The sequence below is a fragment of the Diceros bicornis genome, chromosome 17 (assembly GCF_020826845.1).
Source record: "Diceros bicornis minor isolate mBicDic1 chromosome 17, mDicBic1.mat.cur, whole genome shotgun sequence".
In the NCBI taxonomy this organism is placed as follows: domain Eukaryota; kingdom Metazoa; phylum Chordata; class Mammalia; order Perissodactyla; family Rhinocerotidae; genus Diceros; species Diceros bicornis.
This window is the reverse complement of record NC_080756.1, coordinates 1,415,870-1,560,048: the sequence shown is the minus strand read 5'-3', so window position 1 is coordinate 1,560,048 and position 144,179 is coordinate 1,415,870. Positions and strand designations below refer to the sequence as shown.

The following is a 144,179-nucleotide window of genomic DNA, read 5'->3' as shown; positions in this document are numbered from 1 at the left end:
TTAGTTTTTATTTTAAACTTTTGAATATGCCTAAATCTTTATGATGTGTCTCAGGACAATGATGAGAACACAGAGTGGGTCCAGGCAGCTGGCAGTTCTAATTCTAATTCAAATTCCCTTCCTCCCTGACACAGTAGGTGGGCCTGTTACCTATAGTAGAAGAGGCGGATCAGGTACTCTAGGGACCCCAACATCCTCGGGAAATTCAGATGCCGTGCGAGATGTTTGGCTTCTTCAGCAGAACTGGTACTGCTGCAAGAGAAAGGTTGTCAGAAGAGAGGCCATTATTTTAATAACTGAAAATTGGTTACAACTGAAATTTCTAATAGTGGTGGATTAAATAATTTATGGTTCTTCCATGTAATGGAATATTTTGTAGCTATTAAAAATGATGATAAGGAAAAATGTTTATGATATAAAGGGGCAAAGTAGATTACAAGTAGGTATATATAATACAATTGGATATATATATATCTTTCTAGAATAAAGTTTATTAAAACTAATTTGAAAGCAGTTAATATATATACATTCACGCACACAAATACATAGAAAAAACTGGATGAATACCCTTCAAGCATTAATAGTAGTTATCTCTTAGTGGTAGGAATATAGGGATTTTTATTTTCTTCATACTTTATTATCTAAGTGCTTCATAGTTAGAATGTACTAGGTTATAACCAGGTTATCTTACATAAAGGAGAAAGAGTTTAATTCAGCAAAACTCTTCTGTTTAAGACTTTCTCTTCTGTGTAAAGAAAAACTGTAAAAGACTTTGACACGGATGCAAAAATTACTGGGTGTCTTCCACGGAAAACTGTGTCTAGATCTTCTGGGAGATCAGATTCTTTGGGATTTGCACCTTTAATTATTTTAGAGCTGCGTATTTTAAAACATTGTAGATATCTGATATCAATGCAAATTATTTTTATCCATAGATATGCAAATTAGTTATGGTCTTAGGGGATCAATAGTTTCAGTAAAAGCCAGTTTTGCATTGATTTGTAAACTCATTCCATGGCATATCCAGATCTAGATATCTATCTACCTATAACTGTATCTATACACCGTATTTGTATTTATATATCTATCTATACATATATCTATTTGTATTTATATATCTATCTATACATATATCTATCTAGATATCTAGATCTAGATATATGTCTGCTGTTTGAATTCTATCTACCTATTATCTGTCCATCTATCTATCCGTCCATCTTTTATCTACTTATCTATCTATTCATTTATCTATCGATATAGCTGTTGTTTGAATTCTCCTTGAGCCAATTGTAACATCTTCCTGCTTCCTTCACTGATGATGTAAATAAAATCTTTGACATAAGTTCATCTTATATTTGTATGAGAATCGTGATTTTGTCTTTAAAAATATATATCTTTTGGGCTGGCCCAGTGGCGTAGTGGTTAAGTTCACGTGCTCTGCTTTGGTGGCCCGAGGTTCGCAGGTTTGGATCCCTGGCGCGGACCTAGGCACCACTCATCAAACCATACTGTGGCAGTGTCCCATATACAAAATAGAGGAGGATGGGCACAGATCTAATGTTAGCTCAGAGCTAATCTTCCTCAGCAAAAAGAGGAAGATTGGCAACAGATGTTAGCTCAGGGCTAATCTTCCTCACCAAATATATATATATCTTTTAACATGCAAAGTTTTAAGTTAGTTAACTTGGAAACTGTCCATTTCCCTTGCGTGTGAACCACATTAATAACATTTATTGGGTGTTCACCACGTGCCAAGCGCTGTGCTGTTCACTTTTCATTCATTATTTTCTTTAATTCTTACAATGACCCTCTGGTAAAGAGGAATAAGAAAATGAAGTACAGTAAATCCCATTTCCCAGTTTTCTTCATTTGTTTTTGAAAGCTGTGACCTTGCATTCTTGTTTCCTTATGGGTATTTCTTTTGGACTACTTTGATAACAGAGGACTCATCTTTTATTCCCAAGATTTTTAGAACAATTTATAAAAACTGATTTGAGAAGAGTATTTTATTGTTCGTTACATTTAATCTTTAAAGAGGACATTTTCTGAATTGGTGAGAAGCTACTTAGTTCATCCTCCTCGTGATGTCCTGGAGTAGGTCCTCAAATGCTTGTTGGCTCATCCTGAGGCAGAAGAGGGGATTCCTGCCCTGACTGGGCGGGGTGGGTAAAACGACACAGGAAGAGTAGACACACGGAGAAGGGCAGGAACCACCCGCAGCTCCTGAAATCTAAGAGGAAGGACATCCACTCAGCAAGCCTCTGTCAGGCAAGCTTCAGACATTTTCTGCCCTGTCTCACTGCTTAAGGTTTACATTTCTAGGCAGCTGTTGTTAAAAGAGGATGGTAGGGATGCAGAGCAGGCAGAAACAGCCACTGCTCACAAGCTGTACAGGAATACCACGAGTTGCCGCACATGAGCAAAAATGGAGAGATTGCTGCAGGCTCTGGAGCAGAACAGCAGTGCCTGAGTGCCTGACCTGATGGGATGAATCTAGAAAGGCTTCAAGGGGAGGCAAGCAGAACTGCTGAGTAGAGGAGAGATGTAGCTTGGAAAGGTGCCCAGATGGTGTTGGCACTTATATGAGTAATATGTATAGGATACATGAGTGAAAGAACAGTGCAAAGGACTATTCTATTCAACACACCGTTGTTGAGCTCTGGGTTTGGAGAACCCAGCGAGTTCAAATACAGAAGGAGGAGAACTTGCCCAGTAGCAGGAATGAGCATGAACCGAACACACGGAGGAGCTGAGACAGTGTTGCCTGTTGGTGGAAAGTGTCAGATGCCTTTGTTACCAGAGATAAAGTGGTAGCTCTCCTAAGTGGTCCCTGAATATTCTTTATTCAGAAGTGAAACCGACTCTGATTGGTTGATGTTTCTGAATTCCTGTGAGAGGAATCAGAAGGTCTGAACCCTGAATGCAGTGGAGGGCAGAAGCTGCCCAGCGCCAAGGCTGGCCCTGAGCAGACCGTCTTTCAGGTAAAGGATATCTTTGGCCTCAGGCCAGTCTTCCAGTTCTTTGTCTTTCTTTCACTTTGGGACCACCACTTTCTCACGCTCTCAGACAACCAGCACCCTTATGCCCTCTTCCTCCTGTGCCAATAAAACCTGAGCTTGCATGGAAGGTACAAATGGCAAATGATCTGATGCCACCTTACATCTCTATAGAGTCTTGGATTCAACACGCTTTCATTGAACACGAAGCGTTCTGATCAGATGAGTCAAAAAATGTTAGCTTCTCTAATGGTGGGTTCGGTTGATCTCTAATGGTGGGATTTTAGACGTCACGCGTATCCTAGCATCTCTGAAACCATCCCACAGAGGCAGAGCTCCTTGTTTATTAGTGAGGCAGCCTCTGCTTCTGTGTGGAGACAGCATGGACTTCCCAAGAGGCTGGGAACAAGGACACACTAAGCACAAGAAGAATCAACCAGATCGTGCAAGCACCTTATGATCATCTGAACATTTCTATCTAACGACGGCAGGTGGTTGGAAACTATGTTGCCGTGGCATGAAGCATCAAAACAAAGGGGTGCTGGCTTGGTGCCACCAAGAAGAATCCTTTCTCATACTAGGACCTCCAAGGTGAAGGCGATTTAATTAGAATTCAAAACGTGCTGTAACTAGGTCAGAGCTAACCAGGTGAAATGCCACACACCCTTCATTTCAAGCCTGCAGGGTATGACCACACCCAGGGAATCTGGGAACGAAATCGCCCGACAAACCCTCCAGCACCCCTGCAATGTTAGTGATGCTGTCGTCCCTTCGACTGTGGAGTTAGGACGAGGCTTCTGGAAGACGCCACAATGTCTTGGAAGCTAAACGTTCAATACATGGACAATTTTGGAAAATGTGGATAACTGAAAATGAGAGGATAGTTACCACTTATAATCTCACTATTTAGTGATAACTGCTGTTCAGTTTATTGTCGATCTTGTGTGTTTTTTAAAAACAAAAATGGGATTATACTATTTATACTCTTTAATAATGGACTTTTTCATGTAACATAGAGTGAACAACTCTTCTTATCATTACTTATTCATCTACAACAGGGCTCTGCAGGCCATGGCCCACAGGTTAACTCTGGCCTGTGGCCTGATTTTGTGAATAAAGTTTTGTGGGAATACACTCATTCACTTACATACTATCTGTGGCTGCTTTGATGCTGTGATGGCAGAGTTGAGTGGTTGCAAGATATCTAAAATATTTACTCAAAATCTAAAATATTTACTATTTGGCTTTTTTGTAGAAAATGTTTTCTAACCCTTGATCTACAACCTATTTCATAATAATAACTGTTATTAGGCATTTCCTGTGTGCTGGGTGTAGAATCAGAGGTAGGAATGGCGTCTGAGTGAGTCTCCTGGGTGAGTGCTGGCTCTGTCGTTTACTACCTCTGGGATGATGGGTAAGTGAACCTCCTCAGGTCTCTTTTCCTTCTTTGTAAAATGGGGGTAATCGTATGATCTCATGACGTGGCTGTGAAGCTCTGCGCCTGGCCCAGAGAGCTCAATAAGTGTTCGCTATTGTTATTCTCATTGTTACTTCAGTATCACTTTCTCTGTTTAGCATCAAAGCGTCCCTGCGAGGGATTTTTATCCTCCCAGGAGATACATGAGGCCAACAGAGGTTGAGTAACTTGCTGAAGGGTCATCCAGGTAGTCAGTGGCTGCAAGGTCATCATTTGTTCCTTTCTTTCGTCTATTCTATCCACCAATCAAATGAGCCAGGTGCTGCCATCACGGCTAGGGATTCAGTGCTGAACAAGCAGAGTCCTTTGCCCCAGAGTGGCTCCTCTTCTAGCTGAAGGAAGAAGACAATAAAGATATAAGCAAATAAGTAAAGTGATTTCAGATAGTCATTAATTATGAAGAAAATAAAACCAGATAATGGTGCAGAGAGAGACTGGTGAAGGGAGGGAGGATGGTTACCTAAGCTAAGGCAATCAAGAAAGGCTTCTGAGGAGGTGACACTCCAGCTGAGACCTGAATAATGACTGGGAGCAAGTCTTCCATCAGTCATCATCCATCATCCATCAGAAGAGCATCACCCATCAGAAGAACATTCCAGCAAAGGGAGCACTCCTGCAAAGTCCCTGAGCTTGGAGTGGCTAGGGGCAAGGTGGAGGGGGCAGGTGTGGTGGAGGGGACAAAGGACAGTGCTGAGTGACAATGGGGAGGGAGGTGGGAGATGAAGTCAGAGTTTGGATTTTTATTCTCAGTGCGATAGGAAACCAGTGAGAGCATTAAGCAGAACAGTGGGACTTGCAGATGGAGGGGATGTGGAGGTGAGTAAGGTAGAGGAATCAAGGATGATGCCAGGGTGTTGGCGTCAATAGTTGGTGGAGGTTGGTACAATGTACTCAGATGTGGAAGACTGGGGGAGAGTGCAAGTGTACCTGCGTGTGTGCGCACATATGTGTGAAATCAAGAATTCATTTGGGACACTTTAGTTTCAGATACATTTTAGATGACATTAGAGAAAATGTTGAGGAGACAATTGGATGTTTGAATCTGGAACCGAGGAGGGGACCTGGGCTATGTATATCAGTATATACATATATCAACTGGGGAGCCATCGGCATGCAGTTGGTGTTTAAAGCCCTGGGACTCGACGAGGTCCCAAGAAGGGCGATTGACAAGACGGATCCATGACAACATCCAGGGACCCAAGTGAGAGCATCCAGGGAAGGACTGTCACGTGAGGTGGGAGGAAAACCAGGAGAGTGTGGTGTTAACCTAGGAAACAGGGTGTGGTCAAATGTTTTCACTGTTTCTGAAATGCCAGGTAATTGACTGCAGAATTTGGGAAAGAAGCTTGTGGGTGACCCTGATGAGTAGTTTTCATGAAGTGGGAGAGGAAAGCTCAGTCCGTGGGGTGGAAGAGAGGGTGCACGGAGGGTGAGAGGCTGACGTGGAGGATGCTTTTGGGAAGCTCTGTTGTGCCAGGAGCAGAGGAATTGGGCAATAGCCTGAGGGGGTGTGGAGGCAAGACTTTTTATTTGATAATTTTTTTGAGTGTTTCTTTTTTTTATTTTTGAGGAAGATTGGCCCTGAGCTAACATCTGTTGCCAGTCTTCCTCCTTTTCTCCTTTTTTCTCCCGAAAGCCCCAGTAGATAGTTGCATGTCGTAGTTGTACATCCTGCTATTTGCTCTATGTGGGATGCTGCCTCAGCATGGCCTGATGAGCAGTGAGTAGGTCCGCACCCAGGATCTGAACTAGTGAACCCCGGGCCACCGAAGTAGAGCACATGAACTTAACCACTATGCCACCGGGCTGGCCCCGATAATTTTGTTTTTAAGATGGGAGATACTAAAGCATGGTTTGCTGGTGGGAATGATTCAGTGTAGATGCAGAAGAGGAAGGGGGAATAACTGTGGGAGGGGAGCCTTGAGAATGTGGGTGAGAACAGATCCAGAGCACCTGGAGACAGCGTGCCCTTAGGTACCAGGAACACTTCCTGTCTTGCAGTAAGAGCAGAGGTGGAGGATCTGGACAGATGCAAATAATGTGCTAGATTTCAGGGTGGGAACCTGAGAAAGACGACTTCTGCTCTACCTATGAAGTTTGAGGTACGCTAAAAGGAGCTTGGTGGAGGGAGTGTGGTAGGGGACAGTTTGAGGGCTTTGGGAGGGAGAATAAATTGTGAAATTGTCTTGTTAGTGAGTGTACTAGTTTCCTAGGGCTGACATAATAAACTACCACCGATTTGGCGGCTTCTATCAGCAGAAATGTGTTCTCATGCAGTTCTGGAGACCAGAAGTCCAAAATCAAGGAGCTGGCAAGGCTGTGCTGACTCTGAAGCCTCTAGGGGAGCATCCATTCCGTGTCTCTCTCCCAGCTTGTGGTGGTGCTGGCAAACCCTGGTGCTCCCTGACTTGGAGACTAATCGCTCTGATCTCTGCCTCCTTCTTTACATCACTTTCTTCTCTTCTAAGGACACTCGTCATTGCTCTTAGGGCCACCCTGATCCAAGATGATCTCATCTTGAGATCCTTAACTTTATTGTATCTGCCAAGACCCTTTTTCCAAACAAGTTCACAGTCATAGATTCTGGGTGGTCAGACCGTTTTGGGGGGCCATTTTTCAATTCACTACAGAGAGGAAAAAAGCAAATCCACTGGGAAATAGTAGGATTGCTGGTCAGTGCCGTGCCCATTGGAGATTGTGGTCAATTACTATAAGTGAAGTCAGTCATTACATTTGTAAAATCTTCTCAGCAGCTATTCAGGTGCAAGCTTGGAGTGGGTGAAGCACTGGGTTTCACTAAAGTTGGGATTTTCCCAGGTGAGTTCCACAGATGAAGAGAAGGGAAGACTCTACCCAAGTCTTTACAAGAGCGTGATTAGAGTGATGGACCCTGCATCTAAGCTGGGTGAGGAGGGAGGTGGGGGTGGAAGGGGGATGAGGAGGTAAGGAAAAGTGGGAATAAGGCACGGGAACAGGGGATCCCCATGGGTGAGGGTAGTAGAGTGGCAGTGTAAGTGTCAGTGAGCGGGAAGGATCAGCTGGTCAGAGGGCACGGTACTTGACGCTGAGGTTTCAGAGGGCGGTGCAGTGACTGGTGACGCCGAGGTTAGGAGGGTCATGAGAGGAGGGGCAGAGGTGAGGTGTGGAAGGACCTGAGCAGCTGGGATATCATGAGCTGGATGTTGAAGCAACCAGCAGTGATGTAAGAGCAATGCTGGAGAGAGGAACCAGGCGCTGAGTGTTCAGTGACAGGGGAATCGTCACCAAGAGGTTGGTAGATGCCACAACTGGGAGGTGGCTGAGCCCCTTGGCGTGTGCTTCAAATGGACTGAGGCTTGTGAAGAAAGGAGGAGGAAAACCCATCTGGAAACAACAGCAAAGAGCAAGGGGAGCTCCTCTGCCGTCGTCAGGCCCGGGAGCGCGTGCAGAACCTCTACTGAGCTGCTCCGTAATTGAACTGTTTTTATTGCTGAACGTTCAGGCTTGTTCTAGATTTTTACTTGTGATACATGTACTGCGATAATTTTCCCCCCAAATCCTTAGTTATCTTGTATGAATCTCCCCAAAATAGAATTGTTGGCACATAGTATTTTTAAAATTTAGGTCTTTGTAAGTGTTGCCAAATTATTTGCTGGGAAGTTTAAAAAAAATCAATCTTCAGACTGTCACTATCTGCCTGATATTAATGTGCATTTTTTGACTTAAAAAAGTTACTCTGTGCTCAGAGTCCTTAACCTGGGATAAGATTCAGGGGGCACTTGAACCCTCTGAACTTGGGGAATATGTACTTGTGTGGGCTCATACTTACAGGGAAAGGCTCCATAGTTTTCTTCAGATGTTCAGCGAGGTCTCTGCCCCAGAGGAGGTTAGGAACCTCTGCTCCGGCCCCAGGATGTTGGCTGCTGCTCTCACCTGCCCTCCTGGAGGAGCCAGAGCTTGGGGCAGCCCAGGTAGAGGAGGATGCACTCTGAACCAGGTAGGACCAGGGCACGCTGCAACAATCAAAGAGTCTAGAAACATATAGATTCTACTCAAAATGTTGTTAAGGGACGGGAAAGGGAGATTTGATAACATGATTAAGAGTAGTGATGCAAAAATGACTGTTTCATCTCTGTATTCTGAGTTGTAACAGTATAGAAAACACTCTAGAACGGACACTGTAACCAGAAAGGGAGTGGATTGTTAAAAGTCGGCTCTCTGTTTTATATGTGGGTGTAGAAAACCAGATAACTTCTCCCCAGCAGTTGACCTGATGGAAAAAGGTGATTCTTTCCTTTGCACGGGGCTTCCTTCTCCCCCAGGGCTGTGCTAGGGGCTGGAAGAGATGCTTCCCGGGCTCCAATGGCTAGGAGGAAGCCCTGGCAGTAGATGACGTTTGCTGGTTATTTATGCCTAGCCTGCTCCTAAGAAGATTCTGGGAATAGTTTATATTAAAGGATACCTTAAAAATTGATGTAAAAAAGTCAATATGAGGGAAAGGAGAGGGTGATAGATCCTCCTTGGGGATCAGTGGTTCAGCAGGGAGATTCAAGTCTCTCCCCCCGACTCTACCCTCCTCCCAAACAGTCATCCAGCCTTCTCTTCCCCTTCATCACCGCATGGTGAAAAATACCCACTCTCTCCCTCCTTCACGCCCCATTCACTCTCCAACCCAGGTTAACCTGGCCCTGCTCTGATTTACTCTTCTGAAGCCTCTCCTAATTGTTAGATCGTGTGAAAATCTTCAGCCCTCATCCTGCTGGCATCCTCTCCGGCTTGGTCACCACACCCACGTTCACTCAGGGAAACTCTCTCCGGTCTAATACCATGGCGCCTGTGCCTCCAGTTCTCATCCAGCCTCTCTGATCCCCTCAGGCGCTGTCAGTGGTTCACCCTCCTCCTTGTCTGCCCCAGAGTCCTGTGTCAGAATCTCTCTTATTTGAGCACCAAAAGCTTACCCTGAATGGGTGTTCCCACGGATCAGCATAACCCAAACTCCATTGCCAAGTTCTAGACCCATATTTACAGCTCTTTAATGCACATATGTGTGTGCCTGGGTGTCCCTCAGTTTCCCCAAATCAACGGGTTCAAAGTGGAACTCATCATCCTTCCCCTCGCCGATTTCAGTCAGCTGCCTCCCGAATTGTATTCCCTTCATTCTCTGACAAACCTCCCAAACTGGACACTGGAGTGTCACCCTTAAGACTCTTCCCACACTCTGTAGCTAATCGTTTACCAATTCTGTTGCTTCAACCTCAGGAATGTCTCTCGGCTGTGACCTCCCCTCTGTTTGGATGGTCGTCTCCTGCAGGAGCCTCCTGACTTCTCTCCCTGGGCCAACCACCTTCCACTTTGCTAGTGCCTCATACGAATGCTGTTGCTTAAACACTTCTGTTGACTCTCCATTGCCTGAGCTCAGCATAATGGTCAGTGTAACATTGCAGGCATCCTTGTCCCCAGGGACTCCCCCGTACCCACATTGTTAGAGCTGTTTGGTCCAAATGCTAAGAGCATGTCCAGGGCTGGAGTTCTAGTCTTGCCTCCATCCTTTGCCAGCTGTGTGATCTCGTTGCCTCAGGTAGGTATCTGTAACACTGGGGTCCTGCTAGTGGTCTAACAGGGTTATTGTGAGGATCAGTGACTCAGGATACAAGAGGCTCAGGAAGCACCTGGATGACTATGCGTTTGTTATTACTGTTGTCATCATCAATTGTCGTCCTCACCCCAGCTACACTGAGCTCTTCTGAGCTCCTTCAGTACACCCTGCCCTGTCATAACAGTGGATCTTTGTGCCTTCTGCCCAGAATGCACCTTCCTCCTTCTTCATCCAGCAACCCTCCCAGGAAAGTTAGAAGTGAGTTCTCCGTGCTTCTCCAGGATGGCTTCCGTGCCTTTGGATGTGCACCTTCACACGGAAGGTCACTTTTTGTGCTTACGTGTCTGTTTGCACTGCAGACACAAGTGTCTCCAGGCGAGGACCAGCCTTTGTCTCTTTCATCTTTGCAGGCTTAGTGTCTTGCATGTGGCAGCTACTCAAAAAGAGTTGGTTAAATATGTGTAAGTGAGTGAGATTCTTGACCAAAACTTCTGGTGGAGCAGCAGGGCCCTTACTGCCTTGTGTGTAGTTGTCCGGTTTGCACTCCTTTCTTACAGATGTTTTGCTGTCAGAATCAGCTCTGGGGGAGGTCACCGCTCCTCACCAGTGTGGATTACTCCTGGATCTGTGACCCACTGTAGTGATCATCCCCCCGTGTAGCAACTCTGTTTCCCCTGAAAGGAACTCATATTGGCAGGAAGGGAGTGGGGTGGCGTGTGCTCAGTAGGAAACATGGCAGAGACGCTGACTGGGGATGGAGAGAACTCTACACCCAGTCCCCAGTGAGGGGTTCAGGCCGTGACTCAAGCAGGGTCACGATCAGAATCAATACTTGCAAGTCACCAGGAGACGTCGAGGGTCAAGTAGAGGAAGGAAAGCTGCAGTCCTGAGCAAAACCAAGGTCCAAGCCCCAGGAAACAGCCAAGGGAGTGGCCCTGAGGTTGTAGGAATGATCTTGGGGATCATCTGATTACAGTGTCTTTCCCATCTGAGGCTGCATTTCATGTCACCCACATCAGCTCTGGAACTTGGGCACCAATACAAATCACACACATCAACCCTGAGCTCCTGACTCCAGCCTGCCCATGTGCTGAGGAGTGATACAGTGGGTAGAGCACAGGCTTGTGTCCAGATTGCCTGGGTTCAAATCTCACCTCCACCGTGGACTTAAGATGCTGCCTTGGCAAATGACTGGGGCTCTCTGAGTCTGTTTCCCCATCTATCAAATGGGGGCAATACCTACTTCTCGGGAGAGGAATGAGAATAAAGTCGGATGAGGTACCTGAAGTACTTTGCATAATACTTGGCATACTGTTATTGTCCAATGAAAGTATTATCAGTATTCTATAACTGAGAAAAATGTTTATTCTTTAAAGGAGCTCCCTGAAGTGGCCTGTGATCAGTAAGAAAACCATTACCATCAGACAGATGCTTGACTTTATGTTAGACACAGTGCTAAGAACTTGAGCTGTATTAATTCTTAATTTGCACCACAAAACGAACAGGCAGATAATGTTGGCACCATTTTCGAGAGGAGGAAACAGAGATCAGAGAAAGTGTGTACCTTGCCCAAGGTCACACAGCTGTTCTGTATCAGAGCTTGGACTTGAGGGACATCTGTCTTCCTCTGAAGGCCTGTGCTCCCAGCCACTGTGCAGTGTCTTCTAAACAGGTCGCAAGGGGACATCTGCAGAGTTAGCTGCGGAACTTATGGCTCCTGTTCAAATAACCAGGGATTTTGTGTGTGTGACAATTTGCATGTAATTCCATGCTGTAGGTGAAATTATTCTAGAATGCAAGTGGTTGGTACACTGGCGCTGTCTGGCAGTTTTTGGCAAAGTCCAGCTCCGGCACCATAAAATGAAGTGTCAGTGGTAAGAAGTCAAAGTCTATGTTCATGGAGCAGGCAGCTAGAAACTCAAAAGATCAGGTTACTAATGAGAATGCACAGATAGGAGAACACCAGCACCGGCCTGTAGGGCTGCTCAGGGCAAAACAACATCTGTAGAGGGAATTTAGGGCAGTTGGGTTTGCTCAGGAGTATGGTAGAAAATATTAACTCTCTATCTTCTCCTTTTTGGTAACTGGACTCAGAAAAAAATGTCCAGCAAGATGGTACCCCGACATTTGATACCCTGGTATTAGCAATGCAAGAAACATAGCCCTGGGAAGTAATGTGTTCCTAGGAGAACATCATGTGACTTGGGAGTTGGAAATAGTGTCACTCCCGTAGGGCCCAAGTGCTCAATACCCTTAACTATGAGGAGCTGAGGACTATGCTTCCTCGGAATCTCTGTGGTTTGTGGTTGATGGCCTGGGCCTCCGTCAGGCAGACCTGGGTTCAAATCCTGGTTCCTCTGCTTCTCAGTTGTATGACTTTGGGCCAACTACTTAACATCTTAAAGTTTCAGTTTTATCCATCTATAAAATGAGGATAATAACACCAACCTCTTAAGATGGTGAGGATTAATGATAAAATGATGAAATAATGGAATAAATGATAGTTATTGATTTTTATTATAACACTTAAAAGTGTGAAGGAACCAAATTGCTTGTTTTATTTATTTTGAAATAAGAATGCATACAAAAGATGTATATCTGTACATTTCTTTGTCAAAGAAACACTCCTATCTCTAGGGAGTTATGACTTTTACACATTCACATTAATTCCAGAGCCTTTAAATCATAAAATCCATTTATAGCCCTTGGTTGCCAAGCAACACAGGACAAAGTACTGAGTATTTCCTTTTATTGCGAAGGTTCAGCTTTTCCATGTTGGTCTTGAAATCAACATTTTTCAGAAAAGGCAGAACAGTGAAACTTAATACCATATTTCCAAGGTCTAGTGGGCACTCCTTGTTTGGGGGCAGAAGCAAAGCTGAAATGACTGCATTACTGTGCTTGTCCTGTTCTTGAATAGTCTAATATTTTGTGCTGATCTTATGGTACATCTGTAAGAAGTTCTGAAGCTGGGAGACTGTGATCCAGTGCGAGGAGAGAACTTGCTCCACGTTCCCCATGTTCTGTGACGCTCTCACTGCGGGAAAACTGCAGTCTGTCAGTCGTCTGTCAGAAAAGGCCGGGCATGTAAACACAGATGAAGGTATCTGCTGATGGTGTGACCGCTGGCCTCAGATGCGTCACTCAGCCCTGCATTGGCTTTGAGGCACGTACTAGATTAAATTCTCTGCTTCTCTGAAAAGTATCAAAGCTTCTAATTACTTCTGTTGTTTCTGTCCGTGGATCATCAGTAAGAAAAGGTTGGAGGGCCGGCCCCGTGTTTAGCGGTTAAGTGCACGCGCTCCGCTGCTGGCGGCCCGGGTTCGGATCCCGGGCGCACACCGACGCACCGCTTCTCCGGCCATGCTGAGTCCACGTCCCACATACAGCAGCTGGAAGGATGTGCAACTGTGATGTGCAACTGTGACATGCAACTGTCTACTGGGGCTTTGGGGGAAAAGAAAGAAAGAAAGAAGGGAAGGAAGAAAGGAAGGAAGGGAGGGAGGGAGGGAGGAAGGAAGGAAAGAAAACGTTTAAAAAAGAAAAGGTTGGAAATCCAGAAAAAATCAGAATAATATAGTCCTATTTAACATCCTATTAAGTACCCTGGTGTGACTGGTACTTTTAAAAGTTCATAGAAGCATGTGGGAAACGCTTTTTCCTCTGCACGGCTGCTTCTCTGTTCCTGGGCATTGAAACAGCACAAAGGAGGATTAGAGCATCTTGACGGGGTCCTGCTCCCTTGTCCACGCGTGTTCTCCGTGTGCGGTGGGAGCTGTGGGAGCTGTGGGATCTGCAGACGCAGAGTGGAGATGAGGATCCTGTGCTCTCATCCTTGTGGGGTCAGCGGACTTGGTGCTTTGAAACAAATCTATTAAGTTACATAAGATGTTTTATATGCAGGAAGAGGTGGAAAGGACACCGACAAACTATCTCTCATAAGTTCTACAAGGTAACAGCCGTTCAAGGCTCTTCTGCTGAGAGTAAATGTCCTTTGGGACAATTTTTATGTGTGAAGAGAAGAGAGTAAGATCTAGCTATTAGCACAACTGGGCTGATTCCAATCATTGGAAGAGGGCGCTCTAAAATCCATTATCCGCACATCTCAACAAGTGTGGGGCCTCCAGAAGCGTTTGGAGAACTACTCTTTTCTCTTTCACCTGCGTGGGGATTAGACAAGGACAAAATCTGTTCCCCGGCCCGGGAGCCGCAGGCTGCAGTGTGCAGTCTGACCCTTCCCGGTGGTGGGGACAGCGGGGTGGGAGCCATGCTCAGGACTTGGCCCTCCCTTCGCTGGCTGTTGATGGAAATGTTGGAAAAATTGAAAATATGTACACAGCCACCAATTTTTACATTTCCTTATTTGCCAGTTCATTCCTAAGCCATCTTCAAAGTTTCCTTCTCCTCTATAATTTTTATTGTGCTTGTTTATAGGGTTTGACATTTTATAAACTTTCATTTTCGTCAAGTCATTGGTCCCTCACACGACCCTGAGAGGAAGGCATTTTGCAGATGAGAGAAATGGAGCCTTAGAGAAGTTGACAGATTGTCTAAAATCACATCAGTAAGTGTGGGGCTCGTGGCAAAACCTCTGACTTCTCATTCCAAGTCCAACCTCTTTCCAGCCACAGAACACATTGCCTTCCCAGAGGAGAAAGAGACGATGACACGGACCGGCCTCCGTGTTCCAGGGCTGGATGTCAGAAGGACACTTAAGTAGACCCGTGGTCTTTGGAAAAACTTTTATCCTCCTCTCCCTCACTTAACTCTCCACAAACCAGCTGCTGCCCACCACCCCCCTCCAGAACAGAGCCAGCGAGTTCCTGCTCTCTTCACACATACAAACGCGCGCGCGCGCACACACACACACACACACACACACACACCCCGCCCCTGCTTTGAGGACACTGGTCTCCCAACTTCAGCAACTGGTTTATTGTCCTGAGTCCTGTGTGGGGGTGGGGTGAGGAGCAGAGAAGAAATAAGAGGGGAAGAACATTTATTATGTGGAAGCACTCCCGGTGCTAAAGAAAAACGTTCAAGGACACTTGCTAAAGCCTGGTAAGGAAGACCTTATTCAAGGGAGGGGCTATCACAATCAGTGGAATGACCAACATGATGGATTTTGCTATAGGGACAGAGATTGGGCTCAACTCCTAACTCAGCGTGGCAAGTGGACATTTATGGCCCAGCAGCAGGGTGGGGAGGATTCTGGCTAAACCAACCCGAAGGATTCTTGCTGAAAGCACCAGGGAGATCAGTCACCACCTGGGGGTGGTGGAGGATGAGGAACCGATCAGATATTGAGGGTGATCAGATATGGAGGATGGGGATTGTGGTTAAACTGATTTTTCAGGCTCCTTGCTAAAATTGGGCAATTCATAGAGGAACGTGGAAGTGGGCCTCCTTGAAGAGCTCGGTGAGGCTGAGTGGAGTTTGGTCAAGGAGAGAACCTGTAGCAGCAGGGTTGTGTGTGCCGTCATGTTTAGTCTGCCAGCAATGCTCCAGGGTGGTAAAACCCATCTCCTTTTCCCAGGTGAGGAAATGGGCCAGGTGGGTTCAGTAGAGCTGGAATTTACCTAGGGCTGCCTGACTTGCAGTTTCCCAAATCTCAGGCTTATCTGATCTCCAGGTCACATGGGCTCCCCCTCCTGAAACACCTCTCCCCTCTGTTCACCCGGCTAACTGCTGCTCACCGTCGAGGCCTCAGCTTGGGCATTGTTCCCTCAGGGCTCCTGTGCTGTCTGTGTCTGTCTCCTATGGATGACTAGAAAGAAGGGACCTTGTCTCACTCAGCAGCCAGGGGCTGGCCTGTTGTAGGCACTGCAACATAATTGTCGAATCAATAAATAAAAACTCCAAGTCTGTCTCTTTCCAGGATTCTGAGTCTTCTGGATTTCTCTCATGTATCTTTGTCCTGCACCTGGCTGAAAACTCAGCCCTCAGCCAGTGCCCTGTGGGGCTGTCTGCTCCCTCTCTGCCTGGTTTGGCAGGACAGGAAGGCAGGACAGGCCCCTTGACAGCCACAGGGTGGGCAGCTTCCTTGTCACATTTTCCTGAATTTGTGCTGTCCACCCCCTGGGGACGTTGATTCAGAATTCAGCGCTGTACGTTCCAGACGAGCCAGACCACCTGGAAAGCCTGTGAGTGGGTGTCCCCCCTTTAGCTGTCCTTCCTTTGTGATGATCTTCCTCTTCATCCTCCTTCTCCTTCCTTCTTCCTCCTCCTTTTTGGCCTTTGGCAAAATTAGACTTTCTAAGAGACCAAACCAGAGCAATAAGTCTTCAAGTTCTTAGACATAAAATCAATGAGATTCCTTGGGGTGTCCCCATACCATTTAAACATTTTGGTCAGCTTCTGTTTCCCAAATTTATTGTCTACCATTAAAAATTAATATTGGTTAATATGCAGCTAATTGTGTTTTATTTCTCTTCTAGTGCTGTCTTTTTCCTGCATTTATAACATTAGTACGTGTAATTGAAGAGAAAATGGGCAAAACATAAAAGTTAATCTTCCCATTGAAGGGCTGGGAGGAGGCTCAGCTGCGAGTTTCCAAAACTACTGGAAAAATGGACTCGCAGACTCCCAGAGGGGCCAGAAGATCTTGCTTAATTTATGTTTCAAATTATTAATTTAAAAGGAGAAGAGGTGTGAACTTGGTGACCAACTAGTGAAGACACTGGAATACTTTCATGAAGACTGAGGTTACGTGATTCAATAGATGGACAGTTTCCCCTCCTACTTTAGATGCCATGTGAATTTTGAGATTATTCACTGAGAAGCTGTGCAGATGCCACAAGGGCAGCTCTGCAAAGGTACCAAGCCAATCAGCAATCATTTATTATTCACACTGAGTGGCTCCTGAGTTTGTGGAAAAGCAATTATAGGACATGTTCATGTGAAATTATAATAACTTTAGTGTGAAAGATCTTAGATCTACAACATTTTCAGGTTACATATGGCAGACACCATCAGCTGCCTGCCCGATGGTGGTACACCCACCTTCCTTCCTGCTAACGGAGCTGAATGAGTTCAGAGAGGAGGAGATCCCTGGATCCCGGGAAGGGTCGGCTCTAACGTGATTGATTTAAACCAGTTATTACAACCTCAATTTCCTCCTCTCTCTTCCCTTCATGCTTCAGCAGCTGTAACTCTTCTTTGCAAGCCCTTCTAACATCCTTTTTATAAAGGGCAAATGCCTACATTTTATGAGGTACTTAACAATATTAATAATAATTTGATATGTCCTTTAAATGTTTATTTAGAATGTTATTGTTTTTGTTAGTCTTTAAGTGGTTTGCTCCAACCCTACTCTCCTTCACTTTTTGCATGATTCTGCAGGAAGTGAGGTTGTTCAGGACCACATACGCTGTCATAGCAGAGGACAGCTCTGTTGTCACAGCTGGAGCCAGTGACTGAAGCTCGCTGAGACCATTTGCTCTGAAGAATGGGGCAATGATAGAAGAAAATTATCGTGAGGATTAAAAGAGAAAGTAAACGTAAAGTTCTTAGCACAGTCTTTGTACATGAAAAGTGCTCAGCCATTTTAATAAGTAGTGTTATTACTTTTACTGACCCTCTCTCATGACTTGACCTGTGGTTCCTGCCCACTCTTTTGGCTCTCCTCTAGACACTCTACTGTTTGTCAACATTCCTGTTATGGTATGGAGCCCACGTCAACCAGGACTGGACCTGTGCACAGAGGAACAGGGGCCTCACCACCTGGTCCTGTACTCAGTCATGTTACGGTTAGAACCCTACCTTCCCAACACTTCTTCACGATGACACCACAAACAGACCTGTGTCTTTATCACCGATTTACTCATAAGCTAAGTTTCCCCACCTCATATTTATGTTATTTAAAAAGTCAGTGTAAAGCTGAATGCTTAACCTGCTGGATTTCATCTGTCAGAGTGCCCCAGCAATCCAGTCAGAGAGATCAGACCGACTCTCATACTATATTGTGCGTTGCCCACCTCCTTCAGGCCATCTGCCCGCTTGGCCAGTTTGCCTTCTCTATTCTCATCCAAATTACAAATAACAGGATGGGGAAGGGTGAGCGTAGAGTAATTTTATACTGAATTTTAGGATTTTCTCCAGGTTGGCATTGGGGGTACAGTTGTTTTCCTAGGTGTAAGTTCACTTAATTCTGATGTAATTCCCGTACCTTTCTCCATCTTAGCTACAGAGACAGCCATCCTTGACTGGCCCCCCCGCCCGGATCGGGTTGGAAGCCCTCCCTACCTGTCTCCTAGGGTCTGACTGACAGTCAGTTCTGCCTTTTTACCGTCTGGGGTCCTGCCCCCGAGGGTGAGGTTGAGTGTGGCTCACTGTGTATCCCCAGGCTGGCACGCAGGACTTCACTGAATGTTTGTTGAACGCTGAATGAATGAATGAATTTGTTAAGTGTCCAGGTGAAGTGGAGGTGCACATTTCCACCAGAGTCTGCTGAGCTGCGGGTCAGGCAGCTGAAGAGGAAAGGAAACAGGCCGCCCGTACAGCGAATTCTTGGGGCACGTGCAGGCTCCTGGGTGTCTGTTGCTCTTCTCAGAGGCCAGCAGCAAGTTTTTTAGTGATCCCCTCTAGAATTTTGCATCTGTAGTGGTTTTAGAAAACCCACGTAGGTGTTGCCATCCTATTACACAACGTGCTTGAACTATTTACTCAAATTGAATGAAGGTTAATTTCCATTTTATCTTTTGATGATCAGGCACATACGTTGCAGATGATTCATCTCACGTTAAAGTCCAGAGAGAGTCTTTTAGTTTGGTCACGATTTCCAGCAGTGGGTCACGTTAACTCTGCAAGAAAGAGCAGATTAGATTTTTCCTGGATTGTCGGAGGACTGTTTGTACCAGGAGGACGGGGGAGACTCCCAGGGTTGCAGGTCATCAGGTGAAGTTCCCTGGGGTAATGCCCTGCTGTTCACTTCTCTCTCCCAGGGTGCAAGAGCAGGGCTGATGTGACCTGGCCCTGAGCAGATGAACTCCTCCAGCTCCTTCCCAGGCTCCTCACCCAGCTCTCGAATTTCCTATCTCAAGGCACCGGCATGACCTCCCATCCAGCCACCAAAACAGGATGGAGAGTTGCCCAGATTCCCCCCACCAGTCACAAAGTCCAGTGGGTGCTCCTCTCAAATGCTACTCACATACAGTGGTGTGCTGGTAAATGTTTAACAACCAACTCTTTGAAAAAAATTTTTTTGTAGTGTTTGCCAATTTCCACAGTGTAAATCATCCCTCTGTGGCTGATTTTAAACTACTAATGTGAAGACACTGAGTATGGAGTTGGGCAGAGATGTGCACAAGCTTGAACAAGCGGGCTGCAGCATGCCACTGCACACTCTGCCCCGTTCCCAACCCCGCCTCCACTGCACCAGACCGGCGGTTCACGGCGTTCAAGGCCCCAGGATCTGCCCCTGCGGACAGTTCCAGCCTCGTGGACCCCTGTTCCTAGAAGCTTTTCCTGGCACCCTCCTGCTCCTATTGCAACACTGAGGTGTCCCGTCATGCCTTGTGTACATCTTTGTTGTCACCTCGTGTTGCTGTGGAATGTTTTTATGTCAGTCTTTCTCACTGGTCTGTGAACTTCTGGAGCACAGAAACTGACGGTATGGCAAGGCTTTATTGAGCTGGGAACTATGCTGAGCACCTCACATGCATTGTCTCATTTAATCCTTGCAACAATTCTGTGAGGTAGATGCCCTTATTATCCTCATTTTACAGATAAGGAAACTGAGGCACAGAGAGGCTAGGTAATTTGCCCAGGGTTGCACAGCTGGGAATTGTCTCTGCCAGATGTGACCCCAGGCTGCAGAGCCAGGAACCCTAACTGCTAAGGCTCCTCCGTCTTTGTGTCTCCAGTACTTGGTGCTGCGCCTGGCCCATGGCAGGTGCGCTGGGGTTGTGTGTGAGTGATTTAATGAGGACAGGCTAATGTTGGCAGAGTCCTTGACTAGTCACTTTGCTCTAGTCTTGCCCAGCTTCAGTCCAATCTCCCAACAGTGGGCAGATGACCTTTCAAAAACATAAACCCGATCATGTCACCCCTCTGCTTAAAAATCTTCAGTCTCCATAAATTTCAAGGTAAATTCCGTACCTTGATGCCTATGAACCTTGATGATCAGGTGTCGGCTGGTTTCTCTAGATACACCTTCTGCTGTTCATAATCACATTTATTCATTCAAATTTTATTACTAATCCAAAAATTCAATATTTATTGAGTAACTACCATGTTCCTGGACTTGTTTTAGATGCTTAGGAGCTGTACAAAAAGAGGCAATTTCTATATAGAGGGGCTGGGAGTTGAGTGGAGAGAGACACACACACCGCGTCACTGCTGGGGTGGCTGGAACGAAAGTGCAGCGGCAGGGGCCACGAAGGGCGCTGCTCTGTCCCTGCCGTGTTCTCCTGCCTCCGGGATCTGTCCAGACCGTTGGCACTTTTCCACAGGAGTCCTGGTGCTGGTCATTTGGATTCGTTTGCACGTGTTCTTTTCAGTTCTTAGAGTGTTTTCGTCACCCTCTGCTTGTCCTTGAACATTCCTCTCGAGCGTCACCTGAGGAAGTCCTGGTCACCCCACCCCAGCCTGACTGAGAGGCTCCCATGGGGGCCGTGTCGGCACCATCCTGACAGTTAACACCTGTGCGGCTGGGGCCGATTTTCCTGTGCCTCTCCCTGGACTGTGCGCTCGCCCTGGTGTTATTCCTGGACACACAGTGGACACTGGGTAAATGGTGAATAAATGAACGAAACCGTTAGTCTGTTAATGGTTGGAAACGTCTCTGGGAAAATGTCATCTCTGCTCACTAACTCTGACCTGGCCGTGGCTCTAAACACCAACGTTAGATATTAAATCCACTTTTACTTTCAGGACAAAAGTGTCTTTAGCAAATGAGAGAAGGAGAGTGTGTGGCCTCTCCCCCTCTGCTCCGTCTTCTCATCTTCCACCCCTCCCCTCCCTCCTCCTCCTCTGGAACACCCACTGACACTCTGCTCCCATTTCTCAGGAACAAGGCCGTATCAGAGGGAAACTGTCGTTATGTTTAAATCCACAGGGCAACCATTTGGGGGATCCTCACTGCTAATTTTTAGAATCTTTTAAAAACCTAGAGCTGTCGTGACAGAGAGCTTTGTCATCTTGCCTGTTGTCTGAACACTCTGGGCAGCATTGGCGTGGGACAAATGGTGAAAGGGTAGATAAAGGAAGGACCGGGGCACCCGGGTTGAGGAAAGTGATGTGGAAAGGAAGCCTGTGAAACAGCAAAGGACAGGCGGGTGGGGATCAGCGGCTGGTGGGGCATGGGCAACGAGCAGTGAGAGGAAGGTCCTAGCTGTGTGCACCCCACTCGTACCTTTGGAGAAGCACCATTACCGCAAAGGCACACATGTATCTGTTAGCGGGTCCTGTGGGTACTACTTGGGTTTGTCTGGTTCTCTCTGACGCTGGTCTTCGTAGCAGTGTGCCTTTTTCTTGTCTGCCCAAGGCCACCCTGCAGCGGCCCTGTGCTGGAAGGGGAGGCGGAAAACCCGGTGAAGAAGGGCCTGTGCTGGGAGATCCGTGAAGGGGGCAATTCCCTGGCACTCAGGGGTCCTGGGCCGCTTCTCCATCTGTGAGCAGGACTGCGACAGCCCTTCCCAAAAGAGAATGAGGAAAAGAGTGGAATAAAGTCTCCCAGGCTCCCTGACGGAGTGGGAGGCCCAAGGATGCACTCTTTGCAGTTGGGTGTTATAAGCCAGTGTTTGAGACATTTAGAGCAAATGATTAGTTTTTAAAGCATGAGATTTATTTTAAGAGCCTTTTAAGAGGTCCTTGTGTGTGTAGGGCCTCCTGAAATGATTCTGTCTGACACTGTGGATTTGTCTTGCTGAGTGATTTCCTTTGGGTCTAGGAAGCACAGCCGTGATTTTGGTGTCCTGAAGACAGCTGACTGCTGCAGGCACCGCCTCTCCTTATGAGTGAATGTGCTTGCATAGGCCACATGGCCAGGTCCGGGAGCTGTGGGCCACCTCCTGTTCAACCCCGGGATGCGGCTGGGCAGGTCTGGGAGCTGTGGACCACCTCCTATTTCAACCCCGGGATGCGGGTGGGCAGGTTCGGGAGCTGTGGGCCACCTCCTGTTCAACCCGGGATGCGGCTGGGCAGGTCCAGGAGCTGTGGACCACCTCCTATTTAAACCCCGGGATGCGGCTGGGCAGGTCTGGGAGCTGTGGACCACCTCCTATTCAACCCGGGATGCGGCTGGGCAGGTCCAGGGTCTGTGGACCACCTCCTATTTCAACCCCGGGATGCGGCTGGGCAGGTCCGGGAGCTGTGGACCACCTCCTATTTCTACCTGGGGATGCAGCTGGGCAGGTCCAGGAGCTGTGGACCACCTCCTATTTCAACCCCGGGATGCGGCTGGGCAGGTCCGGGAGCTGTGGACCACCTCCTATTTCTACCCGGGGATGCGGCTGGGCAGGTCCGGGAGCTGTGGACCACCTCCTATTTCTACCCGGGGATGCGGCTGGGCAGGTCCAGGGTCTGTGGACCACCTCCTATTTCAACCCCGGGATGCGGCTGGGCAGGTCCAGGAGCTGTGGACCACCTCCTGTTTCTACCCGGGGATGCGGCTGGGCAGGTCCAGGGTCTGTGGACCACCTCCTATTTCAACCCCGGGATGCGGCTGGGCAGGTCCAGAAGCTGTGGACCACCTCCTATTTCAACCCCGGGATGCGGGTGGGCAGGTCTGGGAGCTGTGGACCACCTCCTATTCAACCCCGGGATGCGGCTGGGCAGGTCTGGGAGCTGTGGACCACCTCCTATTCAACCCCGGGATGCGGGTGGGCAGGTCCGGGAGCTGTGGACCACCTCCTATTCAACCCCGGGATGCGGGTGGGCAGGTCCGGGAGCTGTGGACCACCTCCTATTCAACCCCGGGATGCGGCTGGGCAGGTCCGGGAGCTGTGGACCACCTCCTATTCAACCCCGGGATGCGGCTGGGCAGGTCCGGGAGCTGTGGACCACCTCCTATTTCAACCCCGGGATGCGGCTGGGCAGGTCCGGGAGCTGTGGACCACCTCCTATTCAACCCCGGGATGCGGCTGGGCAGGTCCGGGAGCTGTGGACCACCTCCTATTCAACCCCGGGATGCGGCTGGGCAGGTCCGGGAGCTGTGGACCACCTCCTATTCAACCCCGGGATGCGGCTGGGCAGGTCCGGGAGCTGTGGACCACCTCCTATTTCTACCTGGGGATGCGGCTGGGTGAGCGCGCGGGATGCAGAGCAAGTGGCACAAGGTCAGGTCTCAGCATCTGTGGGCCACCTCCCCTCTCTGCCTGGGGAATTGTATGTGTGTCGGGGGTGGGGGTGGCGGGTGCCATGTAAAGCAGATGGACACCAGCAGGGGCTTCAGTGGGAAGCTACACAGATCCATCCCTCCATCTGCTTCTCTTAGCATTCGGCTTGACCGAAGCCCAGTGAAGTAGAAGCAAATGGCCCTCTGCAGCGGCTGTCATGGGTGTGGGGTGGAGGAGTGTGAGCGGGGGTGTCGGGGATGGGGGTGGTGGAGAGAGCACGCTCAGGAATGGGGCAGGCCTGGCTGGCTTCCCTGCCTGTCTCTTCCCGGCCTGCGACCCTGGGCAAGTTAGTTAGCCTGTGTAATCACTGTGCCTTCTCTGCACTGCGCTGATGTTAGCAGCCGCCTCCTAGGGCTGCTCTGAGGTTTAATGCGTTCACGCAGGTAAAGCGCTTCTCCTTTTGCTTGGCCCAGACTAAGAACTCCAAACCACCTCTGAATGTCCCTGGACGACTGTGATGATGCTTGAACTGATCTCTCTTCTTCTGTTCTTGTCCCTTTGTAGTCCTTCCCACAAAGCAACCAGACTGACCTTTTGAAAACGTAGAGTGTATCACGTCACTTTCCAGCAGTTTCGTGTTGCTCTGACATCTCCCCCACCCCGGCCTCGTGCTCCTGGCTCTAGCCACACTGGATGATCTGTTTCTCCAACGCCAGGGACGGTCCAGCCCCCGAGCTCTTGCCCTTGCCGGTCCCTGTGCCGCGCACGCTCTGCCCTCCATCTTTGCACGGCTGCTCCATCCCGAGAAGGGAGCTCCTTTCCCGCCATCTATCACACCACTGGGTTTTATCTTCATCATTATCTGAAAATACGCTGGTCATTCACCGCTTCTCATACGTCCCGGATCTCCTTTCTTACCCCTGCTGTTACCCCCTTTCCTCCCTTAGAATTCAGGCCCTTTGAGCCATCTTGTCTTTTTGCTTCGCTGCTGTGTCCCCAGAACCTTGTTTGGTCCTCCACGTGTACCTAGTAGGTGCTTAATGAATACTGGTTGGATCAATGGAGGAATGAATGTGTCTTGTCCTGCTCATCTCCATCCTAGACTTTCCTCAAAGTCCGGCTCAAGACTCAACTCGCTAGGAGGTCGTTTCTGACCATCTCGACTTTCAGGACTGTCTTCCCTCCACTTCATGCCTCTGAATCGAGTTGGCGATCTCCCTCCTCTTTCTTCCTCCCTCCCTTCCACCTGTCTCTGGCATGCATCAATTTTTCATATCTGAGAGGTGCCCACATCTTTAAGGTTTTATTTTAGTGCCCCTGGATGAGATAGCGAGCCACAAGCTGAACGCAAGCTGGCCCTCCTGCAGCTCGTGCAGGGGCCTGGATGCAAGGGTGGCTCTCCCCTGGAGGAACGCAAGGTCCTGGATGCCCTGAGGGATGCTGCTGTGGGGACAGAGAGGTGAAGTGCTACATGTTTAGATGGTACCTGGAAAGCCCCCTCACAGTTAATAGTTGGATATGAGTGAAATGTGTACGTGAGTTCCTTTGTATTCCTGTAGCTTCTCTTTAGGTTCTAAATTATTTCAAAATAAAATGTTAAAAATTCTTTCCCTTCAAAAGACGTATAAAGTGAAATTTAACAGTCTTTTTCTTTACAGTTTTTGTTTTTCATGCCGTGCTTAGAAAAGCCTTCATCTCAAGATGATAAGAATATTCACTCATGTTTTCTTTCTACGTCATCATCTACTTGTGTTGAAATCTTTGATCTATCTGGAATTTTAGTGTGGCAGCAGGAAAATGATCCAGGTTTTTTCTTCTAAATGTCTAACCAATTTTCCCCACAACTGTTATTGAATAATCAATCTTTTCTTGCTGGTGTCAAAGGATATGTTTATTGTGTGCAAAAAGTCCTTGTATATCCCATACGTGTGTAGTGTTTCTCAGCACACCCTGGACTTGTGTGTGTTCCTTTGATGTGTCCGTTTGTGTGTTTCTTGGTTCTTATTTACTCCCTCCTCCATGATTTTTCTGGTGATTTTGGGGTATTTATTCTTCCAGAAGAATACTTTAACTTGGGGACTATTTGATTTCAGGTAACATACAAACCAATTTAAAAGGGTTCATTGGGCGTATACAAGAGTTTGTCATGTAATTGGAGTAAATGTGGAACAACCAGGCCTCAGTAAGGGTGAAAAATCAAAAAGGACGTTGGTAAATATGGCAGAAATATTCAGACTATCGCCCTAGTCCTCTGCCTTTGCTATTAAATGATTAAATCTCAACCACCAGCTTTAAGTCTAGTTCAAATTCTTGGGAGAAATAATTGAGTGGGTCACTGGCCATCCAACGACTTGGTCTCCCTGATTCAGCGGCCTGTAGAGGTTATGTGTTACAAATGTGGACGCTGGAGACCCTTCCTACAAGGGAAAGCTCCCAGAACATGAATGTATGGGTTTGGCAGATATCCTAAATAATGTCCAGTAAAAGTTTTGCAATATTGAGTCTTTTAGTCTAAGAACAATGTAGGTTTTTCCATTTATTCAAATCTCTTATGACCCTTCATAGAAACTTTTAGCTTTTTAAAAAAACATTGTGCCTAAATATATGTTTAGATATTTTATGTTTTTTGTTATTTTCAATGACATCTTTTTTTCATTATATTTATCTGTTTGGTTGACTAGTTATTTTTTCTATATAAGAAAGTAATTAGTTTTTATATATAATTTAACCAGTTACTCTATTGAATTTTCTAATCTTTTTTTTTTGTGTGTGTGTGAGGAAGATCAGCCCTGAGCTAACATCCGATGCCAATCCTCTTCTTTTTGCTGAGGAAGATTGGCCCTGGGCTAACACCCGTGCCCATTTTCCTCTACTTTATATGGGAAGCCACCACAAGATGGCCTGAGAAGTGATGCATCAGTATGCGCCCAGGATCCAAACCTGCAAACCCCAGGCAGCAGAAGCCGAGCATGCGTACTTAACCGCTGTGCCAGGGGGCCGGCCCCTGTACTCATTTCTAATTGTTATCAGTTGTTTCTCCTGGGTTTGCTAGGTGTAGAGTCAGATTATCTGCAAATAAAGATTGTTTTGTCTTTTTTATAATATATTCCTATATTTTATATTCTTTTTAAATTCTAACATTTTTATTATGATTTGAAAGAAGCCAGTAAGTTTATTTTCATTTTTTAAACCAAGAAAAAGGACAGAAATATTGTGTTACATTTTGGGAAGTCCAACAAAAATGTGAAGCAAGATATTGAACATCTTGTTGGACTTAGCTGGAAATAATCTGTCCGATCAACAAACCAACCATCCATCTATCCATCCATCATCCATCCATCCATCCAAAACATGTACATCGCTGCCTTTTTTATACCACGGATCCTTATTGATACAATAAGAAAGATACAGTCCTTGCCCTTAAAGACTTTGGATAGAGAAAAACAAAAGCAAACAATTATAATAATGTATAAGGGAGGGCACATGGTATTCATGGAAGCACATAAAAAGGGGCACCTGAACCAGCCTTAGACAGTCAGGGAAGGCTGCTGGAGGAGGTGACATCTAAAGAGATTTCTGAAGGAAACATGTGAATGGAAGAAAGACCACACTCTCATCATGCCATTTAGTTGCTTTGAAATTCTTGAGTTGTAAGCACGCCAGTGTTTTCAGCCATTAGCCATTCTGAAATCTTCATGAATCTCAAGATTTTCCATTTGCCTTTGCAGCTCAGGGGCCCAGTGGCACTCTGGGGAACCTGGCCCTGGATACAAGTCTGCTGGAGGAGTTCTTGGGCAATGATTTTGATTTGGGGGCCATGTAAGTAATGAGAGCACTGCTCTCTGTCTGATGTTTTAAAAACTACAAAACAGTTAAATGATCTGGAAAGTGTTCCCTCCTTTTCTGTTTTCCAGAAGAGCTTGTAGAGTTGGTATTACTTCTTCTATAAATCTTTGGCAGATTTCGCCAGTGAAGCCAGCCAGGCCTGGAGTTTCCTTTATAGGAAGGTCCTCCCCTTCCAATTCAATATCTTTAATAGATACAGGCTATCTGGGTTACCTACCAGTCGTTATCAGCTGAGGCATTTATATCTTCCAATGAATTGTCCATTTCATCTAAGTTGTTGAATTCACTAGCATAAAGTTGTTCATCCTATTTCCTTATAATTTTAGTGGCTGTAGAATCTATAGTGATAATCCTTTTGCTATTCTTGATATAAGTAATTTGTACCCTTTTTTTTCTTGCTCAGTCTCTTAGGAGGTTTATCAGTTTTCTTAAACTTTTGAAGTACCAGCTTTTGGTTAAATTTATATTCTTAATTGGTTTTCTGTGTTCTATTTCATTGATTTCTGCTCTTATTTTCTGATATTAATATATCTAGTCTAGCTTTCTTTTTTTATTTTTAATTTACATGCAGTAAGATTCAATTTTTTCTTGTGAGTTTCAACAAATTCATGAAGTCATGTAACTCCTACCATAATCAGCACTCACAACCGTTCCCTCGCCAGAAACATTTCTCTTACGCTCGCTTTTTGTGGTCAAACCCACCACCCACCTTGAGCCCTGATGACCACTTGACTCTTCTCTGTCCCTAAAGTTTTGCTTTTTCTGGAATGTCACCTAAATGAAACCATATGGTATATAACATTCTGAGTCTGGCTTCTTTCATTAAGCATAATAGCTTTGATCAAGACTTCATTCCTTTTTATTGCTGAGAAAGACTCTGCTGAATGGTTATAACATGGTTTGTTTATCCAGTGGCCCATTCAAGGACATTTGGATCATTTCCAGTTTGGGGCAGTTATGAATAACTGCTATAAATATTCACGCACAGGTGTTTATGTGATCAAGAGTTTTAATTTCTCTAGGGTAATACTGAAAATAAAGACTGCTGGGTCATATTGTAAGTGTAAGCTTAACTTTATAAAATTGCCAGATTTTCTAGAGTGGCCATACCATTTTGCATTACCACTAGGATTGTATGAGATCCCCAGTTGTTTCTCTTCATTGTCAGTTCTTGGTATTATCAGTTTTAAAAATTTTATTATGGCCATTCTAATAGGCTTTTAGTGGTATCTCATTGTGTTTTAATTTGCATTTTCCTAATGACTGATGTTGAGTATCATTTCATGTGTTTGTTTGCTATTCATATATTTTCTTTGGTGAAGTATCTGTTCAAATTTTTTGCCCATTTAAAAAAATTGGTGTTGTTTTCTTATATTTGAGTTTAGAGAACTCTTTAAATATTCTGAATCTAAGAACTTTGTCAGATATGTGATTTGTGAATATTTTCTCCCAGTCTGCAGCTTATGTTTTTATTCTCTTAGTCTCTTTTCCCAGAGCAAAAGTTTTAAATTTTTGTGATATCCAATTTATCATATTTTTCTTATATGGGTTTTACTTTATATCTAAGTAATATAGATATTGCCTAATCTATGTTCCCAAAGATTTTCTCCTTTTTTTTCTTAATTGATGTTTCAATGGTTTTTAACATTGTGAAATTTTTGGTTGTACATTTTTGTTTGTCCATCACCATATATATGTCTCCCTTCACCCCTTGTGCCCACCCCCCAGCCCCATTGCCCCTGGTAACTACAGTACAGTTTTCTCTTCCATGTGTTGGTTTATATTCCACATATGAGTGAGATCATACAGTGTTTGTCTTTCTCTTTCTGGCTTATTTCACTTAACATAATAAGCTCCAGGCCCATCCATGTTGTTGCAAATGGGACGATTTTGTCTTTTTTTAATGGCTGAGTAGTATTCCATTGCATATATATACCACTTCTTCTTGATCCAGTCGTCAGTCGAGGGACACTTAGGTTGCTTCCACTTCTTGGCTATGGTGAATAATGCTGCAATGAACATAGGGGTGCATAAGCCTCTTTGGATTGTTGATTTCTGGTTTGTTGGATAGATTCCCAGTAATGGGATGGCTGGGTCATAGGGCATCTCTATTTTTAATTCTTTGAGGAATCTCCATACCGTTTTCCATAGAGGCTGCACCAGTTTGCATTCCCACCAGCTGTATATGAGGGTTCCCGTTTCTCCACATCCTCTCCAACACTTGTTTTTTGTCTTGGTGATTATAGCCATTCTAACGGGCATGAGGTGGTATCTTAGTGTTGTTTTGATTTGCTTTTCCCTGATGATTAGTGATGTTGAACATCTTTTCATGTGCCTATTGGCCATCTGTATATCTTCTTTGGAGAAGTGTCTGTTCATTTCCTCTGCCCATTTTTTGATCGGGTTGTTTGTTTTTTTGTTGTCCAGTTGTGTGAGTTCTTTATATATTATGGAGATCAACCCCTTGTCAGATGTATGTTTTGCAAATATTCTCTCCCAGCTGGTGGGTTGTCTGTTCATCTTGATTCTGGTTTCGTTTGTCTTATAGAAGCTCTTTAATCTGATAAAGTCCCACTTGTTTATTTTTTCTTTAGTTTCCCTAGTCTGGGTAGGCATGTCATCTGAAAAGATTCCTTTATAACCAATGTCAAATAGTGTGTTGCCTATATTTTCTTCTATGAGTTTTATAGTTTCAGGTCTCACCTTCAGGTCTTTGATCCATTTTGAGTTAATTTTTGTGAATGGCAATAGCAGATGGTCCACTTTCATTCTTTTGCATGTGGTTGTCCAACCACATGCAACATTTTCCCAACACCATTTATTGAAGAGACTTTCCTTTCTCCATTGTATGTTCTTAGCACCTTTGTCGAAAATTAGCTGTCCATATATGTGTGGTTTTATTTCTGGGCTTTCAATTCTGTTCCATTGATCTGTGTGTCTGTTTTTGTACCAGTACCATGCTGTTTTGATTACTATTGCTTTGTAGTATGTTTTGAAGTCCGGGATTGTGATGCCTCCTGCTTTGTTCTTTTTTCTTAGGATTTCTTTAGCTATTCAGGGTCTTTTGTTGCCCCATATAAATTTTAGTATTCTTTTTTCTATTGCTGTGAAGAATGTCATTGGGATTCTGATTGGGATTGCATTGAATTTGTAGATTGCTTTAGGTAATATAGACATTTTAACTATGTTTATTCTTCCAATCCACATGCATGGGATATCTTTCCATTTCTTTATGTCATCATGGATTTCTTTCAATAATGTCTTGTAGCTCTCATTCTTCACCTCCTTGGTAAGATTTATTCCTAGGTATTTTATTCTTTTTGATGCAATTGTAAATGGTATTATCTTTTTGAGCTCTCTTTCTGTTAGTTCATTATTAGCATACAGAAATGCAACTGATTTTTGTAGATTGATTTTGTACCCTGCAACTTTGCTGTAGTTGTTGATTGTTTCTAATAGTTTTCCAACAGATTCTTTAGGGTTTTCTATGTACACAATCATGTCATCTGCAAATAGTGAGAGTTTCACTTCTCTGTTACCTATTTGGATTCCTTTTATCCCTTTTTCTTGCCTAATTGCTCTGGCCAAAACCTCCAGTACTATGTTGAACAGGAGTGGTGAGAGTGGGCAGCCCTGCCTCGTTCCTGTTCTCAGAGGAATGGCTTTCAGTCTTTCCCCGTTGAGTGTGATGTTGGCTGTGGGTTTGTCATAAATAGCTTTTATTATGTTGAGGTACTTTCCTTCTATTCCCATTTTGTTGAGAGTTTTTATCATAAATGGATGTTGTAGCTTGTCAAATGCCTTCTCTGCATCTATTGAGATGATCATGTGGTTTTTATTCTTTGTTTTGTTGATGTGATGTATCACGTTGATTGATTTGTGGATGTTGAACCATCCCTGCGTCCCTGGTATAAATCCCACTTGATCATGGTGTATGATCTTTTTAATGTATTGTTGTATTCGGTTTGCCAATATTTTGTTGAAGATTTTTGCATCAATGTTCATCAGCGATATTGGCCTGTAATTTTCTTTCTTTGTATTGTCTTTGTCTGGCTTTGGTATCAGGGTGATGTTGGCCTCATAGAATGATTTAGGAAGTGTTCCATCTTCCACTATTTTTTGGAATAGTTTGAGAAGGATGGGTATTAAATCTTCTTTGAATGTTTGGTAAAATTCACCGGAGAAGCCATCTGGTCCTGGACTTTTATTTTTTGGGAGGTTTTGGATTACTATCTCAATCTCTTTACTTGTGATTGGTCTATTCAGATTCTCCATTTCTTCTTGGTTCAGTTTTGGGAGGTTGTATGAGTCTAAGAATTTATCCATTTCTTCTAGATTGTCCAATTTGTTGGCATATAATTTCTCATAGTATTCTCTTACAATCCTCTGTATTTCTGTGGTATCTGTTGTAATTTCTCCTCTTTCATTTCTAATTTTATTTACTTGAGCCTTTTCTCTTTTTTTCTTAGTAAGCCTGGCTAAGGGTTTGTCGATTTTGTTTATCTTCTCAAAGAACCAACTCTTTGTTTCATTAATTCTTTCTACTGTTTTTTTGGTCTCAATTTCGTTTATTTCTGCTCTGATTTTCATTATTTCTCTCCTTCTGCTGACTTTGGGCTTTGTTTGTTCTTCTTTTTCTAGTTCTGTTAGGTGTAATTTAAGGTTGCCTATTTGGGCTTTTTCTTGTTTGTTAAGGTGGGCTTGTATCGCTATGAGTTTCCCTCTCAGAACCACTTTTGCTGCATCCCATATGGTTTGATATGGCATATTATCATTTTCGTTTGTTTCCAGATAGTTTTTGATTTCTCCTTTAATTTTATCAATGATCCATTGGTTGTTCAGTAGCGTGTTGTTTAATCTCCACATTTTTGTCACTTTCCCAGTTTTTTTTTCATGGTTCATTTCCAGTTTCATAGCATTATGTTCTGAAAAGATGCTTGTTATGATTTCAATCTTCTTAAATTTATTGAGGCTTGCTTTGTTTCCCAACATATGGTCTATCCTAGAGAATGTTCCATGTGCGCTTGAGAAGAACGTGTAGTCAGCTGTTTTTGGATGGAGTGCTCTGTATGTGTCTACTAGGTCCATCTCATCCAGTTTTTCATTTAAGTCTACTATTTCTTTATTGACTTTTTGTCTGGATGATCTATCCATTGATGTAAGTGGGGTGTTAAGATCCCCTACTATTATTGTGTTGTCGTTAATGTCTCCTTTTAGGTTTGTTAATAGTTGCTTTACGTACATTGGTGCTCCTATGTTGGGTGCATATATATTTATAAGTGATATGTCTTCTTGGTGGAGTGTCCCTTTTATCATTATATATTTCCCTTCTTTGTCTCTCTTAACCTGTTTTATCTTGAAGTCTACATTGTCTGATATGAGTATGGCAACACCTGCTGTCTTTTGTTTGCCATTAGCTTGGAGTATTGTCATCCATCCTTTCACTCTGAGCCTGTGCTTGTCTTTAGTGCTAAGATGTGTTTCCTGAAGGCAGCATATTGTTGGGTCTTGCTTTTTAATCCATCCTGCCACTCTGTATCTTTTGATTGGAGAGTTCAATCCATTTACATTTAGGGTAATTATTGATATATGAGGGCTTAATGTTGCTGTTTTGTCACTTATTTTCTGGTTCTTTTGCGTTTGCTTTGTTTCTTGTCCCATTTGTTTCGGACTGCCAGTTCAGTTTGGTTGTTCTGTCTTATGACTCTTCTAGTTTTCTCTTTGTTTATCATATGTGGTTTTGTTTTGATTATTTGTTTAGTGGTTACCTTGAGCTTTGGGTAAAAAATCTTCTGTATGAGATAGTCCATTATCTGATGGCCTCCTATTTCCTTATACTAAGTAAATTCAATCACTTTCCTCTTCCCCTTCTAAGTCGTTCTTGTTATACCTTATTCTATCTTGTGTTGTGGCTGTGTGTTTACAGTGATGAGGTTACATTTATTTTTGGTGAGTTCCTTCCTTTGATCTTTGATTTCAGTATTTAAGTGGTTGCTAACCTATTCTGGTAAAGATCTACTATTTTTCTGAGTTTATCTACCTATTTTTCTCCTTGCTCCAAGCTTTGTATTCCCTTTCTCTTCTTTTTTTTCAAGCCTGAGGGCCTTCTTGAGTGTTTCTTGTAGTGGGGGTCTCGTGGCCATGAACTCCCTTAGCTTTTGTTTATCTGGGAGAGTTACTATTTCTCCATCATATTTGAAGGATATTTTTGCTGGATAGAGTATTCTTGGCTGAAAGTTTTTGTCTTTCAGTATTTTGAATATATCATTCCTGTCTCTCCTAGCCTGTAAAGTTTCTGTTGAGAAATCCGCTGAGAGCCTGATGGGAGTTCCTTTGTACGTTATTTTTTGTTTTTGTCTAGTTGCCCTTAATGTTGTTTCTTTGTTATTGACTTTAGCTAGCCTTACTACCATATGTCGTGGGGTGGGCCTTTGCCTGTTGACGTATTTAGGTGACCTGTTGGCTTCGCTTACTGGTATTTCCTGCTCCTTCCCCAGATTTGGGAAATTCTCAGCTATTATTTCCTTGAATAGGCTCTCTGTTCCTCTTTCCCTCTCTTCTCCCTCAGGAATACCTATAATTCTTATGTTACATTTTCTGATAGAGTCAGATATTTCTCGGAGTCTTTCTTCATTTCTTTTTAGTCTTACTTCTCTCTCCTCTTCCATCTGGAGCATATCTGTATTCCTATCCTCTAAAGTGCTAATTCTTTCCTCCATATTGTCAGCTCTGTTCTTTAAAGATTCCAGATTCTCCTTTATCTCCTCCATTGTGTTCTTCATCTCCATCAGCACTGATTGGTTTTTCTTTATGATTTCAATCTCTTTTGTGAAGAAGCTCCTAATCTCATTGAATTGTTTGTCTGTGTTGTCTCGTATTTCGTTGAGTGTTTTTATGATAGCTATTTTGAAATCTCTGTCATTTAGATTATGGATTTCTGTGTCTTCGGGGTTGGTTTCTGGGTGCTTGTCATTTTCCTTCTGGTCTGGTGATTTCATATATCTTTGCATTGTGGTTCCTGTGTTGGCTTTGTTTTTCCTCATCCTGGAAATCTCTGGTTGCAATTTCCACCCGCCGCCCCTGTGTGGTGGTAAAGGGCTGTGTAGTCTAAGCCCCCTGCACTCTGCCGTGGCTTTTCTGCTGTGACCGCAGTTTTTTTTTTTTTTTTTTCTCTGCTGCGATCCGCGGGTCGGTTCACTTGGTCTGGTCTGCCACGGATCGCTTGGTCTGGTCTGGTCGGTTGAGCTGCAGGGTCCTGTTTGCCGGGGGGGGGGGCTCTCTCTTTTGCCCTCTGGGTCCCTGGTGTGGGGGGCTTCTCATTTGCCCCTCGTTATCTGCTCTCTGGGGTGCTCAGATGTTGATGGTAGCCCTGTGGCTCTTCTGAGTCCTCTGTGCGGGAGTTTCCCACTGGACAAGAGAGCCCGAAGAGCTACGGTTTCCCCGCCGAGGGCCGCCCCTTCCCCCTCTCTGGGAGCCGCCAGACCAGGATCGCTGATCTGATGGGGAGGGAGAGGAGTTCTCCTTACCTCTCCCCACTTCCTTCAGGGGCCCAGCACGTTCCACTCTCAGATGTGCGGCAATGTGGATCTTTCCGATCTAGCTTTTCACTGTCTGGGATTCCGTTGTTGGTCTGTGACTGTTCCTTTTGTTGTATCTTATGGGGGGAAGAGTTCACGGGAAAGCTCACTCCGCCATGATGCTGACATCACCTCTCCTGTTTTTTTTTTTATAAAAGTTTTAGAATTTTACATTTAGGTCTATGATCTATTTTGAATTAATTTTTGTATAAAGTTTGAGATATGGGTTGAAATTAATTTCTTTGTGTATGAATGTCCAATTATTCCAGAATCGTTTGCTGAATAACGTTTCTCTGCTGAATTGCTTTTACACTGCTGCAAAAAATCAATTGACCATATTTGTGTGGATCTATATCTAGACTATTCTGTTCCTCTTATCTATGTGCCTATCATTTTGCCAATACCACACTACCTTGATTACTGTATTTTTGTCATAAGTCTTAAAATGGTATAATGCCCGTCTTCAAATTTTTCTTCTTTTCCAAAATTGTTTTGGCTATTCTAGTTCCTTTGTCTTCCCACATAAATATTACAATCAGCTTGTTGCTATACAATCCTGCTGAGATTTTGATTAGGATTGTATTAAGTCTTGAGATTCATTTGAGGGGAATCAACATCTTAGCAAAATTGAGTCTTCCTATCCGTGAACATGGTGTATCTCTCCATTTATTAGGCCTTCTTTGATTTCTTTCACCAATGTTTTATAGTTTTCAGCGTACAAATCCTGCACACATTTTGTTAGATTTATACCTAAATATTTCACATTTTTTATGAGCTATTGTAAATAATACTTCCTCCCCAAATTTTAGGTTCCAATTATTCACTACCCATATATAGAAATATTATTGATTTTTATATATTGTGCTTGGGTTATGCAGTCTTAATGAAGCCATTTATTAGTTCTAAGAGTTTTTTTTGTAGATTTCTTGGGATTTTCTATGTTGACAATCATGTCATCTGCAAATTGGGACAGTTGTATGTCTTTCTTTCCAAGTTATATGCATTTGGATAATTTTTCTTTCCTTATTGACCTGGGTGGGACTTTGGGTTTAGTGTTGAATAGACAAGTAGTGAGAACAGACGTCATTGCCTTGTCCCTGATCTCAGAGGGCAATCGTTCAGTTTTTTAATCACTAAGTATGGTCTTAGCTGTAAGTTGTTTGCAGTGCCCTTTATTAGCTTAAGGAGATTCTCTTCTACTCATAGTTTTCTGAGAATTGTTAGCATGAATGGATGTTGAATTTTGTCAAATGTTATTTCTGTATTTATTAACATGATCATATGATTTTTATCCTGTCTGTTAATATGGTGGATTACTTTGCTTAATTTTTGAATATTGAAATAGCCTTGTATTCCTGGGACAAACGTCAGTTAGTTGTGATTTTTTTTTTTTAAATATATTACCGGATTCAATTTGCTAAAGTTGTTGAGGTTTTTGCATCTATGTTTATGAGAATATTGATCTTAAGTTTTCTTTTCTTATATGACATTTTTTCTGGCTTTGGTATCAGGGTAATCATAGCCTCCTAAAATTGGGAAGGGTTCTCTCCTCCTAAATCTTCTGGTTGAGATTGTGTGGCCTTGGATTTATTTCTTCCTTTAATATTTGGTAGAATTAACCAGTGAAGTGATCTGTGCCTGTAGTTTACTTTTTTGAAAGATCTTTACTACAAATTAAATTTATCTAATATATCCAGGACTATTCATTTTATCTCTTTCTGCTTAAGTGAGCTTCAGTAGCTTGTTTTTCTTTTTCTTTTTTTCCCAAGGAATTGGCCCATTTCAAATTTATGGTCATAAAGTTGTTCGTGGTATTTCTTATTAGCCTTTTTCAGGCTCTGAGGAGTCTGTAGTGATATTCTTCTTCTGTTCCTCATGTTGGTAATTTGTTTCTTTTCTCTTTTTCTTGATCCATATCATTAGATATTTATCAACTTTATTGATCTTTTCAAATAAGCAGCTTTTGGTTTCATTGGTTTTCTCTATTTTGTTTGTTTTCAGTTTCACTGATTTTTACTCTTTATCATTTCCTTCTTCTGCTTGGTTGGGTTTACTTTGTTCTTCTTTTTCTAGTTTCTTAAGGTGGAAGTTTGATTTGAGTTCTTGATTTGAGACCATTCCTTTTTTCTAATTTAAGCATTCAATGCTATACCTTTCCCTCTCTGCATGGCTTTAGCTGCCTCCCTCAGTTTTTGATATGCTATATTTTAATTTTCTTTCAGTTCAAAATATTTTATAATTTGTCTTCAGATATCCTCTTTCACTCATAGGTTGCTAGAATTGTGTTATTTAATTTCCAAATATTTGGGAATTTTCCATATATTTTTCTGTTACTGATTTTTAGTTTAATTCCATTATGGACAGAGAACATACTTGGTATGATTCTAATTCTTTTAAATTTGTTAAGGTTTACTTTCTGATCCAGGATGTGGTGTACCTTGGTGAACGTTCCATGTGCACTTGAAAAGAATGTGCATTCAGCTCTTGCTGGGTGAAGTGCTCTGCAGGTGCTAATCAGGTGAAGTTGGCTGGCAGTGATCAGGTCTTCTGTACCCTTGCTGACTTCTTTTCTACTTCTTTTATTTCTTACTGTGAAAAGAGTGTTCAAATCTTTAAGAACGATTGTGGATTTAGAATTTTTTGTTGATAAGGGCTTTTTTTCCCCCAGCACTTGAAAAATTTTGACCTACTATCTTCTGACCTTCATGGTTTTTGATCAGAAATAGTTATTTGAATCATTGTTCCCTTGTAGATACTATGTCATTTTTCTCCAACTGCTAGGTATTTTCTTTATCATTGGTTTTCAACAGTTTTATTATGATGCAACTGGGTGTGGGCATGGTTTTCTTTGAGATTATATTGTTTGGGATTTGCTCAACCTTTTGAATCTGTAAATTTATGTTTTTCACTACATCTGGGAAGTTTTCAGTTATTGTTTCTTCACATTTATTTTTCTGTACCAATGTCTTTCTTTTCTCTTTCTAGGACTCCAATGACACAAATGTTAGATATTGCACACAGGTCCTTGAGGCTCAGTTCATTTTTTCAATTTTTTTCTCTCTGTTGTTCATATTGGATAATTTCTATTGATCTGTCTTCAAGTTCACTGACCCTCCTCTGTCTTCTCCATTCTGTTATTAAGCCCACTTCAGATTCCTGTAAATGCCCTCCCCGCTCTCCCCCAGGAAAGACAGAGTGAGTCCAGACCTGAATCTCAATAATCACAGAGAAATCCATCTGTGGATATTTCTGGTACTGGCTTTTGCTGTTCTTTGGGAACAAAAACACCCTTGCCAAATGACCAAGGGAAGAGGGAGGCTTAACATTTTGCAAATTAAACTCTCTCTATCACACACACACACACACACACAGACACACACAACTGGTGGGTTGCCACATGTCTGAGCCCACACTCTCAGCTGGCTGTTCTGCCCCAGGCACTGCATGGCTGAACCCCGAATTAATTGCCCCTGTGCCTGCCCTCACATTCCTCTCACCCCATCCTAGCAGCTGGCATGAGTTCCTGTGGGAAAGGGGGCAATGGATGTGTCCTTACCATCTCTGGCCTGGAAACAATCTGCCAGAGGTTGCCTAGTCTCTCTCCTCTATGTGTCTTCTCCTTAAGAGAGAGTACAGCTGATTCCTCCAGGGTTCTGTTTAACTGTGTGGGTTACTTTTGTAACTGGAAGAAAGAATTTTACCTGTTTGTGGGAAAAGTGAACAGAAGTCGTATTTGAAGAGTTGTCTTCTTACCTGGGAGGCCTGAAATCTGTCATGTGATCCTGGTCTCCGTGGTAATAATGGTCTTTACTGCAGGGCCAGAGCATCTCCTTATAGGCAGTGGCTGTGGAGGTTCTGGCAGGTTTGCCCTATCAGATTCCCTCTCTCCCTTGGGGGTGGGGTGGGTTAGTAACTGAGCTAGAGGGGGGAGTCAATGTTGTCGAGCATTTACCAGGTGTTGGGCATTGTTCTTTGCACTTTACATATTTGCTTGTGTAATTCTGTATTTGATTTTACACATTTCATTCTCTTACCAGCTCTGCCGCATAGGCACACTATTATCCATACTTTACAGATGAGGAGACTGCAGTGCAAGAGGTGAAGTCACTCTCCAGGGGTCAGCAGTAGCAAAGCTGGGATTAAAATGTGCCCAGCTCTAGAAGACACGCCCTTTCCTCTACATGCAGCTTTTAGATTAATTGATATTTTAGGGAACGTTTTAGAGAAATGTGAACCTCAGGGAAATACATTAAATGTGTCTACAATTATCTGCCAGAAAGGGTGACTCAGAATGGATCTGAGCCATAGTTTGCAAAGATTGTCAGAGTTCATGCCCATGAAAGAAGAGTTCAGTGATCAGATAACCTGTCGTTGCTCCACAGAAGCTGCTCAGGTCCCTGCGGGTAAATGGGGCTGCAATCAAGTTCCAAGAGACCAAGCGGAAGCGGCTGGAGTGTGTGACCACAAGGCTGTGCGCTGGCTCAGGGATCATTACATCTGTAAACCTACTCGAATGCCCCCATTGTTGAGTATTTCCACAACCAGGCTCTTCTGGCAGGTTAGCTGCGATCCTCACAACAGCCCTGGACGGAGGTCTCCTTGCCTGGCTCACGGCTCTAAGTAGCCGAGCTGGGATTCAAACCTGCGTCTACTACAAATCCACACAGTTAAACAGGACTTCCCCTCTCCTTTGTTGCCTATGAATTGTGCTTTTAAAAACGTCAGTGACCACTCTTTATCGCGACAATCTAAGAGACTAGTAGGCTGCAAAATTGCTGGGAGCCAGTTTGAATCTCATAGGCAGATTTTCAGATCTCAAATACATTTTATTTTTATTATTTTTTTTTAATTTTTTGTTTATTGCAGTAACATTGGTTTATAGCATTGTAAAAATTTCAGGTGTATATCATTGTACTTCTATTTCTGCATAGATTACATCATGTTCACCACCAAAATACTAATTACAGCCCATCACCACACACATGTGCCGAATTATCCCTTTCACCCTCCTCCCTCCCCCCTTCCCCTCTGGTAACCACCAATCCAATCTCTGTGTCTATGTGTTTGTTTATTGTTGTTATTATCTACTACTTAATGAAGGAAATCATACGGTATTTGACCTTCTCCCTCTGACTTATTTCACTTTGCATTATACCCTCAATGTCCATCCATGATGTCACAAATGGCTGGATTTCATCGTTTCTTATGGCTGAGTAGTATTCCATTGTGTATATATACCACATCTTCTTTATCCATTCGTCCCTTGATGGGCACTTAGGTTGCTTCCAAGTCTTGGCTATTGTGAATAATGCTGCAATGAACACATGGGTGCATGTACCTTTACAAATTGGTGTTTTCAAGTTCTTTGGATAAATACCCAGCAGTGGGATAGCTGGATCATATGGTAGTTCTATCCTTGATTTTTTGAGGAATCTCCATACTGTTTTCCATGGTGGCTGCACCAGTTTGCACTCCCACCAGCAGTGTAAAAAAAATCAAATACATTTTAAAAACGGAATTATTTGCTCTGTAAAACAGATGGCCCTAAATGCTCTATGGAAAACTGGTCCCATGAGATGCTGCAGGAAAAAGAAAAGTTCTGTGATCCATAAATAAGTTTGTGACTCACTGGCTTAAACAAAATTAAATGAACTTCTTCAGTGCAGGACTTCTCAGAGCCTTTGATGTGCTAATGTGAACCGGGGAAGAGAAATGGCATGCAGTGTTCCTCACGCTTATTTGGCCGTGGACCCCTTTTGGGGCACATGCCCATGAGGAGCATTGGATATGCTGCTCAGGACTTGCTCATCCTTCTGTGTGACTCTACTGGTGTGCTGAGCTGGCTTGGTCCTGGGTCCTGTCAGCGTGTGCAGGTTCCTGACAACCGCCCTTAACCCTTTCTTTCCTGGAGTGGTGGAGCCCAGGGCAGCTGTCTGCCCAGGAGGAGCAGGCTGGAGTCCTCTCTGGTTCCCTCAGGTAGCCAGCCGGTTACCTCCAGGGCAGAGGAGAGCCGGATGGGTGGGCAGACTGGGACGTGTCCAGGTTTGGAGAGCGGCTCACGGGGAGGGAGGTTAGATGCTTAGGGAACAGCAAGAAACCCTGGAGGTCGTAGTGAAAAAGCACAAGTGTCTGTGTGTGTACGTGTGTGCAGAGGAAGGAAGGCTCTGGAAAAGAGACTACTGAATCCTCAAAACAGGCAGAGGGTCACCTGCTTCCTTCCGTTACTAAAAGCAGGTGTCAGGGAGCAGCAGCGTCAGCCTCACCCGGGAGCTGGAAATGCAGCATCCAGGCCTCGCCCAAAAACACGACATCTGATTCTGCGTTTTAACAGGATTCCAGGGGACTCTTGCACATTACAGTCTGAGAAGCTGGCTTTAGGTTAATACACGTGCTCCTACCCCACCTCCCAAGTCCCACACCAAACAATTAACACAGCCGGGTTTGCGTCAGTGTGTTCAGTTGGGGAGTGTCACACCGACTTCAGGCTGGCCCTGAGGCCCTGCCTGTGGACTAAGAGGGGGCTGGCTGAGGGCCCTGGGTGACACCTATGCGCAGGTTTGAATGGGTGACTTTGCAGGAGGGGGACCTTAGAGACGCATTAGGTCCATTAGACACAGACTCCAGGTTCATTTTATTTCATTCTGATGGTTGAGCTTAAGCATCTGATATTCTGGGTTTTACTCAGGACTCGGCTGGCAAAACGAGTTAGGAGTCGATGACCAGCTGCATGTTTTAGTTCTGCTGCCTGTGAGTGGGCCGATAAGCCCTTGACTGTGAGGTTTCGAGAGGCAGTGAAGAAGCACACGTGGTTCTACGAGAAGAGCTTGTTAGAGGCTGTCTGAGTCCATTGACCGGTTTGACTTCTGGGTTCAGACGGATGCAGTAGGAGAAAGGCGAACAGAATCCCAGGCTGAAACATGACCGCGGCTCGCCATTCTAAAGATGCTTGTGGAGAGCGAAATAACCACAGTAATTAACGTGATCAGGATGGTCTGCATTTAAAACACCATGTCCCTTAGAGCGTGGGCTCTGGTGGTAGACTGACCGCTGGACTCCAGCTTAACCAGTTGCTGAATGAATAATCTCGAGGGAGTCATTTAACCTCATCAGGCCTCAGTTTCACTGCCTGTGGAATGGGGGAATGACAGTGACTTTTTGGTGGTGGCAGAGATTACATAAGACACACTAGCAGAGGCTCGGCATGGTCCTCCATACGGGTCACCTGTCTCCAGCAGCAGAGGAGGGTGGTGCGAGGGTCAGGGCCTGTGGTTTGCCAGCACAGGGCTGGAGGGAGGACCGCAGCATGTTTTCTTGCTTGTCGCTGCCTTGTCATGAAGCGATTTCCTCGGGCTACCTTATCCACTGACGGCATTTCTGCCAAGGCCCTTTCCCATCCCAGCCTCTGGTGGGGGTGCAAACCCTAACGAAGCTGATCAAGTATTCATGGAGAGCCTGCCACGTACTCACCACCGGGCACTACGGACACACACACACACACACACACACACACACCAGTATGAAGACACACTCTTAATGTCCATGTGGGAGGATAGATCATACACATGGAAAACTGGAGGAAATACTTTCAGTCACAATTACTTTTACAGTTTGGTGAGGGGGTACAACAGTGAACAGAACAGATGAACCCCTGCCAGTGGTTTACCGAGGGCAGGGGGTGGGAAGCAGCCCTGGCAGGCACCCGGACATCTTTCTCTGAGATGGTGGTGCAGGTGATAATAAGAGGCAGACTGACGTTTTGTAGATTTAAGTATTGTTTCTGAATTCTCTATAGATGATGTGTTTCCTTGCTGCCAGCTCCTGGGGTGAGCAGTTCCCATCCTTCACTGCTGCCGTGCACCCTAGTGGGGAGAGAAAGACAGCGGCGTCTAGTGTAAGGTCATTCAGAAGATGGAGAGAAATAGGTGTGAGGTAGGGGAGAAGCCAGTGAGGGTGGGGGAGGCTGCCGTTATAGATTGGGTGGTCAGGAAAGCCCTCTCTTGATATATGAACTTATGAATACACGTATTTATGGCCAGATGGAGTGTAAAAAAGCAGTAATTCCTATTTATTAAGTACCAGCTCTATCCCAGGCCCTGTGCTGAGCTGAACTCCCTGTGCAGTGGAGCCTTAGAGAAGGGCAGTGGTGTGTGGAGGCCCTGGGGGAGTCAGCAGAGAGTACGGGGACTGGACCGCTGAACTGTGAGCAGTCCTAGCCGGTGTTCACACAAAGCCGGCGTCCAAATACCGTGAGTGTGCCCTGCGCAGTGCCTAGGAGGGTCACAACACGTGGTGGCACTCAGGTGATACCTGCTCAGGCCAGGCTGCCATCCGAAAGAAATGCTGGCTGCTTTGGGGCAGCAGGCAGATCTCGTGGATGCACAGACGGCCTTGGCCAGCTGGCGGAAAGTCTGTTTTGCGCCTTCCCTTGGTTTGCATGGCATTCAACCACCGGGAGACCACGTTTCTCCATTCATCCTCCAAAAAATGAAACAACTTGTGTGTCTGAAAGAAAGGAGTTTACAAGACAAATTATTCTATTTTTTATCAGCAGGTAAGAATCGCTTGATTTTTACAGCTAACTCATACAGAAGCTAGAGACAGAGATGGCCACTCGGGGAGTGACCCATCGTATCTGTTGCTTCCTAGGTCCATTTTATGGAAATCTCTTTGGCAAAATAGGCAAATTCAGAGCATAAAGTCCAAAAAACAGTCTAATGTGCATTATGGGGATTCCCGACACAGTGATCGTGAGTTGGGAGCAGTTAGCAGCTTGGAAACAGTCCCAAACAACAGCTTTTCTTTTTCTTTTCTTTTCTTTCTTTTTTTTTTTTTTGCTGAGGAAGATTGGCCCTGGGCTAACATCTGTGCCCATCTTCCTCCACTTTATATGTGGGACTCCTGCCCCAGCATGGCTTGACAAGCGGTGAGTAGGTCCACGCCCAGGATCCGAACCTGTGAACCCCGGGCCACCACAGCAGGGCCTGCGAACTTAACCACTATGCCAACAGGCCAGCTCCCAGAGTTTTTCTTAAAGTTAATCATTGCACTTGTTTTTTACAATTTGCTTAGTTTTGAAGGTAGCTATCATTAATTCTTCCCTCAAATTCTCTGAAAAGAACTGCAAAATTTCTCTCAGTGTATTAAAATTCATCGAGCGTGGAATGCAGTGAAATAAAGGAGTGGCTGTAGTGAGCTTTGGAAGGAGGACAAACTGTAAGGAAAACACTTAAACATTTAAAATCCTCGCTTTAAAACCACCCACACACATTGCTGCCACTCAGCACAAGACCTGCTGGACAGAGCCTGCGTTCCCGTTTATAACAGGCCACGCCATGTTTCTTGAGGGAGTTGATACTTTACTTGTGATTTTCACTTTTTATAACATTATGGAATTCAGTGGCGTGGCTAATGTAAAGGTAACTGAACAGCTGCCTAGAACCTGGAATGTGGAATTGTGAGATCACAGAGTCAGTAACAAAATTTAATTTGTAGGTTTATGGGAGTGATACCTGTGCAGAATTTAAGAAATCAAATGGTCCCGTACATGTGGCGTATAATGAAAACCACCCATCCCCCGCCCCACTCCTCTGATGACCCTGAGCGGGCTCTGCCAGAGGCAGATACTTTTCAACTCTTTTAGGAATTTCTACCACCTTATATCTAAATGATGTTTTTGTATCACTCTTTTTGCTTTATACATGTTAACAACCTAATATTATCTTCTGGGAGGACTTAACTTTCGTATACCGTGTGGGACACCCCTTCTACCCTCAGCCTCCCAATAGCATAAAGTTGTACAAAAATTTTTGGTGAGGTCGATACCCAGGGCTTACGTTATTACCACTATGTGTTCACATATAATTTACTATGATTATATTTTCTTTCTTGAAATTTTTGTTTTTCTTGAATCATGGCCTTGTGTTCATGATTTGCTTAGCTTTGAATATAGTCGTCGTCAATTCTTCTCTCAAATTCTCTGAAGAGAACTGCAGAATTTCTCCCAGTATGAAAACATATTAGTTCCTTTTCTTCTTCAAGGCATTCCTCAGATGATCTATGCCATTACTGACTTTTCTGTTCTGTCAGTTTGTTCTATCTATTTTGTTCTATCAGTTGATGAGAGGTGATGTTAAAATCTCCAACTACGAATGTACAGTTATTTATTTCTCCTTTTAATTCTGTCAATTTTTGCTTCATGTGTTTTGAACTTCTCCTATTAAATACATAAACAGGGCCGGCCCTGTGGCTTAGCAGTTAAGTGCGTGCACTCCGCTGCTGGCGGCCCGGGTTCGGATCCCGGGCGCACACCGACGCACCGCTTGTCGGGCCATGCTGAGGCCGCATCCCACATACAGCAACTAGAAGGATGTGCAACTACGACGTACAACTATCCACTGGGGCTTTGGGGGAAAAAATAAATAAATAAAATTATATAAAAAAAAATACATAAACAATCATGCTCGCTTGCCTTCTTAATGAAAGAACTTTTATTATTATGGAATGAGCCTCTTTATTTTTAGTAATACTCTTTATTTTGAAGTCTATTTTAGCTATTATTCATGAAATCACTTCTGCCTTTTCATACACATTTTTTTTCTCCGTTAACTTTCAACTTATCTGAGTCTTTATATTTAAAGTGTGTCTTGCAGGCAACATACAGTTGGGTCTTGCTTTTTAAAAATCTATTCCTGTAATCTCTGCCTTTTAATTGGAGTGTTTATTCCATTTACATTTAAAGTAATTATTGATATTGTATTTAATTCTGTCATTTTATTGTTTGTCTTCTTTTTATCCCTTCTACTTCTTATTCCTCTGTAACTTTTTCTGGTTTACTTTGTATTATTTGAATAATTTTAGAATTCCATTTTATCTATTGACTTCAGCTATACTTCTTTGTATTATTTAACCTTTTACAATCTAATTAGAGTTAATGAATCAATATTGTACCACTTAACATAAAATATAGAGATATTCAACTGTATAATTCCATTTATCCCCCTCTCCCATCCTCTATGCTATGGTTGTCATGAGTATTACACCTACATGTGTTATAAACTCTACAAGATAATGTCATAATTTTTACTTTAAATAGTCCTACGTATTTTAAAGAAATTAAGAGAAAAAGTGATTTGCATTCAGATAGATACCATTTTTTATTCTCTTCATTTCTCCCTAAAGTTTCAAGTTCCTATCTGGCATCATTTCCCTTTAGCCTGAATGATGTCTTTAGCATATTGTATTGTGCATATCTGTTCATCGATTCACTTAATTTTTTTATTTGAAAACGTCTTTATTTTGCTTTCATTCTTGAAGGATATCTTCATTGGATATAAAATTCTGCATTGTCAGTTTTGTTTTTCTCTAGCACTTTAAAGACATTGTTGTGCTGTCTCTCGCCTATGGAAATTTTGATGAGAAGTCAGTGCTCCTTTGAATCACTGTTACACCACACGTAATGTGTTGTTTTTCTCTGGCTGCTCTTGAGAGTTTCTGTTTATTTTTGGTTTATGGTGATTTGACTCACTGACTTAGGTGTGCTTTTCTCCGTGTCTGTATTGCTTGGGATTTGCTGAGCTTCTTGAACTTTTAAAGGTACGTTTTTCACCTTTGGAAGTTTTCGGCCATCGTATTTTTAACCATTTTTCTGCTCCATCCTCTCCACAGGTTCATGAATCTCTTTTTCTCTCTCTCTTTTTTAATCCATTTTTTCCTCTCTGCTCTTTAGATTGGATGATATCTGTGGATCTGTCTTCAAGTTCTTCTGATACACCACCCAGTGATCTTTTTAATTTTTATTTCTAGAATTTTCTTTTCAATTCTAGAATTTCCATTTAGTTCTTCTTTATAGTTTCTTTCTTTGCTGAGATTTTGTATTTTTTTGTTCTTTACAAACACATTTTTCTCTGCTCCATTAAGGGTAGTTACAATAGCTGCTTTAAATCCTTGTCTGCTAATCAAGTGTCTGGATCATCTCTGGGTGTGTGTCCATTGATGGTTCTTTCTCCTGAGGCCAGGCCACGTTTTCCTGGTTCTTTGTTTGTGGAGTAATTCTGAATGGTATCGTGGACATTGTGAATGTCTGGATTCCTTCTTAGCCCTCTGAAGAGGATATATATTTTTGTTTTACCAGGCAATTACTTTGCTTAGATTTAGATTGTAAATTCTGTCTCTTGGGAAGTAGCTCAAATTTCAGATCAGTCTTTTTTCTTTGGTTGGGCTGTGTGCAGTCAGCTCCATGCAACAACGGCTCAGGAGTTGGTCAGACACTTGGCTGGAGTTTATGCTCAGAATCTCGAGTTTTCCCTCTCTGTATCTGTCTTTCCCAAGATTCCCCTTTCACTTTCAGCAGCTACATTTGTCCCAAACTCTGTTCTCTGGTTTTTTAGGCCAGAAACACTGTGGGCTTCTCCTGGAGTGTCAGCTGTTCTATGGTTCTGACTTCACCCAGCCCTAAGGCTGAAAGCTGTCAACAGATAACTCACTTCATGCCATTACCTCTTTCAAGTTTCAGTGCCCCTCCAGAATCTTCTTGCTTTTGCCCACTTTCCAGTATCTTCGGGTATATGTTTATTTTTAGATTTCCAAACTTCACAGTTGTTGTCTGTGGGAGGGTCAGGTCTGACAGGAGCTCACCAGTCATATTGGAAGCAGAAGAGCGCGTCGTGACTCCTGATGTATCTTGGTGTTTGTTATCTGTCTTCAGTGTTAAAGGTTTTCTGAAAATGTCTGACCCTTCATTGTTTGTCCCAGTTTAGGAAGTTCTGTGGCCAGCCATTGTTCTCAAAGGGTGAATTTCATTGTAGAGTGGTCAGTAGCCTGGCCACTTCCTCAGGTGATTTCAAACTATCATTTTCCCCCCGAGGACGTTCAGCTTTTCTAGGGAACAATCCTCCAGTTTCTTACTGTGGGAAATCTACCTGGATGCCTGCAAAGCCGAGTTGAGGAGAGTCTCGCAGTTCAGTGTTTAGACTTTTAATTGATCCTTCCGTTTTTAGCCCAGCAGCTCCACCGTCTCCCTGGTTCCGTTTCTCCAGAGAGTTAGGCTTTCCAGCCTCTGTGGGCGGATGGAGGTCGTTGCCTGGCTGTACAGGTGGGGAAGCTGATCTAAGGGTCCAGCTGGTCCTTAATCAAACTTTCAACCAATGCTTTTGTTTTCTGCCCCCCTTACCCCCAAATTCAGAGGCTCCTGTTGACTCCAATGTCCTGGACTTTTCTGGAGTTGTGTATGGATTGGATAACTTCTTGCTGGTTTCTACGTCTCCTCTGCCATCCCCAGGAAGTCCTGTTTTTCTTTTTCCACTTTGCTAACTCAGTTACCATCAATCCTATTTCTGCCTGCCACATGTAATTGAAATACGGTCTGTTATGGTCTCTGCTCGTGTGCTATATGTCCTTTTGTGTTTGTGCCTCTTTACTTTCATCTGAGTGGGGTTTTTGGAGGAAGGTAAATGTATGTTCTCTCTTCCCTTATTAATGAGAAGTGAATAAAGTATAAAAGACCAATTTGAGGAGAAAACATAACTTTTCTAGTAAATAATAAAAACAGACTTTTCCCTTCATTGTATGAGATTGAAATCTTAATCAACCAAGAAACACATGGTAGCTTACTATCCTTCGAGAGGATCAAGTGGAGGGTGTGGTGCTTGTGTATGACTTAGAATCACAGAGTTTCTGAGCCGTAAGGAACTGGTAGGTTCTTTGGAACAGAAATTGTCACACTTTTTTAGTGGTGGCACTCATTTCTGTAAAAGATAAAATTTTACTTGCACCTCAATATATAAAACAGAAAAAAGTTATGAATTTCTTTTCCCCAAACATGTAAAAAAATTTTCTTTTGTAAAACCCCTGAGCTCCTTCCTGGAGCTTTGGGATTCCTGGAGCCCAGACGGAGAACCGAGGCCTCAGTGGTGACATTCTGTCGTGGTCCAGCCAGATGGTGTGCACAGCCGACTCCCGGCGTGAGCGCTTTGAGCACGTTCAGAAACAACAATAGTGTTGGTTAGTCTTTGCTGAGCACTCACTGTGTGTGGGGGAGTTATGTCACGGCTTTGTACCCAGGACCTCACTTAATTCTCACAACGTGCTGGGAGGAAGGCGTAGCGATCATCCCGTTTTGTAGACGAGGAGAGGGAGGCCTGGAGCAGTGAGTGCGTGTTCACGGGCACAGCTAGGAAGTGGAAGATCGGGGCCTCATGCCAGCTCTGTCTGACCCTGAGCCCGCTCTCTTGACTCACGACACCGGGCATGGTCCGGTGGGCTCGTTCCCCCTGGAGCACCTAGGGGTGCTGTACCCATTTGTGACAGAAATAGAATGATGCAATCGGTTACAACAAAAAAGCAACGTGTGTCTCTAATCCTCAGGCAACGCCGGCTCCCAGACACCCCACCCTATTCCGCATCAGACTCCTGCTCGCCTCCGCAGGTCAAAGGTGAGTGCCATTCGCCCTCTGCACATCGCATACTGCTCCTCTTCTTCCTGACAGCGGGGTGAGAAAGAGAGGCACCCCCACTGTGTCCCCCCAGGTGCATGCTGCCCCACCGTGACACCTGCAGCCCGGGGGACTCCGGCGACACTTCTCGACTCCGAAGCTGCACCTGCGACGCTGCCTGTGCACCCACCCCAGGGCTCGGCTGAGACGAGTGACCCTGGCAGTATCCACAGTGGCTTCCACAGCTGCTACCCAGACACTGGTCATCTCACGACCCCCCTGGACCAGTCCGTGTCCGCCCATCTGGGGATGAGTTGTTCTTACCGGCAGCAGCCTCTGTGCTACAGCCCCAGGTAAGGGGCCAGCTACTTAGTTATGGGAGACCTCAGAGCGGCCGCCCCAGCGGGGCGGGCAAGAAGGAACGGTGGAGTCCTCTCCAGGAGGTGGCAGTGTCGAGACACAGATCTGACGCGCCAAGGCCCCTGCTCTGGGCTGTAGAGCATCCTTTAATTAAAAACCTACTAAACCCAAGGTCCTCGTTCAGTGGAAAGCTAAGATGTCAGGAATACACAGGGAGATTCTGGCGATGGGGAAAGCACTGCTTGCATTTGCAGCCTCAGCCAGACCACTCAAGTAATTTGTGATGAGCTCTCAGAAAAACATCTGTCAATTAAGCTTTAACTAATATTCTTTTCTTCTCTTTTCCTTCTCCTCTGCCTTTTCTCTCTTTGACCCCTCCTTCTGGATCTAGAGGATGGCAAAAAGAGTAAATGCCATCAAAAATTGTGGTAAAATTCCACATGAAAATAATGTGTGGGTGTGAAATGTATGCCTGTGTTTTAGCCCATATCTCCTCTGTCCCAATGGCTTCTCTGCCTTTGAAAATGCATTCAGTTTATTTTCCAAGTAGGTGAATCTCAGATCCACTGGGTAAAGGAGAATGAATTTCAGACCAGTGGGGCTCATGGAATAGGGACCTGTTCTGTCTGCTCCACGCATGGACCTGGTACTGCAGACGAGAAGGGCCCAAGTAAATTTAACTACTAGAATTAATCTTAGGAAGGCAGGGAGCAGAGACCTGGTAAATTAAATCGATTTAATGTAACGTGGAGAGCAAAGAAGAACCCTAACCTTCATTGTGGTTTCTTGATCTTAGAGCCTCATTGCCACCAACCCAGAAGAGAAAGTGCCCACAGGCGCCGGAGGGCTCGGGGGACTGCCGGATGTGTGCCCACCACTCCAGACCAAGTGAGCCAACCCGGGGCCGTGAAATCAGGGTTTCTTACCAGCCTTGGAGCAGCCCTACAAGAGTATTCTCTGTCTCACAGAAGGGCAGTGACAGGCTCTGGGAGTTCTTTCTTCCCTCTTGACGTAATGATTCGCGCGGTCTAAGGTGGGGTCGTCCAGGGGCTCCCAGGAAGAGACGCCGTCCCCTCTCTGGTGGAGATGAAACACCAGTCCTTCCAATTCCAGGACCCGACTCCAGGCCTGGGGAGGCTGTGCAGCGTGGCAGCACCTCCAGGAGCCTGCCAGTGTGCTCGTAGCCTTGCTCCTTCCTGACTGTAGTGTGCACACGATGACCCGGGCGTCTTGGTAAAATGCAGATTCCGAGTCAGCAAGCCTAGGTGGGGTCTGAGAGTCTGCCTTCCTAGCAAGCTCTCAGCTGGTGCCGATGCTGCTGGCTCATGGAAAGTTCTCTGAGGAGCAAGGCTTTAGAGGATTTCTCCAGGGGAGCAGGAAGGGAGAAAGCTGAGCTTCCCAGGCGCTCGTTTCAAGTCAGCAGGTTCCCAGTAGATCTTCGAAATGTTGTAAAATCATTTGAGAAGTCTGGTAGCACAACCATCTGATGCCCAAGGGATCAGCCTATCTCATTCTTTGTCTTATATAACATGAGACACACCGTGTTTTGAGCTTAGAGGCCTGATCAAGTTGAGAACAAATTGGATTTTTTGAGTCTGAAGCCTTGAATTCAGAATTTTCAGAGCAAATGCTATGGCACTTTCTAGGGAAAAGGATGATGCTCTGTGCTGGATCTGTTAGCCACTGTGCATGATCCAAGGTAGGCAGCGTGAACAGTACCTCAAATTCAGGAGCCAAGCCACCTCTCTTTTATTCTCATGCGTCAGCTTGGCAAGAAGCCCAAGATTTCCCTCTTGCGGCTCCCCTCCCACTGTTGCCCTCCAAACTCTAGAGGTTTATGCTGCCCCGAGAGGAGCTGCATGTGGCTCTCTCACCGGCTTGAGTTGCTGTCTTTGCATTTCCCAGCCACACGGTAAGAGCGGGTCCTCTGTGCCCCCTGGAGCCTGCTGGTGCCTTCAGGGATGGGTGGCCACAGCTGCAGCGGGGGCTGTGGGTCCGTCAGTGGACAATGACTTCACCCTCTCCACCAGTCCCACACATCACCACCCCTGGGTGAGCTTGTCAGAACCGAGCTGGGCATCGGCCCTGGTACAAACTGAAACTCTCACTGCCTGCTTTTCTTTTACATGGATCCACCATGGCCAGCAGTTGCTCGATTTTTCTTATTTAACCCTAGAAACACAAAATGCTAATTGAAATCCCCTTTCCAGATGATATTGAGCTCTCCATCCACCTTCCTATGTGAGGACACTCCAATGTCTTCAGGGATCCTTGCACCCAGCCTGCAGCTAATTTACAATTCTCAAACACAAAAGGCTGAATAAACTCTTAGCCAGACGAGGGAACCACCTGTTCACTCTCCCATGGATGCACCAGCTCCCTGAGAGTCCCGGGCAAGCTACCCAAACCTTCCCAGTGTTTCCTCGTCAGATTGGCCATTCCAGAGTCCAGCTCCTCCCTGTCAGGGTTTCCGCCCTGTCCCTGGAGAGGGCACTCATTCCCACCACGTCCAGAGAGCAGTCACGGAGGACGTTAGAAATGTCCCAACAGGTAGGAAACCTTGAATCCTCGTTAAGTCCTACTCAGAGGTCACTGCAAAGCTGACTGAAGATAACTGGCTCCAGACAGCGGTTCCAGAATGAAAACGAGCAGGTTCCCAGGGCAAGAAAATAGACGAAATCTTAGTTAATCCAAATGCCATGTTTTCATTACAATTTGTATTTTCAGCAAGAGTTTTCTAGTGGAGGACTCGTATTTGATGTTGCAGAGGCCATGAGGTTTTACAAAGGTCCTGGGGAGACGACACATGGGTAGAGGAAGAGGAGCGTCTGCCGCTCATACAGGCAGGATTCTTGAGGGGAGAAGATGTTCTAAATCCATCAGGAAGGCTCTCTGGTGACCTCGTCCCAAACGGTCCACTTTGGCCAAGAGTCCCAAGACCCCATCTGTAGGGCTCGCAATGTGGAACTACTAGTTGCTGTGGGCAGGTGTAAAATCTCAGAGAGAAAGCAGCTGGCGGGCAGCCTCTTGCTAGCTGGTCCCGGCCCCACATGGTCAGGACCCCAAATATGAGAGGGTTCATGGCCTTGTATGGTTTGACCTCAAATACTAAAGGAGTTTTTAGGCCCGAGTCGTGACGTTTGGCCCCAGCACTAGCTGGATTCACACTGGACAGTCAGAAAAGTATCTTCTCATCTCTCCAGAAACTGGGGACTTTCCAAGCCTGACTTTTCTTGATTATCAAATGAGAATGATAATTTCTAGCATACCCATTTCCAAGATTTTTTAAAAGTAATGTATAAGAAAATATTCTGGAAGACATTCTATGATTTTCTTCAAAAGATTGAGACTTGGGCATTCACAAATCTTGGGATTGAGACTTGCTGCCTTCACACATCTGCTTCTCTCTTCTGTTACGTTTTCGCCAGAAATCCTCCGTGTAGCATGAAGGGAAGAGGCAGATTTGAATTCCAACTCATTCGCTTAACGGCTGTGACACTGGGCAAGTTATTTCAGGTCTTTGAACCCCAGTTTCCACATTTGTTAAGTGAGATTAAGAATCCTTACCTCGTAAGCACTTTGTATATAATTTATATAAATCTGTTTGGCTGCATCTACTAAAACACACCCTGTGGATCAGTGACTCCACTCCTAGGAATATACCCAATAGAAATGTGTACACATGCCCACTGAAAGACACGCACAGAAACACCCGCAGTAGCATGACTTATATAACCACAAACCAAGTGGCCATCAAGGGCAATAAACTGTGGTATATTCTTACAATGGAGTACTATACAGCAATGAAAATGAACAAATGGCTGCCATGTGCAACAATAACGAGTGAATCTCATAAACATAATGTTGGGTAAAAGAAGCCAACACATAGAGTACATGTCAGATTACTCCATTTCTCTAAACTCCCTTATGGTGTTAGATTTCAGAATAGTGATTATTCCCCAGCAGGAGGAAGTTGAGAGCGAAGCGGGCATGAGGTGTCTTCTGGAGGGCTGGAAGCCTCCTGTTCCTTGATCTAGTGGTACTTACCCAGGGTAATTCATCTTGTAAAAAGTATCAGACTGTGGCTGATGATCTGTGTACTCTTCTTCATGAACATTACACCACAATAAAGAAAGTTTATTGGCAAACAGGGATCCTTACCTTGAAGGGGAGTTGATGGGTTGATGAGAAACCTCAAGTGTCTGAGGTAGTCCCTGTGGTGCAGAAACACACAGGAGACATAGATATTATTGTTAGTGTTGGTAAGAGTAAGTCCCAGTATTGGGCCCAGGCTTGTGCCTGGAATTTCAGTGTGGGCTCGTGGTCCCAGATCCCCGTCCCTCGTCCACCAGCTGATGGCCAGCTCCTGGGGAAGCCACGACTGGGTCAGTCCTGTTGGAGTGGCTGCCCGATACCCTTGCTGCTGTGATGAGAAAGGGCAGGAAATGCCTTACCCTTGAGGACAGTGCCCCTGCCCCCTGCCCGCCCTCCCCACCAGCACCTGGGAGAGTGGAGCTGGTCTTGGGCTGCTTCCCCTGACACCTTGACCTTGCTGCCACCACGCTTGGATGGGAAGGGGCCCGAGTTAGCTGGTGGCTGTTAGTTAGTTATTTCACATCAGACAGAGTTACCATGGAGTCCAAGAACACAAGTATTTGCCAAGACGTCTTGGGAATAACTGAGTCACCCAAGCTGAAACAAGCATGTGTGATGATGACAGTGCCACCAACACTAACTAAGGGCACTGTTGTTTAAACTCTTCCTGGTGGTAGACCCCGTGCTAAGCACCCAGACATTACTCAGCGGATCCCTTCAACAGCCCTGGGGGTAGTATCTCATTACTCCCATTCTGCAGATGGAGACACTGAAGCCCAGAGACCTTCAGCCCTTTTCCTAAGATTGTGTCCCCATTAGGAGAGCTGTGATTCAAACCCAGGTCCATCCGATTCCAGACTCCAGGCTCCTGACCCCCTCCCCCTCGCCCCATCGTGGAGAGGCAGCAAGGATGGAAAGTCTCTCCCTTTCTCTGAATTTGGTGTAAGCAGGAGAACCGTGGAAGGGTTTTTGTTTTGTTTGTTTTTTTGAAAAGTTTTTAGGCCAGCTTTCAGAGGTGTGACGGCACCAAGAGCTCCTTGCATTGCTGACCTCCTGTATTCTTAACTGGGAAAAGTTTTTCAGGATTTTGAGAAAACTTTCCAAAATGGTTGTTTACAAAAAACGAAAAATAGATGTTTTGCTTAGGTGCAATCTAACAGTGATACCCCAGGAAAACATTTTCTGTGACATTTGGGATCACAAGCCACCTGAAGCAGCCCTGTTATTTGTTTACTTTAGGAAGGCCTCAGTAAGAGTGTGGAGCAGGGAAGCGAGATGCGGGAAGGAACAGCCAGTCACCCTTGCGCTTCCCGCGGGCTGAGGCACCGCAGGGGCGCGTGGGAGCTCTGTGTGCTGGGTCGTGTTGGTGCTCACAGCTGGGCTGACCTTGAGCACACCACTCCCCTTCACTCCTGGTGGCAGGTGTGAGTGAGGGTGGGAGCTAAAAGAAAAGGGAAGCAGCAAACGGACCAGAATTTACATAAAAATCGTCTGCGGTTGATGGTACAGTTTGTCTCAAATTAAGACAAACAACTTGCAAAGATTGTGCAAAAATAGCAGCTTGCCCGTGTGAAATTGCTGTTATTTGGCCATTTTTGACATACAAGTGTAGCAATTACTTGTAGTCGATACTGCATTCTGACAAGATCCTTTCTGGTGCTTTCTCTTGTGTCACTTCTGACAGCGCTTCCTCTTGTGTTATGATGTTCTCTCTGCTGTGTGATGGTGCAAGATGGGCAGGATATCTGTTCTGATTTCTGTTTTGCAGTTGAGGGCAGTAAGACACTGAGTGAAGGAATAACTCCTCTAAGTTCAGAAAGCTGGCTGGACCACAGAGTCTTGGTACCACAGGGACCTGCGACAAACTAGAATGTATTGGTTGCAATTAACAAAAACAAAGAAACAAAGGACCAAACCCAAAAAGCTTCAAACTACCTTAAGCAAAAAACAAACGCAAAAACAAATCGGGGGATTTATTGGCTCCTGTAACCCAAGAGTTTAGGATTGGATCCCAGAACTCAAATCATGCCACCAGGACTGGGCACCCTTCATTCTCAGCCGTGCCTTCTGCCGCGCTGGCTTCCTTCTCAGACTGGCTTTTCCCTCATGGCCCCAAATGGTGCCAGCAGCTCTGGGGCATGGATCCCGCAGGTTCAGACCTCATGGAGGAGAGTCAGCACCCGCAGGCTGGGAGTGGACGTCACTGGAACCACCCCGCCTGGAAGTGAGGAGCAGGGTAGACAGATGCTGAGGCAAAGTGTCCAACAGGTGCCCACCACTGACCCAAAGCCGCCCTTCTCACAGATGAGGAAAAAAGGCTGGCCTCATACCTCCTGCCTCCCAACACCTGTCCCTTTCCACACGGTGGCTCTGCCTCTGACAAGGCCTGTTTGTTTGCTCCCTGCAGCTGTCTGTGGGTCTAGGAAGAACAGCCGCGGAGGAAGGATCTCACACCTGTTTCTTTGCAGTGACGAGCAGGAGTCACAGGAGTGAAGGGCAAGAATGCAGCTGTGAGGGGCAGGAGGTGGTGCCTGAGGACCCGCGCTCTCCGGCTCTCAAGTGGCAGCCGTACCACAGTGTTCCTTGGCATAGTTTATTAAACGATCATTACGAAAAACTGTAAGTGGCCTTAGGTGCCCTTTGTGGTGGGCTAGGGGTGAGGGGACAACGGCTTCGCTAAGTCTCAAGACTAAATCCAGGTATTGGGGCTTTGACGCCACCCTGACCAAGTGGGCTGGGTCAGTGAGCAGTGTATCTTACTCCTCATGTTTTGCGTTCTAACTAATGAAGGGTTTCAGGAATCCAGACTGTAATTCTAAATTATAATCTACCCACTGAATGATGGAGGGAGAGAGCATCTTTCTGGGATCACATATCCAGTTTAAACTAAAAGCTAGAATTTGAAGATTTCCCAAATCTCTAACATTTAATCCTGCAGTTAATTTAAAATCCCATAGAACACTTTTTTTAGGCCACATTGAATTGTTAGCTAGTGACACCCCCTCCTCCTACATCCATGCTGCAAATCAGTATTGTCAGGTTCATTGTCAACACGCCTGCAGCAATTGTAGCCAACGTGGCTTTGTATCAGGAGACTGAAATCAGGTCATGCAAAACACCCTTAAACTGGAAAACTTCCATCCTATTCTTGTGACGTTATAGTTTCAGGAGATAAATGTGGACTTATGCACTATCGCTCTTAATCATCCTTTGAGACATCTCTTTATTCCTTAGGATATAATTTATCTACTTAAGTCTTCTAGAATTTTCATTGATTATAAATGCCTTCTTGAAACACTAAAAAATGTTAACAGTTAAAGAATAACATTTTCAAGTAATAAATATAATATTAAATGAGAAACATTGAGCTACAAAGTTGAGGGCCTTCATGGTATTTTCCAAATTCAAATATAGCTTCTTTTAGAGCAAAACTTATCACTAGGACTTTTATGTTGGATGATCTAGAAGGAAGAAATCTTTTCCTTAAAACAAAATCTAAGGAGTTACACAGACTTTGGGAGTTGGTGTGTTTAATAGCAGGGAGAAAGAAGCAAATTGCTGATTGTATCCTCGAAATGTCATACTTTTTGCCTTTGCCACTGTGTGCAGTTAGAAAAAGAAAGGACGGGTCCACAGATCTTGGTTTTGAGTCTTAGCCTTCATTTGATTATCTTTGGGGAGTGTTCCGTGTTCTCTCTTAATATAGGTAGCGAGGTATGAACCCATCACACACGCACAGTGTTTTAACCGAAGCCTTTAATGCTTCGCAGCCTCTGTGCATCTGAGTTCACCAAATTCTCTAGGTAACTATTCTCTTCCTACTCGAGTAGATTACTTTTTTTAAGTTTATTTTAACAGCCAATCTACGCTCCACTGATCTGGAAAGAAAGAGAACAGGATGGTGTCAATTTGCAGACGTAGAGGCAGATTTATCTTTGAACGCTGGGCCATCATGCAGTTTTCTTAAGCAAAGAAGGCAATATTCATCTGGATTAGAATTCAAGCTGCCTTGATTTCACTACTCATATTGAGACAGAAAATCACTTGTCTCTTCTAAAATGATTATATCTAATTTTTTACACAAATATTGTTTCCCTAAATTACCTAAAAGCAGTCAAGTTAGGGGATTGAAAATGTGTCAAATCTTTTTTTTCCTGAATGATATTTAAAACCTATGTTAAGGGCCAGCCCCGTGGCTTAGCGGTTAAGTGTGCGCGCTCCACTGCTGGCGGCCCGGGTCCGGATCCCAGGCGCGCACCGACGCACCGCTTGTCTGGCCATGCTGGGGCCGCGTCCCACATACAGCAACTAGAAGGATGTGCAGCTATGACATACAACTATCTACTGGGACTTTGGGGGAAAAATAAATAAATAAAATGATTTAAAAAATAAAAAAATAAAACCTGTGTTAAAAAGAGCTTTAAAAAAAACCAGTTTAGTTGACTTCATAATTAACTTTTGATATTGAAAACAGAATTGCTTTTCTTAGTAAATAAATTTCTGTCACCAGAGATTGGTATTTAAGATTCTCAATAATCTTCAACAGTGTAATTGTTGTTGGTTGATTCTGCTTCTGCTGGCAGCTGTCCTTAGATTTCAGGTTAATGCTCATGTCTGAGCTGTAAACCTCGCCTTCTTCCTCCAGAGGTTTTGACAGTGAAACATGGAAGGTTGCAAAAAAGATCTTTCCTTGTTCTCAACCAAGACAGCTCTTGCCCTCTGTGGTAAACTGTACAGCTCAATTCATCGAACCTTTAGGTGAGCAAATTAGCAGATTAGTTCTAGCAACTGGAGTCAGTGTAACTCCCAGATGGCATAAGACACGTGGTCTTTGTCAAATCCTTCCTTCAGTGGATTTTCCAGTTTCTGCGGGTGGGCCTGCGGTTGTGGAGACTTTGACCGAGGGTAATCAAGGACCCAGTGATTGATCCACTGGGAAGGTGCTTAACTTGCAAAAACATGAACACTCTTTTCCCAAGACACCTTTTCACATTTTCTGTTTCTGGAATTAGAGGAAAATTTAGAAACTCTAAGTTGTTCATTATGGTGGCAGCCATCCAGATGGAGACCCCACGAAGCAAAGGTCCACAGACTGGCAGAGAGTGAGTACTGCCTCCTCCACCTGTGGTCCTGGGAAGGACCTTCTTTCCTGAGGAAAAACCCACGTTTAGGAACCCTGATGAATTAAACATCACGTTCCCTATCTACAACGTGTACGGGAAAACCCACCAAAGGAGTTTCCAAATTTATATATTTTATATTCAACTTCTCTCCTTGATAATGTTACACATTTAATGTTTTATTTTTATTAACCTTTAAAAGCATTTAATTAAATATGCAATCCACAAAGCATTGTTATTAAAAATGATTTGATAAAACAAATAAAGCAAAAGTCGGATTAGCCACCCCACCAACAGCCCATTCCTCTCTGCAGAAGCAACCAGCACAGTAGGTTCTCAGCGCTGAGACCAGACGGGGAGGACGCAGAGGAAATGACCATCTTCTCATCCACCAGTAGGTTCTCAGTCAGTAGCATGACTGGCTGTGGTTAATCTGGTTTAAAGCCGTTGCTGGTAATTTTGACCAGCCTGCTTTGTTCACATGACCACAGTCGGCTGACTTTTCATTCATCCGAATGACTCTGATTGTGCTGTTGCTGATGAAACTGAGATTTTTTTGAAAGCAAGAAAGAGATGAATTCTATCCCAGATATTTCTCACGTCTGAGTAACGTGATGACTTCTCAACTTCCGGCCAAAGTCTTTCTATTGCACGGTGGACTCAAACGAAAGGCCTAGAAAGCGAAGGGAGAAGGCAGGTGGGGAGACCAGGCTTCCATTTGGCAAGAAGTGTGCTTCTTCCTCGTGAGAAGAGAAAAAGCTGTCAGGGATCCAACTGTGTTTTGAAATATCGTTTTCATTTCCTCAGTAAAAATTCACAAAGTCGTTTGATTAAATATAGCAAAAGGCACTTCCTATAATATATTTTCTTGAAATGTTTATAGAATTAATATTGTTAATGAAAGAAAATATATAAACAATGTTTGTTAAATTGGTTTCTTGATTCCTCTTTTCATAGACCCGATATAGGCTACCGAGTTGTCACAGACAAAGGATTTAATTTCTCGCCAGCAGATGAAGCTTTTGTTTGCCAAAAAAAGAACCATTTTCAGCTAACCATCCATATCCAAGTTTGGGGAAGTCCAAAATTTGTCAAAACCCAAATGGGCCTAAAGCCAATAGAAATGTTTTACTTGAAATCTTTTGGGGTTAAGGTAAGCCTTTTATTTAGTTCAATTTAATTCAGCCAACATTTATGAAGCGTTCCAGTTGTCTGTTGCTGCATAACAAGCTGTCCCCAAACTTAGCAACTTAAAATAATAACAACCATTTATTTGGGTCACGAATCTGCAGCCTGGTTGGGGCTTGGCCGTGACAGCTCGTCCCTGTGCACGGGTCACCCGCCCAGGCAGCTGGACGGGGCCTGGGGCCCGTTCCAGGACAGCTCGCTCGCGCATCTGTCAAGTTTGTGCGGTGGCTGGGGCCTCGGCTCTTCTCCACGTGGCCTCCCTGTGGGACCTCTCTCACAGCATGGGACACGGGTTCTGAGAACATGTGTCCCAAGGCAGGGGAAGTGGAAGCTGCCAATTTCTTAAACCTGGGCTCAGGAACGGGCACAGCCTCACTTCCAATTGCAGTTTTGTGGTTTCCAGGATATAAACTTGCACTTCTTTGACTAAATGTATTCTTAATTATTTTATACTTGTCGATGCTGGTGCATTTTCATATGGAGTAGATTCATAGTTTTCATCAAATTCTCAAAGAGGTCCCTGACTTAAAACAGCCGAGGAGCCACTAACCTAGTCACTGCGCCTCTTGTCCAGTTTCACAGAGGGGAGACTGAGGCCCAGCCCGCTGCCACGATTCGTCCAGAGAATAAATGGTAGAGCTGGGCTTATGGTGCAGGGAGGGTGACTTCTGAGTGATCGACAGCATTTATTAAATTATTTCCTCAGAGCCAGCTCCTTAGGGGAGGAACATCCATTATCTGCATGTTTTATTCCGATCGTTACCCTGGGCTTAGGCACAGGGACTCCCGGATGGGTCCTGATCACTGAACACATCAGCCCTCTTGCTCCAAACTGAGCTCTTAAAGCAAAACAAACAAAATAAAAACAAATGCAAACAAACAACAGTGAAACTTATTTTTCTGATTATGAAAGTAATAGGAGTCCATTGTGAAAATTTTGGAACACAATAGAAAATTATGAAGAACAGACAAAATTCATTCATATTTGGGATCCACCATCTGGTAGCCTAATTTTTCTTTATTTTTTCTGTTATTAAAATTAATCTCATATTGTTGATAGTATATTGTGAAAATAACATCATATGATATTATTAAGGACCCTATAAAACATTGTCTACAAAGATGATGTAGTTTTCCATGAATGGATGTAACATTAACTCCTGTATTATTGCAGGTAAAACTGTAGGTTAATGAAACTGCAGTGAGCACCCATGTATGCCCATCTTTACATGAAGATAAATTCCAGAAGAGGAGTTAACACATCAAAGACATGAATATTACTAAAACTCTCCATGTAGGTTGTCCAGTTGCTTTCCAAAAAGATTGTTACAACTGGAATAACCCACAAGCCATACATGACAGGCAGGCGTCACCATGTCGTCACCACTGTTCACTAACAACAAGAAGAGTTTGTAGCAAGTGCAGTTGTACGTCACTTAACGATGGGGACACGTTCATAGAAATGCATCGTTAGGCAATTTCATCGTGTGCGAACATCACGGAGTGCACTTGCACAAACCCAGATGGTACAGCCTCCTACACACCCAGGTTCTGTGGTACTAATCTGATGAGACCACATCGTATTGGTCTGTTTTGGTCTGTTGTCGACCAAAACATCGTCACACAGTGCAGGACTGTACTGAATAAATGTCCTTGCCTGTATTTTATTGATTTTTGTCATCTCTCTTTGTTTCTTATTAGAATGTAAGCTCTGCAAGGGCGAGGATTTCTTAGTCTTGTCTACTTCTCATCTCTAATGCCTCGAGCAATGCCTCGTGCGTGGCGGGGGCTCAGCAAGCGTTTATAGAACGAACGAACAAATGAATGAATGAGCGTGTACCCTCTGAGCTGCCTCAGTCCTGTGTTTTGCTCAGCTGTCTACAAGCCCACTCTGTGTTCACTGCTTTCCTGAAATACGCAGTTGTCTGGTGTTTCTGTTGCTCAATTTTACAGGAATTTGTTTCTTTTCTCACTGGTAGGACATCACTTTAAGATGGGGCCGTTTTCTTATCTGTCTTTTCAGAGACCTGCCCCTGGGCCCAGGGCCTAGCATGATCCTTGGAAACCTTTTTGAGTACTTGAACATTATTTACTAATGAACATTTTTTATCAATAAGCCAGTTAATTTATTAAGTAATTAATTTTCTTTTTGTTGTTCCACACAGGTAGAAGCCACCAATCAAATAATTGCTATTGAACAGTCCCAGGCAGATAGAAGCAAAAAGATTTTCAATCCTGTTAAGTAAGAATGTCTTTTCTGAATTCCTTTGTGAATGTTTTGGGAAGAAGACCAATTGTTCAATTTACTTTGCTTATTTAAAATGAATCCTAGGGGCCGGCCGGGTGGTATAGCAGTTAAGTTCACGCACTCCGCTTTGGGGGCCCAGGGTTCGCCAGTTCTGATCCTGGGCGCAGACCTACTCACTGCTCATCAAGCCAAGCTGAGGCAGCGACCCATATAGAGCAACTAGAAGGATGTACAACCTGACATACAACTATCTACTTGGGTTTGGGGAGAAAAAAGGAAAAATAAAAGGAGGAAGATTGGCAACAGTTGTTAGCTCAGGGCCAATCTTCCTCAAATAAAATAAAATGAATCCCACTGTAGAAACTAAATTAGTAATAATATGTTAGTTTTATGAACATGTGCTTTTCAACAAAAATAAAGTAGGCAAAATGCATTGAAATAATTGCAAAAAAATTCCTTATAAAAAGCTCCATCTTTAAAGTCATTGTTACAATTATAAACATTTATTACCGACAACCTTGCTAACAACTTTGGTTCTTTGAGATACATTATGGTTAGATCTTTCTTTTAATTTTTCATTTGAATCAGCATGATACTAATTGAATTAACTTCAAGGTTCTGGATCCATGCTGTGCCTGCAATTCATTTTTTCTTATTTTTCAAGGCCGTATTGGTAGATTGCCTAATGGGTTCCAAGAGAGAAAGCATGTAGGACTGGGACTATCCAAAGCAATATGGTGGTCCAAAGCGGGCGTCCACCACATAGAATGGCTTGGAGTGAGATTTGCTTTTTGACTGGTTTGGCCGGGATGCAGTGAGATGTCTCAGGTTTTGACCCTGAGTCAGCCCCATAGGGCTGGACAGGAGATGGTCCTACAGCCGGGACAGACCAGCAGGAGCTCAGCCTGGCACTCGAGTGGGAGCCAAGTGCACAGACACGGCACTACACTTGCCTGGTGCATCTGGGCCTCCCTGCCCGGGCAGGCCGGGTGTGGGCCTCCCTGTGAGCAGGCTGCCTCCCACAGCCAGGCCAGGAGAGGGCAGGTACGGGCAGCATGCGAAGGAGGTCACCGAGAACCTAGAGAAATGGCTCAGTCAGGAGGCCAGCGCTGCAGCCACAGCAGCAGAGGCTCAAACAAAGGTGTCTTTTCTCCCCGTTGTGGAGGCGAAAGAACCGTGTGTGGCGTGGGGAGCACATGGCCCTTCTGGGTCAGAAACGCTGGCTTGCGTTTCTAGATAAGCATTTCTTGCCGCTCAGGGGTCATTCCGTGGCCTCCCCTGGCAGCTGGTCCTGACCACGCTGGGGGTGGTTTATTAAAGACCAGTGACTGGGATACACCGTCCTCATGGTGATGAGAACAGGGCAGCGCACATACTTGAGGATCCACGAACGCGTCACATACGATCAGAGACTGCGTTCTCTCAGTCTCCTGGTATTTCTGCTGTTTGTTTCAGAGTCGAATTGCTGGCCGACCAGGTCACCAAAGTCATGCTGGGCCGGTTACACTTCAGCGAAACCACAGCAAATAACATGAGGAAGAAGGGAAAACCAAATCCCGACCAGAGGTACTGGCATCCCCATGAGTTCCTGGGGTGGCCAGGCTTTATCCAACCGGCCAGAGCCCTTCACAGGCCCCTCTGATCCTCCTCTCCACCTCCCTTGGCCACTTTCCTCCCCTCCCTGATCCTCTCAGTTTATTGCCCAACCATTTACCTTAGTCGTCTTCTTCTGTCCCCCTCTTCTGCCAGCCCTCTCTGCCTGCCTGGTTCCCTCCAGGGCTCTCCAGGGTGATGGCACATGAAGCCTTATTCCTGATGGAAGGCTGAGGATTGCCCGCAGTGCTCACACCTGTGTGCTGGTCACCAGCACAATGCCTGGAGTCCTGGAGCTCCCCTGCAGCCTTTTCGATTAAAAAAGAAAATAAATTCTCATTGGTGACTTAGGCCTGTGGATCTCATAGTGCAGTCCCAGGACGAGCAGAGATGACATCACCCAGACACTTATTACAAATGCAAGTGCTCGGGCCTCACTGAAGACCTACTGGATCAGAACCTCTGGTGGTGGGCCCAGCAGTTTGTATTTTGACCAGCCCTCCAGGTGGCTCTGATGCACGCCTCAAATCCGAGAACCACTGGTTTTAGAACATGGGTTTTAGAGTCGGACAGAGTTGAGTCTGAATATTTGATACTGACTGCTCTTTACTGGCGGGGTGGCCTTGGACATGTGACTCAACCTCTCTGAGACTCATCTTCCTGTTCTGTAAAATGGGGACGACATCCATATCCTACTCCAATAGGGCTGTTTTGGGTTCTGAATGAAATAATGTACCTCAACTGCTCAGCCCAGAGCATGACATTTTGAGTGCTCAGCAGATGGTAGCTGACAATAATAATGATGACAATGATTACTATTGCTGATGTACTTTAGATACAGGGGAGAATCTCATTCTCTAGGGCCTGGAGGATTTGCAGAGGGTTACAGAGGAAGCTGGAGCAGTACTTTCACATAGTTCTTACAGCAAAAGCCTCTCTGAGGGGGATAGTTTCTATTTTGACTTTCAAGGAATGGTCTGATCTTAACAGTGTCTCATTGACGGTACGTGTGAAGAAGCAATTGAAATAACAGTGATGAAAATTGTCTTGGGAGCAATTGGAAGGGAGGGTCCAAGCCTTTGACTAAAGTCATGACCGGAGGCTGTGGAAGGCACAGGGTGCGTGGCCAAGAGCAATCGGGATGGGAAGGATCCATGTGGTTGGGCAAGCCCTACAAGGTCGTCCTCCACAAGGCCCAGGATGTATGGCTTGGGTGGCTCTGGACAAACGGGCCTCTGAGGTGCTTCCGGTTGTGCACGTGGTTGTGAGTAGTGCTGTGCAAAGGGCCCAGGAATGCAGCGGGCGAGGCCTGCACCAGGTTGGCACAGATAGGCTGAGCCCAGGCCCCAACCGTGCCTCCCAGTGAGGGCTGCTTTGGGGCCTGCAAACAGCTCAAAAATACCTCCAACTGGGCAAAGGGCAGACCCAGGACCACCGTGGGTGAGTCAATTGCTCTCTCGGTTCCCAGGAGGGGCAGCTTAGAGCAGAAGAGAAAATCTCTAAGTACGCAATCTTTAAATGTGAAAAATGATCGAGGTAAAGTGCTATTGATTAACTGTTGAGCGGTATTTGATGGCATAAATTATGTCTCTGTGCCCTGACGTATTGGTCTCGGTCTGCTGTTTCTCAATTAGATACTTCATGTTGGTGGTTGGACTGTATGCTGCTAGCCAAGACCAGTTCTATCTGTTGTCTGCCCACATCTCTGAAAGGATCATTGTGAGGGTAAGCTCGTTTCTTTGACTTTTCTGGCTCCACGTGCCTTTCTTCCCTGTGAGTAGCGTGTGCACTTTCAGTGGCACGCTGGCAGCGTGCTGTTTCTCAGTCACTGCTGCTGCTGCTGCTGAGAGTAACAGCAGAGGCTGTTATTTTAGCTTTTACACGGTAGTTCTCAACCAGGAGAATGTTTGACCCTCAGGGTCACTTGGGAATGTCTGCAAACATTTTTGATTGTCACAACTGGGGGTGCTTCTGGCATCTAGTGGGTAAAGGCCGGGGATGCCACTCAACACATTACAACGCATGGGACAGCCCCACACAGAATTATCCCCCACAAACGTCAGAGTGCTGTAGCTGAGAAACCCTGGTGTTCACACATGTTCTCGCCACTGGGCTGAATAACTTATCTGTTACCGCATTTCGCATTGTTTTCTGTGTGTGTCAGGTTCTTGACACCTAGAGGACCTGCGGCTCGAGAGGGTGGAAACTCGTCTGTGATCACACAGCTTGTGGACGATGGAGCCCGGGTCACAGCCACAGGGTGAGGGCAGTGGTCAGCAGGCATTCCTCGCCCCAAAGTGCCTGGTGACCCAGGGGCACCCGGGTCCCCACCAGCACATAGGAACGGCTCAGCACATTCTCGGAGAGAGCGATTGGTCACAGCTGTGGACCGAGTCTTGGCAGCCGCAGCTGCAGTTGTGTGAGGCCAGGCCACCACCACCGAGAATCCAGGGGCATAAGGTCACTGCGGGCCCGGCAGCCCGGGGGGCCTGTGTCATCATGGGCCTTTGCAGAGACCCAGGGAGGACACGTAACTCCGGGAGGCAAGGTGGTTCACTGGGACATGCCCACATCCGCGGTCACCTCAGGCCTGGGGACAAGAGCTGCCAGGCGGGAAGTGAGTCTCGTCTTGCTTGCCTCGAGCTCTTCTGAAACAAAGGGCCCTCTGTGTAATTCTTTCAGTTCATTAAAAATAATAGGCCACCTAGTAGTGGAAATCTTAAAGTTTTAAAGGCGGTGAAGTAATGATAGAAATGAGGTACAACACTGCTGTGTGCAGACGTCCCAGGGTGAGGCCAGGCTGTGTGCCTGCTGGCTGCCACCTGTGGGTCTGCTCTGACCTGTGGCAGTGAGGCTCCTCCTGGGCAGAGGCGGGGGCCGTCTCCTGTGGTTGTGAGCCAGGGCAGCGGTTCCTGGCCCCCGCTCAGCAAGGTTCAGGGTCTCTGATGTCTCACCTGATGTCATCTGGGATTGCTTTGCTGCACTAAGGAAGCTGATTTGAGTCAAGTCTAGAAACCTGGGTGGCTTATGGTTTCCGATTTCTCATAGGAAGGGATAAAGACAGACGATGCCATTCTTTTCAGAGTCAGCCCTGATCAGGTATCGTGAAGGGGCCGCTCTGAGCTGTGTAACTCATGCTCGAGACAGGCGGTCCGCTGGTCACTGGTCACTCTGAATAATTTACCCAATGTCGAGGTTTCTCCGTGCCCTGCCGGCAGCTCCTGCAGGGCTGTGTTCTGGCTGCTGTGCAAGTGCTCACAGCAGCAATAGGAGGGGGAGCCCCACCGTCTAACATCCTATTACCAAACTGTTAATCGGCACCTCTCATATCCAAAGCACAATGACAATTTAACTCCTAATGGTGACTTTGAGAAATTGAACGTTTCCACAATTCATATTCAGTACGAATACTAAAACACATTAAATTATGCTTGGTATACATTGGGTGTCATGCTATTCACTGAATTTTTATTTTAAAAAATGATTGTATTCCAGATTTGATCACTTTCTTCTAGCCATAATATTTGGTTAAAGAGAATGTCATATTCTACGAGTGTGCCAGGTAATGCAAGGGTTACCCTATCGACAACGAGAAGAAGAATGGTAATAAAACAAAGACTTCTCCTCACGAACTGGAACTATCTTATTGATATTATTTCATTCTAACTCCAAATGCAGAAGTGAAAGTGAATGCAGACTTATGAATCTATTTGATTGTTTAATGTTTAAACCAACCAAGAGAAAAACTGAATTTCAGAAATGGTGATATTGTTTGAATCAGTGAGTTTTAGAGGTGTCCACAGAACACATTTCCTGCCCCTAAGACTCTAGAGGCTCCACACAGGTCTCTGCATTTTGGGTTAGCGGAGCGCAGCCCAGCCTACACTCTACAGAAAAGCCAGACGCGCCCTCATGGGCTGTGGCCTGGGCCTGTTAGTTTGAGCTCCAGAAGGAAGGAAGAAGAATTTGACAATTAAGGGTGTCACAAGACCTGACCACACTAAATGGAGAACTGCAAGTTGCATTTAGCACATCCATATTTATTTTGAGGCCTGTGAATCGTTCCTCCCCGTAGCAGAGATCAGTGTAAAGGTGACTGTGTGAGGGCGAGACCAGGTGATAGTCAGGCCTCCGCAGGAGTGAGGAGACCCAGCTGTCAGAATTCCCCTGTGGCAGAGAATGGTGGGTAGGACCCAGTGACTGTTATCTGGGTTGTCAATCAAAGCAGCTTTAGAAACATATTAGAGTCCTGTAGTGTAAATTGACCAATTTAATAGAAATTAAGTTTTGCTCCAAAGAGCAGATTTATTTCCCAGGTCTTTGTTTTAGGGCGCATTCCCCAGCAGAGTTCCTTCAGATCTCCTGTTAATGCCTAGGCTTTCCTGCAGCTCCATTTTCCTTCAAAAACACGTAATTAAACCTGGTGTGGAGGGCTGTGTTGCAAGCAGGAGGGATGATTACTTTTGTCTGCCTTTCAAAGATGCACCAGGGTTTCCTAGTTTTGAAAACTAATAAATTATTCCAGTTTCTTTTCTGGAAGAACAGAAATGGGCATGTCTCCAAGAAGTCCTCCTTTGTTGCCTTGCAGACTACACTGCCCTGAGATGGGAACCAACACCCAGGGGCAGGGAGGACAGAAGAAATAAGGCAAGGATGGCAAGGGACGGGGGAGCGGGGTCATCCCAGGTGCCACCTCCATGTCCACTGGCTCCTGCCCATTTCTGACCACAAAACGCCCTTCCCTCCCCTAGCGCGCGGACGCGCGCGCGCACACACACACACAGTCCTTCTGGAGTTCAGATGAATTTTTATTTACCCAAAGGATCAGGCGCGGAGCAATGTCTGTTTCCCTCTGCAGCTGGGATTCGACAGACCCTTGTGCCCACTACGTACAGAAGGGGTAATCCAGGAAGTTAGTTGGTATAAAGAAGTACATGTCGTCCTTAAATTTTATCAAGAAAAAGAATCCCCTGGAGAGCTTGTGAAGACTCATAAACCTGAGTCCCCCCACAGTTTTTGATCAGTAGGTTGGAAATGCCCGAGAACATGCATTGCTAACAAGCTCCCAGGAGATGCTGATGCTGCCGGCCTGTGGACCACACTTTGAGTAGCATTGGTGGAGAGCATCTTTAGGCCCATTTTCCATAGCCCTTTCAAAAAGAACAAAAATTGATTTCTTACGAGCTGCCTTCCTCAGCTCAGGCTCTCCTGTTATGCTCACTTGGGTTGCTGCTTCAGAAGCCCAAACAAGGGTAAAGCAAAGAAATTCCAGCTTTCCATTCCAAATTTAGTGCTAGCCTCCAATTACTCTTAATTGCTGTTTCCTGTTCCAAGCACCTGCAGGGGGCGCCACTGACACTGTAATCTTTGTGACAGTCCTCCAGAATTGTGCAACTGCAGGTGTGTTGCTGAGGAGAGCAGATTAAGCGATTATAGGTTGGACAGTGGTTGCTATGCACAGCCGAGTGTGCTGAGGATGAATTTAAGACTGTTCTTCCTCATTTTTGCAGTGTTCATGTGTACATGATTTCAGGAAATTCCCACAACCCTGTGAGATAGGTAAAGACGACATTATTATCTTTACCCTTCAGAGGAGAGAGCTGGTACAGAAAACTTTAGTGACTGCCCCAAACTCACACAGCCAGTTTGTGTCATAACATAGACTAAAATGTTCAGGTCTTCCCTAAATATAGGAGGCTGTGCGATACATAATAAAAGTATTTTAGAAACTTTAATTCATTGTGGTGTTTGATATCAATCAGCCCCTATTGGGCCACATGCGAATACAACTTCATAATTCCAGAAAGTTCTTCTGTGATTCCATTACAGTTTGCTTTCACACCTTAAGATGCTAGAGATGAGAGAAGGGAAAGAAGCTCACGTATTTTATACCAACATTGCCCATCACTGATGAGGACTCCTCTTTGGGGCCGTATATTTAGAAGCTTGTAGATCGTGGCCCTTTCCAAAATGATTTGAACATATTTTAGGGACGTGAGTTTTCATCTGATGAAAGCCAAGTGAGACGGTTGCAATTGTTCCAAGAAATTAAATCTACTTCTGTCTGCTGTTCCAGTATCAAGATACCAATATGATAATAATTATCCCAAAGCTCATTAAGAAAAAAAAATCCATCACTGTCCTATTTTGTTTCCTTGAAGCGGCTCATTATGTTCAGAGTGGAGCAAAATACATCAGCATTTTATAGGGCGTACCTCTGGATTTAGCTGATGGCTCGCTCTAAAAGGATTTGAGTCAAAGCCAATTTGCCATTCACAGCCGAGGGTCTCCAGGGACCTTGGAGAAAAGCTCTTTGTTCAAGTGAATTCACACCAAATAGTGTTCAAAGTTGTTACTTTATGTTCTCCCGCTGCTCTCGTCTATCAGGTGTCAGTGTCAGAGTCTTCCAAGCAGCTCCAGGTTCAGACAGGTAGAAACGAAACAGGAAGTGGAGGACACTGAAAGTTCTTCAACTGAACCCAAACTAAGAGCTAAACTCTTTTAATTGTTGTTTTACATTGGTAACACATGCACGTGGTAAAAAACATTCAAATAACACCAGGAGAGTAAAGAGTGAATACCCCGGTTTCTGTGTCTCCCAGTCCCCGTCCTGGAGGAAACCATGCTGTTGGTTTTCTGAGTGTTAATTCAGAGATAATCTATGCACATCAGGTGCTGCGTTGGCAACGTCTCCTGTACGCCAGGAAGGGAAGGGAAGACTTTGCCTTAGTGCCGACTTTTAGATGGTCAGAATCCTCACTGTTTGTCTGAATTTGTGAGAACCTGCCTCAAACACACAAAAATCAGCTTTAGAAGAATAGGTCAGAATTTTAAAAACAAATTAATTTTGTTGTGAGGGTTGTGAAGGATTCAGAGATCCCTCCTTGAAGACACTTGAAAGTACGGTCCGAGGCTGCGGGGATGTGGGGAGGAGGGAAGGCAGTACGGCGGAAAGTTCTTCAGCAGAGAATTTTATTCAAAAGTAAAATCTCCAGAAATGTGTCTAGCCTAGTGGTTTCACTGGGATCTCCTTTGAAGATCACATTCGGCCATGGCTACGTCCAGGCACAAAAAGGCAAAGTTGGAATCATTATTTAATAATCGGAGGAAGTATAATTCCAGCTCCAGAGCTCACTAGCTTCGTGGCCGTGGGCAGTTTGTGTATCGTTTCAGTCTCAGCATCAGTAACACCGGGACAGTCGTGCAGACCCCATGGGACGGGGGTGTGAGCAGCACACAACCAGTGTATCTGTGTTGTTCCCTTCAGCGCCATCTGTGCTCAGGGAATAGCTGAGGTGTGTTAAATGTACTTGCATGGCCCTTTGCTTGTCAATTGTGTATGCAATCATAAATAAGAAAGTGTTTTGAAACTATAAAAGGGCTAGTTAAACGCAAGGTATTTTTATTTATCTGAGCTTTAATAAATTTGTATTATTTTCTGATATAATGTTCTGGTTTTAAATTATTATTATTATTACTATTATTATCCCTGCAAAAATAGTCATTTTGAAGTATCTTCTTCTTCCTTATCATCCACTCGGTGTAACCGACACATTCGCAGTTCCGGATAGATTCGATAGAGGCTGGATGGTCCAAACCAAGGTGCACTCAGGGGGCAAAGCAGTCAGGGGGACCCTGGCTCTCCTGGGCCACAGAGTAATTTGGATAAGTCAGAATGTCTCGTCCAACATGTGACTCGCAGGGAAAGGCTCAGATAATGTACTGTGCTCCTTTGCTCTGAGGAATAAAGCGATCCTCTCTTCCTGCTACTGTAACTTGAACTGTGATACATGTATGTCTCTTTTCCAGGCCTCTAACCCTGGGCAGTTTGAAAATGACAGTGCTGCATTGTGGCAGCAAGGACAAGCTCCAGAGGCTGTCGTCTGCCGTGGGCGAGTGGGAATAAACACAGATGCCCCAGATGAAGCCCTGGTGGTCTGTGGCAACGCGAAAGTGATGGGGACGATTTTGCGTCCTTCCGACAGCCGCGCAAAGCGGAACGTGCAGGAGGTGAGCGCGGGCAGGCCTCGGGCACCGCCGCTGACACCTGGGCCGGGCGCGCCGGGCGCTCCTGGCCTCCCACGCGCCGGGCTCAGGGCGTCTCTGCGTGTCACCCGTGGTGTGAGCCGAACGTAGTGCTGAGCAGTTATGAGTGCTGCGGCCGTTCGGCATGTCTACTGAAACTGCGCAGCGGTTCCTGCCCCGGAGAAGGGGTTTACCAGACAGGAGCAGGGGCAATGACAGCAGGGCGCCGGCTTCGCCAGCAGGAAGCCTCTGACTTATCTGCCGCAGGCCGTCGCGCTTCCTTCCACGCGCTGTCATCCGCTGGAGCTCGCCTCTCCTTCCCAGCTCCAAGTTTCCATCTCCCTGCTCACCGTCCGAGCACTGTCCTGGGCCTCTCCAGCCTCTTCCTCCCTGAGTCCCTGGACCAGCCCTGCCAGCCGTTGTCTTCCCCTTCATCCTCTTTCTCTGAGGAGCAGCTAGAGAAGTTCCTCCTCCTCAGTTGGGCCCTCGGTCAGTCCCACCGCCCAAGCTTCCCATCAAGACCTTTTCCCTGCGTGGAGAGGCAGCCGCCTAGTGGAAATCAGAAATCAGGCCTAGAAATCAGGAGGCTGCTCCTCGGTTTGGGGCTTGCCCCAGTAACGTGACCTCGGATAAAACTCTTAACCTCGCCAAAACTCGCTGTCTCCATCTCTAAGATGGAAATGATGCCTCTCTGCCTGACCCCACCGAGTCTTATATTTTTTTAACCCATTGAGGAAGTAAGTCCTGAATTGTCTTAGAAAGTTGCAACTGCACCCTAAGGGGTTCGGATGAAGGTACCAGGTCGCCCCTGGTCCAGGCTCTTCTACCATTTAATTCTGTTCCCTTCGCTGCTGCTGCCACCTGCCCGCCTGCTCTCTCCTTGCTTCTCCTGGAAGCATTTCTGAGGCTGTGGCAGAAGGGTGTTTTTAAACCTCCTTTCCTTACTTGTTTTTAGTTAACAGGAGACTTAATCTGTAAATGCTTGGCCATTCTTCCAGGCTGCATTCGTTTCCCAGTGCAAATCTGCACTGGTTTTTCTAAACCGGCCAAGGAATGTCCTCGTTTGCTGAGAGAATTCCAGAGAATGGTTGTAATTGTAGACTTGTACACCAATGGTGAAGCCACGGTTCGCGTTAGGAGAGCTGTGACTTCTAGCGGATGGGACTCAGGACTAGACAGTGCTGACAAGCGTTTCCAGGTCCCGGCCCTAGACAGTGGCCTCTGCATTTTAGAGATGGTTCAGATCACACCAGCTCAGACTTATTCTGCAGTTGGTGTACAATTCCCCGCCAGGTCCTGTCTTAATGACATGGAAGACAACAAGCCCTCTGCTCCCTCCAGTCTTTCCCCAGAACATCATTTACCAAACGTCTTCAAATGGCGCACCTTGTTTGAAGAAAAGGTATAGTCTTAAAATAACAAGCTTCCCTAGACCTTCTCCAGTCCCTTCCAGGGAGCCTTCTGCATAAAGTGAAGAGCTGCCCTATCCAGGCTCTACCCGTGGAATTCCTGATCCCCTTGCAGCTCACAGTACCAGGTGGGGATAAAGAGAAGCCTGGTCTGTGGGGGAGAGCTAGCATTCCGGGTCTGATTCTGACAACCACTGGCCCAGGAGCTTCAGCCCAGAGATGATCTATGCTCCTGTTTACTGCTCTGTGAACAGGGATGCTCACGTTCATTTTACTTGTGTGAAGGGCTTTTTCTAAGCTCATATATGTGAAGCATTTTTCAGCTGTACAAGGCTAAGCAAATAGATATTATTATTATTTACTTGTAAAAAATGAAAATTGGGGCCAGCCCGGTGGTGCAAGCAGTTAAGTGTGCAAGCTCTGCTGCAGCGGCTCAGGGTTCGCCGATTTGGATCCTGGGTGCGCACCGATGCACTGCTTGGCAAGCCGTGCTGTGGTGGCGTCCCATATAAAGTGGAGGAAGATGGGCACGGATGTTAGCCCAGGGCCACAAAAGAGGAGGATTTTTTTCTTCCTCGGCAAAAAAAGAGGAGGATTGGCAGATGTTAGCACAGGGCTGATCTCCTCACACACACACACAAAAATGAAAATTGTATGTAACTTATTTATTAAATTATTTCATATTAATACATTTGCTCTCAACAAGTCTATCCACACTTATGAAATACATGTTTCTAGAAATCATGTCTATCCCATTCGCCATTGATTACAGACCAGAGAGACGATGGAGATGTTGACGATGGTGCTGAGAGATGTGTGAACTTCATCTTCTCCTCGCTGTGACTCAGTTTTTCAGCTTTTAAAAAGAGAGCCGTCGGGCCAGCCCAGTGGCACAGTGGTTAAGTGCGCGCACTCTGCTTCGGAGGCCTGGAGTTCGCAGGTTCAGATCCTGGGTGCAGACTTATGCACTGCTTGTCAAGCCATGCTGTGGCTGTGTCCCATATAAAGTAGAGGAAGATGGGCATGGATGTGAGCCAAGGGCCAATCTTCTTCAGCAAAAAAAAAAAAAAAAGAGGAGGATTGACATCAGATGTTAGCTCAGGGCTGGTCTTCCTCACCAAAAAAAAAAAAAAAAGAAAAAGAGAGAGACGTTCTTCCAAATGTGCTGGGAAGCAGACCTTTGGTTGATCTGATTGTGAGCACAGGACTGGAGGCAGTTTCTTATCTTTAATGATGCATGGTGACTGAAGCAGGATCCTGGGCGAGCTGTTGCAAAACGTTTGGTCCAGACATGTTGCCCAGTACTGTGAGGGGGACAAGGAACACAGGTGCTGCCTGGGCTGGCTCTGTCTCCTCACTCATGGCGGCGTGGGTTGCTTTGTGGTTACTAAGCACAGCAGCGCTCTGCATAGAGTCCTGGGGGAGATCTCTGGTGCTCATCTGGACACTCATCCAGGACACAGAGAAGCTAAAGCGGATGAGATTGACACCCCTGCAACTGGAGCCCCGGGAAAACAAGGTCGGCCTGAGTGGTAGCAGCTTGACTTACGCAGACGGCAGCCTTGTGTCTCCTGACATGGCTACAGGGGAAACGCAGGGGAATGTTCCTCTAACAATGGAAATGAGCCAAATCAGGGTGGAAAGGAGGTGCTGGAACCAAACGGGCGTGAAGAACGTCCATGTCATGCCAAAACATGAGGAAGTGGAAAGTTGAGTGCTTCCGTCCACTCTGCGGTGAAGGCTGGAAAGGATTACAAGCCTGAAAAGAAGTCAGTCAAGATGAAATGCTCAGAGACTGTCCTGTTTTCTCCCCACCGAACCAGCAGTGCGAGAGTTACAGACAAAAGTGAGGGCTCGAGAAAGTCAGATGGCAGAGTCTGCCCTCAGGGCCACGAGCCAAACGCAGGTGTCACTCAGCTGCTCCTGCAGCGACACTGAGAGTCGGGCTGTGGGCGCAGGGAGAGGACGGATGAGGAGATGTCCCTCCCTGAACAAAGCGCAGTCCCGCCGCCTCGCGAGTCTTCTCTGTGGTGCGATTCTTGAGTTAGTGATACAGAAACCTTGAGCGTGCGGGAGCTTGATGGGGACAGCCATTTGCATTCATGGTCAAAACTTTCCAAGACTGCTGTGGGCAAGATCCACTCAGACTCCGAGCCCAGTTTCCAGCTTCTCACTCAACACACACTGATGAGCAACACGTGGCGTCAAGTGCCGGCCTGCAGCTCCTGGTCGAGGCTTCCAAGGCGCAGCCCTACCTCCAGGGTCTTCTGGAGGCCAGGTGTAGGCACAGGGACGTGCAATATAGGTGGTTATGTTTTCTCCAGGCAAGTCTACAGCCAGTATTAGAAACAGAGGAGCATGCTCTTAGAGAAACTGTATTATAGAAGGTGATGGAGCCCCAAGCCACCCTCAAAAACTCCTTTGGCCCCAAATCTACAGTCATAATACTAGGACCTAATAGTTGTGTGTAGCAATATGTCTCTGGGGAGGATGCATTCAAGGATCCAACTTAGACACCAGGGTCCTTTCCCTCCGTATAGCCCAGACAGCCTGTGGGAGGGCACGCCCTCCTCTGCTTTCCATCTGCAGCGAAGGAGCCAACGTTGCCTGCTCCTTGGCCTCCACTGGGGGCTCATGCAGGAACCAAGGGGATAATGAGAAGGAGGCAGGACGCCCAAGGGCACAGGGAATGGGGGCCTGGGCAGGGCCTGGCTGGTGCAAGGCCAGGCCAGGCTGGCTCCTGACTGACCCCTGTCCTCAATTCTGTCACTGTCAGGGTCTGTTCGGCCATTTCCCCACGTTGTTTCTTTCATTCCTTCTTTCCTTCCTCGAAGGTTTCGGGTGCTGTTACCTGTCAGACACCCTGCTGGGCGCCGTGCAGGTCCTGAGATGCGTGAGACAGAGGCCTTGCCCTCGGGAGTGGAACTTTCACTAAAATTTCAGCTCCACATATGGTCTGCTCAGGGAGGCTCCGGTGCCCGGGATGGTGTCTAGCACACAGCAGCTGCTCATTAAATATGTCGACTGAACGGAGGAGTTCTCAGTGAGCAAGGCACACGGGCAGTGTGCGATGGTGACCGTTCCTTCCTCGCATGGCCTGCAGGGCCTCCTGCTCTCGCCTCAGCCCTCACAGCCCAGAAACGCCACACTGCCGACGTTGTACAGACACCACTCAGGGGATTTGCTGCCTCGGGACTCGGCCCGTTCTCTCTGCCTGGCGTCCCCGTCTTGGTCTCACCCGCTTCCCCCACCTGGGGGAGGAGGAGGCAGGAGGCAGGCAAGAGGGGAAGAGCTTCTGAGGCAGAGAAAATGCCAGAGCCAGGCCCTGAGCGAAAGGCGGGGAGAGTTTGAGGACTGACGTGGGATCACAGTCCCTAGGAAGCTCCCTTTATGCCCCCCTAGGATACTTCAGACACCCCCCTGGAGCTGCCGCGACTCTCTTCGTATCCCCTCATCACCTGCGTTTCTCTCATAGTAAGATAAACTTATGTGGTGAGTCTGCCTTCCTGTCTAGACCACAAACTCTCAAAAGGTGGTCATTTTTCAAGTCCCGACACCCAGTGACATGCATAGAGTGTTGAAGGTGATTGGTGAATGTTACTTAAATAAAACTATGAATGAATGAACTGAACCAAGCTTTCTATAACAGCAGTTACAAAACAACAGTGAGCACAAAATTATTCCCCCCGCAAATACCTGAAGGAAAGCTAGTCCATTCAGCCAGTTCAGTGTCAAGCCGCAGCCTTTGGCGGCCAGCCGAGCTGGTGCAGGACAGGGGGCCTCTACTGACGTGGAGGAGCTCTCCTGCTCACCTGACGCGTGGGTCAAGGCAGGGCTGAGGGCCGTGGCAGGGGTTTTCTTAAAACACCCACAGCAAAGCGTTGTGGGGTTGCTCTAACACATGGGTGAATGTCTGGACGGTATAACTTTAATCACCAGGAGACCATGGTGTCATAATCTACCTGTGTTCTAAAGGAAAATGTAAGGAGCCCACACAGGGCTGCCAACCTCGTACTTGTTGAATAAGGTCCTTAAAGAAAACAGGTCCTGCTCTACCCTCAGTTCATAACAACAAAACCCAAAGGAGGATCCGAATCAAACACATTAAGCTTTAGGAAAAGTCCATTCTGTTGTCATCATTGTCGTCATTTTGCTGGGGCCCAGTGAAATTTCTTTGAGGAATTTGCAGTGACAGTTGGGAATGCCTTTAGCAACCTGCAGGAGCGGCGAGCTCAGAGCAGGGTACCGTCACTGACGAGGCGGCCCGGAGAGAGGCCATCTGTGGGTGGGGAGGGTCCTGAAGGTCCAGCAGGTGGGCGATCTGCTACTTGAAGAAATTTTCTCCAGAAAACGTCCAAAAGCAACTCGGTGATATAGGATCACATCCAGGCCTCAGAGGCTGTTACTTGAACTCGGCACTGCGTTGCCAGTTTGTAAATACGAGGTTGACCCGTGTTTGTTTGGGGTTCATACTGCATGTTCACTGAGAGGTGATGCCGTGCCATCCTGCACAGCCGCGCCCGTCCTCAGGAGGGTGCACGTCTCAGAGGAGGGAAGTGAGGCGGGAGCAGGGAACCAGGGGCTTTGCCCTGTCATGTGGACGTGAAAACTCTGGCTCGTTTATAAGTCAGAGGATGGAAGTCACAACACGAACCTTGAAACTTGGGCTTCTCTGAGGAGAAGAACCTAGGTTTCTCTTACAATAGTTTGGGCAAGAGGAAGGGCAGCCCCGTGTCAACATTCCTCATCTCTCTCCATCATGCCAGGTATTGACTTGAGCAGCAAACATTGAAGGGGTGAAACGTGCTCTTTTTAATTAAATCAGGTTGACACGAACGAACAGCTGAGGAGAATAGCCCAGATGAGGATTGTCGAATACGACTACAAACCTGAATTCGCGTCTGCGATGGGAATAGACGCTGCCCATCAAACAGGTACGCACACAAATTCCCTTTTTAATTTTGCATTGTCAACTCTTAAAACTTTAATTTCTCTGGAGGCTGCGTGCTGTGGCATTTGTCAACATCTTGTTGCTCTAAGTCGTCCTCTGTGAAACCTGTCATCACTAGAACAGAAAAGTTGAAGAAATTCCTATGTCATCTCCACTCAACCCCCCGCCCCACCCCTGCACCCCGAGTCCTGGTGGAGTATTTGGAACGTACTGTTTCTCTTCACTGGAGGCCTCCTGCTCACAGAATGAGGGTCAAGGGGCCGACGACAGCTCAGATTGTATGAGGAGCAGCACAGGACAGTCATGGGACGGAGCGAGCAGTGGCAGGGGAGGTGGGTCGAGGTCAGAGCAGGGGTCAAGTGGTGTTCATGCTCCAAGGCAGGAATCCTACAGACAGAGGGACAGTTTCAAAGCCATCCTCAGGAAAAGAAAGGAAATGAAGCCAGCGCCTGCCCTACGTCTATGCACAGGGATTCCAGGGTATTCACTAGGCCCTCCCAATGTGCGGCCCAGAGTCTCAAGGAAAACTGGAGAAAACGACCCTCTCATTTTTAATCCCAAGTGGCTGTTGGCTCACAATTCCTTCTTTGCTTCAAATGCATCATAGATCAAAGCAAAAGATGAGGAGGGATAAGCATGTACTTGCAAGGTGTCCGGGTGGCTGTCGGTGGTCCGTTCTGATTAGGCCTGGGGGGATTTTCTCCAGAAAGGTCTTTTCCTGACTAAACCTATGGGGTGTTTTGTGTCAAGGAATGATTGCCCAGGAGGTGCGAGAGATCCTGCCTGGAGCCGTCAGAGAGGTTGGCACCGTCACCTGTGAAAACGGAGAGAGGCTGGAGAGCTTCCTCATGGTCGATAAGGTAACCACCACTGGGGAGACTTTGCCCAGAGCTGGGCCCCCGCGGGTGGATGCCTTCCGTGGCGTCCCCATGCCGGGAACGTCCAGCCAGGAGACGGGACGGTAAAAGAACTCTTCAGCAGACTGTGGAGTAAGTTGGTATCAATGATCCCACACTGGTGACTGGTACCAAAAAGAGGTCCCATAAGGGAAAAGGAGAAAGGAGTGTGCTGCAGCGAGCATCGGAGTTCAGCGGGTCTCACTGTGGGGGAACTGGCCCTGGGAGAGGCCATGTGGCCCAAGGGTGCTTGAAACCAGGACTGAGCATCACAAGAAACAGTGACACGTTTTCATTAGACTTTGTCCTGAAAAATGGAACTAAAACTTATGACAGTGTAATTTATCTCACATCCTATTATCTAAGTTATAATTAAAACAATGTGCTCGTCCTTGGATGATTGAAAACTGGATGAAGTGTTGATGTTTTTTTGGAGCATAGTTTCTCAACAAAATTGTCTGTTTGACTTTCAGGGTGCAGTCATAAAGTGGGTCATTTTTACAAATATATTTGTGAGACTCCCCATTTTCCCCAAGGGCTAGGCTTAGTTCTTTGATATTCAGATCATTCTCTCTGGAAAGAATGTCTTGGACTGGCTCCTTTCCACCTGTGAGGGGTCCGCAGCTGCCGTCCCCTCACTTGCCAAGGCTTTGTATGTGATTTGAGTGGTTCTCCGAGATCACATCTGTTAATTCTGTGAAGTCCTGCATCTTTTGCGAGGCTTGCACATTCACTCTGCCGCTGATTTGCTTTATGTTGCATTATTATCTTCAATGCTGGGAGGGAAGATGGACTGACGTGGGACTTGGCAGCAGTTGGAGAGATGTCGGAGTGGGGACTAATTTGTAGTTTGTCAGTTCATGGGGCAGTGCTCCCCAAACTTCACAGTGGACATGAATCACTGGGGGTCTTATTAAAATGCAGATTGCGATTCGGCAAGAATGGAGTGAGACCCGAGACACTGCATTTCTAACCAGCCCCCAGGTGATGTCAACTTTGCCAATCCTGCTGGTCAGCAAGCCACACTTGGAGAGCAAGGTGGAGGGTGCATTTTCATGTTAGGCCCGTCCACAGTCTTCCACCTATAAGCTCTCAGACAACTAATACTTAATATCGGGGTCTGGATGGCCTGCTCAGCCCTGGGTTGCAAGGGCCAAGGGGCAGAAGTCAGTTACTTCCTCCTGCTTCCCAGGACCACAACCTTGATAGAAGAAATTCTCTGGTCTCTCTCCCAGACCTAGGCTATCGCTATAGTCGAGAGATGTATCATGAGAAATTTATTTTTAATAAAGAACTGAAGTTTCCATATAATTTACTTAAAATATATTCAGAGATATTCGTGTAGTAAAGTCACCCTCACTTTCTTGCATTTTCATAAGTTTCTGGGGGTGAGTGAAAAGAGCATAGGCACAGCTGTCAGGCTCAGGGTACAGCCTTGGGAGTGTCACCAGACTGCCAGGGTGGGCTCTTGGGGTTACTCCTCTGGTAGCAGCTCTATTACTCTGGCCGTGGCCCTCCCCTAGAACACTCGGGAAAGAGATTTCTGTGTTTTCTGTGTGGGTAACACCTGCCCTGGGCCTTATGACTGTCACTGTTCAGCAAAATAATTAGTTCTCCCTCTGGCCCAGTATCTTCCCATTGCCAGTTGAGTTGAATGGGGACAGGTGGGATTATTAGCAACAGGGGTTCTGAGGGCTGCCCTCACTTCCCCCAGAAGAGGCTACAACCCAAGATCATTCCCAGGAAGGCAAGCACAGAGCTGGGAAAGCAAGGGGTGGCATTCCTGTTCGGGGCAGCCAGATTCTCCTATCACCTGAGGAGCAATCACACCAGAGCAGCATCCAGTTTGTCAACAAGTGAACTGAGAGGAGTCCCGAAGGGAACAGTTCGATTCTCTTGGTAACAGGGCCTTGTGGTGACACCATCTGTGGAGCGTCACTCAGGCCACCCTCCTGTACAGAACCGGGCGAACATCTACCTCCACACCGTGAGGCTGGCCCTCTCCTTGGGCTCACTTCTGAGGACAGACTTCTATTGCTGGTTTAGTCCTCAGCGCTGTGGACTATCCCTCCTTCACATTATAAGTTCTTCCAGAACATCTCCTTTACCTTTTCTTGTTAAGAACTCAGGGAACATGGCTCCTGTGGTTCCTGCTCTTTGTTAATGGTAAAACAAGTGAGGTGTGGGAGTGACGTCAGCCTCATGACAGAGTGAGCTTCCCCCACTGAACTCTCCCCCTCTAAGACACAACAAAAAGGACATTCAGATTCCAACAGAAGCTATTCACACAACACAGGGGACGTCTGAGGCACCCAGGCAGCCATACACCCAAGGACTGAGGTGCTGGAATCCCCAGAGGAAGTGGAAGGAGGTAAGAGGAGCTCCCTTCCTTCCCCAAGGACTGCAACCCAGAGACTGAGACCACGTGGCTCTCAGAGGATGGGGAGGGGCGGCTCGCTGCGTGAAAACCAGTGCTCTCCAAGACCCCTCACAGCCCGAGGGGATGCCCCTACAGAGGGAGTGGAACTGTTGCGAGGGTAGTTTCAACAAGCTGGCCCCTCAGGAGAGCAGAGAGCAAGAGCGAGGTGACAAACCTCTGAGACGGGGGAGGAGAAAGTAAGCACCCCTCCCCCACCCGGCCCGCCTGAGTGGCGCTTCAACACAGCGGCGCTTCAGCTCAGCCCCGTCCCCAGAGGCAGCGGTCCCCTGGCACCCAGGCCCCACCAGCAGGGGTAGTGTGACCGCACCCCACCTCCACAGGCAGTGGCCCCCAGGTGCCCAGGCCTGACCAGCAGCGGGGTGAGCCTGTGCCCCCACACCAGAGGCAGTGGCAGCTCAAGCCCCACCAAGCCACAGCCCCAGCTTCCCCTGCTCCACCTTGCCATAGCCCCAGCTCCTTTGGCTGGACCGTGCCTGCCCCCAACTCCTTTGGCTTGAGCGCTCTCCCCTGCCCCCCAGCTCCAGCTTCTTTGACTTGGCCTGTGCTCAGGCTCCAGCTGACTTGGCTCCAGCAACTTTGGCCCAGCACAATCCAGTCCCAGCTTCTTTGGCCCAGTGGTGCTCCAGCTCTTCCTTCTTTGGCCCAGCACACTCCAGTTCCAGCTTCTCCTGCCCAGCGCATTCCAGCTCCTGCTTCTTTGGCCCAGCGCCACTTCAGCAGCAGCTGCTTCAACCCACACACACCTGAGCCCCGGCTGCTTCGGCCTAGCTGTGCTCCAGTCCCAGCTGTTCCCACGCTCCAGCTCCAGCTGTTTCCACACTTCCCCCACAGCCGCCTCCACTCAGCCACGCCTCAGATCAGCCAGGGGCCGACCAGAGTGCCCATGGACTGAGGTGGGCCAGAATACACAGCCCTTGACCCCCACCCAGTGGCAGCAAGAGGAAACTGCAACCATATATTTTCATTATGAGGAAAAGTAAGCCAACACGAACAAGCACTTTGCAAAAATACATTAAATCTCCCAACCAAAAGGAAAATGACAAGCACCCAGAAGTTAAACTGGAAAGCACAGAAATGTATAACTTTAACGATAGAGAATTCAAAATAGCCATGATAAAAAAGCTTAATGAAATACAAGAAAACACAGACAGACAATTCAGTGAATTCAGGAGTTTCTTCACAAAAGAGATTGAAACTATAAAAAAAAAAAATCAGAAATCTTAGAGATGAAAAGCACAGTAGAGGAGACAAAGACAAATCTGGAAGCCTTAAGCATCAGAGCTGACAATATGGAGGAAAGAATTATCAATATTGAGGACAGCAATGCAGAAATGCTCCAAATGGAGGAAGAAAGAGAACTAAGACTAAAAAGAAATGAAGAAACTCTCCGAGAAATATCCGACTCAATTAGGAAATCCAACATAGGATTATAGGTATTCCAGAGGGAGAAGAGAGGGGAAAAGGATCAGAGAACTTGTTCAAAGAAATAATAGCTGAGAGCTTCCCAATCCTGGGGAAGGAAATGCCAGTGAATGAAATAGATCTCCTAAACATATCAACACGAAAAGACCCTCTCCAAGGCATATAGTAGTAAAGCTGGCAAAAATCAATGACAAAGAAAAAATATTAAGGGCAGCTAGACAAAAAAAAAAATAACATACCAAGGATTTCCTATCAGGCTCTCAGCCGATTTCTTGACAGAAATTTTACAGGCTAGGAGAGAGTGAACGATATAGTCAAAATTCTGAAGGACAAAAACTTTCAGCCAAGAATACTCTATCCAGCGAAAATATCCTTCAGATATGATGGAGAAATAATAACTATCCCAGATAACAAAAGCTAAGGGAGTTCATTGCCACAAGACCCCCACTACAAGAAGTGCTCAAGAAGGCCCTCATCCCTGAGGAAAAAAAGAGAACGGGGATTCAAAGTTTTGAACAAGGAGGAAAATAGGTCAACAAAACCAGAAAAATTGCAGTCCTCTATCAAAATAGATTAGCAAACACTTAATTATAAAACCAAAGATCAAGGGAAGGTAAGCACCAAGCATAAATATAACCTCATCATGTTAAACACGAACTCACAACACAAGAAGGAATACGATATGACAATGATAACTTAGAAGGGGAAGAGGAGAGGGATCGAATCAACTTAGCCTAAAGGAATAAGAGGCCATCAAAGGACTATCACATCCACGAGATTTTTTAATACAAACCTCATGGTAACCACTAACCAAATAATCAGAACAGAATCACACACGATAAAGAAAGAGAAAACTAAGAGAACCCCCATACAGAACTACCAAACTGAATTGGTAGTCCGAAACACATGGGATGAGAAACAAAAGAAATGCAAAAGAACGGGAAAAAGAGCGATCAAATAACAACAACAAGCCCCCATATATCAATAATTACCCTAAATGTAAATGGACTGAACTCTCCAATCAAAAGACACAGAGTTGGGGCCGGCCCGGTGGCACAAGCATTTAAGTGCGCACGCTCCGCTGCCATGGCCTGGGGATCGCCAGTTCGGATCCCAGGTGCGCACTGACACACCACTTGTCAGGCCATGCTGTGGCGGCATCCCATGTAAAGTGGAGGAAGATGGGCATGGATGTTAGCCCAGGGCCAGTCTTCCTCAGCAATAAAAGAGGAGGATTGGCAGATGTTAGCTTAGGGCTGATCTTCCTCACACACACACACATAAAAGACACAGAGTGGTGGGATGGATTAAAAAATCCATGTGTTTCCTCGAGGAAACACATCTCAGCTCTAAAGACAAACACAGGCTCAGAGTGAAAGGATGGAAGACAATACTCCAAGCTAATGGCAAACAAAAGAAAGCAGGTGTTGCCATACTTATATCAGACAAAGTTGACTTCAAGATAAAACAGGTAATGAGAGACAAAGAGGGGCAATATATAATGATAAAAGGGATATTCCACCATGAAGACTGTGAGGAGGACTAGCCCTGAGCTAACATCCAATGCCGATCCTCCCCTTTTTGTTCTTGAGGAAGATTGGCCCTGAGCTAATATCCGTGTCCACCTTTCTCTACTTTATATGGGACGCCACCACAGCACAGCATGTTGGTGCTTGCCCGGGATCCGAACCTGCGAACCCTGGGCCGCTGAGGTGGAGCACACTCACTTAACCTCTTGCACCACCGAGCTGAACCCCAAGACATATCCCTTTTAAATATATATGCACCCAATATGGGAACACCAAAGTACGTAAAGCAATTATTAACAAATCTAAAAGGAGATATTAACAACAACACAATAATAATAGGGGATCTTAACATCCCCCTCTCATCAGTGAACAGATCATCCAGACAGAAAATCAATAAGGCAATAATGGACTTAAGTGAAAAACTTGATGAGATGGACTTAACAGATATATGTAGAGCACTCCATCCAAACACAGCAGATTACTCATTCTTCTCAAGCGTGCATGGAACATTCTCAAGAATAAACCATATGTTGGGAAACAAGGCATGCTTATATAAATTTAAGAAGATTGAAATCATAACAAGCATCTTTTCAGACCAAAATACCATGAAGCTAGAAATCAACTACAAGGAGAATACTGGGAAAGTGACAAAGCTGTGGAGACTCAACAACATGCTACTAAACAACCAGTGGATCGTTGATGAAATTAAAGGAGAAATCAGATCATATCTGGAGACAAATGAAAATGGAAATACACCATGCCAACTCATATGGGATGCAGCAAAAGCAGTCCTGAGAGGGAAACTCATAGCAATACAGGCCCACCTTAACAAACAAGAAAAAGCCCAAATAAGCAACCTCAAGCTACGCCTAACAGAATTAGAAAAAGAAGAACAAACAAAGCCTAAAGTCAGCAGAAGGAGGGAAATAATAAAAATCAGAGAAGAAATAAATGAAATGGAAATCAAAAAAACAGTAGAGGGCCTGACCTGTGGCTTAGCGGTTAAGTGTGTGCACTCTGCTACTGGTGGCCTGGGGTTCGGATCCCGGGCGCACACCGACGCACCACTTCTCCGGCTGTTCTGAGGCCGCGTCCCACATACAGCAACTAGAAGGATGTGCAACTATGACATACAACTATCTACTGGGGCTTTGGGGAAAACAAAGGAGGAGGATTGGCAATAGATGTTAGCTCAGAGCCCGTCTTCCACAGCAAAAAGAGGAGGATTAGCACAGATGTTAGCTCAGGGCTGATCTTCCTCACAAAAAATAAATAAATAAATAAATAAATAAAACACAACCTATAATTAAAAACAAACAAACAAACAAACAGTAGAAAGGATCAATGAAACAAAGAGCTGGTTCTTTGAGAAGATAAACAAAATTGACAAACCCTTAGCCAGACTCACTGAGAAAAAAAGAGAGAAGGCTCAAATAAAATTAGAAATGAAAGAGGAGAAATTATAACAGCTACCACAGAAATACAAAGGATTATAAGAGAATACTATGAAAAACTATATGCCATCAAATTGGACAATCTAGAAGAAATGGATAAATTCCTAGACTCATACAACCTCCCAAAACTGAATCAAGAAGAAATAGAGAACCTGAATAGACCAATCACAAGTAAAGAGATTGAAACAGTAATCAAAAACCCCCCAAAAAATAAAAGTCCAGGACCAGATGGCTTCTCTGGAGAATTTTACCAAACATTCAAAGAAGACTTAATACCTGTCCTTCTCAAACTATGCCAGAAAATAGAGGAAGATGGAACACTTCCCGACATTCTACAAGGCCAACATCACCCTGATACCAAAGCCAGACAAAGACAATGCTAAGAAGGAAAACTACAGACCAATATCCCTGGTGAACATAGATGCAAAAATCCTCAACAAAATATTGGCAAACCGAATACAGCAATACATTAAAAGGATCATACACCATGATCAAGTAGGATTTATACCAGGGACACAGGGATGGTTCAACATCCGCAAATCAGTCACTGTGATACACCATATCAACAAAATGAGGAATAAAAACCACATGGTCATCTCAATAGATGCAGAGAAGGCTTTTGACAAGATCCAACATCCATTTATGATAAAAACTCTTAACAAAATGAGTATAGAAGGAAAGTACCTTAACATAATAAAGGTCATATATGACAAACCCACAGCCAACATCATACTCAATGGGGAAAAACTGAAAGTCATCCCTCTGAAAACAGGAACAGGACAAGGGTGCCCACTCTCGCCACTCTTATTCAGCACAGTACTAGAGGTTCTTGCCAGGGCAATTAGGCAAGAAAAAGGAATAAAAGGAATCCAAATAGGCAATGAAGAAGTGAAACTCTCGCTGTTTGCAGATGACATGATCTTACATATAGAAAACCCTAAAGAATCCATTGGAAAACTGTTAGAAATAATCTACAACTATAGCCAAGTGGCAGGGTACAAAATCAACTTACAGAAATCAGTTGCATTTCTATATACCAACAATGAACTAACAGAAAGAGAACTCAAGGAGACAATCCCATTTACAATTGCAACAAAAAGAATAAAATATCTAGGAGTAAATTTAACCAAGGAAGTGAAAGACCTATACACTGAAAACTACAAGACATTATTGAGTGAAATCAGTGATGACATAAAGAAATGGAAAAATATTCCATGCACTTGGATTGGAAGAATAAACATAGTTAAAATGTCCATGCTACCTAAAGCAATCTACAGATTCAATGCAATCCCAATCAGAATCTCAAGGACATTCTTCACAGAAATAGATCAAAAAATACTAACATTCATATGGGGCAACAAAAGACCCTGTATAGGTAAGCAATCTTGAATAAGAAGAACAAGGCTGGAGGCATCACAATCCCTGACTTCAAAACATACTACAAAGCGATAGTAATTAAAACAGCATGGTACTGGTACAAAAACAGACACAGATCAATGGAACAGAATTGAAAGTCCAGAAATAAAACCTCATATCTATGGGCAGCTAATCTTTGACAAAGGAGCTAAGGACATACAGTGGAGAAAGGAAAGTCTCTTCAATAAATGGTGCTGAGAAAACTGGACAGCCACTTGCAAAAGAATAAAAGTAGACCATCTTCTTTCACCATACACAAAAACAAACTCAAAATGGATCAAAGACCTGAAGGTGAGACCTGAAACTATAAAACTCCTGGAGGAAAATATAGGTAGTACACTACTCGTCATCAGCCATAAAGCGATCTTTTTGAATTCCATGTCTACTCAGACACGGGAAGCAAAAGAAAAAATAAACATGTGGGACTTCATCAGATTAAAGAGCTTCTACAAGGCAAATGAATCCAGTATCAAAATAAATAGGGAGCCCACCAGCTGGGAAAAAATATTTGCAAACCATATATCTGACAAGGGATTAATCTCCATAATATATAAAGAACTCACACAACTGAATAACAAAAAAAAAAACAACCCAATCAAAAAATGGGCAGGGGAAATGAACAGACACTTCTCCAAAGAAGATATACAGATGGCCAATAGGCACACGAAAAGATGCTCAACACCACTAATCATCAGGGAAATGCAAATCAAAACAACACTAAGATATCATCTTACACCCGTTAGAGTGGCTATAATTACCAAGACAAAAAACAACAAATGCTGGAGAGGTTGTGGAGATATGGGAACCCTAATCCACTGCTGGTGGGAATGCAAACTGGTGCACCCTCTATGGAAGACGGTATGAAGATTCCTCAAAAAATTAGAAATATCTTATGATCCAGCTATCCCACTACTGGGTATCTACCCAATGAACCTGAAATCAACAATCCAAGAGGCTTATGCACCCCTGTGTTCATTGCAGCATTATTCACTATAGCCAAGAAGTGGAAGCAACCCAAGTGTCCCTCGACTGATGATTGGATAAAGAAGATGTGGTATATATATACCATGGAATACTACTCAGCCATAAAAAAAGACAAAATCGTCCCATTGGCAACAACATGGATGGACCTGGAGGGTATTATGTTAAGTGAAATAAGCCAGAAAGAGAAAGACAAACACTGCATGATTTCACTCATATGTGGAAGATAAACCAACACACGGACAGATAGAACCATTTGGTGGTTACCAGGGGCTAGGGGGGTGGCGGGTGGGCATAAGGGGTGGAGGGATGAACTTATATGGTGACTGATAAACAATAATGTACAACAAAAATTTCACAATAAAAAAAAAAAGCAAGATGTGCAGAGAGCCTCCTGCTTTCCCGGCCTCCTCCCCACTTACGTGGGCACTGTGGTGTCTGATTGCTGTGCCCAGGGCTGCCCGTCGCAAGGAACCCCAAGAGGACTTCCTGCACTTCCCGTGTTGTACTAACGGGTGGAGATCAGCTGACGAGACGGTCTCTCCACTCCTCACTCCTGTTCTCTTCCACCAAATGTTCCTTTTCTATAAAGTTCCTTGAAACTAAAATACAAACCAGAAATCAAACAAATGTTGCATGCCGCACTCCATGATCACCGTATCATTTCCACACGGACTTTTATGGCAAAATAGGGAAAAGAGTGGCTGGATCTTTGCAGACTGTCCACACACCAACCAGAGTTGGAGATTAGCGATTCAGGCCCTGTTGGTATAAACAGCTTTTCCTTCTCTTCTTAGCGGGAGAGATGATCCTGCAAGATGAACTTCTCTTATCTGGGGTGATTTGCTCCTTCTCGTCAATGCCTCATGGTTCGTGGGCCCCAGCGAAGCTCAGCAGTGGGAGGTGGGGGAGGGCTCGGGCCGATCCTGAGAGCAGGTCACGGCAGGCGGACTCCGCACTCACTCTGCGTTAGGTCACTGGGACTTGGCCTTTGGCTTCTTCATCTATCTCTTGGCAACTTTATCTATTTGTTTCTGTGATTATTTGGGAGCAAGTAGTTACATTTCTTGAGCATTATTATTAGGTGTTCTTGGAATAAGAAAAATGTACCCAATAAATGTAAGAACTGCCTTAAATGAATTCACAGCTGACTCTGTATAAGAGGGAGGTTCGCCTTGTGAATAATTATCCTTGAGTAATCTGTGTGTGGTTAAGGTTGCGTGTCAGAAGCCACCCTGCTATAACTCAGTGTGCGGCTACTTTTCACTCACTGATTCTGTTACTAATTTCACCTCACTCTAGTGGGACTCCAACCCACGTGCAGAGGAGCTCTGAGGAGGGACCCACAGGTGGGTCTTGTACTCACAATCAGTCCCCTCCCTGGAGGGTTCTTTTCTGTTCAGTGTCTCAGATTTGAAACCAAATCAAAGCTGAGCAGTCAACGGCACAAGCCTTTATTCAATGGCCAAAGAATGGAGAAGTGGGAACTAGGTTCACAAATCAATCTCAGCTCCTGTTATAAGGTGTGTAGGTAATGAAGGGGAGGAAAATTCATAGTTTTCAGATAAATGGGCAGGCTTTTCTGGGGATCAAGTGTGCTACCTCTTTTCTTTCCTTATTTGGTCATATCCTGCCATTGCCATGGCGATTGTAAACTGTCATGGCACCGGTGAGTGTGTGATGTAGCATGGTAATGCATTACAATGAGCGTATACTGAGCTGCGGGGTCTGTGTCAGGTCAAGTCAGACTGCCATGTTGCCTTCAACTGGTGTTGACTGGTTTCAACCTCACGTCTCAGCATCTCCTCCCTCCTCTCGTTGTGGCTTCCTACAAGCTAAAGAGGACATGTCAGGCTTGTTCTGAGCAGGGCTGCAGTTAATGGCTTATGGGGTCAGTGGGCTGTGTAACAATTCTATTTTTCCTTCAGCCATCTGTGGCAGGAACTATCTCTTGGAATCATGAGAAGATAAAGAACACTTGGCTCCTGTCTTCGGGTAGCTTCCTGTCCAAGTGGGTAATCACCCAAGTAATAAACAGTACCCGAGTAATAAAGTCGCACGTCACACGAGAGAAGTGCTGTGGACGCGTTGATAAGGCACCACATCAGTTCAGAGCAAGGAGAGCGAGTATCTGGAGACTGGGCAGGAGTTCACGGACGGGAAGGAAGGGGGAACTGAGAGACCAGAGAAAGGACTTTGGTGGACCTTGGGGACTGAAGATGTGGCTGAGGCGGGAGGCATCACGGGCGACCTCTGGGGCCTTCCTGACTCTCATCCGCAGGATCCAGCTAGACCCCAGGCCCTGCCGCTCTTCCTCTGGCAATATCTCTCGTAGATCGTCTCCCTCGATTCTTTCCGTTTTTCTCCCTGACCATTATAGTGACCTCCTAAGTGACCTGAGAGCCACCAGTAGAACTATATTCCCTAGAAACAAAAACCAAACTAAACAAATCTCTGATCATAGACTCTCCTTTCCAACTTTTGGCTCTTTGCTGGCTTATTATTATAACCCTCAACAGTCTGGATGGAATCTTCTCTTTCTGACCCCTTTCCTAACACTCACCCCACCCCCAGCCCCCAAACACCTTCCGAGGACGCTGAGACCCTCCAGAACACGACGCGTCCGCACACAGGCACAGCTTGTTTGCTGGCCCCTCTCCCCTGGCCTCTGCTGTTCCCCACACTCTCCAAGTCTGTTTCTGCCTCAGAGCTGCCCCGCAGAGTGTTCTCTGCCCCCAAGACCCTCCTCGACCTCATCATTTGGATCTCAGCCCAAGACCTTCCCCGACCCCCTCATCTGAGGCGGTCTCCACATCTCTCCTTTTCAGGGCCACCGCGAGGCTATACAGTGCCTTTGCCGTAATTAGAGAAAATGCCCTCTGGCTGGTGCAGACCCCGTCCACCTCCTTGGCTAGGGACACATGGCAGGGGTGAAGACATTAATTACTGAGGAAGGCCATGGACGCACGCAGGTCACGGGTTGGAAGCCTGTGGCCAGATCTGGCCTGCACACTTTTGTTCCCTCACAGGGAAATTTTTTACCTTTAAAAATGTTGAGATCTTCACACATATTTCTGATTTCCGGATCCCTCAAAACATCAGCTCTGGGGTGGTACTGAGGAGGGGCTCCCCCGGAGGGGCTCGTGGGTCCCCACATACTGGTTCCTGTTACCTACTGGCCCGGTAGGTTTTCGAGATCCTGTAGAATGAGGAGCAAAGGGGACTAAAAGTGGCAGAACACTTGCAGTTAGGCCCAGAGAGGAGAGGGGAGCTGTGGAGGCCGAGGGACGGTGAAGCAGGAGGCGGGTGTGGGGCAAGCACAGGGTCAAAACGCCAGGTGGGCAGAGCGGGTCCATGGGGATGGGGAGGAGACAGCTGGGGTGGAGCAGGGTGAACCAAAATACCACTGATTTTGACAATTAAAAAGCACTGATCATCTATGGTGCAGTGGTGTAAGAGCATGAATTTCAGCATCGGAAAACTTTGTCCAAAACTTGGCTCAGCCAGTTTAGGGGTTATAAGGTCACCTTTATGGCTACACGACACAAACGATTGTGTTCTTTGCAGTCTGCGGGGAACTGGCTTCCTCATGGTGAGTTGAAACTCTGCCGTAATCACTTTCCCCACTGAAGCAGTTGTTTTTATACGTGATTTTTGGTAATGCAAGTTTTTCTCAGGACCACGACTTTTAGGTCTACAACATAGTATAACCCAATATGTGGTTAATTACTAGTAAATTTTCCCAGATGCCTCTTGGAGAAGCCATCACTTCAGGTGTCTCTAAAGTGGTTTATGTTTTTTTATAGAGTGACGTATTTTTCATTTTTACATATAGAAAAACTGAGTTATAAAAAGGTTATATTAGTTTAATAAGTTCAGATAGCCAGCCCAGAATCTAAATGGGGGCTTTTAAATAGCCTTGTCAACAGTTGGTTTCAAAGTCGCTCCCTCCTCATGAAGGGCGGAGGCAGAACTCACAGTTGGTTGTGTGATGAGCCTCCTGTGGTTGAGCATCCCCTGCTGCCCTCACAACTGACTAGCTCCCCAGCTGAAGATTTCTTAGAGTTAATATGCTATTGCAACCAACCCTGGAGGTTTAACAACTGACTGTCTCTTTGTAGACCTTCTTCTCTCCTTTGGAAGCAGGGAGAAAATTATCTTGTTTCTGGTAAAAAAATTTAGAGAGACATATGCCATTTATTGTTTTCTTGGAAAATATCTTTTTGTAGTTATGTCTTCTTAAAAAAGTTATTGCTCATTTATTTTTTTCCATGTGTTTAAACAAGACATATTGGTGGGTGGATAGATGGAGAGAGGCGTGATGGAGGAAATAGAGCAATGTGCTAACTGTGGAATTTAGGTGGTGGCTATATGGGCTGTACAATTACTGTACAATTTTTTAAACTTTTCTGTATGCTTGAAAATGTTTCTGGTAAAGTGTTGGGAAAAGAAGTTATTGCTCCAGACACCTAAACCTGCACATTAACTCTTGTGCCAGCAGGTGGTGGCAATCTGTGAAAACCAGACGGGTCTCTTATCTAAGCCGGCTCTGATTTCATACCTGGGATTTCACACTGTATGTACCAAAGTGCGATTTAGTTAAAATGGCTGGATTTATGCCCAAGGTTTCAGAGAGAGTGTTTTCGAGCTGAGGAGTGAATACAGAAACTGTACAGCAGTGGGGTCCCTCAGGATGTAAAATCCCTTCCCTGCTTCCTCCAGAGGATTTTCCCCTTCTTTGTTACTGGAACGTCAGAGTTGATGAACTACACTCCTCATTTTACTGCTCCTTCACTTTATTGCATTTTCCCCTCCTCACCCCTCTCCTCTTCCATCCAACCCCCACAGCAATAGCAGCCACGCTAATGTGTTTCATATACATCCTTGGATATTTGCGCTTTCTGGAATATTATTAGTGTCATTTTTGCATGTGTCTTACATTTCTGTGAACTACATACTTCTGCTCATAGTCTGACGCTGGAATTCTTTGGCATGCATCCTATGTCCTCCTTCTGAAGTAATGGACCCCTCCAACTCTGTTGACCACAAACTATGCAGTGACTAGCGTCCTCACACCGGCCCCCTTGTGAGTCTGTGGGCGATTTTCTCTGGGACATACACCACGAGTGGGAAGAAGACCTAGCCAGAGTGGAAACCAGTTTGCTGGGTATAATCGAACCACAGGCCCATTGCACGGAGGATGTTAAACACTAGTGTTTCTTTGCTTAATTCACCTGCGTTTCCATGGGCATCTCCTAACATGGAAAGGGAATTTGGATTTCAGTCTTTTTGTTTTTCTGAGAGAAACCTCAGATAAAAGAATAAACAGGAGTTTTGGCCACTCCTTTCGATTTTACCAGAGAGCAGTGCTCCCACTTCTCAATGCCTCATGGCGTGTACAACCATCTTAAGAACATTTGTTCATCTAACCCTCAAATATGTGCTGAGCTACTGCTCTGTGCTGGAGAGTCAGCTGTGGACAAGACGGGGGCCCCTGTCTCCAGGTGTGTATAACATGGGTGAATAGGACACCAAGAGTAAGGAAGGTGGGGTCGGGGGAGGACCGGGTGGGTCAGGGGAAGTGGGCAGCCTGGGCTCGTTCCAGAGACCAGAGGACGCGTGATGTGCTCAGCGGGGGGCAAACGGTTCAGTACGGTCAGAGCACGGATTGTGGAGGGGCTGTGGTGAAAGACGAGGCTTAAACAGGGACCCGCTCCAAGCTAGACGGTGGCTCTCATTTGACAAATGCCTCCCTGTTGTCATCACACGCACTTGTACTCCCACACTGCCCCACACGTCCTCTCGGAAAACATGCTCACGCTGTCCATCTGTACCCTCCCCCCAAAGCAAGCCCTTAGATGGCGGGCAAAAGCTTCTTGCAGGATCTGAAGCAGTTGCCGCTTCCCCCCATAGGCCCATGAGCAATTTTTGGTGGCAAAGTGGTTTAACCATTTTTGCATCACAATTGTGAAGCTGCAGTTCAGCTGAGGTAGTGGGTCCCGTTTAAAATGGTTGATAAGAACTGGGCGGAGTTGAGTCATTAAATTAGGTCCAGTTACAAAATTGATTTTTTTAAAAAATTACTTTTTTGAGGTCATATTGGCTTATAACCAAAACAGTTTTTAAGCAACAGTGGGCATCAGTTGGGGAAGCTTTTCAAAATGCCCCCCCTCTGCCCGTCTCAGTCCTGATGAATGCACACCTCTCCAGGGATCTGGATGCATTCTTTAGAAAAAGTTCCTCAGGCATCTAGGTGCACATTCGTGGTTAAAGTGAACACATGGAGACCTTTCGCTTGTGTAGAAAAGGACATTTTCAGAAAATTCTAGATTATGTTTTTGAATATTACACTGGCTTCACTAGGATGATAGAAGACAGAAGTCAGAAGTATTTTAGTAAGAGTCAATCCTTATAACGTGTCATAGAAATTTACTTTTGGGTAGTTTTCCGTTGGATCCATAAAGTCAGGGCCATGATTATAATCAGAAAGGTAGTAGTAAATTCCCTCTCCACCTTTATTTCCTCTTAAAAAGGGAAACACATGAATTATCTTCTTTCCTATTGGATCTACCTGAAAGATGTATAGTGCTGGCAAATTTGAGTTGGAGAAATCAGAGCTGACTTTACCATTATTGACAAGTAACTGGACGATTGCAGCCATTGCTCATATCTCATGAGGCAGCATTAAAAGTTGGGGAGATGTTGCAGAAAGAACTTATTGTGGTTTAGAGGGGACTTGAGCATCGTTCTCCATGGTCTGCTTTAGTTTGGGCTAAATCACAAATTAATGTATCAAGCAAGCATTAAAAAAAAAGGGAAGAAGCAGCCAGTTGCCAAGAAAGATAAAAAAGAATATTAGGTATGGTAGTGCCAGTGAGGATGGAGAAAAGGGGGTACATTCAGGAGATGTAGGATGTTGAACTGACAGCTCTGTGTGATAGATCGTCTGTGGGGGAGGAGGCGGAGACGATGGCTGGGTGTCTGTTTTGGACTGCTGGGTGGAATCCAGTGACCACAGTAAATAATGCAGTTATAATCATAGCATAAAGCTTTCTACCATGTGAACATAGCAAATAGTCATATGATGTTTATTATGATTTAGAACTGTAGAACATTAAGGAAAACCCGTACCAGAATTAGAAAATTTAGAAGAGCTTTTTTGGGAGATTTTTTTTTGGTTTGTTTTTGTTTTGTGATTTATTTTTTAACATTTTTAATGAAAAATTTCAAACATATATAAAATGAAAGAGAATAGTAATGAAACCCGTGCCTGCACTTCACTCAGATTCCCCAGTTATCAATTCATGTCCAACTTTATTTTATTTAAATAAACTATACTCCCTCACAACTGAATTATTTTTTTCAGCTTTATTAAGATATAATTGACCTACAACACTATGTGAATTTAAGGTGCACAACATGATGATTTGATACATGTATATATTGCAAAATGATTACTACAATAAGGTTAGTTAACACATCCATCATCCCACATAATTATCATTTTTTTTTGTGGTAAGAACATTTAAGATCTACTCTCTTAGCAACTTTCAAGTATATAATACAGTGTAGTTAACTATAGTCACCCTGCTGTACATTAGATCCCCAGAACTTATTCATCTTAAACTGAGTTTGTAGCTTTGACCAACATCACCCTGTTTCCCCACCCCCGGAGACCCTGGCAACCACTATTCTACTCTCTATTTCTCTGAGGTCAGCTTTTTTAGATTCCACATATAGGTCATATCATGCAGTATTCGTCTTTCTCTGTTTCACTTATATCACTTAGCATGATGCCCTCAAAGTCCATCCATGTTGTCACAAATGGCAGGATTTCCTTCTTTCTCATGGCTGAATAATATTCCACTTTTATATATATTCCTCATTTTCTTCATCCATTCATCCATTGACGCACACTTAGGTTGTTTCCGTATCTTGGCTATTGTGAATAATAATGCAATGAACATGGGGGTGCACATATCTCTCTAATGATTGCATTTCCTTTGGATACATACCCAGAAGTGGGATTGCTGTATCATATAGTAGTTCTATTTTTAATTTTTTTAAGGAACCTCCATACTATTTTCCATAGTGGCTGCACCAATGTACATTCCCACCAACAGTGCATAAAGGTTCCGTTTTCTCCATGGCCTCACCAACACTTGTTACCTCTTGTCTTTTTAATAGCCATTCTAACAGGTGTGAGGTGATATCTCATTATGGTTTTGATTTGCATTTCCCCAATTATTAGTGATGTTGAGCACCTTTTCGTGTACCTGTTGGCTTTCTGTATGTCTTCTTTGGAAAAATGTCCATTCAGGTCCTCTGCCCATTTTTAAATCAGATTATTTGTTTTTTTGCTATTGAGTTGTATGAGTTCCTTATATATTTTGAATATTAACCCCTTATCAGGTATATGTTTTGCAAATATTTTCTCCCATTCAGTAGGGATGAAGATGGTTTCATTTTGTTGATGGTTTCGTTTGCTGTGCAGAAGATTTTAGTTTGATGTAGCCCCATTTGTTTATTTTTGCTTTTGCCACCTTTGCTTTTGGTGCCATATCCAAAAAATAGTTGCCACGACCAATGTCAAGGAGCTTTTTCCCTATGTTTTCTTCTAGGAGTTTTAAGGTTTTAGGTCTTACATTTAAGTCTGTAATCCATCTTGAGTTAACTTTTGTGGGTGGTGTAAGATAGAGGTCCAGTTTCATACTTTTGCGTGTGAATATCCAATTTTCCCTACACTATTTATTGACAAAATAATCCATTTCCTATTGAGTATTCTTGGCTCCCTTGTCAAATATTAGTTGACCATATATGTATGGGTTTATTTCTGGGCTTTCAATTCTGTTCCATTGGTCTATGTGTCTATTTTTATGCCAATACCATACTTTTTTGATTACTATAGCTTTGTATTATATTTTGAAATCAGGAAGTATGATACCTCCAGCTTTGTTCTTTTCAGGATTGCTTTCTATGTTTGGAGTCTTTTGTGGTTCCATACAAATTTTAGGTTTGTTTTTTCTATTTCTATAAAAAATGCCATTGGAATTTTGATAGGGATTGTGTTGGATCTATAAATGGCTTTGAGTAGTGTGGGCATTTTAAAGATATTAATTCTTTCTATTATCTTTCTATTTATTTGTGTTTTCTTCAATTTCCTCCTTGGTCAAATTTATTCCTAAGTATTTTATTGTTTTTGATGCTATTGTAAATAGGACTCTTTTCTTTATTTCTTTTTCAAATAGTTTGTTGTTAGTGTACGGAAGTGCAACTGATTTCTGTATGTTGATTTTGTACCCCGGAATTTTACTGAATTTGTTGATTACTTCTAACAGTTTTTTGGTGGAATCTTTAGGATCTTCTATATGTAAGATCACGTCATCTGTGACAGAGACAATTTTGCTTCTTCCTTTCCGATTTGAATGCCTTTTATTTCTTTTTCTTGCCTAATTGCTCTGGCTAGGACTTCCAGTACTATGTTGAATAGAAGTGACAAGAGTGGGCATCCTTGTCTTGTTCCTGATCTTGGAGGAAAAGCTTTCAGCTTTCATCATTGAGTGTGACCTTAGCTGTGGGCCTGTCATATATGACCTTTATTATGTTGAGATACGTTTCATCTATACTTAATTTGCTGAGAGATTTTATCATGAAAAGATGTTGAATTTTCTCAAATGCTTTTTCTGCGTCTATTGAGATGATCATATGATTTTTATTCTTCATTTTGTTAATGTGGTGTATCACATTGATTGATTTGCAGATGTTGAACCATCCTCATATCTTAGGAATAAATCCCACTTGATCATGATGTATGATCCTTTTAACGTATTGTTGAATTTGGTTTGCTAATATTTTGTTGAGGATTTTTGCATGTATGTTCATCAGCTATTGGCTTCTAATTGTCTTTTCTTGCAGTGTCCTTATCTGGCCTTGGTATCAGGTTAATGCTGACTTTTTCAAATGTGTTTGGAAGTGTTCCCTCCTCTTCTATTTTTTGGAAGTTTGAGAAGGATTTGTATTAATTCTTCTTTAAATGTTTGGTGGAATTCACCAGTGAATCCATCTGGTCCTGGACATCTGTTTGTTGGAGGGTTTTTGATTACTGATTCAATCTCCTTACTCTTAATTGATCTCTTCGGATTTTCTATTTCTTCATGATTCAGGCTTAGTAGGTTGTATGTTTCTAAGAATGTCTGTTTTTTCTAGGTTGTCCAATTTGTTCATGTATAATTGTTTTTAGTAGTCTCTCATGATCCTCTGTGATTCTGTGGTCTCAGTTGTAACATCTCCTCTTTCATTTCTGATTTTATTTATTTGAGTCCTCTCTCTCTTTTTTCTTAGTTAGTCTAGTAAAGGTTTGTCAATTTTGTTTATCTTTTCAAAAAACCAGTTCTTAGTTTTCTTGATCTTTTCTATTGTTTTTCTGGTCTCTATTTCATTCATTTCTGCTCTGACCTTTGTTATTTCTTTCCTTCTGCTAACTTTGGTCTGAATTTGTTTTTCTTTTTCTAGTTCCTTGAGGCATAAAGTTAGGTTGTTTAATTGAGGTCCTTCTTTTTTCTTAATGCAAGTGTTTACTGCTATAGACTTCCCTTTTAGACCTGCTTTTGCTGCATCCCATAAATTTTGACTTGTTGTGTCTCCATTTTCATTTGTTTCAAGATATTTTTTGATTTCCCTTATGATTTCTTCTTTGACCCATTGGTTTTTCAGGAGTGTATTGTTTAATTTCCACATATTTGTGAATTTTCCAGTTTTCCTCCTGTTACTGATTTCTAGTTTCATACCATTGTGGTCAGAAAAGATACCTGATATGATTTCAATCTTAAATTTGCTAAGACTTGTTTTGTGACCTAACACAATCTATCCTTGAGAATGTTCTGTGTGCCTTTGAGAAGACTATGTATTCTGCTGCTGTTGGATGGAATTTCTGTATGTATCTGTTAGGTCCATTCGGTCTAAAGTATACTTTAAATCCAATATTTCCATGTTGATTTCCTGTCTAGATGATCTATCCATTGTTGAAAGTGGAATATTGAAGTCCTCTATTATTACTGTATTGCTATCTATTTCTCTCTTCATGTCTGTTAGTATTTGCTTGACATATTTAGGTGCTCCAATGTTGGGTGCATATTTATAATTGTTATATCCTCTTGATGGATTGACCCCTTTGTCATTATATAATGACCTTCTTTGTCTCTTGTTACAGTTTTTGACTTAAATTCTATTTTATCTGATATAAGTATAGCTAACCCTGTTCTCTTTTAGTTTCCATTTGCATGGGATATTTTTTCCATTCCTTTAGCCTGTGTGAGTCCTTAAAGCTGACGTGTGTCTTCTGTAGGCAGCATATAGTTGGGTCTTCTTTTTTAATCCATACCGCCACTCTATGCCTTTTGATTGGAGAATTTAATCCACTTATATTTGAGGTAATTATTGATGGATGAGGACTTACTCATGCTGTCTTATTGTTTTCTGGCTGTTTTGCACTTCCCTTGTTTCTTTCTTCCTCTTGATGATTTCTGGGGTGGCATGCTTTGATTTCCTTCTCTTTGTCTTTTGTGTATCCACTGTAGGTTTTTCTTTGTGGTTACCAGGAGGCTTACATAAAATATCTTGTAGATATAATTGTCTCTTTTACACTGATAACTTAACTTTGCTCACATACAAAAACTCTATCCTTTTACTCCCTCCACATTTTATGTTTTTGATGTCATAATTTACCTTTTTTATGTGCGTACTATTAACAAATTATTGTAGCTATAGTTATTTTTGATACTTTTTCCTTTAATCTTTGTACTAGAGTTAAGTGATTTGCACACTGTCATGTTACAGTATTGTAGTATTCTGAAATTGACTTTATGCTTACCTTTACCAGTGTGTTCTATACCAGTGTCTCTGTCTTTAAACCACACAAACTAAGCCTTAAATGTGTAATGTTCAGCTTTTGAGTCTTTTCTGAGCAGTTGCTTTACAGTGTTTGAAACGCTTAAAGCTTTGGTTTGCGTGAGGAGAATCTCAAAGACACACAGCCCTGAGTTTGATCTACCAACCACAAAGCAGTCTTTCTCCTTTGGCCTCGAGCTCATCACTTTACAACAGTGGACCAGCCTCTGTGAGCCACAGGGAGCGCCCTAGTGTTCTGGTCTTGTAAACAGAGACAGGCAGAGGAGGAGAGGTCATGGGACCAGAGCGTGAGCTGATGAGAGCTTTCCGGGGTTTTTGTTATGGCTGAGAGACAGACACACATGCTCCTATGACAACTGAAGTGTGTAATTGGGGAGGGGACAGCTGGCACGATGGCTTTGGTTGGTCTCCCCTTTCTTGCTCTTTCTGACATGTCAGTGACTTTCTCTGAACAGGAAGAATTAAGCATTGTTACTGTTTTAGATTTTGTTTGTGAGTTAGGCTAAAATATAAATTGTACCTGGTAGCTCACGGGATGCTAAAGCAGAAGTTAACACCTCAAGGATTATCCTCTCACTTATAGATGAAGAAGCTGAGGTTCCGAGAGGTTGCTATGTTTTTCCTGGAGTCTCACAGCTAGGAAGTGGCCAAACTCAGAGAAAAACCAGGTCTTCCTTCCTCCCTCCTTCACCTAAGCAATTTGATGCACATTTACCAGGAGGAACTGGAATCCTTTCTTAGGAGGATTTACTGATGCACACACAAATCAACATTCAGAAGCCTGTTCTGATTTCCTTTTTATGGTTGTAAATATAGCATAATGACCATTGAAAATAAATCTTTGGATTCCAAACTCGACGATGTCCTTCAGCTCCATTCTCTCTCTTGGGTTACAACGACATATTTCCATTTTATTGCAGATTGAACATAAGCAGTTTTACTACACAGCCAGCAGTTTAGCCAGACCATTTTAAGTTGCAAGCCTCTCCAGATTCATCTTGAATGAACTTGAGGTTGTGTGTATATAACCGTTTTCAATGGTGTTTTCCAACTGTCTTTTAATGGGCTATAGACGGTTCTCTGCTGGTCTCAAACTGTAAATTTATGCGGTGTGTGTTATTTTCATTTTTAGGACCAGATCTTTATGGAAAATGTAGGTGCAGTGAAGCAGCTCTGCAAACTAACCAACAACCTTGAAGAAAGAATAGAAGAGCTAGAAATTTGGAACAGAAAGCTGGCCAGGCTAAAGCAGCTGAGTGGTTCGAAGTCCTCAGCCAGTGAAGCAAGCTCCATCAGGTATATCCAGGATCGCCGTGGGAATTTGGAGATAGGAGAGAGGAGTCTTTCCATAACTAGATCAATCTGAATGGTCTTTTCCATCAAGCAGCAACCGCTACTTGCTGATAAACTCCCTATTCTTCTTTTAGAGTGTTTGGAACACAATTGCCTTGTGTGATAATTTTCTTATTTTTTCTGTTGCTGCTTTTAAAATGAAACAAAACATGCCACGTCTGTTTAAGAGCGGTTATTACAGGAAGTGCTACATTTTAGCAAAAGGGTAACTTCTACTTTAATGAGGATAGACGGCCATTTCTAAATTTAGAAAACCGTGCTTGGTCTTGTTGGTGGGGGCGTGGCTTTTACTTATTTATTTTTATTACTTAAGGAGGTAAATGCACATTTCCTGGGGTATAATTTTGAGAAAAAGAGAAACGTAACTTTTAATGGATTCATTTATGCTTACTACAGCTGTTTTCCACAAAAAGGAACTCTCAATTGCCTTGACTTTTCGGTTTTTAAATTACCACTGTATTACAGAAAAATCATACTGCTGTGTTAGTGACAGTCTGGGCCTTTGTTGCATAACTCCTGGAGAGCCATTTGAATAGTAATTAATTTTCTCTCTCTCTTTTTAAAGCAAATTTAGCAGAGCCGTTAGTGTGTCTTCTCCAAGAAGGGCCATTCCCCCAAAAAACAGCAAGGTAAATAGACTTAAGTTTATAATAAACGGAGGTGATATTTTCTATTAAAAAAAAGTCTTTAGAGAAATTGATCAAGAATTTTTTTCTTTATTTGTGGATGGATTCCCTAGTTTGCATCCTTACGCACTTCAGATATTTAAGTACTATCCATTTAATAGATATTAACTGGTTTTTCAAAGAGATGTATAGAGAAATGGGTACAAAACATGTTTATTTCAGAAACATTGTAATCAAACACAATGGGTTCGTCTCCAGGTGAGTGTGGAGCCAAAAGGCACAACCAAGGCAGGAGTGGGTGAAGAGAGGTTTATTGCTCACAAAAGCCATGGAGAACACCGGGGATAGTCTCCCCGAGCACAGCGTGGGGCTTCTTTCTATGGGGAGCATTCACGAACAATCATTATGGAAGCTCTTGTCATCGCTGGTAGGGGGAGAGGATTCAGGCACAAGCGCAATCATTAATCACGTTTCTTCACACATCGCATGTGTAGAGAATGGCAGATAAGTCTTGCCCTGGGTGGAAAGCCTAATATTACAATGAGACTATAATGAGGACAGTTTACTCTAGTTCATTCTGCAGCAGTGTGAGGCAGCTAGAACCAGCTTCAGCTGGCTTGCTTGTGGAAACTTCTGTGGTTAGGCTCTTCCTGAAACCTTCCGTCTGCAAAACACTCAACAGGTAATGTTAGTTTTTCTACCAGATCCTTGGTACCCCTTTCTTTACCTGGCTCCCTGGTTACCACATCTTCCTGCCAGTTTTGTTTCTGTCATCCCCATTGGGTGAACTGCATCAGCCTCATGTGCACACGGCCCCAGGCTGCGAGAGCTGTGTGGATGCCTCATTCCACTTAGTTCCTTATCTTTGACTCCAGAAGATCTCAAAGGACCTCTGTCAATCCTCAGAGCCCTCTTTTCCCTTTGATATTTAGTACAATACATGCATGTGGAGAATAGGTATTCACTTGCTTGCAAAGGTTAAAATATGATGGCTGTATTAATGAACAGAGAACTTTCACCAAATGGGATCACATTCACAGTAAAAAGTGAAGGTTAATCATTTATTAACTTGAAGGAACACCCTCTCCACTGCAGAGAAGAGTCAGTGAGGGGAAGCTGCAGGACCTCCCTCCGAGCTGCACTTCGTGGATGGCTGCGAGGCCCAGCCTGCTGCCTCCCATGCCCCGGTGTTCCAGGGTGGCCCTCCCCAGAGGAGGAGTTCATGACCTTCATCCATCCTGTTCAGGGCTGACCTGATGTCTGGGCCGTTGCCCTAGTTTACTCTCTGCTCCTCATGTCATACTGCAGTGAACTACTCTAAAAGGAGGCAGAGAGAGTTTAACAGTCTACTAAAAACTCCTAAAATGTTATGCTGCTGGCAAGCTTCTTGGTGTACCAACGAGCATAAATGTGTGGATAAAGACCTGTGTAGAAGTGTTTGTGGGCAAGTTACTTAACTGCATTGGGAAATAGACACAATAACAGTGTCTGCCTCACAAAGATTGCTGATGGGATTGAATGAGCTAGAGCCCCGAGCACAGTGCCCAGCACATAGCAAGTTGCTCAATAAACACAAAACATTGAAAACATCGTGTAGGGAAGGTGCCCGTGTAGGAACCAGTCTGCAGGGGGATGGAAGGAATGGTGCCCACGTCTGCGGTGGCCCTGATAGGTGCGCTTTGGTCACGGGCCACCTCTGGAGCTCCCATCTTGCAGCCAAAGAATCTCTTTATTTTGCAGTCATCTCCGACTATTCACTGGAAGGTGTAGTCCCTGAGAACAGGCCCCATGTCTGCCTTCCTCACTCTGTGTCTCAGGAAATGTTTGTCAAATGGACACATGAATGGAGAGCCCAGTCTGAAAGTACTCCTGGAAAGCTCATGGTCTACATTACAAACATTAAGTGGTTCAGGTCTCAGGTGTGTGGGCGGCGTGGAGGGTTGGGATGTGGACAGAGAATCAGGAGCTTATATAGCCATTAAAGAGCACCCTGTCAACACGGGGACCTCTTGCAGCCACTGTCCCAGGCACTGTCGAGGCAGACAAAGGTGAATGAGGTGTGGGCCCTCCACCCAAGGGTAGCCAGGGAAGATCAGAAGAAAACACAAAGAGCTGTTGTAGCTGGATTCAATCAGAGTGCTGCCCGAGTGATGCGGGAGCCGGGCTTCACGGATGAGCGGGCTTCTGCTTGATAGGAACAGGGCTGCAGGAGAGGCTTCAGGTGAAGAGACACGGGCGATGTCTGAGCTGGACTGACTTCACTGAAGGGTCGGGTGGGCGTTGGTTAGGGAGGAGATAAGGCTGGAATACAGGTTAGGCTCAGTGTCGGGGTCACCTGGTTAAGGAGTTCATTTGGTAAGCCGTGAGATCTTTTGAATAGTAACAATAAGATCTGAGTTGTGTAGTGTTTCCTTCTTTTACAGACAGAAAAAGGGAGGCAGCACAGCACTGAGGTTAAGAGTACAGATTCTGGGGCCGAATGTGTTTTGGTTTGAGCCTGGCCCTGTGACTTTCCGGCTGTGTGATCCTGGGTGAGGAATTTAGCCTTCTGGCCCTCATTTTTCCCCATCTCTGGAGTGGAGATGACAGCACCTGCCTCATCGGGTTGTTGAGAGTTGTTGTGAGGAGTAAGTGCCTTAGTGGTTTGTGGCATGTCGTGTGTGCACTGTGAGTGTTCACCACGTCGATGTTTTCAAGCCCATTATTCAGTGATTCTCAAACTTGGCACGTATCAGAGTCTCCCAGGAGCGTCACTCTGTGTGGAGGAGGGGAGAAGGAAGGAATGAACACGGATCCTTTCCATTACCCCACCTCTTACAGATTCCCAGCCTCCACACCATCCCAAGTGAAAACCTACTGAATCAGAATGTTTCAGGGAGTTTAGGTTTTTAACAAGCTCCCTAGTAATTCTCATGCAGACGTGAATTTGAGAACCATTACACCGCTAATTGGATCCACTCAATAACTCTGAAAGGCAGGCAGGTATTATTTATCATTCCTGCTTTGTTGATGAGGAAAATGAAGATAGATGACATTTAGATGACTTGTTCAGGACTCGATTCTAGGTCTGACTCCAGGTCTTAGGCCATCTCCCTAAACAAGGTCAAAAGATTTTGAGCAGAAGTGTGGAGATTGAAAGTAATCTAGCAGTGTGGGGAGTAGGTTGGAGAGGGGAGTGCTTATCCTGAGACTGATAACTGTTTGATTCTAATCGACTCGACAAATTTCACTGAGTTCCTCCTTGGTCGCATGCCGTTAGGACACCTCAGGACAGTTCCCGTGAGGGGCAGGAATGGTGCAAACGTTTCACTTCTTGGTGTTCACAGTAGCTTCCAGCTGCACTCAGGGATGACTCAGTCACAAGAGCCCTCAGTGTGTGGGTACTCATTGAAAACGGTTAATCCCCCCTCCACCCCCCAATATTATATTGAAGAACGTTTTCTTTATTCAGACAACCAGCCCAAGATATTCAAAGAAAAACCAATGTTAAGCTATTTCTTAACCACACCATCCTCCAGTTCCCTTCCGACTAGTAAGCACGATCTACCCTGCACCCCAGGAGGAAGCAACTTAATGCTCCCTACACATTAGCGGGAAAGCTCGTGTTTAAGGAGCACCTTGTCTACATGGGCAGAGACCTCTTCTGTCTCTTCGACGGACCCCCCAGCCCTGGGGACTGCACAGCTGCCTGTCCGGTGTTCTCGCCCCAGTACTCCCAGAAGTCTTTATGCCAATGTGTATCGGTCCTAAAGGCTTGCCTCCTTCATTTCCTAGAGACCGTAATTTGCTGAGTCTTATATCCCCTACAGTCTTGTACATAGTGGTGCTTAATGAATATTTGTTGAATGGATAAAAGAATAAGTGAGACACAGGCCAGAACTGTCCTTAACGATAGGTGGCAGAATTGGGTACCAATGTGTATGATTTAAGGAGCACTTAATAGTATTGCCTGCCACAAGAATCTTTTCCACGTTGGTCGCAATGCCTGAAATTCTTCCACTGGGATTTATGCCATCGTGTCTTGAAGACCTTTCGATTTTCAGAAGTGTCCTATTAGAAAAGATGGACATGTTCTGACAGGATCTTGTCTAGTAGATCCTCTTCTCTCATAAAACTTCAAGAACAAGCGCTGACTGCATGGCACAGACGCCCGTCCTGCAGGAGGTCAGGGAAAGAGATTTCTGTAGCCTCGAGTGCCAAGGAAAGGGAGGGGCTAGAGATGTTCTAGAGAGAGACGGAGGGGAGGAGGGAGAGGGAGCTTGAAGAGCCACCACCATCCAGGGGGAGCAGCAAGGATCCCGCTGGGAGCAGCCTGGCATCCTGCTCGCAGTTAGTCACTGATTTATCACTGCTCATTACTGAATCTTTTTATAGGTTTATTTTTCAGGAGAAAAACAGTCGTGTCCTAACTGGGTTTTCCAGACCTTGGTTATAAGTCTCATTGCTGTGATGGCATTTTGGTAAGAAAACCTCATTGTTATGCTATGTCAAGCTCTTTTTCCTTCCTGTCTTCCTTTCTCATGTATGAACAGGGTGCTGACCTTCTATTTACTTTGAAGACAAGGAGCCCTTTAAACAGTATTGACCTTTGGTTCAGCTTAGCGACGAAGGAGCCCCTGAAGAACTCATCCTCTGAAGAAAAGCAGGCTTTCTGCACTGATGTGTGAGACGAAGGATGATTTTTTTTCAATCAACTGATATTTTTTAACAGCTGGCTGTGCCTTTCACGTGTGTGTGTCTGTGTATTTTTTTGAGTCTTTTGAATAACTTTCTCAAATTCTTTGTTCTCCCTCCTGTCTAATTGGGGGAAAAGAGTGAGTAAGCAATCAGGTACAATCTGCTCTCCCCTGGACACTCATATTTATTAGGATTCTTCTGGATTCGTTAGTGGAGACTTCACACCAAAAGGACTAGGATATTACCCCACAATGTACAATATGGTGAAAGTATAGCCAAGTTTGCTAAGCAGTTAAAGAAAACAATCACAAGAAGGACAAAAGTGTTTGCTGTGTGAGCTCTGAGTGCCTCTTGACCGCCATTGCCCTCTGCAGGGAGGCGGGCTGTCCCTTACAGGGATGTAGGAGACGTTCTCAGGCCTCTGGTCTTTGAGCTTGGGCGGCTGTGTTGACGGCCCCTCAGCTTTTGAGCCCTGGTCATCTTGCTGTGTCCTCCTGGCTTTCTTGTTTTTAGTCTGACTATTCACATGGTCATATCTATCCTTTGAAAAATGCTTTGATAGTGTGGAAAGGACTGGCCTCTGGGCCACGTCTCAGGGGAGACCATCGTTCCCAGAGGCAAAGGAAGGGATGGTGCCGAGGTGCTTCCAGTGGTGGATCTCAAGCAGCTTCTGGCTGTAGAGGACAGTGTGGGTCTCTCTGTGCCCCTCTCTTCCCATGGCATCTTCACTTCTCACTTGCTACTGCCCACTGTGAGAAGCACCCCACATATGTGACCCCACCCCACAGAATTCCCACTGGAATTCCCCTTGCACTTTTCTCACTCTCCCACGTGAGCTTGTCTTCTGCTGGGATTCCCAAGTCAGGAGAGTGTGAGCTTCTACCTTCACAGATATACTTCACATCCTCTAGAGAGCCTCCCATGAAAACCCAACGAACAGTAATAGGAGGTCTAACTCTGATGGAAAGAGACTGCTTCTTAAACGTGCTTATCAGATCTTATGAAGAACTCCAATGTTGTTGACCACTAGACCATAGTGGGAGACAGTAAGCTTGTTTTCTTGTTGCTGGCCTGTGGTGTACCTGAGAAAGGTCAAAGCCAAAGTTTGCCCCCAAAGAAAGGAGCAGATGTGCATTTCATCCTGCACGCAGAAGTTCTCTGGGCTGTGCATTGAAGCAGACGCCGGACACGAATCAGAAGCAGTATTTAAGGGTTAGTAATAGGGAGACAGAGAGTGGGGCGCGTGGGAGAGTGGACCACTGCAAGCAGTTGCCAGGGCGACACAGCATGTTCCCTCTGCCACGTCGCTGGGCTCACACCACTTCTGCCGGCTGGCTGTACCTGCTGGGTGGGAGCCAGCTGCTGCTCCGGGAAGTCTTTCTTTGTGAGTGAAGTCAAAGGGGCGTCACACTTTCGTGTGTATATTTAGTGGTGGTACATTCACCACTTTCATAGGGGAACCAGATGGTGAGGAGTTGAGTCGAGGGAGCCAGGTGTGAGGTCAAGCTGGCAGGTAGCCCCGTTCGGCCCCCGCGTGCGTCAGGCCCCCGCAGAGTGGGGCTGTGGAGTCACAGCAGACTCTCGTGCGGCTCGTGAGAGAGTTCCAGAGACGCCCCCAGAAGAGGAGAGAGCTGTGTTTGCATGGGGGAGAGTTGTTGGGAGCAGCTTCCCAAAGCTCAGAACCTTTAAGGAGAGCTTCCATTCAGACATATGAGTTCTGATAATTGGGGTGGGGGTATACTGATTATTTTGAAGTCACGTAGTGTGGAAATGGATGCTTTGTTGCATTTCTTTTCCTTCCTCTGTCCAAGTCAGTGCACTGTGCTCTGAAAACACTGGCAGCTGGAAGATAGAAGTGGCCGCAGGGGCCAGCAGTACAGCTGGCTACCCTGGGCTCCTTCATCTCCCGGCGCCCCAGGTGACGCCCTCCGCCAGGGGGAGTGAACTCTGCTCCCACTTTTTCCTGCAAGGAGCAAAGGGCTGCCTCCAGCGATTTCCACGCTTCCTCCTGGAATCTTCCACTAGTGACGGACGCTTCCGAGACAGCTTGCCAGGGCCAGGGGCTGCCCTCTGGGAAAACCTCTCAGCGCGGAGCCCCCAGGAGCCTCTGAGCCTCCCCCCAGGAGCCAACAGACCGGGCCTTTCTCACCAGGCCAGGGAGGCCCAGCTGTGCGGGCCTCCGTGTGCTTCTGTCAGCTCCCCCACCATCTGTGTGGCCTGGGTGAGCACATCGCTGGCAGCCGGTTGTGTGAGATGCATCTGGAATCAACTTCACCTAATGCTTTCTTCTTATTTTTCAACAGCGCGTTGACGATAGTCTGCCTTTACATACTCAGCTTAAAAGGTCAAGACCAAGCTGCCCCCAATCTCCCTCCGAGGTGAGTTCCGGTCTTGTTTTCCTTTGGGAGAAGGATTCTGGACGGTCTCCTTCCTTAATCATTGTGCTCTCCTCCTCCAGCAACACCACAGGCTCTCAGGAGCCAGCCCTGCCGCCCACAGCCTCCCCCTCAGGTAAGGTCTGCACGTTCCGCACGCTCAGCCCGGCCTGAGTTCCTCGTGAACCGTCAACAGGAGAACCGATCCTTCAGGTTAACCATGTGGCTCCCCCCTCCTCTGCCCAGGCCTTGTAGCACCGAATACATCCCTGGCAACCACACAGTCCTCCTTCCACGTGCCAGAAATCACTTTCTGTGAGATCCTGCCGTGTCAGGAGACATACTGCTGCCCCGTCTGGAGGCAGACAGGAGTCCTCACCAGTCCTGTGCAAAGACAGTCCAAGGAGGAGTTGGGTGAGATGCCGTGGGCAGGTAAAGGATGTCCAAAGAGGAACAGCCAGCTCTTGGACCTGAGGTTTCCCTTGTCAGAATTCACATGGGTCACCTGTCAATGGTTCCACATAAAGGTTCCACTCTTCTATTTGGGGCGGCAAGATCTTTAAAAACACAAATATATGAACTTGTGATCGTCTATAATATTGAGTTCCCTGCCCAGGGATGAAATTTTGGTTGATTCAACTCAAATGGTCTCATTTGTCTGTTGCCAACATAGACAGTAATAGTAGTGCAAGCGAAGTGATTGCGTGCGGATGGGTAGGTTTTTTGGCTCACTCATTATACTTAGAAGTGGTATCTGGGCTCTTTGCCCAAACCGGGTGGGGCAAGACCTAAAGGCTTTGAGGACCCCGATGAGTTCAGGGTGAGCTGTACGTCAGGTTGGCATTCCACCTTCAGAGTGTCTTCTCCGTCTTCCTCCTAGGGACACAGACACACACGTGCGCGTGTGCACACACACATGCACATGCTTTTTAAGTAACAGAACATTCATGTTAAAAAAAACTGTGGAAACCTGATCAAGGGCTAAAAGTGTTATTATCTCTGTAAGATCAAATACAATGTATACTAACATTATTGTTTTCAGAAATCTCCTTCTGTATACACACGTATTAACAAGCATCTGAAATAATAATAATGATGATGCTAATAATAGCAATACCTACAATTAGTATGGCTTATCTGTTAGGGTGCTGTGGTGACAGCAACTCCCAAATCACAGTGACTTCATGTGGCACAAATTTATTCCTGACTCTCTCTGTATGTCAAATGTGGATCAAAAGAGGGCTCCTGCTCATCACTTCATCCGGGACTCAGCTGTGGAGACTCCATCTCCATATGTATTTCCATGATCACTGTAGCAGTGGTAAGAGAATGAGGCAAATAGTATACTGGCTTAAAGCTTCTCCCCGGGTGGAACACAGGACACTTCTGCTTACGCTTCACTGGCCAAAGCAGGTGACATTGGCCGTGTCCAGTCTACAAACAGTGCAGACCTAACCTGTGCCTGGAAGAAGATGAACCAGAGAATTTTTGAGCACCCCTGATGACTGACATGTAGAGTATGGTCAGGGGTTGAAGTTTGGGGGCAGCAATGTAATTTCTTTTTCCTTTTGATATTATTTCATATCATAGTCTTGAATAAACAATTCTTACAAATACCCACCATCATCACGATGCAATGAGGTATCACTGTGTGCAAAAGCACTGTCCATAAGAAGTCTACATGAATAAGTCATTTAATCCTCACGAGCTTAAAAGATAAGCACGGTTGGGCTGGCCCGGTGGTGTAGCGGTTAAGTGCACGCGCTTCACTTTGCTGGCCTGGGGTTCACAGGTTCAGATCCTGGGCGTGGACCAACACACAGCTTGTCAAGCCATGCTTTGGCGGGGTCCCATATGAAGTAGAGGAAGATGGGCACGGATGTTAGCCCAGGGCCAATCTTCCTCAGCAAAAAGAGGAGGATTGGCAGCAGATGTTACATCAGGGCTAATCTTTCTCACACACAAAAAAATGCAAATAAAAGAGAAATTCAAGAGTTAAGAAAAAAAGCTTAAAAACACTCTCAGTGGGATGCAGAGTCATATCTAAGAATTCACCAAGCCCCAGAAAACATTTATGAGCCTCTTTCCTGAAGGTAAGTCTACTTGTGATATAAATGAAGGGAAATCAGCATTTTTGTGACATACTGGGCTCGGGCCATCATTCTTGGGTCCTAAGTTGGTTGTGTAAAGTGTTTTTCAGAAAGGTCATCCTCTTCCTCTCCCTTTAATAAAAGGTTTGAGTAAGACCAACCAGGAAGTCAAAAGTGGGTATTTTGGAAGATTGAGCTTCTACGGTAAAGAACTGACTGAATGTGATGGATTAGATTTTAATCTGTGGAACCAATAAAGATTTAAATAGACAGCAGAGTTAGATATTAGACAGTAAAGATCCTGTGGAGGAAAAAACATCGATGGAATTCTACAGAGTTTAAGACATTTGGCAAAGATTTTAAAAATCTCACAAAGCATAAAGGCGTCTGGAATTCATGCTTATTTTGTTTGGAAACCAGAACTCTGAGAAGAGCAAATGGCCAAAAGAAAATGGTTCCCCGTGTTCAAGGACTCAGTCATCGATTGGTTGGGTTCGTTGACTTTTTCTTGGCTTGAGTTTGGTTCAGTCAGAAAGGATAAAGGTATCCAAGATGCTGTATTGGAATTCAGCCATGAACACGGTTTTACACATCGTGCAATCTACCACAACAGGCTACGCTTAGGTTGGACACCATCTTAAATCTCTCCTCTCCAGAAGTTTCTAATTTACTTTATTGGGAGATCTCATTTGCCGATTGTGAAATATATCTCCAGCTTTACAAGGAAAACCCCTGGGAATGTGTATTAAGTTTATAGTGACTATCGCAGGAAGGCATTTGAAAAATGAGAGCCACTCCTCTACAACTGCAGGAGAATTTATGGTTTTCCAATAACCAGCCTCTTGGAATTGAATAGTCTTGCTTCAGAGAAGTGACAAATTGGAGGTGTTTTATAGGAGATTTAAAATTTGGTATTTCCAATCCTGCTTTTGAAAAGCCATTTTTCCAATTTTAATCTGCAAGCTTCTCTCTTCTCAACTTCACCTTTTTATTACTGTTAAAAAAATATTGTTACCCCATCAGATACTAAATCCTATCATAGGTTTCTGTGTCTCCAGGAACCTGAAAACACACTTCTGTGGAAGTGAGACAACTCTGTAGTTCTATTGCCAGAATCTATAATGAGCCCTTTTCCTGCAAATTCAGCAGGAAAGTAGAACAAAAGGTGGGGGAAGAAAACAGACAGGGTAGAGAAGTTCTGGCTTCCCCTTCTCTTTGTGCCATGTCCATTCCCAGCCTTCTGTGGAAGCAATCATGAGCAAAACTCATAGCAGGAGACATGTGCTTGAAAGTTATTACTGGAGCAGCTGGAATCCGAGAAATCTGGAGGTCTTGTAGACAGCACTTATATTCATATGTAAAGGGAAATAAATATTCAATTTTCTAGAAAATCCTCAAGATCCACTTCTTCTTAATCGAAAGCACCATGTTGGGAGGATGCTCAGGGAATTTGCTCTCCTTCAGCTTCAGTCTCACCCCCATTGGCTAATAGGTTGAAGGAGCCAGCGTCCCACATTCATTCCCAGCATCCCTCTGCACCCACCCCTGGGAATTTCCCCTTTGAGTGTGCAGAGGAAACATTTTCCTAGAGATCATGTGGTTGGCCTTCTTCTCCTCTTCCTTCTTCTTCCCTGCCTCTCTGCCTTCCATCCTTCCATAAGTATTTACTGAGGCCCCGCCTGGAGCTCAGTGTCGCCCTATCTGGGGGAGAGCAGTGAGCAGGATGCAGTCTTCCAGGAGCTCACGGTCAGGTTTGCAGACAGGTAAAGGAGCCCTTCCACCCTGTGTGAGAAGAACTGACCAGGACAGACTGACCTAGGAGTGACTGCCCCCACTCACGTGTGCGGGGGCTTCTGCCTTCTCTCCTGAAGTTCCATACAGAAAGTCGTTTGAGAACTTGCCACTTTCTTCTTCCCATGAAAGCAGCTCACATTGTATTAACTTATGTCTCTTGTTACTGTCTTTATGTTTTGTCCAAAACTATGTTGAAAAACATAAATATTAGATTGTTTAATGCAAATGAACGAAGGCAATAAAAAATACATAAGTTGAAAAAATCTGCAAATTTAAAAAACGTGACTGCAAAAACATTAAAATTCTTTTATTGTTTGTTTAGCAACCCACTAAAAGATTGCTTTCCCTATCCACTTTAAAAACGCATTTTTTTGATAGACTTAACAACAATCATCTGAATGGTTACCTTTTCAAAATTGCTTTTAAAATGCCTTTTTGGCTATGATGGGGGCAAAACCACTCCCTGGCTTCCTTCCCACAAGCAAGCTCTGGCTCCACACCAGTAACCTGGGCTTTAAGCTGGCCTTTTCTCCACGTCGATCACGTTATGCTGGAGTTACAGAGGAGTCAAAAAATTTTAGTAGAGATTCCCTATTCAATTTTAATAGAGGTTCCCTATTCTGGAGTTGTTGAGAAAGGGCAAAAATACATGAAGAGTGAAGTAATAACACAGAGATAGCATGCCTTCCATATAGTGACAGATATCCCCATAGATGGTTTGGTAATAAATGCTGTAGCCTCGGACAGGGAGCTGGGGGCTGCGGTGTCTCCTCTGGGATGGTGTCAGAATCACTCGGCCATAACATATACCACAGGTTGGGGGCTTAAACCACGGGAATTTATTTCTTTATGGAGGCTGGAAGTCCAAAATCGAGGCGTGGGCAGGTCTGGCTTCTTCTGAGGCTGCCCTTGGCTCACAGATGGCCACCTTCTCACTGTGTCCTCTGTGCGCACACGTCCCTGGAGCCTTTGTGTGTCCTAATCTCCTCTTCTCACAAGGACAGCGGTCAGGTGAGACTGGAGCCCACTCTGACAGCCTCATGGTGACTTCCTCACCTCTATAACAGCCCAACCTCCAAATACAGCCACAGTCTGAGGCGTTAGGGCCTCAACCTGAGAAATCACTGGACACAATTCAGCCCCAAACAGATAGCCTCTTGCAGAAGGGTGAGAATGTGAGAAATGGGATGGTGATGGGATGGGCCAAAAGGTGGGAGAGAGACGCGGGGGACGTTCAACTAACAGAGATGGATTTCTTTTCATCCTGGCCAAGCCTCAAAGACTGACGGACCTTTGTCCTCTTCAGAAGACAGAAGCACGTCATTCCTGGCAGGAGATGCGCCAACCAGCCCCGACTGGGGGAGTGATTGTAAGTTTACCTTTAAGCGACTCTCTTCTTTGGTTTTGTGGGGCCAGGCGAGTGACGACCAGCTATGAAGCATTAGCAGAGTAAGGAACGGGAAACGGGCACAAGGCTGCACTGCTGCCAACACCTATGGGATTAGGTCTTGATGATCCATGCCGCCTAACCACTCAGGAGGCATTGGAAATGGTCGCTCACCAACGGACAAGCTGTGGTTGGTCTTCGAGGAGTTTCGTAACTCGGTTGAACTTCCTGTTCTCTTCTTCCCTTCTGACTCTATTTTTAGTTTGTTTTGTGTTTTGTGATTTTTTAAAGCTTTATTAGCCAGATTGCATTTCACATTGCACTCTCCATTCTCAATAAATTTCAATTTAGTAGGACTACCATGGTCCAGAAATTCTTTTGGATGTTATGGGGCTGTCTATTGGAGCCTGGGTTTTTGTTAGTTTTCTTAAAATTTACTATAACAACAACAACAAAAGCCTCTCCCTGTCCTTCTCCTTCTTTTTCCATTTGAATGCAAATAGAATCCATTTATTAGGAAACTCCTATTTCACACTCTGCAATTTGGGGACTGTGCTGGAGCGCAACACTCTTTTCCTCTGCAGGAGAGTTTACTTTCTTTTCTCGTTTTCTTCTCAATTCAGGGATTGATACAACCGTCAGTTCTATTCAGATTATGGAAATCCAGCACATAATAGACCATCGGTACTGCAGTACAGGCCTCCAGTGCAGGTGGGTCAGCCCCCTCTTGTACTCCCGTTGTGTCTGGAATTTGCTCAGGGCTCTGGGGTTTTGAGCCTGGAATGAAAGCTGAAGCTACACGGTGCTTACAGTGCTCCGTAAGTGAAAACACACTGGTTCCACGGCGGCAGAGGGAATCATACAACAGTTGGTATTAGCAGATGTCAGTCACCATGGCTCCTGGGGTGCCAGTCTCCTGCTTTAATGGATGAGTCCAAAGCAGAAAGCTTAGGGGCGGTTGTGTGGCTGACTCTCCGAGGGCACATCCTACAGGCGCAGAGCTGCTAGTTAATTCTATAGACAAGAAAGACGTTGTTACTGAGGGCTCCGAGTTATGAGAGAGCTGACATTTGTGTATTTTAATAACAAGGGATATCATTATTTTAATTGCTGAAAAAATATAGCTTATCTTAGCTTTTTTAGTCAGGAAGAAACAATCCAGGTATTGCGCAAGTTGCCGGCAGCATCCATCCCTAGCGTGCACCTTGCCACCTGCACCGAGGTAGTGGTGCGCCTAGAAGGAGGGGGTGCAGGAAGCTTCCGCGAGCACAGAGTGCAAGTTGTAGGCATTGAGAACGGGGCAAGTTTTCTTTCTTTGGTGAGTATTTGCCGGGTGAAAGGCAAGGCCCTGTATTTGGAACTGGTGTCACAAACCCTGTGGGTGCTCAGCCTTTTTTCTTTTTCAACCTGACATAACTTGGGATTCAAGTTGATGGTCCTGACTTTTAAAAACAGATGGTATGGTGCTTTATGATGTGTTTATGACCTTTGCATGCATTATCTCACTGAATTCTCACAAAATCCCCGTGAGGTTGCTATTACTTATCCCCATTTTGTCCTTAAGGAACCTGAGGTTCAGTGAGCTTGAAAAAGTCGCAGACAGACATTCATGAACGTGGTAGGGTGACATAATGAAGAAGAGTGAGATGACTCAGGTTCAGATCCCAGAGCTGCGACGAGATGTTTACTGTCTGCGCGTCTCTCTCTGTCTGTAAGGTGGAGGTACTGTCTACTGAGCTGGGCTGCCGTGAAGCTTGAAGATGTGGGGATCCACACAGTGGGAAGTGAATTCCATTTATCTCAGCTTCCCCCAGTCAAACAAAGTTCTTCTGATCCCAATTCAGATCTATTTCATTTATTTTTGCTTTCTCATTTTTAAGAACTTAGTTTAGTATTCACTAAAGAGAATCTAAAATGACTGGCTCTTTTTCCCTTTTATCTGGTTTTAAGTTGTGTCTCCACATAATTCAAGGGATGGCCAAGTCATAAAGACTTGTATTAGATACAATATGCCTTTTGCTGGAGTTTTCATCACAATGTGAATCAAAGAATCTCCCCTTTTTCCCCAAGTATCTCTCTTGAAGGGGGGAAATCTCTGTAGGAGCGTTTCTCCATTACTAAATGGTAATTAGGACCATAACGATATGAGTTGATTCAAGTTCTGAAAGCACGTTATATTCCCTGCTAATGTTGCCTAAAACGGAGTGATTTATGATAGAAAAGCTGGGATTCATGATTTGCAATCCTTCTTCCCAGAGGGATTGTTGGTTTGAGGCCTTTGCCTCATCTGTCTTCTGAATTCTGTTCCTTCTCAAGGAGAATTGATGTCATTTCCTATGTGTTTCGTTTGGTGCGTTCAGTCTACAATTTGACTGTTCCATCATTTCATCTGTGTGTTCTAACAAACTATAAATCTTTGTAGTGTATTTTATATACTAAGACCTGAAAGAGATCACTCTGAAATTTAACAGGTATGTCTCTGAAAAACATAAAACTATACCATGTTAAACTTGATTTTCTGTATTTATTATTTATTACAGAATATTTCACAGTTTACATGGTATATAATGAGTAGCAAAAGCCATTTGAAGCCTTTTCTGCAAATTTTGATTTGTGGTTTTATTTTTTTCCATAATTAGGTCTGGAAATTACAATTACAATATTCCGGTTAATAAGTACACACCCAGCAATGTCAAATTCTCTCTGGAAATCAAGTAAGTGTGTAAAAAACAGTCCAGTTTCCATCATGATTTGGATTCTGGTCTGAATTACTTTACAATCTGATCAGAAAGTCAGGAGGTAGAAGGCTGTCAATCCGTGTTAACTAATGCTGTTGGGTTGAGACATGGGCCAGCTTGAGGGAGGGGGTTTCAGAGCAAGGGCTGGGATCACCCAGGCTCCCTATGGTGGACTGGAAAGGCTCTGGGCTGCACGCTCACACCTGCAAAGGGGCAGTGACCTTGGCTTTGATGCTCCCAAGCTGCAGACTGCCCTTGGCTGTGTCCCTTTGAATGGGACGGGAACCAGAGTAACAGCACGGCCCCTGGGCAGGGCTGCACCTTTCTGTGGGCTCCTGGTAGCAGTGCAGACACCACCCCCTCTCCCGGGGGGGCTGAAAAAGGAGTCGGAGTTTGGAGTTGGGGAGACCAGGGCTCAAATTTTGTCTCTGTCACTTACTAATTCTGTAATCTTGGAGAAACCACTCCTCCTCTCTGAGCTACTGTTTATTCATCTATAAAATGGGTTTGATATTTTACCATAACAAGTAGAGCTGCTGTGGGAGTCACTGTTAATAATAGTGAAGTTAATAACCGCCATTTGCTGAGCACAGACTGTACGCCAGACACTCTACACTTTAATGTGGGTCATACAATCCTCACTACATGGTACTTTTTTTCGAGTATGTATTTTTCAGATGGAAACACTTGGGATTAGGGAGGTCAAAAACCTGTCCCAAAACTCACAGCTAGTAACTTTAAACCATCCCTTCCCGCCTTCCCCATGAGGTGAGACGTGTAGGAACATTGCCTCTTCCTGGCACACAAGGGGCACTCAATAAGTGGTAGCTTTTATTATGACTACCTTTCCTCCAAAACCACAAAATTTGAATTTAATCTATTCTCAGATATTTTAAATAATTACTGTACTTTAAGACTTTCAACCCACTTCACTCAAATATGAAGCAATGAGCTCCTCACCATGAAGAGAGATGCTTTTGTTTTGTGTCTCAATTTGGGGCTTTCCTCCTCCCTCCTCTGCATGTCCTCTCCCCACCCCTGTCCTGCCCTCAGTTGTCCTACTTCCCCAGCTCTGGTACCCTCCTCCGTCCTTTCCCCGGCTCCGTCTCTTCCTCTGCGTCGCTCACGCCTCATACTCCTTCACTCATCAACTTTGCCTTGCAATCAGCTAGTGACACTCAACACAGCTGCTTGCCTTGGAAAGGTTTGTTTCAAGCAGCTAATATTTCATGACTCAGAACCCACCGCATTTCCAGGCGGAGCAAAAGCTGAGCATGCCCTTCTCCAGTGCAGCCCGAGTAACCTGGAGCAGGGTTTCCTCCTTCGTCTCCAGTTGCCACAGAGGGAAGGAAGCTTAAGTGGTATATCCCCTGAAGATCGTCTTCAGCCACTGAATCAGGCTTTTTAGTTTAAGGACCATTTTTCTAATATGGGTGATTTTAAAATAACACATATACTGAACTAAGATTGTAGGTTGTCCCTCTTGTGCAAAAAGATTGTTTCCAAAGGCAGACGGATCTCCTCCTCTGATGGTGATGGTTAGTGGGCCAGCCTCCTGAGAAGAACCGTTCTTTCTGACAGGCCTCCACTCTGACAGCTTCAAGTGCCGGTACTTTCTACTAGGCTCACCCACATCCCTGCCTGTGTTTGTTTCCCTTGCCTCTTCAACCCATAGCTGCCCAGACCAGGTGTTTGAAGAATCTGAATCCTGGAAACTTCAGATCAATGCAGATTCAGCTGCCAGTGAAAAGAGAAGGGATATATCGAAAAATTATTTTAAAATTTATGGAGATAAGAAAATTCTGATGTTGAGGTGATTTAAGTCATGAGAGGAGGTTTTAGAGATGGTCACATGCCGTCTGAGTAGTTGTTTTAGTCATTCGCGCTGCTATAACAAAAATACCGTAGACCGGGTGCCCTAAACAACAAACATATATTTCTCACAGTTTTGGAGGTTGGGGAGTCCAATATCAAGGCGCTGGCAGATTTGGTGTCTGGCGAGGGTCTGCTTCCTGGTTCATACACGGCGTCCTCTCGCTGTGTCCTCACGTGGCAGGAGGAAGAGAGAGCTCTCTGGGGTCCTTTTTATATGGACAGTGATCCCACTCATGAGGGCTCCACCCTCAAGACCTAATCCCCTCCCAAAGGCTCCACCTTGCAACACCACCACATTGGAGGTTAAGATTTCAACATACGAATTTGGGGGGACACATTCAGTCTATACAGTTGTCATGTGAGATTGAGTTTGTTTCTCTTCTAATGAGAGGGGAGCTACCATATTGGCTTCAGTGAGCTGTGTGTAATAAGGTGCCTATTTGGAACTCTGAATGGATTTCCAAGTTAGGTTCCCATTAGACCCTCTTCTCATTGAAGTGGAGCCTGGTGGGAGCTGGTAACTGCTTTTCCATGTGCCCTTGCTTTCCTTTGTCTCTTGAAGCACAACAGAGCCATTGATAGTCTTCCAGTGCAAACTGACCCTTGGAAATATATGCTTCCATAGTAAAACGGAAGCCAAAGGGATACAGAGCCAGCAAGGCATCTCCCAGGAGATGACACAGGTAACATTTCCCGGCTCCCCTGCCTTACGTCCCTGTTCCAGAGGTGTGTCTAGAATTGTGGCACAGCCTCTGTTCCCTAGTAAGAGACGCTTTGACCCAAACCCCAGTGTTTCCCTGTGGTGGCCGACCCTGTCACACAGCTTTGCTCAGCAGCTCCTGTGTGTCCTCCAGAAGTGCAGATGGTTCTAGCGACCCCTGTTGAGAGCTGTTGTAGCAGACAGCTCTCCTCATGTGGTCAGGACAGACTGTCTCCACCTCGACTCTTCCCAAGAGTGTGGAATGTGGCGGTGACACGGATCTCTCCCTCCTTCGTTCTTTAGGGGTATCAGCACGTTTGGAGCCTCCCCGTGGCCCCCTTCTTTGATAGTGCATTCCATTTCCGAGTGGCTGCACCAGTAAGCTTTCTTTCCTTTCTTTTCAGTAAGAAAGAAACGGACCATTAAACAAATAAATAAGTAGATCAACCAGTCGTTTTAACGACAGCTGATGCTTACATTAACCGTCCTCTCTTCCCCCTGTTCTGGCAGGATTTAGCTGACTGTTCAACGGACCCTTACTTCGCTGGAATCTTCTTCACAGATTACTTCTTTTACTTCTATCGACACTGTGTCTAATTTATTCAAGTTTGGTTGGGGACTTTCCCAAGAAAAGTACTCAGAAATACGGTTAACAGAAACTTCTATCCTCTCACAACTTCTCGTCTCTCTTTGTAAAACATCCGTGTGTGTCGCCAAAGGACTTTTCCATGCTTTGGCTTCCAACAGTGTTGAAACGTTAGCAAGGAGAATAAAGTGTTTGCTGGAACTTGAGATAATGTGGTGACTCTGAAGAAAACCCTTCCTGGAGTAAACAGCACTGTGGGATGTGAAAATACCACTTCTGGTGTTAAGGAAGATGTGAGGTCAAAACAGGCAGGTCCAACTTCGCTTTGTTGTGATGCCTTTCAGAGCTTGTGAGAAAAACAATAAGGCCCATTTCAGCCCTGTCAACTTGGACCCACTAAACGCAGACTCTGGAGAATGTGTGATACGGTGTGTGTTGGGGGGCCTGGGAGTGTCTGATGCTGAGCTCACGTTTAGGAAAACCATTGCCATGAATGTGTGTGTGTGTGTGTGTGTGTGTGTGTGTGTGTGTGTGTGTACTACAGGCACTAGAGTGCAGAACGGAGCTCGCTAATGAACTGAATTTAAGAGACATAGTTGCAGTTCTACTTTGTAAATGCTTGCTGGACACTGAACTTTCTGTGCGGTGGGACATGCCCTCTTGTGAAGCACTAGCTGGTGATGGTCTTTTAAGGCAACCCAGATAGTCTAGGACCAGATCGTTGCATTTGATCTTCCAGCTGTCACTGCTTTTTTATTTTGTTTTTGTTTTTCATCCGTTATGAGGGGTTCTCTTACAAGGCATTAAGATCCCTCTCCCTTGCCTGCAGCTGAATTTGGACACGTCCACTGGCTGATGGGTAGATTTGTATGAATGGCCAGGAACCCTCCAACTGGAGTGAATCAACCACGTCTTTTATTTTCTCTATTCTGGTGTTTTGACATCTTGGGGTCTTGCTGACCCTGGTGGGCCTCTACCTCCCAGGGTCAGCCAATTCCTAGAGAGAGTAAACAACTTCCCACGAGCACTTTTCAAATACAAACCAGCCGATGGAGAGCCCACACTCCAACCACTGCCTTTATGGGGCTGTCACACCACACCTGCCCTCGTCACCCTGGAGCCTGGTACCAGACAGCTAGGAATGGCCCCACATCCCAGAGCCTGCTGAGATTCTTCAAACGAGATAATCCTATGCTTGTTGACCTGCCTCACCTGTTCCTTCCCGTGGAAACCACAATCAAGTCTCCTGCCCCCAGCTCTCCCCTCTCCCTCTGCCTCCTGACCGACCCTGTTGCTTCCCAGCGTGGCCACCATGAGCTGTGGCATGTCCCCTTCTCGTGGGAACTGTGACAAACTATCTTCTCCATGGCGATCATTTCCTGATCTGTTGGCCTTCCTATACCTCAAATTTTCTATCAATACACTATATTTTAGGACATGGAGACTCAAGACACTTCAGCTCTAGCTCTAGGTCACAGGGCTGCTGAGTGGCCATCCCTTCCCTTACTGTTGGCCTGTGAGCTGAGGATGAGACAACTGATTTCTTTTTACCTTGACAGTGATAATCAGTAGTAATAATACATCCTCCACATCCTTATTTTCAAATATTATTAAACATGTGTCATGTGAATGGACATCAATTGTGAGACCCAACTATTAAGAAAAGACAGGGGCCGGCCCGGTGGCTTAGCGGTTAAGTGCACGCGCTCTGCTGCTGGCGGCCCGGTTCGGATCCCGGGCGTGCACCGACGCACCGCTTCTCCGGCCATGCTGAGGCCGTGTCCCACATACAGCAACTAGAGGGATGTGCAGCTATGACATACAACTATCTGCTGGGGCTTTGGGGGAAAAAATAAATAAATAAAATCTTTAAAAAAAAAAAAAGTACATTGGCAATGTTTAAAAAAAAAAAAAGAAAAGAAAAGAAAAGACAGGACTTGGTCCTTGCTCTTGCAGAGGACATTTTGAAATACAGCCTGTGTCACTTAATGACGGGGACACGTTCTGAGAAATGTGCCATCAGGTGATTTTGTCGTTGTGCGAAAATTATAGAGTGTATTTACACAAACCTAGATGGTACAGCCCACTACACACCTAGGCTACATGGTACTAATCTGATGGGACCCCCATCGTATATGCGGTCCATTGTTGACCTAAACGTTGTTCTGTGGCACCTGACCGTAAACTCATTGACACAAAGGTGGTTTAACCCAGCAGGAGCTGTGACTTTGGAGCCAAACAGTCCTTACCTTGAGGTCAGCTCCTGACTTGACCTGTGTATCCATCGGCAAGTTACTTAACTTCTCTAAGCCTCAATTTCCTCATTTATAGAAGAGGATGTTGAGTATCTGCAACAGATAGGATTAAATGAGATAGAGTATTTCAGCAGAGATATGCTCTAAATAGATGGAAGCAATTATTACACCTGCACAGCACAGAATCATTCCAAGGATTGTCCTGGGATATAAAGGGATTGAATAAATAAACACACATACATCGGGGTATTTACATCAACAGTGAACACCAAACCTCAGATATGCATATTACACAGCGTTTATATTTTTTCTGTATTTGGAAAGTTGTTTTTCCTTTCACTGACAGCACAGCCTTGGTAGAAAGTTAAATAAGGCAGTTAGTTCTTGGGAGCAGTATTTCAGGATTCCTCCGTGTCTTAGACTCACACTCCAGCTTGGTGCTCCTGAGCTGTAGTGCTGCCTGCCCACAGGGCCTGGGTCTGGAGGCTGATGTTCACTCCGCTCTCTAGCAGCATCCCCGGCGATGGTGTGGGCCACACTTCGTGATTAGACTCTCCTGCTAGGGGAATGCTGTCGGCAGCAGAGTATGAGAGTGCTTTTCAGCATGTAAAGCCCGTGTTCTTAATCGGGCACTTATGTTCAGGATGACATGGGGGTTTCAGACATCTAATGTGGTTCAGTGATGTTGTCTGTATGGGAATTTCTGTAAGATGGATACTATTTTCCCATTAAATTCCATTAAAACACCAGAAGTCATTTCCTCACAGAAAACTTACTACAGTGTGTGTTGAAAGTTTTCAGAAAGAAAGGATTTAAGATAGTGAACAGACCTGTGGCATCTTGGGATTAGGTAAGCCTATTAGAAGAACAGGCTTTGCTGGAAGATTCTCTTTACTTTTGCTGCACTTCCCCAGTTGTGAGGTGTCCGCTGTGGACCATGGTGCTTCAAGCCAAAAGATTCTTCCTTATGCCAGAGAATTATCTGACTCTCTGCTGGAATATCCACAAATTCAAATAATCAGAGTGTCTATAGGAGTCTCCCCCCCAGAAGCCCGTAACCCCAGTCTAATCACGAGCAAAATATCAGACAAATCCTAAATGAGGGACATTCCACAAAACACCTGCCCAGTACTCCTCAGGACTATCAAAGTCATCAAAACCAAGGAAAGTCTGGGAGGAGCTTAAGGAGCCATGAAGACTAAATGTGACGTGGTGCCCTGGATGGAAGCCTGGACCCAAAAAAGGACGTGAGATAAAGACTAAGAAAACTGAATAAAGTAAGGACTTCAGTTAGTAATAATGTATGAAAATCGGTTCATTTATTGTGACAGATACATCATACCAACGTTAAGATGTTAATAATAGGGGAAGCTAGGTGTGGGGTTTATGGGAACTCTGTGTACTAGCTCCACAATTTTTCTATAAAACTAACTATGCTCTAAAATAAAAAACTCATTGGAAAAAAAAGTCAGAAAAGAAGTCCATAATGGCTGGGCTGAAATATTACACGCTGCCAGCAGTGGCCATTTGTGATGACGTAGGATAAGTTCAATCCAAAAACTAGGTCCCATTTTTAACTTCAGGTCATTCAGATGTTAGTCCCCTGCTTTGCCAATTATTTGTCAGATTCTGTACATCACTATAAATAGCCCCCAAATATCATAGAGGATACTATATAATACAAAACATAAATATATAAACTACAAAATAATCCTGTAACATAAACAAATAGAATTACAATCATTTTTCATGAGTTTCAGTAAAGGAACTCAAACAAGATTTTGAAAGCTCTGTCAGATTTTTTTTTAACAGTCAAACCAAATTTTAAGTGCATAAAAATTCACTTACAAAATTCGCATGCAGGGGGCTGCTCCCATGGCGTAGCGGTTAATTTCAGCTTGCTCCCCCTTGGCGGCCCAGGTCTGCAGGTTCAGATCGCGGGCGCAGACCTACACCACTCATCAGCCGTGATGTGACAGCAACCCACATACAAAATAGACGAAAACTGGCACAGATATTAGCTCAGCGCAAATCTTCCTCAAGCAAAAAAAAAAAAAGAGGAAGATTAACAACAAATGTCAGCTCAGGGTGAATCTTCCTCACCAAAAAAAAAAAAAAAATGAGCATGCATAGGTTTGACCCTCCAGCATTTTTAAAGCAAAAACATTTTGGAGAGCTCTTAAGTTACCTCTTTTCCATTTTTATTTTTATTTCTTTTTCCTATGCACTTTTTGGATTTCAGCTCTAGTGGCAGATTCCAACGACACGTTGTTTGAGTCATGAAAGTAAACATCTTCAGGAGAAGAGCAAAAGGCAATTCTGCTGGCAGGTTACCAAGCCCTTCCACAGGCCTCCTCCCCCTGGATTCTCACACCAACACTGTGATGCCGGGAGTGAGGAGGATAGTCACGTTTCCCCCCTCCACACAAAAGGAAACTGGGGCACGGAGAGGTTAAGTGAGGGCAGGAGGTGAGCCAGGTTCCTGGTGCTGACTGCACCCCTTTTCACCATACTACATGCCTTAGTCAGCGAGGGCTGCCAGGCAAAGTTTAAGACTTGGGGGCTGAAACAACAGGAATTTATTTCTCGAAATTCTGGAGACTGAAGGCCAAGATGAGGGTGCTGGCAGGCTCAGTGTCTGGTAAGGGCTCTCTCCTTGAGCTGCAGACAGCCGCCTGCTCACTGTGTCCTCACATGGTCTTTCCTCAGGTGGAGAGAGAGAGAATTCAATCTTTTGGTGTCTCTTTTTATAAGGGCACTAATCCCATCATGAGGGCCCTATCCTCACAACCTCATCTAGACCTATTACCTCCCCAAGGCCGCATCTCCAAATACCATCTTACCGGGGACCAGGGCTTCAACGTGTGAATTCACCCAGGAGACAATTCAGTCCATAGCATAACATCATTTGCCCTTTGGAAATGTTTTCCTTTCTTCACAACTCTTCGGCATTTGCAAGAGACCGCTAACTCAGATAGTGACCCACCAACAACACATTAACATGTTAATGGCTCTGGAAGTGATATTTACACTTGCCAGGCCTTGTAAGCTGATAGGATTTATTAGAAGCCATCGAGTCACAATACAGACTGGACAGAGGGCAGAGGGAGAGAGATGAGTGGGATCTCCTGTCACCAACCCCTGAGTTACATTTATTTATGTTGCACTGGGGCTTCACAGCTCACTTAAGAACGCGAACTATCAGCCTCATTCCAAGGAACACTCCAGGAAGATCTTCACTTGGCACAGCTGAGAGTGTTTTGGCTTTCATTTCTTCAAGGTCATGTGTCATCGATTTTTGTGTCTGAATCTAAAGAGCCAGCTGAGCCCTGAAGAAGCATCCAAGGACTTAGACTCTGGTGCATTTTTGATGAGCGGCTGTTTAAAGCTTGTGGAAGTGCGGCTTCAGAGACCTCCACTTTACCAACAGTGTTCCGCATACGACGCCGTCTTTTCTTGGCTGGATTCTGTGAATGGGGAAAGTCTTTGTCAGTTCTTAAGACATAATTGGAGAAAGAGATGGGTGCCAAAGACTGCAGTCTCATCCTTCAGTTTCTTTTTGGCCCCACACAAACATATGAGGTCACGTTTTATTTATTTATTTTTTTTGAGGAAGATCAGCCCTGAGCTAACATCCATGCCAATCTTCCTCCGTTTTTTTCCCTTTTTCTCCCCAAAGCCCCAGTAGATAGTTGTATGTCATTGTTGCACATCCTGCTAGTTGCTGTATGTGGGACGCCGCCTCAGCATGGTTGGACAAGCAGTGGGTCGGTGCATGCCTGGGATCCGAACCCGGGCCGCCAGTAATGGAGCGCGAGAACTTAACTGCCAACCCACAGGGCCGGCCCCCCAAGAGGTCACCTTTTAGAAAGACTCCTGATAACATGTCTTTGCCAGAGTTGAGCTCTGAGGCCATTGTTAGCAGCACCAGTCTGACTTCCTGTTTCAATGCAGAGTAACTGGAGAAGGAACTAGACTTGGAGCCGGGAAACTTGGTCCCGGCTGGATAACTCATCTTTGTGTCATCTCAGACAGTTCACGTCACCTTCCCACCTTCCCCTTGAAAAGTTGGATTCATAACAGTCCTGCTGACCACTAACGGTCACAGTGAACACTACATGAGATATTTACGTGGGGCCTCTTTGTAAAGTGGAAGGTGCTGTATGAATACCAGAATCGTTAAGAATGGTCCCTGGGAAGACATTATTTTGGACAAGTAAATGAGAAGTTGGAAATTCTTGCTTCTGTTAATGAGTTTCAATCCATTATGCTGAGTGTGAGTTACTCACCGTTCCATCCACCACCTTCTTCACCTGGAAAACACGTTGCCAGCACACGATAGATGCTGAATCAGCATTTATAGAGAGAAAGTTGGGTCAGTAGAAACATCTCCTCTGTTCACCAGGGAGTATGGCAAGGTGGCATACGAAAACGATGTGACCTCCCCTCCCTCTTTCACAGTGATCTTTTCTCATTGCTGTTATTGGGAACAATAGGATGTTCTTATTCTCTTCTCCAACCGCATTAAATACCTCTAAACGACTTCCAACAGAAACTAGAAAATCAAGTGGCCAACTGTCTGTTAGAGGATTCCAGACCCTGATGGTCAGCCATAGCTTATTAGTAACTGTTTATACTTATGCTGCTGAATTTTTTCTATACTGCACAACTGCCTGAGTATCTAAATTAACTGCAGATTAATTGTAAAGCACTTAAAGATTGTCTCCTATTGTATCCGAACGTTGACAGTGCTAGGACTGTCATGAGGCTGCTCTCTTTTCCCTTGGAGTGAGTATAAGACCTCAGGCAATTTCTGAATAACATTTCCTTTTAGTGTGGACATTCTCAGCTCTCAGGAGCAGTCTCTGGAATTATCTGAGTAGAGAAGCTGCTCACGATTCTTAAGAAAAAAAGGCTCTCAGTTACCTCACAGAGGCCCCTTCGCCTCTCAGAAAGCACTCAGTGTGGATGATGGTGCACACGTTTAGCCCCCGTTCTGTGACAGTGGGCTCGTTTTCACTCACTCACTCAACCACGCATGGAGGACTCACCCTGCGCCAGACTCCGCACAGGGGCCACGGGAGAAGCATGGCGTCTTTCCTGACCTGTGTGAGGCACGCACCGTCTAGTGGGCCAGCCAGATAGCACACAGCCGCTTCACGATATGGAAACCACTAATGGGGCCTTGACACTGTGCTGTGTGAGTGCAGGGAAGGGCGACAGATCCTGTCTCTCGGGTAAAGAGAGGGGACGGCAGCGGGGACAGGGGAGGCTTCAAGTGGGAAGAGACATCTGTGCTAGCTGAGCCAAAGGGATAATAAAGGTTTTTTTGTTTTGGGGTGTGTGTGTGTGTGTTTTTTTTCCAAACAGAGAAATTGAAAAAGGTAGAAGTTATTTATGAATCAATTTTTTGAAAGAAAGAATCTGATTTTAATTGCACCAGGAACTGCAAAGGGGATAATTACCACCCCCACCCATCTGGGCTGGCCCTTCTGCCGGCTTTGCTAACTGTTTCTGAAAGACACCCTTCTCTTCCTTGCCTCCAGGAGAGTCAAGAAGCTTCGGGAAAAGCAGAGCCAGTTGGGTGGGGCTGGGATGACTCAGGGACCTGGCAGGAGACTGTGGGTGGGGGGCTGAGCCTCAGGATGGAGGTGAGTCATGGGCAGGCCAGCTCCTGATCAACGTTTGTGTGGTGGGCGGGGCCGGCTCCGTGGGGCACGTGCCCACAGGCTGCTGGTCACTCTGCCCATTTTAGAATATGGAGGTTTTCCATAAAGAAAATGTTGCCTCCCCTTGGCAGCTTACTTGGCTTAGGGGTTAGCATCTGACCAAATCAGGCCAGTCAGAGCCATCCCTGGGAGTCTCCTGGGACAGGGGGCAAAGAGGGCCTCTCTGCGGGAATTCTTACGCTACAAGAAGAAGCCTGGGGCTGGGGGGCCGTCTTACTATCGTGGTGCATTGCCTGCTTGAGAAGGAAGCTGACCCACAGGAAGGTGGAGCTGAGACAGGAGAAGGACAGATTTCCACACCAGATACGCCACCCGCCCCGCCCGCCCCCATGGCTTGGCCATTAGGTGGTCTAATACGTTTCCACTTGGCTTTAGCTGGGCTGAATTTGGATTCTGCCACACAGCCAAGCGAGTTCTGATGAATACCAGCCCTCAGGGAGAACCTCTGACCGTGTCCACACAGGACGCTCAGCTGGCTCCAGAGCCTGGGAGCTTATCTATGAGGGTGCTGGTCACTGTTCAGCTTTGGAGGGCGGCACGTGTTGCTGCCCTTGCCTGGAAGGCCAGGCCGATTACCTATCATCCCTCCTTTCCCTAATGGCTGCTACGACCTAGGTGACAATCAAAGACAGAACTAATCTCATATTTGCATGTGCTTTCCATTTTACAGTCTTACACTTATTTCTCTCTTGCTATTCTTTTAATAAGAAACAAAAACTTAAAGTAACGAAAGAACGGTGGGTTTGTTATACTAGAACACAGAAGAATTGCACACCGAAGGTAGGAAGTCCACTTGAGCTGGGCTTCCCGGGAGCTAGACAGTTACAGAGGCTTCTCCCACCTTCTCTCTTTCTCTTTTGGGGACCACACGGCATCTTGCCTGCTTCTTTCTGCAAGGCCGCTCCATTCTCCTTTCTGTAGGCTGGCCTTCTCTGCTCACTTATTTGCTTGCACTCATAATGGCCACCCCAAAATGTAGCCTTGAATCCCAAGTCTCCATCAACTTCCAACTTGGTTCTCCGGTCTCTCAAACTTCAAATTCCTATGAAAGAGAACCTGACTGGTCCAGCCCAGCTCAGCCGTCCACCTGTGAATTAATCAGCTCTTCCCAGGCAGGAGGGCTGTGTGGTCTGCAGGGCTGCCCCTGTTAGGCTGGGGATACTGTGGACAGATTCTTTAAGTGCGGAAAGCTGGAGGGAACGAAATTACAAGCATCTTCAGTGCAGCCTCTTCATCTCATTGGATCCCTATATTTCCGAGAGATAGAAATGGTTACCATCCCATTTTACGTGACTGTGGATCTTGAGTAGTGCGCTAACATGAATGAAGAAGCCAGTGACCATGAAAATTCTGTCAAGAAACTTCAAAGGAACATGCAGTGGAGAAGATCAGGCCCGTCTTGGGGCGTGCGTGTGGCTCAGCAGCAGAAGTAGAGGTTTTGGCAGTAACTGAGGCAGCCAAAAATTTGATTTTTTTCCTTCAAATTATAGTACTATCATTTTTTGTAATATCCATTTTATTCTATTTTTTAAATTTTATTTATTTATTTATTTATTTTAAATCGAGACTTAATCGACATATAACGTTGTACCTGAGATAAGCAGCACCATTGGGTCTGGAGGAGAAGAGAGAATTAAAAATAAAATTGAATCCAACAAAAAATGTATATATATATAAAAAGAAAATTCATGATTTATAAATTTGAATAGTAAATGCAGCCAACAGAATAGTGGAGTCTTGTCGTATGTGCCTGTCTGGCTTGTGGAGCACGGACGGCTGAACGTCAGATGGGGAGCTCACACCTCCACCAGCTTAGACTTTTCTGTTCTGTCCTTTGCTTCCCGCATCCCACCCATCCTACCGGGAGGAGGGAAGGAAAAGTTGTCTTCCGCTGTGATATGACAGCTGCTGTTCTCCTTTCCTCTTCGTGGCTCCTTGGGAACTGTCTCTGGTCACACCACTGCTGAATTAGGGGCTGACCCCCGATGCCCACCAGAGGTGCCGCAGACAGCTGCTGGAGGGCCCGCTGCTCCTGGCCGTCAGTGTCTGCACTTGGCAGCCCCTGCGCAGCCTGAGCTAGGGGCTCTGTCCACCCCAGAGGTGCCAGGTCTAAGGAGGCCAGAGCTTTTCCTCCACCGAGCCTGTGCTGAGGCAGCTCTTCTCTGGCAGCCTCCCCTTTCGAGGAGTCAGCACTCATTGAATTCATGCCGCTGGATCTGGGGATGATCTGCAAGCTGGACTTTCCCAAGAGGCTGCTTTTTGTCCTGAACTTGAGGACCTCTACTTGCTTCCCACAGGATGAACCTCTTGTCTCTCGTTTAAGGGACCCTGGGGTCTCACCCCATGGCCAGACATGCTTGAATCTTGGGTGAATGTAGATTTTGCAAGAAATGTAAATAAATACGTGTGGCTGCATGGGTGCCTTCTGAGAGACGGCCCACTGTCATCCAACGGTGCTTTATACAATCCCACCTGTGAGGTCTCATAGGGTCAACTCACATGGAACCGTTTTGGAAATGCAAATGCATCTCAGGACACACAGCTCTCCCTCGCTCCCTGTTCCTGGCCCGAGGACCTGGATGACCCAGTCCCCAGCCGCTCTCTATACCTGCTTACACCAGGTGGTTGGAGCTAGTGCTCATGTCTCAGGGAGAGGGAGCTTGCTTCCTTTTTCTTCTGGGCAACAGCGAAAACAAACAAACAACCTAGGAGGCCCTGCTCCTGAGGAGCCCATAACCCACTGGCATGTCCTCCAGCCCAGGCGTCCTCTCTCCCCACCCACCTCTACCCAGCCCAGGCGTCCTCTCTCCCCAACTCCACCTCTACCCAGCGCAGGCGTCCTCTCTCCCCACCCCACCTCTACCCAGCACAGGCGTCCTCTCTCCCCACCCCACCTCTACCCAGCGCAGGCGTCCTCTCTCCCCACCCCACCTCTACCCAGCGCAGGTCTCTGACCTTTGAGGTGTTACAGCAATGCACAGTTATTTAAGTCTGGGCACTAAGACTTCTTTAATGTGTTTTAGTTTTTCATTCAAGTTCTAGTCATAGACTTTCTGGAACAGATTATTTCTTAAACAAACCAAATTTAGAACACCTATTTAAAACGCTTGAAATGCAAAGAATTTTTCTTGTAAATAGTCATTTATAAATGGAATCATTCCCTTTCTATCATGACACTTGACAGGCTATTAAAATACATGTGTTCACGCAGTTAATTTTTGACCAGCGAATGGAAGATGGAGAAGTGGTAACAGTGGTGGATAGCAGGGACAGTGGTGTGTGTGTGTCTGCACATAAGACAGAGGCAAGCTGTTTGAGGGAGGAAAAAGTGTTCCTTGACCCTCTTAGGGTCCCTGGCCGTGTCTGAAAATGCAACTGACAAAGACAGATTGACAGGAGAGAAGCACAAATTTATTTAGTATAAAATTATGTGGCGGGGAAGCCTTCCTGAGGAAATGAAGCCCTGAGGAGCAGTTAAACCCGAGTGTCTTCATGCTGGGCTGATGAAGGGTGGGCGGCCGTGTAGAAATGTGATGGGCAAGGAGTGTGAGGTTCGTGCCGTGAACTGTGGGACACTCAGGCTGTTTGTTCAGATTCTTCTCGGTGTGTCCCTTTATCTTTGGAGATGAGGATGCCCCTTTCCCCCCGGGTGGAGGGAGGGTACCCCTCGCAGGGGGTTTGTGACCTGCTTCAGAGGAGAAGGGCCGTGGAGGGTTGGGGGAAGGAGGTCCATTTTCTCAAACTCCTTCAGCTTAAAATATTCAGTATGCTGAGGTGCTGTGTTTTGGGGTAGCGCATCCTGAACCCCATCGCCAGTCAAGGAGCCCTCACATTCCCTCCATCCAGCCGCGGGGGTCCTGACAGGTTCGCCATCGTGTCAGAGGTCCTTGAGCAGGTAGGGGCTGATGGAGTACCCACCCAGGGAACAGGCGCTCGGGAGGCCCCTGCTCCACGTCTCTCATACACAGCAGGGATCTAACAAAAGACAAATTTACGACGAGGGGCCCCACTCCCAGTGGCTCCCTGTAGCGCCTGCTCTCGGGGACTCTGAGAGGAAGATTAAATCCCACCTCGACTCCACTCTGGCTGCTCCTTGCATTCGAGCTCAGATTCCACAATCTTTCCCAGAGCTCAGACAGTTTTGTGCACATGGGTTTACATTTTACTGGCTCTCCTGCCTCAAAAAGGGCCGCTCTCTCGGGTGGTCCTTGCCTGAGCAGAGGGAGCCGCTCAGCCACACCGGGTGACTCCAGGGCCCGGGAAGCAGGACGTGGCACCTCAGAGGAGGCCAGGCCTTCAGATCGGGCCGTGTTGTCTCCATCGGCAGTGTGCGAAGGGCCACAGAGCCCAGACGACAGAGGCTGGGTTTGCTTAGCGCCTCAGAGAGGGCCTCTGGATCTTCGGCGCGCCCACAACCAGCCTGGATCCCACTGAGGAGTGGGTTCCGCCCCTGGTCAGGGTGGGGCTGAGCACCTGCCTTTCTCACAGACTCCGAGCGATGCTGAAGCTTCCGGTCTGGGGCGCGCCTCGCGGCAATCGTGAGAGTTGTCTAAGTGTTTTCCTGCGTCGTCCATCCAGTCCTCGTGACCAGCCTGTGGGGCACTTGACACAACCCGGTTTCACAGATGTGGAGGCAGGTTCATCGAGGTAAACAGACGCTCCGAGGGTGTGCAACCGGGGAGCCTACACTCCGTCCCCAGATGCTAAGTCCTGGGGTCTTCCTCCTGTGCGGTGGCTCCTCCGCCACATCGAGAGATCATGCAGGAGGGCGTCTGGTTTCTGAGAGCTGGCTCAGCCGCACGCGCTGGGTGATCTTGTCCTCGTGTCTCGTTAGATCTGCTCCTTATGCTGCTGGCGATTCTGTCCTCCAGCATCCCTGCTGTCCCTCTCCACTGCGTCCTTCATCCTCGGGGGCATGTGACACTCCTGTGTCTCTGGTCCGAACTGTAAGTACAGGCTTCAGTGGTGTCTGGAGGGTCCAGTACTGATGGACACACAGGGGGCCAGTCTACGAGAAGAAGTGAGACGGACAGTGTGCGTGGCACTGGAGTGAGGGCTCAGATCTCTTCCTGATGATAATAACAATTAACAGAAGCAGAGGAAGAAGCAGCCAGAAGCTGACGAAGCAAAGGTGGGAACACCCAGCCTTGGGAGTCCTGCCTCCGGGTCCTGCCTCTTACCAGACGCGTAATTTGGGGCCAGGACTTAGCTCTCTGTGCTCTGCTTTCCTTGTGTGTTGAAAGGAGGTAATGTGGTTTTGGTGACAACTAGAAGATTTCGTTAACGCACAGCAGTGCCCAGCACACAGTGAGCGCTCAGGTAAACGTCAACGAGCATCATTATTACCAGTCAGATAGGCCAACCTCCTTATTTTTAAGTGATTTCACACCCATTAGCCAACCATCGTGGTGCCTTTGCTGTGCAGCAGACACTGCTGGGTGGATGACTAGACAATGTTATCAGATGGGCAGCGGCAGGACCTCTGACTTCTGTTCTGTTGCAATGGGGGTGAGAGTGTGTTCACTATACTCGTTGCCACTTGGGGTCTGGAATGTTCCTTGATATTCAGAAGGTTCCATGGGCAGCACTGACTGCAGAGGCCACCACACTGTGTCTTCTTTCCCATCTGTCCTCTTGGCCTGGAGGGCCTGGGGTGTGGACTGAAAGGCATGGAGCCCTGAGCTTAGCCACGAGGCTACAGAGCTGACCAAGGGGCGTCCAGTGTGCAGGTCAACAGTGCCGTTAGAGCCCAGGGCTCGGTACTGCACTCCCCGGGCGTGAGTTTCCAACCTGGCCTGGCGAGTGCTGGTTGTGGAATCAGCACAGTCTACTCAGCTGAAGTCAGTGCTCCGGGCGTCTCTCTGCCCGAGGATGGTAAGGAATCTGGTGACCAGGGTTGGGGCGGCCCCGGTGTGCTGCTGACCTTGCTGCTGAATTAACACAGTTCTCTGTCTGCACTGGGTTGAAAAGCCTTTGTCCCCAGAGGATTTTCTGGCTCAGAGCTGTGGCACCTTTGTCTCGAGCTGCCTCTCCCAGTCCTCAAGTTTCAGGTGAGGCATCCGGTGTAACTAATGGATAACACAGAGAGAAATAAAAATCTCTTATTACTTCTGCGAAGCCAGGTATGTGCAAAGAAACAACGAAGACGTGCAAATGAATTCAAGGGAGGAGCTCAATGAAGTCCAGAGAGGCTATTGCCCATCTCCACAAAGCAAGAGGGGCTCAGCGTTTCACGGCCTTGTTTTCCTCTTCATTTAGAGTGCAAATTTATGGTCGGTGGTGGCAATTTAAGGGGTATATCCCCTTAAAAACTAAGCCCCTTCTTGCAAATTATTTCAATGTCATCAAATAATTCCTCCTTCAACAATACTATCAATAATATCTCCTGTATGTGAAGCCTGTGTGTGCAGAAAACCCAGAAGTGTTGAAAATAGAACTTCCTGGTCACTGCAGCCCTGGGGAATTCACTGCCCCAGTTACAGTGTTTGGATTACACATGAAGAAGGGCTCCAAACTGGCGTGTGCAAGCTGGGGGAGGCTGTGACCCTCCGCCTCCATACAGGGAAGGAGCAGTTAGTGATGCGGAGTCCCAGTGATGCACTGATTTATGGGCAAAGTTCAATAAAACAAACGTCGTTCTGTCAGTGACACATGCCCGTGATCTCGGAAGGCAAATGGGACGAGTGAGCTCACGGCTGAAGCTATGTTCTCTGGTGCACACCTGTCCACTCTCCAGAGACAACTATTTTCTACCCTTTTAGCTCTTTATTTTTGAACTGGGTCCATTTTTCTAGATAACGTGGATATGCTGCTATCGTTCATCAATTTTAGACATGTAAGCACATGAGGATTTTAGCTCTCCCTCCTTCTACCCCAGCCTGCCATATATTTCCATCAAAATTTTATAACAATTCACATTCTGTGTTTTCATTATTCTGAATGCAAGTATTGTTCATTGCTGAGCCTAGAAGTATGATTCTGTATCTGTAAATGTTTGTTGTAATTGTTGTTGTTTTCTGGGTTCTGTTTCCTGCAGTGGGGACATTTTTCACCAAGCCCACTCTCCCCTGACTCTGTTAGGACGATGCCCAGAATCTGCTGGGCCTTGTGGTCAATAGATGTCCCCACGACCAGCACCTCTTCTGGCAGCACATTTATCTAGATCAAGTCCCTCTGGCTTCTGCCCAACCTTGTTGAGCAGCAAAATGTGAGGCCCCCACCATGGCCTAAAATTCGTAAGTAGGATTTAGAGACGGCAAGAAGAGAGCACAATGTAAATAAAGGCAAGAGGTGATCTTGAGCATGGAACTGTCTGGAAAAGGTTTTCTGAGATCTTTAGATGCTGCGTGCTGTAAAATCGCACCGTAGTGTGGACGTGTGCACCAAGTTGGGGATGGCTCCAGAGTCACAGTGGGGGTTTTCTGTTCGCTTCATAAATATGCCACGTACACTTGGACAGCCTAAAAATTGGCTTCATTCAGAAACATATCATCTGGCTCACAAAACTGGGAATCACTGACCCCTGTTTACCATCGGGCCCCTTCGGCCGTGTCCTCTTCCTCCTCTTCTTGTCACCAGAGGAGAAAAGACAAGCATCTGCCTGCGGTTACATCCAGCCTCCATCACAGATGCCAGAGGGAGAGAGCACAGAGGGAAGCAGAACACGTGCGTGCATGCGTGCACACACGCATGTACACATACGTGCGCACACATGCGCACACATTCACGTGCGCACACATGCATGTGCGCACACATACATGCACGTGCACACATACATGCACACATACTGATCTCCTCTGGGTTTTCATTTCATCCTCTGATTCTTTTAAGGCCTTGCGTACACACATCAGAACACATTTTAAATGTTGACATGGGGGTGTACGAGGAGACATCACGTGACAAATATTATTTGCCAAACTTTGTTTTTATCCTTGTCTATGAGGAGGAGAACCACTCCAGAATGTCCGTCTTCTGTGTCCGTGTGGCTAGACAAACAGAAAGGTGACAGGGGGTGGAGGAATTGGCAGGCAGGGGTGGTGGGAGCTCGAAGACCATCCCTGCTGCATTTTTGCTTTCACACCCAGAATGCAGAAAACATCTTTTACAGTAACCAGTGCAAGTTACTCCACATCATAAGCCAAGGATGTGAAAAGAAAACTGCTAGTAAGTAATTTTAGTAAAAACGAGAATTTCTGTGTTCCAGCTTCCCTGTTCCACGTCCCTGGTGGGGATGGCAGTAACTCCAGAGAGAGTGATAAAGCTGTCAGTCTTCTCACGGCCGGGGAGGCCCCTAGACTTTCTCCCAGGCTCGCTACCGGCATTTCGTCCAATGAGCACCGAGACTTCCTTTTTAAAACCCGCACTTTAAAAGGCGTGAATTCCAAGCAGGAGAAACAAAGCCTCAAAGTGCATTCAAATCTTGTCTAAAGGGAAAAGAAAAGTCTGACTAATCATCGGAATTAATACACGTGAAAGTAGGATTGTGCTCCATAAACCAATGGTCCACAGAGGACTGAGGATGAGACACTGTCAGTGGGTGTGAGGGTTATTCTCAGGAGGAGCTGCTGATCTGCTGGGTTGTAGGCACTGGGGACTCTTAGCAGGTGTGTCCCCAAACCTGGAGACGGGTATGTGACAGATCAACATAAACCGGGCTTTGCTCTTTCTCTGACTCCACATTTGCCAGGAACACGTCTGATTACAATCTGACTTTCCATAAGGAGTTTCCTGTAGGGAGCAAATATTTGATCAACTGGCACGGGCATCCCAGTCAGCCTGGCAGCCTGGGTTCTCTTGCAAATGAACTGGCCTTCCGTCTGTGCACCACTTGCTTGAGAGGTGGGTTTGCATGAGCCTGACCGCAGAGAGCTCGTATGTTCCGGTGCACTAACCTGCAAATTTGAGGTGATACAGCGAACTCACTCCTCTCCCCCCTCCAGGTCTGCTCTTGTCATTTGCAGAGCCCAGGGCAGAAGTGCCAATGGAGGATTCCAGCCTGTGCTACTCACTCTTCTTCCCACCAATGGCTCTAACCTTCACATCAGGAGCTATATGAGCATCCGTGAGCGCACCCTGGTCACCAAGTCCGAGGTCTGCTCTGTCCCTGCCTGCCCAGTAGCCACTCCTTGGCCATTTCACAGGCCCAGGAGTGTGCATATGGCAATGGCTATCTTTGGGAGGACAGACTCAAGAGAGAGCTCTAGGCAGGACCTGGCATTGGCTGCAGGCCATTTGGCGAGGATGGTCTGGGGGTGAGGGGTTGACCTTATGGTGGACACATCTCCTGGGCTTTATGGACTCCTCCCTGTGTGGAAAGGGGTTTGCTGAAAGGAAGGCTGGGGGTGCCCAGGGCAGGGACTGTTGTCCAGTTCTAAGGGAGACACTGCCCACACGACCATCCTTTCGCCACTCTGAGGACATTCAGGAGTGACCCTGTTAGCTCTTGAGATGACCTCTCTATCTCAGCTCTCTAAACCTGCAATACTTCCTAATAGAATGCAATTTGCCATATTGCAATCTAAGGGGGCTCTGACACCAGGATCTGGACGATAAGCAAAGACACGTGTTGTTTGAAATTGCTCCCCGGAGAAAAGGAAGAAACTTTGGCTTTCTCTATGAACATTTATAGCGGTTCCTCCAGCAACCAGACTGAATTCTGACCCATGCAGAAATGCAGTCCAGGGTCACAGCCTCATCTGTCTTAATTGTGGGGTCAGGGACACAGAAAACTTTACTTAACTGCTGATGGAAGTCCTTGATCTACATGAACCTGAACCATTTGGCCCAGGGAAAATTGCACACAGTGTCGGCAAATGACATTCAAGTAATTTTAAAATGATCTAACAGTCCAGAGCTCTGTGCGTGGATGATGGAAATGAGAATTTGAAAGGAACAATGTGAAACTTACCTGCTTATAAATGTGCTTTGGGGCAGAATGGTTGCAAAAGCCGTCGTGTTTTGTTCCAAGAGATTTCACTGCTGTTTCACAAACACTCCATCTAGTCTTGCTTATAGAACAAAGCCACAGAGCTGCATTAAGAGGGGAGCAGAAAAGGATTTTCATCTGCTCACCCAGGTAGTCTATCATCTAGATTATCCAGGGGGAGGAGGAAGAGAAAATCGTAAAATACAATGTGACACACAGAGCAATTTCATGTGATTACCTGACAAAAGATGCCTTAAAGGTAAAGGGAAGGGAAATCGATATTTACAAAGTTCTGGGTGGGATGAAAAGTCTGCCTTCTCTGATAATATTGAAATGGCTAAAAAGCTGTGGCCAGGAGAAGGACTGGCCTCCTCGGCTGTTCATTTAATTTTATTTCATGTCAATCACTCATTCGGCAACTGTTTAAGTACCCGCCATATGCAAGACATTGTTCACAAGAGATCGTCCCTTCGGATTCTTTTCCTTAGTCTCCTTTCTTGTCTTTTCTTCCACTCTCCTTCTTCAACTCCATCACCAGGAAGGTAGTACAACATAATATTCAGCGAGGCGGGCCATGCAGTCTCGAGGCCATTATTTCACCTCTCTGTGCCTTGGTTCCGTCATCTGTAAGTGGAGACAGTAACAGTGCTTAGTTCACAGTGGAGCATCTCACACACTGAGCTCCCAGTAAGTGTTAAATCTAAGTCGTGTCATGAAAAAGACCATCGTAATTTGCTTCATAGGCTGCAGGAGCTATGAGGCCACCTTTAGGAAAAAGTAGCCAGAAATGAATCAAGATGCTGTTTGTAACTTCTGAGGTTTTGTGTTTCTGGAGCACGAAGAAACCACCAACAATTCATGAGCACCTACCATGCTAGGATGTAATATGATATCCCATGAATATGTGATATTTGTCTAGGAGAAAAAAAGCTTTTTCTTCTACTCTCTTAAGTTCAGTGACTAAGTTCCTGAAAAACAAACTGAAAAAAGACAGATTAGCAGGAGAAAAAGGTTTATTTCATATGAATATGGGAGGTCTGACAGAAATGAAGTGAAAACTCCAAAGAAGCAGACACACCTGGAAGGTGATATCCCATTTTAACAAAGAGTGATAAATGTGGAGACACGATAAGAAAAAGAAAAAGGATTTCAGCTTCTAGGGGCAGTCAGATGTGGGAAGGTAAATATAGGGGGAAGGTAATGGCAGATAAGGGTTGATCATTTCAGTAAGGTTTGTGATGCATATTCCTGTCGGTGCCACCTCTGGCCTGATGAGAGTCTAGAGCTTTCTCTGGGGATGAGGTCCCCCCACCCTTCCTGGTATGAGAGTGTGGGACACCTTCACAAAGGGAAATTCATGCCCTGCTTTTAGGCAAATAGGGTGAAGTAGAGAGCTTTGTTCTGCGTCTGTTGTTTCTCAATTGCCTTCAGCTCAAAATAATCTTCATGCTAAAGTGGCATATGTGGCATGGCATATTCTTATCCCCTTCATGTTATTTAATAACTCCACACAATACCCTATAAATTGGGTACTATTGTAATCTCCATTTTATATCTGGGTAAACTGAGGTTTAGAGATGTAAGACTTGCCATGTTTGTACAGCTGGCCAGTGGTGGAACTGGAGATCAAATCCGGGTCTCATGATTCCAGAACCAGCACCCTTGACCATCACGGGCCCTGAAACTCTGTGTGCGTACACCAGCAGCAGAGATCCCAAAACAGCCAGGAGTACACATAAATTCCAGTTCGAACTGTTGGATGCGGGAGAAAACCATCTGCTCAGGAGCTGGCCCTGGACTCTGTGTGGTTGTCATTTAAGGGGTCCGTCATATGGTCCAGATGTTACGGTAAGAAGGAGGCATGTTCTGAAATTCTGAATTGAGCCTCTATAGCCTCTCTGAACTGTGGTTCCACAGTGACCAATCCATCCTTCCTCCTCGCTTTGCTCCATGGAGCTCAGGCACGGTGTCTGCAGCACTTGGCAGAGTCCTTGAGTGTTTAAGTGGCTCCCTGTTTGTGGAATGAGAAATCTTTGGTAGGTTGGTGCTCCTCTCTGAGTTCAAACAAAAACTACTACACAGCTGGATAAAAGTCATCAGGGCCATTAAGAGCCTCAGGGTGGGTTCATCGGGGCTCTACTAGGTCATCAGTGTAGACAAAATGGGCAGATCAACACCGGTTACAGAGTCCTGCCACGCACAGGCTTTTGTTAACTCAACAAATTTAAATTCTCAATGCCAGACTTCAACGTGTCAAACTAAACTCTCAGGCAATTGGCTCCATTGTTTTGCCTGCAAATTGACCACAAGTCTTGGTAACTTGGTTTTCCTGCGACTAGAGGACGCCCAGGGCTTCTCGAGTTTCCTGCTGAATGGCTCTAGATTGTTTCCTCCTGGGGGATGGGATCTGGGACCACTGGGGCTGGTGAACCATTTGTAGATTGATACCTGGGCAGGTAGGTTCCATCCCCACCACCCCACACACCCATGTTGAGGCTGGATCAAGTGTGAAGGTAAATCCAGACTACCGAATACAGATATTCTAATATCGGGGTACAGAAATATACAGGCACTTGATTTATTATTTCCACACTAGAACTTCTCTCCTCTGGATGCAGTCGGAGCCCCTTCACACAGGAGGAAGTCTGGTGCAGTGGTTAAGAACGCAGCCGTTGGACTGCTCCAGCCATCTTGCCACCAGGAGGAGAGAGCCCACCTCAGGGTGGGGCCAACAGGGCAGAAAGCAGAGCGAGGACAGAGTGAGAAACCAGGTCCTGAAGATGCTGAAGAGATCAAAACATGCCACGTTGGCATAAGGGCTATTTTGAATTGGAGGAAAATGAGAATCAACAGATGCAGAAAGAAGCCTTCTAGGAGCCTCCTGTATCTGACTAAGAGCAGAAACTTCTGAGAAACGAGGACTGCCGTAAATCCCCTCTCCTGGGGAAGTTTTGTGGCCACGAAGAAGACAGAAAGTTGGCACCAAGATGGACTTGCACCAACAACCTTCCTCCATTGGTTTCTCCATATGTTGACCTTCCCACAGTTTGCTGCTCTTGGAAGCCCAGAACCTCTTCCTTTGTCTCATCACTTCTCTGCAAACATATTGTTCTTTGTTAAAATGCCACAAGCCCGAGTTCTAACCACCCCTTTGAGTCACTCATCACTGAGTTTCTCCTGTGTGTGTGTGCATCATGCTGCACATGTTAATAAACTCCATTTTTCTCTTACTAATCTGCTTTTTGTCAGTGTAATTTGTAGGGCTCCAGCTGGAGAACCTAGGTGGGGAGAGAAAGAGGTTTTCTTTGTGTCCCTACAACGCTATTGGAGAGCCCTGATCAAGCTGAGCTCGAAGCAGAACTATCCCTAGATTTTTCAGACATGTAAGCCAAAACGTTTCTGTTTTGCCTAAACCATTTTAGGTGGGGTTTTCCCATCATTCACCTTCTATTCTCCTATCAAATTTTCCCCAATATCCAAGCCCAGTTCGAATGCACCTCTCTGAGAAGCCCCTCCATATTCTCTGAAGCTTTCCTCCTTCCTCCAGGCAGAACAGCCTCTGCCTGCCTCTCTCCCTCCTCTGCTCCCATGTGTTTCTCAATTGGCACTTTTCTTAATGCCTGCACAACTATGCCCTGGGCCATCAAGTGCCTGGGGACTCTGGAGATAGATGGCCTCAGTGGCAGTGCTGGTTATCACACCTACTAGCTGTGTCATGTCTTCCCTGATAGAATGGAAGGGGCTCAAGACAGAGTCCTTGGTTTGACCCATTTCCCTATTCGTCTTCTTGTCCCAGCCCCTATGAGCAGGGCCTGTTTGTAGACCTACCTCTGAATTCACGCATCACCCCTCTGTGCCCCCTCTCACTAGAAGACTGATGTTTCCTCGGCCTCTCTGCTATGCTCAGACTCCAGGTCTTTGCCTGGCCTTGCAAATACTTTGGAATTCTGGACTTCCAAAACCTTCTCCACTCTGCTGATGCCTGATCAGGGTTATAACATAAGTTACAATCCAGTGACTGACTCCTTCTCCTCTCTGGATTCTGGAAACGGTTGGTGCTGAACAACAGTAAGGTTGCTCCAATGGTCTGTCTTGACTGCAGATGATTCATTCTGCAGAAATACCAAGGAACAGTTCTATTCCTTGGCTAATAAAAAAAGTCAGATCCAAATCTGTACTGCCTCGCCTTTGCTTTCCTGAGATGCAGTCCCAAGAGTTAACTGTTGACAAAAACCCTTCATTCAAATGAACAGACTCTGAGGAGTTTGTGGAAAGAGTGTTAAATCCAGACATTCTACCAAGGTGCTGCCCTTGAGCTAATGGGAAAATAAAAACAATATAGTTTAATGGAGTCAAAGTGCATTAAAAACAGAGAACAGAAAGGATTAAAGGCTTGTAGACAATGACCTGTTTTCCCATTTCTGCCACTTAACATATATGTAAGACTGTGAGCAAATCACACAGCTTCCAGTGCTCCCTTCTGTGTAATGGGATTAATAACAAGCTGCTCTTTCTCTCTGTTGCACTGAGCTCTGGTGATGTCAAACCGGCTGGTGTGGAGTTGCTGTGCTACATACATATGGTACTGTTATTACTGTTACCAAGTGATCAGAACGTGAAATCTAATTTCTTATTGAGATGTTACACAACACTTGGTAATGATTAAAATCCAACATCCTTGAGAAACTCTAGTTTAATTCCTTGTGAAATGACCACATTTCTTACGTGGGTAAAGAAAGTAATGTGTCTGCCTTTCTGAAGTCTATTCCTGCTGCTTTCAGGTTTAGAACTAACAACCATAGTTAGATTAGGTAACAGTAACGTAATATAACTACATAATTATAATTCTTATGACAGATGAATGAAACGGAACAGAAAGGCAAGTGGGAGCGTGAACTGGAGAAATCCAAGTCTGGGCGTTGGGCTGGAGGTGCTTTCGTTGTTGTGTGCGGGGCTGCACTCGCCCATCCTCCTCGGCACTGGTTCTCTGCTTTAATGTCACACAGCTCAGATCAGACTCCTTGCTGTGAACTCAGATTCTCAGGGCTGTGGAACTTGTCTCCCGAAAGTACCCGCAGCGAGATTCCTTTAGCTGAGGCCTGCCCTTGGCAGTCACCGTGTTGACATCTGCACTGGTGTTGCCAATGTGATCTGGGTAAAACTGACAGCTCCTCGGCAGTAATCACAGAGTGACGCCAAACCTTATTGCTGGTCATTGACTGTGCTCTTCACCACCAGGAGCTCCCAGCCTTGACTCCCTGAACACCTCCACTAAGGCAAGGCCTCACCTGGGACGGTCAGGTTGTGTCTTTGGGAGGCTGAGCACCGTGGCCTGACCACGCGTACAGGCGTGGCAGGGAAGCCGAGAGCGTCTGGGCTTCCCTCTGGTCAACGAGGAACTCAGGAAGAACTGGGACAAACTGGGCATTAGGGCACCTCCTCCCAGTTCTGGGTCCCAAGAATTCTCCTGTGTTCTGGTCTTACCTCGGGAGCAGGTTCAGCCTCCAATGACATCTAAAAGGAAACGCTGCACCACACAGGTGGGAAGGGAGCTTAGAGAAAAAATGGAGTTGATTTAAAGGAAATGAGAAAAGGCAGAGGGAATAATTCCAGCACACTCGAGTTTGTGGATGGAGACGAACACCTGCTACCGCCATCGTGGGTCCCGCCTTGGTGTTCTCCCGTTTAGGGGACTGCTCATTTTATGGAAGATGCGTCATCGAAGTGTGTGTCTGTGTGGCATTTCTTTTGTCCTGAAGCCAAGGTGAAGTTGAGTATGCTCTGCTAAGCCACTGATGTCCTGCAGCGTGGGAGTGCTTTTAAGGCAATTGATGACACCACAGAAAGAGCGGGATTAG

At 45.6% G+C, this 144,179-nt stretch overlaps 1 protein-coding gene across 1 annotated transcript; it reads left to right on the top strand.

Annotated features, from left to right (window-relative positions):
* Positions 1-26,943: 26,943 nt before the first annotated feature.
* MYRFL (myelin regulatory factor like) lies at positions 26,944-120,606 on the top strand. Its single transcript, XM_058557637.1, is given in 25 exon segments — positions 26,944-26,973; positions 26,975-27,144; positions 49,110-49,177; positions 49,272-49,530; positions 50,334-50,425; positions 56,101-56,251; positions 59,710-59,905; positions 62,106-62,182; positions 63,644-63,754; positions 65,416-65,506; positions 71,591-71,791; positions 78,041-78,149; positions 78,917-79,026; positions 101,344-101,507; positions 102,130-102,193; positions 106,565-106,650; positions 109,171-109,245; positions 109,326-109,378; positions 109,498-109,674; positions 114,433-114,495; positions 115,137-115,224; positions 117,153-117,227; positions 119,689-119,809; positions 120,130-120,204; positions 120,337-120,606. Coding segments are annotated over 25 exon segments (2,793 nt in total). The 3' UTR covers positions 120,424-120,606.
* The last annotated feature ends 23,573 nt before the right edge of the window (positions 120,607-144,179 follow it).